At 35.5% G+C, this 128,126-nt stretch overlaps 3 protein-coding genes across 9 annotated transcripts; 1 reads left to right on the top strand and 2 right to left on the bottom strand.

Moving 5' to 3' along the window:
• The first annotated feature begins 14,043 nt into the window (after nt 1-14,043).
• dusp14 (dual specificity phosphatase 14) lies at nt 14,044-23,972 on the top strand. The gene is made up of 2 exons (XM_051130117.1): nt 14,044-14,347; nt 22,309-23,972. Exon 2 carries the CDS (start codon nt 22,418-22,420, stop codon nt 23,069-23,071), a length of 654 nt encoding a protein of 217 aa, XP_050986074.1. The 5' UTR covers nt 14,044-14,347; nt 22,309-22,417; the 3' UTR covers nt 23,072-23,972.
• A 3,878-nt stretch (nt 23,973-27,850) lies between these two features.
• synrg (synergin, gamma) lies at nt 27,851-90,405 on the bottom strand. Of its 7 annotated transcripts, XM_051128877.1 has the most exons (24): nt 90,314-90,405; nt 83,012-83,052; nt 82,768-82,892; nt 82,546-82,673; nt 82,363-82,468; nt 82,022-82,133; nt 79,552-79,854; nt 75,228-75,503; nt 73,414-73,488; nt 73,134-73,330; nt 70,978-71,217; nt 70,758-70,894; nt 68,845-68,963; nt 68,490-68,552; nt 66,016-66,972; nt 55,663-56,196; nt 51,897-52,060; nt 51,674-51,727; nt 49,977-50,073; nt 46,224-46,372; nt 44,565-44,675; nt 42,025-42,063; nt 34,685-34,717; nt 27,851-28,892 (listed from the first exon to the last, which is right to left on the bottom strand). In XM_051128877.1, the coding sequence occupies exons 1-24, from the start codon at nt 90,346-90,348 to the stop codon at nt 28,761-28,763; spliced, it is 4,227 nt and encodes a 1,408-aa protein (XP_050984834.1). In that variant the 5' UTR covers nt 90,349-90,405; the 3' UTR covers nt 27,851-28,760. The 7 variants fall into 7 exon arrangements, with proteins under 7 accessions (XP_050984834.1, XP_050984835.1, XP_050984837.1 ...); XM_051128878.1 differs by lacking the exon at nt 42,025-42,063; XM_051128880.1 differs by lacking the exon at nt 75,228-75,503.
• Nucleotides 90,406-98,168: 7,763 nt separating this feature from the next.
• On the bottom strand, nt 98,169-110,051 carry hnf1ba (HNF1 homeobox Ba). The gene is made up of 9 exons (XM_051129919.1): nt 109,568-110,051; nt 107,173-107,372; nt 106,434-106,701; nt 106,114-106,349; nt 102,597-102,757; nt 101,759-101,885; nt 101,499-101,678; nt 101,295-101,413; nt 98,169-99,650 (listed from the first exon to the last, which is right to left on the bottom strand). Exons 1-9 carry the CDS (start codon nt 109,930-109,932, stop codon nt 99,630-99,632), a joined length of 1,677 nt encoding a protein of 558 aa, XP_050985876.1. The 5' UTR covers nt 109,933-110,051; the 3' UTR covers nt 98,169-99,629.
• Nucleotides 110,052-128,126: the final 18,075 nt, after the last annotated feature.

The raw sequence follows: 128,126 nt of genomic DNA, 5'->3' as shown, positions 1-128,126 counted from the left end.
CACGTGTGAGACAGATACATGTTCTACTGTTATCCTATGTAAATGCTTGTTTACATCCGTTGTCATATGTGCTGATTTATGTTTCTGAGCATTCAAATGTAGGCGAGAAAACTGTTTGCACTTTAAACCGGTGTGTTCATAATAAAGATTATAGATTAATATGGTAAGACACACCAATTTGCAGTATCAAGCAGCAAAACAAGCTGTTTTGTACAGCTAAAAATAACTGTACGTGGATGAGACCAAAAGCCAGAACCATAAAATGTACAAATGGCTGCTCCCACTCTCATGGGTAAAATAAGGTACAGACCGGTACAGTTTACTAAGCAGTGTAGACAGCCACGTGGATTGTGAGAAAAACCCTGTTAACTGCGTACACTTATGTCTTCTGACTAAAAGTTACAGAACTATTAATAACACACAACTAATTATTTAAATGGGCAAATAAACAACTATAAACGGCCGTTAACAGAAGCCAGAGACACTGTAGACAAACGCAAAGAGGAGAAAATACTGAGCAAAATATTGGAAGAAATTCCAATATACTGAATTGTGGGTTAGAGATGTATATGAATGTATATCTGAGAGGAACTGACTTCAGAAAGGTTTGATATTTTCTTTTCATTTTACCTCCATATGATGCATATTAATATAGTATTTAAAAGCGCAGCTTTGTTTACAGGAAATGTTGTATGACTTTCGTTCCATAAGCGCCACCTGCTGTCAGAGAATGAATTCTCATTCAATCAGTCTAATTAATGACATGATGTTTTCGCAAAATAATTGCACATCAAATTTGGCTGAGATATTACTCCCAAAAGATCATTTAAAGTCATTGTTGTGTAAAGCATCAAACAGACATTGCAAACGATTCAGCAAGAAATAATTTGTTTAATAAAATGTATTTTATTTGCTTCAAAATAGAATTTATTACACATAAACATAACTATGGAAAAGAAGATAATTTCATAAACGTCTCAGTATTTTTTGTTCATACAATGTAAGTCATGGTAACCAAAACAGCTTTGTTACCAACAGTCTTCAAAATACCTTCTTTTATGTTCTTTTATTTTATTTTTTTCTTTTAATCAAATTGAGCAAAACACATAATATTGTGTTTAAAATATAACACAATATCAACTTCTTATTTACTGAATGGTTGTATAAAATCCCATGTAACGTTGTGATAGATCGGGACAAAATCAGCACTCGTGTCATATTGGTCTTGCTGCTTGAATTTTAGGGCATAAATGTATTTGCGGAGTTGTTATATTTGTCAACAGCCAACTCTATGAAATATAGTGTAATAATAAGATGACATACAGGTCTGGGGGCGGGGCCAGTCTAAGTACAACCTATCTTCAGTTAGTAATGCATAAATATAAATTACATTTTTGTATAACAGTTGTGACCTACTATAATAATTGAACATAAATATGTTTTCAAGCTAATGTGAAGGCTGAAAAAGAGTCAAACCTCCGGTGGCGAAATTTCCACCAGTTGAGTGTGAAATCTATTACCGTCACCTCTCGCTCTGGTGAAGCGGCATGACGAGCGAGAGCCGTGACTAACGCTAGCAGCGTTAGCACACACGGACAGAAGCAGCAGCAACCACCAGGCTCTAGCAAGCTTATCACAACAGCGTAAAGCGACGTAAGCAACCTGATTAACGCTCCAGATCCCACCTTTGATGATAAGCCCCTGCCCAATTGAGAATAAGCCCCATGGAGAAATGAAGGCCTGTTTGATGGCTAAAAGCCGTGGAGCTTGGAATTGATATTTTCATGTGCGTCCTCATTCCTCTAGGTGATGTCTTTGTGAAGCGTGGAGGTCTTACATTATTTAGTTTCTGAATCTGAACTGCACAGTGTTTGTGAAAGCATGACGTGGCACTCTTGTCACAACAGATTGTTGAATTCTGTGTCCAGATTCACATTTTTCTATCTTAAATTTCGACTTTAGTCTATTTGGCAGTGTAAAAAGCAATATTGGCAACGCACAAGAGCATAGCATCAGATTGGGATGGCAAACTGTAATGTCTTTGATCCGTAAAGCGATTGGCGTGTGAGCGAACGGCCGTTGACTGGCAGCAGAGCGGAAAGCCGGCAGATTCTGGTGTGTGGGAGGCAGATCTGCTGTTTTGCATGTTCATTCCCCCTCATCAAACCACACAGCCTGTCTTAAAATGAGATCTGATGCCTCCTCATGCACTCCATTTTCACCCACAGTTCATAGTCATCTGCATTTTAGTTCATTTCCCTTCTTAAAAGAATAATTTACCTACTGGTGCTTTTAAACTTCAAAACAGACTGAAAATCACTATAGAGGTACCATAAAAGTAGAGGCACCACGTGCATACGTCATGGTACTCTTGTGAACTTGCGGCGAAGGCTAACAGCTCTGATAGCACACGTATCTCAGAGACGTCTATTTGACATCTGCATTTACATCTGCAAGCTCATCTGCAATACATCTATTGGACGTTTCCTATCAGATGTCAAATAGATGTCTATTAGATGTCTTTAAGATGTTTATGATTTAGAATGTATGTAAAACTGACATCTTACAGACGTCTGCCAGATGTTTGTACACAGCAGATGCTTTCCAGATCAAGAGATCTTTAACAGACATCTTGCAGACGTACGTGTGCTATCTAGGAAGGAAGAGAAGAAATTGTTAAATAAAGTTTTTTTTTTCCCTCGTAGCTTTATAAAATTACGGTTGAACCACTGATGTCACATGGACTATTTAACAATGTCCCTACTATCTTTTTGGGCCTTGAACGTATCAGCTGTGTTGCTGTCTATACAGGGTTAGAAAGCTCTCGGATTTAATCAAGAATATCATAATTTGTTAAGACAATGAACGAAGGTCTTACAGGTTTGAAGCAGCTGAGGTTTGTGGAGAAATGTGTTTCTGGCAATAGATGTTTATTCTTTTCCACAACCCTTAGTGCTTGATTTATGTTCTCGCACCACTTCCTAATCGTCTCATTTTTATGGAAATTACATCAGTGCTCTGAGGAACAAAAACCTCCTAGTGCTGTTTACCTCCCTTTTTCTCTACTCAATTGATTTGAGTTGTTAAGTAAAGCACTGTGTTTCTGTACTAAGAACTGAAGCTCTGATCACTGGAACAGCAGTTTCATACCTTAACTACCTGGAGGTCAGTGTATTAGAGGTGACTGTTGATTCCTTCACAGCGAGGTACAAAATCACATTGCAGACCCTTTTCTCGCTCTTCCGCTGTGGAAAATTGAGCTTCCAACCTCTGTTGTCATTAACAATTCAACCTTGTTCAATCGAGGCTGCGTTCCACTGTACCTCCCCTTACTAACTTCTCTCAATCTTGTTGACTCGAATGTACATCACTGCTTACAATGCGCAAGTGCCCAATACTGGCAAAACCCTTGCAATGGATTGAATTGGAATGTATTAAGCCCTTGATCACCTTTCTGATAGCTCATGTACATCTCAAAGACGATTATTTGACGTCTACATTTACATCTGCAAGACATTTTTTTTTATGTAGTTTGCTCATCTGCAATACGTCTATTGGACGTTTCCTATCAGATGTCAAATAGATGTTTTAAGGTGTTTATGATTTAGCATGTATGTAAAACTGACATCTTACAGATGTCTGCCAGACGTTTGTACACAGCAGATGCTTTCCAGATCAAGAGATCTTTAACAGACATCTTGCAGACGTACGTGTGCTATCTGGGTTGGAATCTACCATCACTGGTAGCACACATACATCACGGAGACGTCTATTTGACGTCTGCATTTACACCTGGAAGATGTAGTTTTTACATAGTTTGTTCATCTGCAATATGCCTATACGTTTTCTATCAGATGTCATATAGGCATCTGTTAGATGTCTTTAAGATGTTTATGATTTAGAATGTATGTAAAATTGACATCTTACAGATGTCTGTCAGATGTCTGTACACAGCAGATGCTTTCCAGATCAAGAGATCTTTAACAGACTTCTTGCAGATGTACGTGTGCTATCTGGGATGGAGCTTACTTATTTATAGGGATGTAATGATATTATCGTGGTAATGCGATAGCAAAACTGTCTTGATATTATCTATATGAAATGATATAGGTCTTTGGGGCAAAAAAAAATTTTAACATGAAAGGTCTTTCAAGTTGTATTTTGGGCTAAAAACTAAAAACCAAATGCACAATATGGCTTCCCTTCATCAAGTCTGTTTGCACTTGAAGCTGGAGTTTTCATCAAAATAAAAGCTCTAATGCTGTTTCCATCAAAATAAAAGCTTAAAAATGCAGTATGAATTGCTGACAGCTAGTGGTTTAAATTCTTTTCAGTGTAGAAATTAGGAAATAGTTATTGTAATTTCCCTGCTGTAGTGTAAACATAACATAGGAATAACAATAATTTAAAATCATTATTATTTTTTTTATTCTATTTTAATTTGTTTGGCTTCTAAAACACCAGTGTGAATGTAATTTAAACAGAGACAGCATACCAAAATTAAAAGTGGGTTGAGTTCCCTTTAAAGTTAAATTCACTTACTTTTTCTGACTTCTTAGTTAAGAACGTGGATTGGAGCACTTAATTTTGAACTCTCAGAGTGCAGTAGATAGATTTTAACTTTAGAATGCACTTTTTTTTTTCCAAGTCTTCAGTTGTTAATTGCTCAAACATAAAATACCAATGCAGTAAACTATGACTGTAACAAACAGCCAGCTTAAGGTAGCAACATGTGGTTAAATGCAAAAGAAATGCAAAGAAAAAAGAATTATGATATCAACTTGAAATTACGAGAAAGTTCAAGTTTGCGAGTTTGTCACAATTCTGAGTTTACATCTTGCAATTATAAAAAAGTCATAATTGTGAGATATAAACTTAGAAATTTGATGTAATTTTTCATTAGACAATATAAAGTTTATATCACAATTCTGAGATACTGTATACATTTATATCACAATTTATAGTTTTTCACAATTCTGAGTTTCTATCTCCCAGTTTCTGAGAAAAACTATAAGTCATAATTGTAAAATTTAAACTCATAAATGTGAAATATAAATGCACAATTCTGAGAAAAAGTTGTGAGAAGAAAAGTCTGAATTGTAAAGTATGAACTCAACTGAAAAAAGTCAAACTCATAATTCTGAGAAAAAAAGTCAGAATTGCAAGATGTAAACTCGCAATTGTGAGAAGAAAGTATGAATTGTGAAATATAAACTCATAACTGGAAAAAAAGAAAAAAAAACATTGCAATTACCTATAGTGCAATACTAAATTGAATTGAATTTACTTCTCAATATAGTGCAATAACATAAATTGAGTTTATATCAGAAATCTGAGTTATCTCCCAATTCTGAGGGGAAAAGATGAATGCAAGATATAAACTCATTATTCTGAAAACAAAAAGTCAGAATTGCAGGATAAATATGTAAATATGCAGATGTGAGAAGAAAAGTCTGAACTGTGAAATATAAACTGTTAATTGTTACGTAAACAAAAATTGTAGAATTTACAGAAAAAACAATTGTGAGATTTAAAATCAGAATTGTTATATAAATTTAAAAATAAATTTATAAATTTTTATATTGCCAATTTGAGATAAAAAAAAAGTCATAACTGCAAGATGTCAACTCGCACATATGAGATACTGCACAAAAAAAAAAAAAAAAAAAATCAGAGTTACGGTTTTTATTTTGTTGTTGAATTATCAGATGTAAATTTCGAATTCACAAAATAAAAGTCAGAATTGTGAGACAAAAACTCAGAATTGGGAGAAAGTCAGTATTCTAAATTCATATTTTGATTTCATTTTACCTTTTAAGGAAGTGTCTGCGCCACTGGCAACCCTTCACCTTATCACTAGGCAGTGATTAACATGGACGTAAACTTGTCTTCCATTGTCAACACTCATGGTTTCCTTGGCAACCAGGTCGGTGGCATTCTAGAGCTGTAGTCTGAAAGAGGATCGGCTCAGCAGAGGAGGGGCAGCGCCAGAGTGGACACACACACTCTTACACATGCTCATCTGCTGAGGAGTCATGACTGAGCTCAGCACTGAAGCTCCACATGTCACCTCAATGTGTTTCACCTGCCAAGTCCTCTTTTAACACAAGAATAAGCAACTTAATCCTCATTCAGACTGGGTTTGTTTTGATGTCTTCAGTTTGTTCAATGTGTACTTAAAGAAACGAGAATAAAACAACGTTCTTGTACCTCCGAGCTCTTAACATCACACTTCAGCCTGCGTTTGTTGAACTGGTGCGTGTTAACCCGTTACATGCATGCAGCCCTGTATAAATCCTCTTGCTAATTCGTTACGTGGAGGCGGAGATGTCTGACATGCAGGGACAGCTGGAGCTAAGGAGTGTCTAACAGTCTGTACTCGTGTCAGCGTACAGATCCGGGGTCTGTTCACTGCTGCCATCACAGCTGGAGATACACAGGTGCCTTTGGGATCAGACGCCGGACTGCATTAGCAGCTCTCTGTGAGGGAGGAATTGCGTCAGTAGCCAAAAATAGGTTTCATGGCTATTCATTGTTAATCCAATTCTGCCAGAATGAATATTTGTACTAACAGAAAGAATGTTGCATTTATTGGATGGTAAAATAAGCTCTGGACATTGTAATCCTGTACTGTAGTTTGCCAGGCAAGGCCTGCATTAGAACTTGCACTTGAAATGACATTCGCAGGCCATTTTACTTTAGTAATGTGACGTCAAGAAGAAAATGTAGAACGGGACTTAATTTTGTTCATTATGGAACTGATTGGATTGTGAAAAATCCTGGCACCCTTCGGTTGAAACTTAAGCTGCTCCAGTGACGTCAATGAAAATGGAAAGTAATTTCAGAAGTGTTTGGGTGAATGATTATGCAGAATATAAAGCTTTTTTTCTGTGGAATAACATTTACCCATGAATCTTAGACAATAAGACCATGAATGTATTAGAAAGTAATTAGGAAAGAGATCGCACAAAAATGAAAATTCTGTCATTAATGACGTTTCAAACCTGTAAGACAAGGGTGCCCAACCCTGTTCCTGGTGATCTACCTTCCAGCAGAGTTTAGTTCCAACCCTGATCAAACACACCTGTCTGTAATTATCAAGTTCTCCTTCAGATCCTAATTAGCTGGTTCAGGTGTGTTTGATCATGGTTGGAGCTGAACTCTGCAGGAATGTAGATCTTCAGGAGCAATGTTGAGTACCCCTGCTGTAAGACCTTCGTTCATCTTTGAATACAAATTAAGATATTTTTGATGAAATCTGAGAGCTTTCTGACCCTGCACAGACACCAACACAACTACCACATTCTAGGCCCAGAAAGGTTGTAAGGTTCACAAGAGTATTACGAAGAGAAGAAATTGTTGACCAAAGTCGTTATTTTTGTTTTCTTTACGCACAAAGAATTCTTGTAGCTTCATAAAGTTACGGCTGAACCACTGATGATTTTAATAATGTCCTTACTACCTTTCTGGGTCTTGAACGTGTCAGTTGCACTGCTGTCTGTGCAGATTCAGAAAGCAATTGGATTTCATTTTTTGGGTGAATTATTCCTTTGAAGCCCTCCATTGTCCGCAACAGTTTTTGAAGACCTAATGAGTTTTCCAGATGTTTGTGATTTACTGCTTATGAATTAAGGATAGGGATTTAAAAGAAGAACGAACCTTATATTCTATATAAAAATGTCAATGGAGTTGTAAGATTTTATTATTTTACATGACTTTTCCAGTTGTAAAAAAAAAAAAAAAAAATCACAATTACAAGTTCTTCAAGATCTTCTTCTAAATGTACAGTCTACCAACAGTAAAAAAAATGACTTTTTCTGTTTTAATGGTGCATTTATATATATATTTATATTTTGGCCCTAACCAAACGTACAATGCTGGTGTTGCACTAAATAGTGGTCACAAAATTTAAACTTCAAACTGTAAAACGAGAGAAAACTATATTACGAGAGAAAACAATATTGTTTAGAGGCATAGTTCACACAAAAATGTGTTCATTAAATCAACTGCAATCCATGCAATCAAACAATTATTTATACATTGCTTAATTATTTTCAACTGTCTGTTCATTAACTTCTTGAATGACAGCAATCTTGAATTGCCCATCACCTTAAACAATAAGACATTATAAAATTGCCATGTACATAATGACAAGCAGCTTTGAACACCTTTGAAGGTGTGTTCAGCAAACAACTTCACGTTGTAAAAGTCAACAGAACAAATGACTCAGTGACTCTATTTTCTTTTAGTATTGAACACTAATGTTAAATAAAAACTGTTAATAGAACGGAATACAAACCAACTTTGTTGCCTTCATCTCAACCCTCTAAAAGAAACTGAACTACAGAGTAACATGCAGGTTGGGGTGGAAAAGCAATCATACAGTACTTTAAGTTCATTAAATCAACTTCAATCCATGATACTTTCCAATTCAAACAATCATTTATACATTGCTTAATTATTTTCAGCTAAATAAACAGCAACACATCCAAATGCTTTATACACATTTCATAACATACGTGTTGCTTACTTCTGTATGAATTACAGTGTAAGTGCCGCCTGCTTTGGGGGATGTGGTCATTAATTTCTTGAACGACGGCAATCTTGAACTGCCCATCACCTTTAAAAAAGACATTACAAATACATATACATAACAACAAGCAGTTTCAATACACCTTTTTACACACAAGGATGATAACATACAAAATAAATCAATCCAGTCAATTTGGTAACATTACTAGCACGTTGTCTGTGAAGTGGCTGTGTGAACAGGCATCCAACGCATCAGACAGCAACCAACTTCACATTGTTGTGAAAGTCAACACAATAACTCAGTGATGACTCAATAACTATTTTCTTTCCAACACTTAACACTAATGTTAAATAAAACTATTAATTAACAGAATACAAACCCATGATAAGAATGCAGGTGTGCTTGAGATTCACAGTACAGTAGCAATTACGTCCTGTCATTAAAAAAGAAAACAAAAGAAACATTATAAATGACGCACATTTGACACATCAGATCTACTCCCCTCTTTACGATGGAGTCAGTTAAGCCTTTTTCTTTTTAAACTCATTTTAGATTGTGTTTACGAGATCACTCCCCAACGACGGTCATTTTTACATAATGTCGTGTGCATTTGTCCATTAGAGTGCGAAAGATAACTCGATAAGCTAAAGTACTAGCACTCTGACCGGAACAGACAGCAACTAAGTTAACGTTACGTAAACAATTAATCTGAGATCGTGATTTCTATTAGTTTTGTCTGACATTAAATATTTTTATGTCATCTTCAAGCTCATGAAAAGTTTGTTCAGGGCCCCTGATTGAAACCACTGCTTTAAAGGAGTGTTCTGGGTTTAACACAAGTTCAATTGTATGAATATTTTTCAGAAAAGAAGTCTTATTTCATTTTTAATAAATTATTGAGGCTGTGATGGATCAAAGTGGGTTCATGGGTTGTACTGTTTTACATCTTTGTGTTGATTGTTCAGCCAATTAAATATTAAAAATATGCCTTTCAAAAAAAAAAAGGACTATGGGTTGTGATATTAGAAATGACGTATTTGTATGAAGTGATCTGATTTTGACATAGTCTACCACTGATGCTGAGTTGAATAGGCTAATCAACAGAGGAAAGGATGAAGGAATCTCCACGTTTTATCTTGATGAATTGCCAGAGAGAGTACGCAATAACGTAATGAGGAAGTTTCTCTTGTATTTATATGCCATTATCTACTATTTAATTTGAAAAAAAAAAAAAAAACGTATTAAATTATATCTATCTAGCGTCCTAAGTGTTCTGCCTATTAGATTGTGTTTTTTTAATGTCTGCACCAACCCTAAACTTAGCCCTTACTGTGATACAAAAACAGTATTATTGTTGTACAGTGTGACAAAAATAACGTTAGATTGATGTGCGCATGCACAGTAGTCAGAGCTGTCTCCCTACCTGCTGAAACTCACTGACGCTTTGATTTATATTATAGAGTGTTTCACGGCGTCACCATTCGGCCATATTGGCGGAACTGAACATAAACAATACCACTGAACCGAACGAAACTCGTATAGCTGATTACTGGTGCTGAAAATGGTCAATTATTGTCATGTTTTGGGCTGTACTAATCCGTCAGACTGGGAATGCCTTATTCTATAGACTTTTATTGTATGCTCATTACTGTAACTGCAAGCCGAAATTAAGAGCGTTAATGGACAGCATGCTGCAGATTCTGTTGATAGAGCTTGTTCTGAACCCAGAACGTTCAATTAATCCAGAGATCTTGTTACAACTGTAGGCAATGGATCTGTAAACTCATGGGCAAGATGTCTAGATGTGTTAGCAGATGCCTGAGGCAAGGCCAAACCTCCCAATGTCAGCCTGTGCATCTGAAGAGAGATTGTGGAAGATGTCAGGGTGTCTGTCTCTGGAGAGTTGGGATACTCTGGATCTCTTCCAGCATGCCTGGCACACCATCTATTTCTGGTCCAGGCTCTCACACAGGGGCAGTGGAACGTCTTTACTGCCATGTTCGAAATTCTTTTCCTGTGATTTAATTAGATATTGGCCTAAATGCGAAAGTGACGAGTTGCCTTCGTCTTGGTGAAAGGATGGCATCTGAACTCAGAGGGTGTGTCATGGTTTGTTTTCAGTAAGTCAGATGTGTGTTTTTATTCTCCTGGTCGTGTACGGTGTTGAGTAGCTCCATTTAGATCAGATTATGGGTTGGCTCCCCTGACAGCATCACAGTAAATTTTCTGCCTCCATTCAAGCCAGTGGAAACATATTACGGCTCACTGTCTCACTGGAACGACTGTGACTCATCTGACATTTTAGTCTCATTTTAGTCTCGTCTGTGCAGCCCAGCTCACTCTCTCACTGTCATTTTCTCCATCTATCGCTGTTCCTTTTTTTTTAAAACAATGATCATTCTCGTGCCAGCTAGTATCACATTCCTTCTCAGCAATCATGTTTCCTCTAAATTCATTCTTATTAAGGTATTTGGCTTCTCAGATGTACAAGTACGCATCAGTTGCATTGTTACATAATATAATTATTGTAGCAACAGCTGACTAGCAACACTGAATTCTGGATGTTGTAAATACTGTCATAATAAATATGTTAAATAGAGCTGTTGTGCACATAAATGTCTAACCATATAAAATATCTAAAAAGATGTTTAAGAATAAAGAAATGCAGGGTGGGGCTTTATCGACTGGAAATTTGTAGGATTGAGTAAGGTTGTTTCTATATGTTATAGATGTCTACATGTTATAATGGCTTTCTTTCATGACCACGAATAGCAATTGATTTACAGTTGAGGTACAGGTTTTCGCAAAATCAAAATAAATTTGAAAATTATAACCTTCACAATTGAGCCTTTAAACCATTTTTTTGTTGTTGTTCTTTAAAATAGGGATAAGTCAAAAACAATGATCATATTCATTTAAAACAAGGTTATGTGGGATCCACTTTGTGGGTGGATTTTTGCATTGGTCTGAACATAAACTGCAGATGCAATTTTTTTCTCTGCCAGTAGGTGGCGCTTATGGAACGTCAAAAAATATAGTCGTTTTCCCTGTAAAGGCTGTACACAAAGCAGGGCTCTGCTCATAAATGCTACTTATAATAGATTAAAAAAGAAAAGAAAAAAGAAAAACATTTCTGAAGACAGCTGGTTCCCTTCAGAGATTCATACATTTATTTTTAACTACCAATTTAAATGAAACTGAAAAAAATAATGAAAAGAAAATGATACATTTACACACCTAGTGGGGGGAAAAATAATAGTTTAGTGGGGAAAAAATAAAAACAATTACTGTTTAAAAAAACAGAAACGTGTATAGTTCAAAAAATTAAAATAGTTTTGATTTCATGTTGAATTTAATATTAAAAATGTAGAATGGGTTTGTGTATGTTAATTTGTAGGTTATGTTTCAGCTCTTACAACTTATAATTAATGTTTTAAAAAATAAAAAAATAAATAATAAAAATGAATGGATGAACAAACATTTTAAATGTTTTTTTGAAAAGTCGTCTTATATGCGTATAGAGATTGCAATTATTTAATAAATAAAAAAACAGAAAAAAACAGCAATATTGTGAACTATTATTACAATATAAAGTAACTGTTTTCTATTTAATATATATTTAATATATAATATATGATTTTCAGCATCAGCATTTTACTCCAATATTCAGTGTCACATGGTGCTTCAGAAATCATTCTAATATGCTGATTTGGTTGCTTTTCAAAATTCTTATTATTAAATGTTGAAAACAGTCAAGCGTTTTTGAACAGTAAGATTTTTACTGTTTAAAATAACTGTTTCCTATTTGAATATATTTAAATGTAAGTATGTAAATGTATGTTGAAAAAAATATCTTTTTATTTCAGATAAATGCTGATCTTTGGATCTTTCTGTTCATCAAAGAATCCTGGGGAAAAAAATGTACCCAACTGTTTTAAATACTGATAATAATTATAATCAATGTATCCTGAACAGCAAATCAGAATGTTAGAATGTGAAATTGACAACTGGAATAATGATGCTAAAAATTTAGCTCTGATCACAAAATTAAATTACGTTTTAAAATATTTTCACATAGAAAACAGTTATTTTAAATAGTAATAATATTTTTTTAAATTGTAACTGTTTTTGCTGTACTTTGGATCAAATAAATGCAGGCTTGGTGAGCAGAAGAGACCTCTTAAAAATCTAGATTAAAACTCTGGTTATGTATATCTGCTATTTTTTGTTAATTTAGTAGTACACTAGCATATAAATGACCTTAAACCTAATATACATGAATTTAGCCAGAAACCATTCATTTTACTTTCATGTGGTCTTTAAAAGAAATCAGGACAAATTACAGTATCCTGCATCATCCTTCACACAAGCAGATCTTTTTTTACCAGCAGTCTCACTGTCTGTATTGTTCAGAGCAACAGAAAAGCAGTGACCCTCCCCTGAGCTTGAGCTGTCTCTCCCCAGCAGAGAGTATCAGGTGTGCCACTGACTCTTCCAGTCTTTGTCCTCTCTCTTTTCAGCCGGTCCCTGCCTCTGACGCCACTACAGTTATGCTGGAAATCCAAACAGTACAGCTCTGTGTTTGCCTCTGAGGTGAGATATCTCAAATAAATGGCTGAAGTTCTGTGCCTCAAATGCTGGCAGCACTGCCACGGCAAAGCAAAGCATCTGAGACCGAAGCTTAGCATTAAATTGCCTGCTGTTGTTTCTAGTGCTCTGACCTCGATAAGCATGATGTTTGTGTTTGAGACGTGGCATTCCAGAAACCGCTCATGCCAATACGTTCTGGCTGAAGTGTTAATGATACAGTTGTAAAGTGTTGCACGTCCACACATGAATCAACAGAAGAAAATTAATCTTGCAGGTCAGAATTAGCTTCAGTCTCACTCTTGGAGCCCTCTTGTTTCATTTCATAATCTATTTACGTATGAATAAAGGATAAACCCATTCATTCCTCCACTGGGAGGGCAGAGAAATAGGAATAATTCCTTAAAAATGAACCTTCTGGATTTATTTACTCACCCTCATGTCAGTACAAACCCATATTAATACTTCTGAACCACTGATGTCACTTGGACTATTTTAACGATGTCCTTACTACCTTTCTGGATCTTGAACGTGTCAGTTGCTGTTTGTACAGCTCTTAGATTTCATTAAAAATATCTTAATTTGTCTTCCGAAGATGAACAAAGGTGTTACAGGTTTGGAACAACATGAGGGTGAGTAATTAATGACAGAATTTTCATTTTGGATGAACTATCCCTTTAAGAGAAAAGTTAGGATTCCTTGCTTTGTTATTTACCTTCCAAACTACTAGCAGCTGGTCGAAATAATACAGTAGTAAATTAATTACTAAATGAGTTTAGTATAGGGGTTATGTTCTAAATTTATAGGGATTATATTCTAAATTCCATCAGATGACCTCATAAATATGACGCGCCTGAGGCTCTTTAAGTTTATCGAGTGGCGTCATGTTCATTCGCACATAATGTTTGGGAATGTCTTGTCATATTTGTAGCCAAGTGTGGATCGTGATGTGTCAGTATGAGGACTGACTGGCTGTAGTGTCGGACGGGGGAGGCGCTTGTGTGCTCTTTAAGCGTATGTTTTCCCAATAGAAAATTTCCTGTTGTCATACGCACCTTAGATACGCGCGCGCGCTCACCTCCATCACGGGGAAGCGCGCGGAGTTGTCAGATTTTACGGAATATTCCCGAAATATCAGCTTGTTTGCGCTGTGATAGACAGAAATTCTGCCTTCAGCTGAACGTGTAAACCGCGTGTAATTTCAGAGGACAATGTTTTGTGTGTGAGGTAAGTTAAGTCTGTTCTTTGGGTCAGAGGAACACGAGTAATCTTATCAAACAGAGTCTACGATGATGTTGACGCAACAGTGTACTAAATTCATCTTTTGTTATGTTTTATGCCTTTACATTTCGAAAATGTAACGCATTTAGTGTGTTTGTACGACGTAATTGCTTACGTTGAGCGTACGTCGGGTTGAAATTGAAAGAAAAAAAATGGTCGTTACAATAAGTGAAAACAAACAGTTCAAATAGTTGTAATTTAACACGATGTTTTGGTCATGTTCGCAACAATGCTTCAATGATTTTCTGTCACTAGAGTTTGAACTACGTACTCTTTTGTTGCAAATCAAGCAGCCAACAGGTTCACCATCGGTATCACTTGTAGATATTCTGTATAATTTAAGCCTTCAAATGGCTTTTTGAATTCATGTCATGGATGCCATTGATGGAACAGGTTGATGTGCGTGACTGAGTCAGACATGAGGCGCTCAATGCAACAGAATACGATCTACACTCAGCCACTGGCACCAACCTGTTCCTTTCACCCCACTGTTGGCTTAACCATTATTGTCATTGCTGAGGATCAGCCAGCTTTCTTCAATGAATATTTTTCATCTATCATGTCAACAAATAAGTGCACTCCAGACGATTAGTTCACTTCCAAAATAAAAAAAAAAATCCTGATAATTTGCTCACCCATATGTCTTCCAAGATGTTCATGTCTTTCTGTCTTCAGTCAAAAAGAAATTAAGGTTTTTGAGGACACAATTTAGGTCCATAGTGGACCTCAGTTGGTACCCAACCGGTTGAAGGTCCAAATTGCCGTTTCAGTGGGCTCTACAAGATCCCAGCTGAGGAACAAGGGTAAAGTAAAAAAGTATATACTTTTTAACCACAAATGCTTGTCTTGTCTAGCAAAAGTAACAACCCAATGTTTACAAAGCGAACATGTCAAATGCCCTTTACATAAAAAAGGTAAAATAAACTATGTCGGATGATTTTGAAGTTGGAGGAGAAAATGAGATGAGCGCTTGTGGTTAAAAAGTATATACATTTTATTTATTTATTTTTAGAAAATGACTGAACATTTTGCTAGAATCGACCCTTAGTCCTCAGCTGGGATCATGTAAAGCCCTTTGAAGCTGAATAAAACTGCAATTTGGACTTTCAACCAGTTGATCCCCTTTGAAGTCCACTATAGGGAGAAAAATTCTGGAACGTTTTCCTCAAAACCCTTAATTTCTTTTCGACTGAAGAACGAAAGACATGAATGTCTTGGATGACATAGGATTAGTAAACTTTGGAAGTGAGCTAATCCTTTAAAAATAGGCCACCTGTGAAATCTCAGTAGCCTAACGGTTTCTAAGACTTCTCACAACCATTCACACCCGTAGGATTAACCAAATATGATTGTTTTTACGCAAGACCACTTAAAATCCCTGTAAGCTGCCTGTGAACTAACAATATCAGATTTGTGAACAAATCTTTGCGTTGGATCTTTTAAATGAATCAGCTCATTCACGAATCAGTCCGAGGGTTTGTTGAATTGGCTATTTGAAACTGTTCGAATGTGCACATATTGTGAAATTGGTGTAAAATTAACCTTTATTTTAGTAATTTTGTAATTCAGTTTGCCATTGCTGCCATTAGAAAGCGCATATTCGTCAACCACTTAAGTAATAATTGATCAACCCGAAAATAATAATTTGGAATGCACAGAAATGTAAAAATGAGCACAGTGCAGAATGTTACGCTTTTTTTATGATTCCCCTAGAAACCCCATTTTTAAGGAGGAACTGCACTGATAGGACTATTAAATGGATAATCCTAAATCTATTTTAAATTAAATTAAATTGAAATCTTAAAAAAATGTTCACATTTGAAGTGTCACTAATGCTTGCAGCCACTTGTTGAATGAGCATGGATTGTTTCATTAGGCTATTGACAAGACTAAGCTGGTAGCGTAAACAAAGCTCAGGTTCAGTTTCCTGTTTTCCACATTTGGTGTGGAAGAAGGGCTGCCATTTTGGGGCTCGAGTTTCTCAGCAGGTGTCTCTCGTTCCCATTAATGCTTGCGGAGGTGGAATCAGACTCTGGGAGAATTTCTACACACGGCATCCGAGACCTGCGGCACTGAATCTGTGATGTGCACTGGTGTTGACAGACCCACAGACACACACTGAGTGATGAGAGCCTGTACGTGTGTGCATGAGGTTGACACAGCAGCCCATTACTGTCATGCCAAGAATATGTGTTCACGCCACTCCACAGGTGGAGAAAATGAAGTACTGTGTGTGTGCAGAATTGCTTGGCTCCCAATGGAGAAGACATTCATTTAAGATTGAGTTGTTGCTTCTAATTTATGTGTAATATACAGGGTGATGACTAGTGCATTTTCATAGACACTTACTCACAGTGTGTTTTGATAATAAAATAGTAGAAGCACACATTTGGCTTTAAAGGATTAGCTGCAATTCTGTCATCATTTGCATGTCGTTTTAAACCTGTATGACTTTCTTTCCAACATGAAACACAAAAGAAGATATCTTGTAGCTTTTTTCCCTGTAGGCTACATCTGTGCGTCATACACAAATATGATGCAGAAAATTTGGAAAATGCAAAAATGGAAATTAGATTTGAGAACCACTGCAAAGTATTGAGTCATATGGACCACTTTTATATAGCTTGCTTGTTCTTTTTTGAAGCTAGAATCTTTGCATTTTTTGATTGTGCAGTTTTTCAGAATTTCTTTTGTGTTATACAGAATAAATCAATGATCAGTGATCTAAATATGCTATATGTTTAGATGCAATACACACAGAAAAAAAGAGATCAGGCCTCTGATGTTCCTTCTTTTCCTCTCTCTTTCTTCTCTTCCCACTGCTCCACTCACTCACTTGTATAAATAGCTGTGATAGTCAGCAGTGAGGCCTTTGACTCTATCAGCACTTTGAGTTACTGAAGTTCATCTTTGCTCCTATATATCAAGCCTTTATTCCTCAACACCTACAGTAGCCACTGGGTCACGGCACCAGAAATGAATCTTTTAACCCATTTTTCGCAAAAATCTTCCCATTCACTGTACTTCTTAAAGGGTTAGTTCAACTAAAAATGAAAATCCTGTCGTCATTTACTCACCCTGATGTCTTTTCACATTTATGACGCTCTTCTGTGAAACACAGATGATTATATTTTAAAGAATGTTGGACATTCTGGAATTTTCTGGTTACTGTGGAAGCCCGTTTTTGCCACTGAATTCAAATTAAAAACAGGCAATTGCAATCTCACAAGTCTTACTTTTTTCTCAGAATTGTGAGATACAAACTTGCAATTATGATTTTTTTTTTCTCAAAATTGCAACATACAAACTCGCAATTCAGATGTTTTTCTTAGAATTGCATGATACAAACTCACAATTCTGACTTGTTTCTCAGGATGATGTAGTAGAAACTCGCAATTCTGTCTTTTTTCTCAGAACTGCATAATAAACTCGCAATTCTGACTTTTTTCTCAGGATGATGTGGTACTCACAATTCTGACTTCTTAAAATTGTATGATACAAACTCACAATTCTGACTTGTTTCTCAGGATGATGTAGTAGAAACTCGCAATTCTGTCTTTTTTCTCAGAACTGCATGATAAACTTGCAATTCTGACTTTTTTCTCAGAATTGCATGATGCAAACTCGCAATTCAGCCTTTTTTCTCAGAATTGCATAAACTCCCAATTCTGACTTTTTTCTCAGAAATGCATTATACAGACTCACAATTCTGACTTTTTCCCCTCAAAATTGCATGATAAACTCACAGTTTTGACTTGCTCGCCATTCTGACTTCTTTCTTAAAATTGCACAATACAAACTCCCAATTCCGACTTTTTTCTCAGAATTGCATAAACTCCCAGCTCTGACTTTTTTATCAGAAATGCATGATACAAACTCCCAATTCTGACCTTTTTTCAGAAATGCATGATAAACACGCATTTTTGACTTCTTTCTTAAAATTGTATGATACAAACTCACAATTATGACTTTTTTCTCAAATGCATGATAAACTCACAATTCTGACTTTTTTTCCCCTCAAAATTACATGATAAACTCACAGTTTTGACTTGCTCGCAATTCTGACTTCTTTCTTAAAATTGCACAATACAAACTCCCAATTCTGACTTTTCTCAGAATTGCATAAACTCCCAATTCCGACTTTTTTCTCAGAATTGCATAAACTCCCAAATCTGACTTTTTTCTCAGAAATGCATGATACAAACTTCCAGTTCTGACATTTTTTCAGAAATGCATGATAAACTCGCAATTTTTACTTTTTACTTTCTTAAAATTATATGATATAAACTTTCTGACTTTTTTTTTTCCTCAAAATTGCATGATGAACTCACGGTTTTGATTTTTTTCTCAGGAGGATGTGATACAAACTCGCAATTCTGACTTTTCTCAGAAATGCATGATAAACTCGCAATTCTTACTTTTTTCTCAGAATTATGGATAAATTCGCATTTCTGACTTTTTCTCAGAATTGCGTGATACAGACGTGCAGTTCTGACTTTTTTTCTCAGTGTCGTGATACACTCAATTCAATTGAACAACTGAACAATTCTGATTTTTTTCTCAGAATTGCAAGTTTGTATCATGCAAAAATATCAGTCTTTTTTTCCCCCTCGCAAATTGTTTATATTTAAATTCTGAGTTCATACAGAATCTTGCGATTCTGACATCATTTCTTAGAATTGTACATTTAAAACTTGCAATTCTGACTTTTTTTCTCAGAATTGTGAGATAAAAAGTCACAACTACCTAATTTTATTCTTTATTGTGGCGGAAATGGACTTCCATAGGTTACCACTGATTTCAGAAGTGATTTAAAAAAAAAAAAAAACACACACTTTTCTCAAAATATCTTCTATGTTCAACAGAAGAAAGAAAGTCAGAAAACTTCAGAACTTTTTTGGTTGAGCCAGCCCTTTAAGTTTAGATGTGCAAGAACAAATGACATCTGAACTGACATGACCATGGCACCATATTCGATTTGAAAGCTACCGTTTTTGGGTCAACTGTTTCTTTAAGCCAGGTGGATTGCACACCAATTTACCCAAGAACACTTAGTCACAATGACACTGACTGCCCTTTTGTGTTAACAAGCCCACAAGCTGTGAAGAACAGTTTGTGGGGCACCACACACGGCATCCAAACTCCATAATTTCAGTGTGAAAAATGAGTGACAGCCAGAGAGAGAGAGAGAAATTGTGTGCCCCGTTTGAAAGGATGTTAGAGACTGTAGATGTTATTGCGATCAGAGTCCCATGAGAATGGCAGGCGGGCTGTTTTTCATTGATGTTAGAGGAAGGCTCAGGGAGACAGCCAGCACGAACTGGGGCAGATGGGTTTTATTAATGCAAACACGGTAGCGGACTACTGGGCACAAGGACACCACCATAAATTGATAGTCTTTTTGCCACTGTGTGCCAAATTTTTATGCTTTACAGAAATATGATAGGCCTGTGAAATAATAATACGGAAATAATTATAATATTGTAATTAATTCATCTCAGTAAAAATATAAATTGCATATGCTTCAATGGTAAGACATGGAGAAACATACAGAAGAAGCTGCCACATGTTGCTTTAGAGCGTCAAGACAGCTGTAGCTCTGCAGTGGGTGGAGGAACTACCATCACAGGTGCTGTTTGCGCAGACAGCAGATGTAACTCTTATTTAACGTGATTGGTTTCATATTTGTGGAATGCTAATAAGGGTCAGAGCCCCCTGCTTTATAGTGAGAGGAATGAATGATATAGAGCCCTCAGGCGTGATGGGAAACAACAAACGGCACGCAAGCCGTAAGTAGACAGTCTGTCCTTCAATAAAACATGCTGATGTATGAAAGGTAGGCGGCAAAAACAGATGCTCTACGTTCAGTTGTTTTTCATGCCTGCCAGCGACTCGACCCCCAGTAATTGGAGGAAGCAGATTTCAGCGTACTTGGAATCCACAGGGGCGTCCGAGGGCCAAAATTGACGGCTGAATGAGTGTGATACCTGAGAACATCATTGGGTCCAGAACACAACCTTCAGCTGTGTGCTTTAGTCACATCTCTAGAAGACAAAGAGGTTTCTTACAGCCATGAAACTTTGCCTCTACTCTAACACAATGAAACTTTTGTTAGATAAACTGCTTACACATGCCAAGCATTTTTGGAAATGCTACCACTTTGCACTTGGAAGTAATTTTATACGTTAAGTAGGTGTAAAAATGCGTACATTGTGATGCATCTACCTGACAAAGTGCATCAGTTATAATATAGTATAATTCTTCAATTAGGGGCAGTTTTGACAAGACAGCCTTAAAAATGAAACTTTTTCAAACTGAAGTTTATCTGTGTTAAAACATTTATCGCATATTTCTGAATAGAGATCTGATCACGGCCTTGGCTTAACCTTCAGGAGGATTTTGGTATAATGTGATGGGAATGACATTTTTCCCTCAGTGAAGAAAAAGTTGGATAACCTTGGACTTGCTGCCAGGTTAGCTAGCAGTAACAATGAATTTATTAAAATAAAAATAAAAAGAAATGGACTGTATCTGAAGTAAAATTCTTACATTTTCGTAAGTGCAGAAGTTACATTTTATGCATTTATTATAAAGGGGAGGTTATAAAATAAATAGTTCCAGTTGATTATGATTGGCCTACACTGTAAAAAAATAAAAAACACAATTTGTTGAGTCAGCTTAAAATGATTTGTTACCCTGCTGCCTTAAAATTTTAAGTTCAGTCAACTAAAATAAGTTTAGTCAACTTGAAATGTTGAGTTATACTAACAAGTTAGATATTTCTGTTTGCTAAACATTCTGTTTGCTTTCTATTGATTTCCGCTTGGTAAACATGAAAAAATTATTATTTATCAGTAAATTAATACATTTTTGTTTCTGTGTTTATTTTAAAAAACACATATAGAAACCTTTATATAAATAAGAACCGTGAAATCCACTCTGGAGCTTATTGTTTTATTAAATGTCTGCAAAACAAAATAATTTAATTAAATTGAACGAAACCATGACCAAATTTCATAAGGCGTGCTTTATTTTATAGTCCATAATCATAATTCAGTGACATGAATCGAAGCTATTTTTGCACCAAACTTTAAAAAACTTTTCCTCTAGAATACAGGCACAGGGCTGCCCTCGTTTTGTGCGATACGTCAAGCTAACTGTCTGACCAAGTGTATTTGCTTATAACAGGTTTCAAGCCTTGTTCTTGGTTGATTAATAAGGGTCCTGCAGGCTCCAGTAAACACTTGCTCCGCATAGCCCCCACACTCTCATGCACAGCTCAAGGGACAGGAGTCTGACAGAGGGGCACATCTGCTGGGTACATACAGTAATTAAGTCCATTAAACCAGCATTCAGCCATGCTAATGTTGTCTTTTACCATCGACAAGGAAGCTTCAGTCATTGACTCTTGTAAAGCACCTCAGTGGACTCTGTAAAGGTCTTCAGTTTAGAACGAACATTAGTGTTGGGCGATATGCTCAGTTTTCATATCGTCCTATCACCTTATTTAATTACTTAGTTTCATTGCCGACAAATGAACCAACACAAGCATAGGGTTAAAATCAATGGAATTTAGTATCAAATCCGATTGTACTTGTTTAGGTTCCTGGACTAACCAGAAGGTTGGAGCTTTGTAACCCTACCTATGCTTTAAACCAGGAGTATCCAACCCTGCTCCTGGATATTTACCATCCTACAGGCTTCAGTTTCAACCCTGCTCCAACACACCTGTCTGTAATTATAGAGTAACCCTGAACACCTTGATTAGCTGGTCCAGATGTGTTTGATTGGGGTTGGAGCTGAAATCTGCAAGATGGAAGCTCTCCAGAAGACCCCTGCTGTAAACCTCCCAACAATTTGTCAACTTGTTATTCCAAGCAAACTGACTCTTTTTTTTTCTGATTTAGGTGAACCCAATGATCTCACCATTCACTTTGAGATGACCAAGGAGAACTAAAAGACACCCTGGCGCCTCCTCAAGGTTTCTATTTCTCCGTCTCCTGTCTCCGCACCTCTATGGGTTCCCGAAGTCAGGGGTTCTTCCACCACCAAGATCACCATCACCACCACCATCACCACCACCACCGCAATTCAGTGGTGCCCACAGCCGTCCCCCGACTGCTGCCCGAGACCAGCAGCCTGTTGGGGGGCATCGCACAGATCACTCCTTCCCTGTTCCTCGGCCGGGGCAATGTGGCGTCCAACCGCAGCCTCCTCCTGTCCAAGGGGATTACCTGCGTGGTGAACGCCACCATCGAGCTGCCCAACTTCAACTGGCCTCACATGGAGTACGTGAAAGTGCCACTGGCCGACATGCCTCATTCTCCGATCTCGCTGTATTTTGACAGCGTGGCGGATAAGATCCACAGCGTGGGCCGCAAACGGGGAGCCGTCCTGGTGCACTGCGCTGCTGGGGTGAGCCGCTCCGCCTCGCTCTGTTTGGCCTACCTCATGAAGTACCACAGAGTTTCCTTGGCTGAGGCTCACGCTTGGGTCAAATCCCGCCGACCCGTCATTCGTCCTAACGGAGGGTTCTGGCGACAGCTCATTGAGTACGAGAGGAAACTGTTTGGCAGGAACTCTGTGAAAATGATCCAGACACCGTACGGGGTCATTCCCGACGTGTACGAGAGAGACCGCAGGAACTTGGCACCTTACTGGGGCTTGTGAAGAGGGCTTTGGACTTTGGTTCAAGCGTAGAAGACGGGTCTCATGAGCGATCTTTGACTCCATTGTCTTCCGGCCTCTTTCTGTACGTCCACGTGTCCCTCTTTTAAGAGAATAAAGCCGGATGGGAGTGCTTATGTCCATTTTCAAGATGGAAAAAGTCACTTTGCATCCGTTTTAGTGATAATAAATAAATCTTGGTGATGATGTTGGTTTTAGGAGCACTTTTGGGAAACAAGTGTGGTGCTGAGAATCAGGAATTCAGTCCTTGGTTAAGACTTACCAATCGTAATATCGTGCGGATGTTGTTTCAGTTTGGCTGTCGTCTTTGTTGAGAGGCAGCGGTCTGAGTTTGATTACTGGTAGCATTTGAAAATAATATATATATATATATTAAAAATATTATATTCCAAGGTGTATTTAAACTTGTGCATACAAAAAATACTAAAAAAAAACTTTTTGAAAGTTTTGTGAAGAGTGACAAAATGTTTAACAGAAAAATGCTATCTAATCTAAGTTTATTAGATTTATAAACTATTTATGTAAATTTAAAGAAATTTTATTGAACTCCACAAAGGACAGTGTTGGGATTTGTAACATCAGTGCTCCTACAAAATGGGGTGTTTCACAAGAAGCAGAACAATAAATATGGCAGTAATTTTTTTTAATGAATTATATTTTGTCTATTTGGTCCTTTTGCAATTCTACCTGGTTTTTAATTTTTAACTCGAGATGTTTCTTTCAGATGTTTTCTGCAGTGAAGCAGCAATTATAACCGGAGGACATCTGTCAGAGGACTCCTAGCAAAGCTTTTACTAATACATGTTAAAAAATAACTGAATTAATGTAAAAGAGTTCAGATTTAATTAGTGTGTTAAGATGAATAAAGGGTGAAATATTTTAATGTATTCCTTGTGCTTATTTAAAGCTTGGTTTACTTTTTTAGTATTTGTAGTATTTGTACATATTGAAAACACCCCAGTTTTGTTAATACAAGTAATTCCTACTGATGGTTTTCACAGCTTGTCACATTTTTCCCCCCTGGCTGTGCCTTTATATGAATCTGAATGCATGAAACAGTTGCAGACCCACTGCATTTTAATCATGATCTATCCACCTTATTCTTGCTGTAAGACCGGCTATTTGTAAATGTTATGAGGCCTCCGGTCTCATCCATGTCCAGCTATTTTTAGCTGTGCAAAACAGCTCCTTCTGCTGCTTGATATTGCAGATTTGTGTCTTACAATGTTATTTTAAAGGAGAAGTCCACTTCTAAAACAAAGATTCACATATAATGTACTTACCCCCTTGTCATCCAAGATGTTCATGTCTTTCTTTCTTCAGTCGTAAAGAAATTTCTGCATTTTTCTCCATATAATGGACTGATATGGTGCCCCAATTTTGAACTTCCAAAATACAGTTTAAATGCATCTTGCAGCTTTCCCAAATGCGGTTGTAAATGATCCCAGGCGAGGAAGAAGGGTCTTATCTAGCTTAACGATCGGTTATTTTCATTTAAAAAATACAATTTAAACACTTTTTAACCCCAAACGCTCATCTTGCCTTTCTCTCCATGAACTCTGTGTATTCTGACTCAAGACAGTCAGGGTATGTTGAAAAACACCTATCGTATTTTCTCCCTCAACTTCATTTCAAAATCATCCTACATCACTGCAAAAGTACTGACCCAGTCTTTGCAAAGTGAACATGCAAAGAAGATCAGACACCCTTAAAAAAGGTAAAAGACAAGACGAGCGTTTGGCATTAAAAAGTATATAAATTGTATTATTTTTATTAAAATAACCAATCGTTATGCTAGATAAGACCCTTGTTTCTTGGCTGGGATCATTTGAATCCGCAAACTGCATTTTGGAAGTTCAAAATCAGAGCACCATATCAGTCCATTATTTGAAGGATTATTCTGGAGGTGGACTTCTCCTTTAATGTATTATCTTAATTATGAACGCACTGGTTTGTAGTGCAAACCGTTTTACCGTTTACTGCTCGTTGTTATTCTTCTCCCTATAGGCTAATGAATCGGAAGTCTCACTCATAGGCTTATTTTTACATTTAAGAATAAGGTGGGTAATTTCAAAATGTAAGCAAAATTAGAATGCTCTGACCTTATCTTTGTGAAATTACCCTACATAAAACATCCGCACTAAACAACAACAGCAGACGGACTGAACGAGATGCAAATTCACTCTCTGACAGCAGGTGGCGCTTAAGGAACAGATAGCGTTACAGCGTTTTCTTGGTTACTGCTGTAAAAGCAGCATAAAGCTTTTAAATACTACATGAATATGCATTAGAGGTAAGATGAAAAGAAAATACCATCTAAACTTTTCTGAAGACAGTCAGTTTATATAAAACCAACCCCTTAATTCAGTGTCTAGGATTTTCTTCCAATATTTTGTTTGCCCTGCCTGGCAGAAATTTTCTTACTATAGGGAGACGAGGGTATGTATTATTTACTGTTGGAGAAAGCTTAACGGCTAACTTGGATCACGTGTTCCTTAATAACCAATCACATTACAGTCTTGACGTCGTTGAATTTCAGTCAGAGGTGTGCGACGCTCAATCGTTTACGGATACCATCGGAATGTGTGAGGAGTTCTTTAAGATGAATCCCACCTGTCGCAAAAAGTCAGTGACTTCTCTTATAAAACGGCATTTTTTCGTGGTAAACTAAAAATTGTTCAATCTAAAAGTATTGTTTAGTGTAAAATATGTTGAAGATTAGCAGACAGGCTGTCAAATCATTAAATGAGAAGCCGTTTCCTGTAAAAAAAAAAAAAAAAACTGTTTATTCAGCGCAGTGAAACCTCTCTTCCATTGACATCCATTCAAAAAGGCCTCTGGTCTCAGGGCGCAACGCGGCAGACAGATAAATACAAATGATTGATTATGAGGAGGATGTTCAGGCAATACTTGTTTGCTTCACATCATCTTTTGTCCCAGTGCTATCTGAGTAGTGTTTCTAACGGCAAACATATCTTTGTTCAACGAAAAAATAGTTACAATTATCTTAGGTTTAAAACATCAACAGATAATTAAAGATCAACTGTAGAATCGTGTACAATGGTACGAGGGAATTACAATGGTATGTACCATAAAACATAACATTTACCCAAGTAATCTGTCACGTTGTAACGACTAGGCAAACCACACTGTAAAAAACAATTTGTTGAGTCAACTTAAAATAATTTGTAACCTGGCTGCCTTAAAATATTAAGTTCAGTCAACTCAAAAAAAGTTATTCAACTTGAAATGTTAAATTATAGTAAGTGACAACTTAGATATTTGAGTTGAATCAACTTAAAATTTTAAGGCAGCTGGGTTACTTACCCATCTGTTAAGTTTAGCAAACACAAATATCTAAGTTGTTACTTAGTACAACTTAACATTTCAAGTTGACTAAACTTATTTTAGTTGACTGAACTTAAAATTTTAAGGCAGCAGGGTAACAAATTATTTTAAGCTGACTCAACAAATTGGTAGTAGACGGTTACAGTAGAACATAAAGAACGCGTGACATCGGAATGTCATTTCCGTTCCATAAGTGACTGCTGCTAATCCCTAGTCTTTCAGCGCATCTGGCTTGCGCAGTTAAAGAATTAGTTGTTATTAACAGTTCTAAAAGTTCTCCAACCGTTAGAAGTGTATGCAGTTAACAGGGATCCCTCAATTCACCACACTGTTTACATTGCTTAGCCATTTGTACCATTTTCCACCTTGTTTTTCCTGTAAGAGCGGGCGCGCCCATTTTGTAGGTTTCTTTTATGGGTCTAGCTTCCAGTCTCATCCACGTCCAGCTATTTTTAGCTGTACAAAACAGCTAATTTTGCTGCTTGATATTGCAAATGGCTGTCTTACCATATTATCTTAATGTATTATCTTAATTATAAACACACGTGTTTGTAGTGCAAACAGTTTTACCGTTTACAGCACGTTGTTATTCTTCTAATTATTTGCTGCTAATAAACCGGAAATCTCGCCCATAGGCTTACGTCTACACTGAAAAATAAGTTGGATATGTTTTTAATGGATGACACGCTTAAAAACAAAGGTTCTTTATTGGCATCTATTGAACCTTTATAGATTCCATACAAAAGATTTAAATTATTAAAATATTCTAAGAATTTTTTTTTTAAAGAAACGTTCTTTAGAAAATATAAATAAAGGCTTTGAAAGCTTTATTTTTAAGCGTGTAGGTCATGTTAGAGAAGTTTCTGTGTATTTAATCTTCTAATGCATTGTAGAACGTCTGGATTAACATGGAGCGGGAAGTTTCTGTAAATCTAATCCCTGCTGTTCAGCGACGACAAGGCGGATAAAGGTTGTTAGTCACGTGTGTGTAAAGGCAAGGACAGAACATGATCCACTCTAACAGCCTGTCAAAACAGCATCAAAATTGCAAGCTGGTGTAAGTCGGCTCGAATTCATAATTTAAACTACTTTTAACTTTAAAATTTCAACAGGCGTTTGATGCGAACGAGCAGCAGGGTGGAAAAGCTGATCTCGCTGAAGTCGCTCCTCATCTTCTGCATGTACATATCGAGACTAAATCATGATGTCTTTCGACAATCATACAAAGTCCAGTATCCCTGGAAACCGTTTCCAAGGTAATATTGCTGTGAATGGCAGCTATTAGCGCTGAGTCAGTGTGAGGGAAGTGCTGTCTCTAGCTGGCCCTGATACAGGAACCGAACAGATGAAGGATGACTTTACAGAAATGCACAGTAATCACTCCAGTGTGGGACACAAAAATTCACATTTGCATTCAATGCTGACAATATTTAATTTGCACTTACCGACAGAAATGCAAACAAAAAAGGATATTTTTAGTAGAAAATGCTCATGAAGTAGAGTTGAGTTGAATGATACAATAACAATGAAGGCATTTAAACAATATTAAGTCCTTGGTAAAACACTGATAGTGATATACACAAAGCTGTTTAATCTCAATTGGATCATTGTCTGTTTTATTACGAGTGCCTCAAAGAAAAGAAATAAATTCATAATTAAAATTTACATCGCTCTTATGATAACTGCTTCAGCTGGAAAAAGTGAAAAGACTCGCTTTGCACTTCTTACATCCGCAGACTTTTGAACTTCCTTCAGTTTCACACAACAAAGTCCTTCAAAAGAGTCACATCCGAATCCAGAATACTAAATATCACAGCGTCTAAAGACTAAATCACAAACATTCAAGAAGCATTTCCAGACCCACTATTAAAGTGACTTGTGTTCCAGCACAACTATAACAGAAAGCAATGACACAGAAGATCGTTTTTCTATGCTCATGAAGTAGCTACACTTTTTGATGCTTTCGAATGTTTTACCTTTATTGTTTTATGGATTTTATATTACAAGTCTGCTATTCATAACATGCAGTATTTACTTCACATGGCAGAGAAATCAACAGTAAAGAATCACCCAACCAGACACTTCTGTGCATGAGAGAATCGGATCCAAAAAGGTAGAGATAAAGACACATTTACAATATTTAAATAAAGTATTATTCAGTAGTACATAATTGATCTGATCTTCCAACAGACAATGGCAGATCTAGACTTTGCGTCCCAAATTCAAGTGATGAGAGCTGTACCGCTTCAAAGGCAAAACAGCTAAAGTGACTGAAGATACTCCCATGATGCTTCAGACAGCGGCTCAGGGTTCAGCTCTGGTTCTAGAGCAGGTCGGGCAGGATGAGACCCGGCGGTTTGGGTTCCACGCAGTTAATCCAGAAGTTCGCACAGCTGGCGTGGTACTGGTGACCTCCGTACATGAGCTTGAAATTGTCCGTCTCCGAGTTAAAGGCCTGCAGAGGATTTGTGCAAGACAAGGTGAGAAAAAAAAAATGAACTGATAGGATAAAGTCTGATTTGACTGTAGGGACAGTTTGGGGTTAAACTACTAGGGTTGAGTTTTTAAGGTGGTTTTAAAAGTAGGCTCCAAGTTCAGTAGAAATTAAAGTGATAGTTTACCCAAAAATTGAAATTCTGTCTGTACTATTTTAGCAATATCCTTACTACCTTTCTGGTAGTTGCGTTGCTGTCTATGCAGGGCCTAGAAAGCTCTCGGATTTCATGAAAAAATTCTTCATTTGTGTCCCGAAGATAAACAAATGTCTTACAGGTTTGGAACGACATGAGGGTGAGAATTTAATTAGTAATTAGTATTTTTGTTTGTTTGGGGTTTTTTTTTTGCATTATATCGGTACCATATCAGTTATTGCCCAATATTAAAGAGAGAAAGTTTTTTTTTTGTTTGTTTTTTTTTTTCTTCATTTTTGGGGGGTTACAATTTAACTGTTAAATCATATAAATTATGAATTGTATATTTGTTCATGCTCATTTTACCCAATTTTACATTTAGACTAGCTTTGCAGTCATCTAACGGTCAGTTAAAGCTAATTACACTAGTAATTTAATAATACTGTTAAATCAATCTTTAGATAAATCTTTAGAAAATCTCAAAATTAATATCCATTTTTAATCTTGTAGCATTTTAAAACAATTGATTTTGCCCACTTCTTTTAGTCTTTATTATTATTATTTATTTAGGAAAAATGATACGAACATAGTAATAAAATAATATGTAGGACTGCCCTCAACTAAAGATTTTTTTGGTCGACTAGTAGTCGCTCATTTTAAGCATCAGACGACTATTAGTCGCACGTTTATTAATAAACTAAGTAAATCATAATAATGAGCCTTTAATTGCCTACATAGCCTAATAAGCGCTCAAGCGCATGCAAAAAAAGCTTGCCACAGTGCACCGGCAGATATAATAATTATGAATGTGTCTGGAAAAAACAGCAAGCAGACTGCATTAACATTTTAATAATTTATTGATAAACTAGCGCTTTCATTGTTTTTGGTTTAAGACATGAAGTCAGCGACACGGACTCGTCATTTCCGCAGTACTGATATGCCCGTTTGCAAGTTTCATACGAATTACATAAAGAGAATTTGTTTTCTATTTGAATTGGTTCATTTGAAAGTAGACATTTCATTCTGTATTGATAATATTTTTCATGTCTGTAAGACAAGTATACACAAAGTTTCGAAGCTTCACGCTCAAGTTCATAGGGACGGCAGAAAGCGTATCCTGTTTGCTTTCATTATTTTACAAAAGCACAAAGTTTCGTTGTTATTGTGAGTGTACACGCATAAACGCAGAATCTTTAAAGATTTGAAAGATGATTACTTTATATGTATGAACAAAATGATGGAGTATTTTAAGTGCAAGTGACCGCACCAGCGCCTCCATCTGTCATGCAGTAAGCGCTCCTATTCAGCTTCCACACTCCAGACAGACATTTCAATAGGTTAACATTAGATTGTGCGGCACGTAAAGATGCTACTACATACATCTTTTAGGTGAAAAGCCATATTTGAGGTTGTTGAATGATAGGTGAGTGTTTGGATGTCCTGCCCAATGTACCGTATTACCACATAGACCAGCCGTTAACGATCTGTCTGTCACAGTCTGCATGACTTTGCCATTTCCTGCACTGTAAAAACAATGTGTTGAGTCAACTTAAAATAATTTGTAACCTGGCTGCTTTAAAATTAAGTTCAGTCAACTCAAAAACAGTTTATTCAACTTGAAATGTTAAATTATACTAAGTGACAACTTAGATATTTGAGTTGAATCAACTTAAATTTTTAAGGCAGCTGGGTTACTTACCCATCTGTTAAGTTTAGCAGACACAAATATCTAAGTAGTTAACTTAACATTTCAAGTTGACTAAACTTAATTTAGTTGACTGAACTTCAACTTAATTTTAAGGCAGCAGGGTAACAAATTATTTTAAGCTGACTCCACAAATTTTTTTTTTTTTTTTTACAGTGTGTGGATTTTTTTTTTTTCTTTAACTAATAAAATTTTGGTCGACCAAAGCCTGATTTTGTCGACTAACAGTTAGTTGATTATTAGGAGGCAGCCCTAATTAAAACAAAATATATATATATTAAAAAAAAATTTAAACTTATTTCAGTTAGTTGCCAAAGCAACATTTCTAATTTTTGTTTAGTTTAATAATAAGCTAAATAACTACAATTTAATAAAAACTACATATACATACTTACAGCAAAAATAATAATAAAAATAACAAAAGCACATAACAAAATTAATAAAACTTTAAAATGTAGATTAATTGAACTATAAAACCTGATTTAAACTATTTAAGGAATAGTTCATCCAAAAATTTAAATTTGTTAAATTTTAAACTAATTGTTAAATTTCTCAAAATCAGTTCTGATGAACAAACTCATCTACGTTTTGCATGGCCACAGAGTGAGAAAATTCAACAAATTTTCATTTTTAGGTCAAATATTCCTTTAACAAAAATGAGTTGTTCATATAAGCAATTTAAACAACAACCAGCTTTTGTTAGTTTTGACAGGAACATTTTGAAATTACTTTTTGGCAACTCGCAGCATATCACAGATGCCGCAGATTAAAGCTTAAACTGTACTGAACCCAGAAAAATACTATACAATACTATACAAATAAGCAGGGTCTCTATTAGTCACAGACTTGGCTCAATAAAGTACTACATTCAACCTGCGTATCTAAACGACATGTTAGACAGCACATTTATCGAGTCATATCTGACTGCAGTATGGAATATCATCACACTCCATAAAAGAGACAAGAGCTCAACGTCATACTGACATAATTTGTAGGATCAATAGAGAAAAAGAAGTGTGCAATCCTCCCACATACACCCTATATATAGACAAGCGAAACAAGAACCCGGTGAACTTCACTCGATATATCGATGCGCAGCGTGCGAGTGTGCTTTCATTCTGAAAGGCACAGCTGTAGTCAGGCATTTGTGATAAGGCAGTGATGATATGGATGTTATGCAGAATGATGCTCCTGTGAAAAATCAGAGCTGATGCTGCAAGGAGAAATGACTCATGTTGTGAATCATGCTCTCCCACACTGATACTATGCACGCACACGCACTCCACTTCTTTCATATGCTCTTCACAAACAATATTGTCCTGTTTAAAGGATGTTTGTTAAAAAAGAAACATGGAAATCACAAGGGGATCTTGATATTTGTATCTATTTATGTGTACACTGCTATGTTACAGTTCTATATGGAGGTCTGCATCTATCCTGCACTTTATCTCTCACAATTTTGCCCTTTCTTCTTGTAATTGCAGATTTCTCTCATAATGTGATTTTAGCAGAGGCGACTTTATAACTCGTGATGTGACTTCACACCTTGCAAATGACATTATTTCTCATTAATTGCAACTTTTTTTCTCACTGTGTGACTTTATAATTCGCGATGTGACTATTTGTTATTTTAGATGTAATCTATCCGACAATTACTTTTTTTTTGCTCAACAACAAAATCCATAGTGCTGGATATCTAAAGTGCAAAATCTGAAAACAGCATTTAAAGGGTGGTCAGAACTACATCCATACTCTTGCTGTATAATGTACATATAAAGTATAATGTGCATTTTTTAAAATCACATACATTTATGATATGGCATTGTTGTTTTTGTTGTAAAATGATCAGCATTAAATAAAAAAATCTAAAATATAATAAAAATGCTATAATATTTAAAAAAGAAACAAAAAAGAAAAAAACTATATTATTTTTAGGTCAATAATCAAAATAAATTTTTAGGTAATCAAATTTCAATTTTAAATTTTTTTTTTTTTTTTGCACCCTATTTTAAATTTCATTGTGAGTTTATATGTCACAGTTCTGACTTAATAACATACAATTGCGAGTTAAGTACATCTCGCAACTCAAACTGTTGATCTTATTATTTAATTCATATTATTAAATTCTAAAATAATCAGTATTAAATTAAAAAATATAAATGAAAAAAAAAGCTATAATATTAATTTAAAAATGTGTGTATATGTGTGTGTGTGTGTGTGTGTGTGTGTGTGTGTGTGTGTATATATATATATATATATATATATATATATATATATATATATACAGTAGTCAACATTTGAAGTGGATCAAAAAAGTTCAAAGGAAATTGTCCTAAGACAAGAAAGTTTTAGGACGACTCTGATGAAAAGTTTTGATCCACTTCAAATGTTGACTACTGTATGACTATATATATATATATATATATATATATATATATATACACACACATATACATATATTATATATATATATATATATATACACACATATACATATATTATATATATATATATATATATATATATATACACACACACACACACACACTTTTCCATCAAACTGTTGCACTGATAATTAAATTTATATTATTAAATTCTAAAATAGTATTAAATAAAAAAAAAATAATAAAACAAATGAATATATTATATAAATGCTATATAATTTCAGGTCACTAATCAAAAATCAAAAAAGAATACTTATATAGTAGTCAACATTTGAAGTGGATCAAAAAAAGTTAATCAAAGTAAAAGAACAGGTAATGTTTTGGTTTTAGGACAACTTTGATTAAAGGTTTTGATCCACTTCAAATGTTGACTGTATACTGTATATATATATATATATATATATATATATATACATATACATACACACACTCACAGTTTTCAAACCAACTGTTGTGCTGGTATTTGAATTCATATTATAAATTAAAAAATAGTTCATAATAATCAGTATTAAATAAAAAAATCTGAAATATAAATGAAAATATGCTATAATAAAATAAAATACAAAAATGCTATATATATATATAGCTAAAAAAAATTAATTAAAGATGACAGGTGTAGACCTGAAAATATCCATTAAATATTTTTCATTATTTTCTCAATTGGATTTAAAAATACCTTGCACACATGCAACAATGCCATGATGTGTAGGTTTACATATATATTAAGTCTTACAAATGTGCATGTTTAATTAAGTCTCATGTCTTACTGATTAGTCAATGAAACTTTTTAAACAAGTCATCGACACACGTGCTGAAGTCTGTATCAGAATACACGTAACGCACACGTAAACCAATATGTGAATTGGATTGCAACGTTTGGGGTTTGTATAAACAGAACTTCAGAGAATCTGAAATCGACTTGGATTGAGGAAAATGACTGCATGTAAACATACCTAATGTCTACTGGATTCTAAAGTAGCTGCCAATACCAAACCCTAGTCAAAGAAAATTTTAAAGCATCTAAGAGAATATCTGATTTTGAGTTCGCTGTCTATCTGTCTCATGTACTTGTGCTTTCTCAATTACTTTTTTCTGCCTTTGTTGTAGTACAGAATTGAGTGTGTCTGAATGGACATTTGAACAATGCTGTGTGATCAAACGGCTGATCCCATGGTATACACACGTGTGTGTGTGGTGCACAGAGGGGCAGCAGCTGCAGCACAAACCCTGTTTCTCGGCAGATGAACAGGTGGCTCAGAGTCGCTGAAAAGGTCATCCTAATTCAACTGACCTTGTTTAGCTGGCGGAAAGGTTAATTACTATCTGATTGCAAACACAGAGTGCATCCTACCTGCAAAGATGACAACACTTGTTACGAACAGAGTCTGAAGCGTTTGAAGGCCAGTGAGGGACACTCTAGCTCTACCTATGTACATCACTACAGTGAAAAATACAGTGGAATATTTACCCTTAATTTGGAGCGATTGTCTTTTGTCAGTGCCTGCAAGTAGCACAAACAAGTCAGCATCAGCATTAGTACTGAGGTTTTTTCTTACTAAGCAAAGCTACAGCACCAAAGAGCCCACTGTGGAAGAAAGTGTCCATGTAAAGGCAAAAGCTTATTGTAAATTAACCACAGTAGGAGACAAGAAGGGGCAACTGTGGAGATGAAAATGCTGGCATGTATCTAGAGTTCATAACTATCATCAAACATTGCTCTGCAGCATAAAGAAGTGCTGTATTGAGCATGTAAACAAGCACTGGATATGTATATACTACTGGTTGAAGTTGATAAGATTTTTTTTGTTTCTGAAAGATTTATGTTCACCAAGGTATGGAAGCCCATTTCAGCTACTGAATAAAAAAAAATAACTGCACTTTTTATTTTCAGAATTGTTATAAAAAAGTTATAAACACAATTTTGACTTTTTCTCAGAATTACAAGTTTATATCTCGCAGTTCTGACTTTATAACACGCAATTGTGAGTTAAGTCAGAATTGTGAGAGATAAACTTTTTCCCCCTCGAAATCGGACTTTACAAGTCGCAATTGTGAGTTTATATCTTACAATTCTTACAAAAAAGTCAGAATTGTGAGAAAAGAGTCTGCGAAATATAAACTTGCAATTGTGAGAAAAAGCCAGAACTGCGAGATACAAACTCGCATTTGTGAGAATAAGTTATATTGCTTTTTTTATCTCGGAATTCTGACTTTTTCTCACAGTTGCAAGTTTATATTTCGCAATTCTGACTGTTTTTTTCTGAGAAAAAAAGTCAGAATTATGAGAAAAAGTCAGAATTGCAAAATATAAACTTGCAATTTCAAGATATAACTCGCAATTGTGAGAAAGTCAGAATTGCGAGATAAAAACACATTTGCGAGAACAAAAGTCAGAATTGTGCGTTTTTACCTTGCAGTTCTGACTTTCTTACATTTGCGAGTTTATATCTTGCAATGCTAAGAAAAAAGTCAGAATTGCAAGATATAAAAACAATTTTGACCTTTTTCCTAAGAAACGTGATACAAACTCACAATCCTGAGTTTATATCATGCAGTTGTAATTCTTTTTCTCATAACTGCAAGTTTATATCTTGCAGTTCTGACTTCATAACACACAATTGTGAGTTATTCAGTCAGAATTGTGAGATAAACTTGCAATTCTGAGAACTTAGGTCTTTTTTCCCCCTCAAAATCAGACAAAGTCACAATTGTGAGTATATATCTCAAGTCAGAAAAGAGTCAGAATTGTGAAATACAAACTTGCAACTGTGAGAAAAAGTCAGAATTGCGAGATACAAACTCACAAACTTTTACAAACTTTTTATCTCGCAATTCTGACTTTCTCTCATTTATGAGTTTATATCACACAATGCTGAGATACTAAGTCTGATAATTTAATCAGTGGCAGAAACTGGCTTCCTTACCAAGGCTTCATTTATTTGAGCAAAAATACAGTAAAAGAAGAAATACTGTGAAGTAGTATTACTATTTAAAATTTCAATTTGAATATATATATATATATATATATATATATATATATATATATATATATATATATATATATATATATATGTATGTATATATAAAAAATTCCTGTGATACAAAGCTGAATTTTCAGCAGCCATTATTCCAGTATTTAGTGTCACATGATACTTCAGAAATCATTTTAATATGCTGACTGCTGAAAACACAGATACATAAATGTCTTTACTGTTCCTTTCAAGCAATGTCATGCATCTTAATAAAAGCATTAATTTCTTTCAAAAACAACACAAAAAAATCTTACTGACCTCAAACTTTTCAACAGTAGTATATGCATATATGCACACTATATGCAGCTCTTAAATATTTAAATGCATAACTAAATACGCCTATTCACTATACTGTTGTCTATGACTTTGGCAACCCTGTGTAAACGCAAAACTAACTTGGGTGGATATTTAAAACAACAATAGACTAAAAGGGTACTGTTTACAATATCTAGAGTATCGTTTACATGATGAAGATATTCTTAACAACCTTTATGTATTTATAAAATTGATAATGCATAATTACAAATGCATAGAAGCCAAATACCCATCAAAGACTGTTGAAATACAAGTTCATGTTACTAAATTCATGTTCTCACTAAATTTGAGATGGCTTGATGCTCCTCTAATGGGTGACTTTGATTCAGTAGATCCAGCTCAAATACAAGCCAATTCTGATGGCTTCCTTTCAGCTGCTACTTGTTATTGTCTGTTCTCATTAGGTGCATCCAGCTGTGCTACCGGTGCTTGAATTAAATAACCTGCATCTATTCTAATTTTAGCATGGACGCCCACCTCACAGGGTTTGGACCTTTATTAGGATGCTGTATTCGTGTGACATTAGCATAATCTAAACACAGCTAAGTAAACACTCATTATAACAGTTGTTGAGTGCACAAACAAAATTGTCTTCTGAGAATCCACAATTACTTAATTGACTTGAAGTCTGCCATTTTTAATGTCAAAATACTTAAATACTTCCTCTGTGCAGAAACAATTATAAGTAAGCCATTCGCATGTTTACTTTCTGAAGCATGTAAACACTGTGGTGCTTTTCTGCACGGTTTAGGGCAGCCTGTTTTAAAATCATCTTATAGTGCATTTAAAGGGATAGTTCATCCAAAAATGAAAATTCTGTCATTAAATTTTCACCCTCATGTTGCTCCAAACCAGGAAGACCTTCGTTCGTCTTCAGAACACAAATTAAGATATTTTTAATGAAATCCGAGAGCTTTCTGACCCTGCATAGACAGCAGTGCAACTGACACGTTCAAGACCCAGAAAGGTAGTAAGGACATTGATAAAATAGTCCATGTGACATCAGTGCTTCAACTGTAATATTATGAAAACTAAAAAATAAACACTTTATTCAACTATTTCTTCTCTTCCATGTCAGTCTTCAACACGTGTTCACGAGAGTACCACGACGCAATAAATTGGGAGTTTATATCACGCAATTCTGACTTACTTTCTCAGAATTTACTATTTCTCAGAATTGCGACTTTATTGCAATTGAGTTTATATCACAGAATTCTGAGTTCATTTCTCGGAATTTCAACTTTGTTTCTCAAAATTGCGATTTTTTTATTTCTCAGAATTTCAACTTTATTTCTCGCAATTGTGAGTTTATATCACACATCTCTGATTTAATTTCTCAGAATTGCGATTTTATATTACGTTATTTCTCAGAATTTCAATTTTATTTCTCACAATGGTGAGTTTATATCACACATCTCTGATTTAATTTCTCAGAATTGCAACTTTCTTGCAATTGTGAGTTTATATCACACAATTCTGACTTTATTTCTCAGAACTGCAACTTTACTTCTCAGAATTGTGACTTTATTTCTCAAAATTGTGACTTTATATTACGTATATCATACAATTCTGACTTAATTTCTCAGAATTGCAACTATTTCTCAAAATTGTCACTATATTTCTCAGAATTGTTTTATATTACGCAATTCTGACTTCTCAGAACTGCAACTTTATTTCTCAGAATTTCAACATTTCTCGCAATTGTGAGATTATATCACGCAATTCTGATTTCATTTTGCAGAATTGCAACTTTATTTCTCAAAATTGCGACTATTTTTTGCAATTGTGAGTTTATATCACCCAATTCTTACTTCATTTCTCAGAATTGACTATTTCTCAGAATTGCGGCTTTCTTTCTCGCAATAGCGAATTTATATCACAATTCTGACTTCATTTCTCATAATTGGCAGTTTATATCTTCTCTTCCTTGTCAGTCTTTGACGCACGTTCACAAGAGTACCTCGACACGTGGTAATGTTGTGAAATTGTTGAATAAAGTATTTTTACTTATAAGTATTTTCGCTTCATAAAATTAAGGCTGAACCACTGATGTCACATGGACTATTTTAACGATGTCTTTACTGCCTTTCTGGGGCTTGAACATGTCAGTTGCATTGCTGTCTATGCAGGGTCAGAAAGCTCTCAGATTTCATCAAAATTTTTGTTCCAAAGATGAAAAAAGTTCTTACGGGTTTGGAACAACATAAGGGTGAGGAATTAATGACAAAATTTTAATTTTCGTGAGAACTATTCCTTTAATATATTTTACAGCACTTTATTATTTCCGTATGAGTCTTATAAAATATGTTTCAAACTGGCCGAGCTTGTTTTTACAGCAAGTTGAAATATGTATTAAATATTTACACTACCATGTTTTTTTAAAGACAAAAACAATAAACAGCAATGCATCAATTTGATCAAAAGTGACAGTAAAGATGTGCATACAGTTACAAAAATTTTCTATTTTACATAAACGCTGATCTTTTAAACATTCTTTTCGTCAAAAAATTTCTGTTTTGAACATTCAAAATCATGTTTGTTGAGCAGCAAATCAGCATATAAGAGTATTTTCTGAAGGATCATGTGACACTGAAGACTGCAGTAATGATGCTGAAAATTCAGCTTTGCATCACAGGAATAAACTACATTTTTAAATATTTTAGAATAGAAAACAGTTATTTTAAATTGTAATAATATTTCACAGTATTATTGTTTTTACTGCATTTTGATCAAATAAATGACTTTGTGAGCATAAGACTTCTTTCATTAAAAAAATAACCTTTGAATGGTAGTGTATATACAATATTTGGTTCAAACGAGAACAGTCTATGCAAAGTTTTAAGTTAATACACCGTTGCCCATTCCTGCGGACAAATCCTGTTAGCAGATGCAGCAGGATCACGTCCCTCCCCAGCGGGGACGGAAACTGAATGCTAGCCCAAGGTCAGTAGAGTGAATCACCCACACCCCAGCGAAATCTCCACCTGTAGCCCAACACCACCACCTTTCCTCTCAGAGATGCTGCTTCACCTTCAAAACCCTGATTTCAGTCCCCCCAGACAGTGACGCTGCCTCCCAAACCCCCCAAAACGTAATTAAAAAGCGGGATATTAATCGGATGTCAGGAGCAGACGGAAACAGCTCTATTAATCTGCAGCGGGCTGGATGTGTTCGGCGGATCTATTAGCACCTGTGTTTTTGGTCGCCGTGACTGATGGCTGAGCTGCATCTGCTCCTCAGACACCCATCCCATGATTCCTTGCTGCTCTGAGCCCCTCCTTGCCTGATTGCATCTAAAGCGCTACGAGCAATGTTTACACCCCTATTACATCAGCAAATCTTGACCGTCGCATCAATACAAGGGAGATTTAGGAGGGTTTCAGTGAGACGAGGAATCTTAATGAGTGGATTGTTGGTGAACGAGGCGAAGGGCAATGTGATGATTACATGTTTAAACCAGTGCACGATTGGATTGTACTTATGAATAGAAGAGTTTAAAGGGATAGTTCACCCAAAAATTGCAATTCTGTCATCACTTACTCATAGTTATTGCGTATAAACTACTTGGGTACCAGGCAGGATTATTATAGTTAACTAACAGTTAAAACCTAAAGCTTAAGAAAAGAAACTTTCATTTCTTATTTTCATTTAGTTCGTATTAATATAACTACAACTGAAATGAAATGAAATAAATAAAAGACTAACTAAAATTAAAAAATTAAATTAAATTAATTTTCCATTGAAAATGGAAAATACAAAACTAAAAATGAATATAAAAAAAAAAAAACATAATATCTCAGTGCACCTAAATTGCTACTTTAAATAATACAAACTAATTTTATTTCAGCTAGGTGACAAAGCCACATTTTTTATTTAAATAACAGTATAAAATTTAAATAATAGTATTAAAATAACTACAACTGAAAAAAAAATAAAAAAAAATAAAAAATAAATAAATAAAATTACAATGAAAATGAAAAATACAAAATTAAAATGAATATAAAAAAACATAACATCTCAGTGCAATTAAACTGTTACTTTATATAAAACAAACTTATTTTAAGGTATTTTAACCTAAAGCCACATTTCTTATTTTCATTTAGTTTGTACTAAAATAACTACAACTGAAATTAAAAAAAATAAATCAAGTAAAAAAACCTAAAATTGAAATAAAAATACAAAAAATAAAAACTAATATTAAACAAACTAATAATATCTCATCTAAATTGTTACTTTAAATAAAACAAAGTAATTTCAATTTTACTAACTGACAAAGCAACATTTCTTATTTTCATTGTAAATAACTACAACTGAAACAAAACATAAATAAAAAGTAAAATAAATTAACCAAAAAATTAACTAAAATGAAAATGGAAAAAAAACGAATATTTTTATATATATATATATATATATATATATATATACATACATATACATACATATACATACATACATATATATATATATATATATATATATATATATAAATATTAGTTTTTTTTTTTTTTTTTTTTTTTGAAATAACACTAACAAACCTATTTTATTTCAGCTAGTCTGTACCAAAATAACTACAACTGAATAATAATAATAATAAAAGATTAAAATAAATTAACAAAAAATTAACTAAGATTAAAATGAAAATGGAAAATACAAAAATAAAACTAATATATAAAATATATATATAGTAACATTTCAGTGTATCTAAATTGATACTTAAGAAAATCTTTGCTAGTTGGCAAAGAAACATTTCTCATTTTCATTTAGTTTGTACTAAAATAACTACAACTGAAATTATATATATATAATATTATAACTATAATATCTCAGTGTATCTACAAAAATACTTAAAATAAATAAATAAATAAATGTAATGACTTTTATGCTGTTTTACTACTCCCATTCACTTTTATGGTCTGGAAAAGAGCAGCTTGAACATTCTGCTAAACATCTCAATTTGTTTTCCATGAAGATGGTTTAAAGCAAAGTAAGACCAAATAAATGACATTTTTGTGTGAACTATTCCCTTTAATATAATATTTCCTTTGCCCCATACCACTTTTAGATTTGTTTTTCCCCGCCCCAGGGTGCCAAAATGACGAATACATCACCTATTTACCGCCTGCCTCGCGTTTTTTGGCCATCAGTCACTTACTCGCCACTTCGGCAAGACAAACTCGACATGAAAGATTTCTGTAAATGCTGAGAAAATGGGAGCTAAGAGCTCATAGCCAAATGAAACACCTAAAGCTAGTTGAATGAAAGCGTGGCCTCGACCGAGCATCTGTAGATTTAGACGCGTGAGTCAGAACGCGCCTCTGAGAGCTGTTTTTGGCAGTCTGAAAGGAGACGAGTGGCGTGAGGTGAGTTCTGGTCATTTTGGCAGCACAACATGGGAGCGATTGCCTGCGTGACCCCTGCAACAAGCTGCAAATTGGAGTCGAGGCAGTTTAATGAATCCTACTCTTTTAAACAGCCGTCCAAAAGTGTTCTCGTCTTTCTTCTGTAAAATTGTGAAAATCAAAGAAATAGTCAGGAGGGCTGATTTTGGGTTTGTTTTTGATAGGGAAACTTCTTCTGTTCAATAATTTAAAGCAATAGCTCACCCAAACATTTTCTATGCAATTACAGTGAATGAGGACTGAAGCTTTGAAAGCAACATAAAAGCAAAAGCATCATAGAAATATCCCGATATGACTCATGCTCTAAATTGAAAGTTTTCTTTTTCTTTTTTTTTTTTTTTACCATAGCTTTGTTTGAGAACAGGTCAACTCAAATAGTTTTTTTAACTAATAATATTCCTCTACATTCCTCTAGTTGTTATGCCAGTGCAACGGATCACTGGTTCAGAAAGATGAAGTCGAAACCCACTTCATGCATGAATCGGTCAGACTGATTTTTGTGAACTGAATTAGGGATATTATTTTTAATTATTAAAAACATTTTTTTTTCTGAACTGTAATATGCTGAAATGAAATTTAATATAAAACAGTAGATGTAAAAATTTAAAGGTAAAAAGTACAAATGTTGCCTTGACAACTAACTATTTTATTTTTAATTGAAGCACTAAAATTACTAATAAGTAAAAATACATAAAAACTAAAACTAGAATAAAAAAATTTAATTAAAGAACACCTAAATAGTAATATTAAAAATTGATATTAAATGAATGATGCTGATGTAAAAAAAATAAATAAATAAATACAAAAGTACAAAGTAAAATTAAATATAAATAGATGTAAAGACAAAGGTAAAAGCTACAAATGTTCTGTTGACAACTAACTAAAAAATAATAATTTAAAAATTACTAATAAGTCAAAATAAAAACTAAAATAGAATAAACATTGATATTGAAGTACACCTAAACAGTAATATTAAAAAATAATATTAAATGAATGATGGTGATGTTAAAAAAGTATAATAATAAAAGTTACAAAAATTACAAAGTAAAATTCAATATAAATATTAGATGTTAAAAAGATTTTAAAGTAAAAATTACAAATGTTGCGTTGACAACTAACGGAAAAGTTGAAGCACAAAAATTACTAATAAACATTTAAATTAAAGTACACCTAAATAGTAATATGTAAAACATTATAGAAAATTAAAACTACAATAAAGGTAAAATTAAATACAAATATTAGATGTAAAATTTTAAAGGTAAAAATTACAAATGTTGCATTGACAACTGAAAAAGTTCAAAAGTTAAAAATCAATTTACATCTGAATAGCAGTATTTAAATATATATGTGTGTATATATATATATATATATATATATATAAAATGAAAATGAAATATAAATATTAGATGTAAGATTTTGAAGGTAAAAATGACAAATGTTGCATTGATAACTACTTGGGAAAAGTTTAAGTTGAAGCACGAAAAGTGTAATAGAAAAAAATTACAAAATACAAAGTAAAATTAAATATGAATATTAGAAATACAATTTTTAAAGGTAAAAAATACAAATGCTGTGTTGACAACTTATAAAAAGTTTTAAGTTAAACCACTAAAACTACTAATAAGTAAAAATAAGCAAAAACTATAACGAGAATTTAAATTGAAATTAAATTACACCTAAATAGCGGTATTTATAAAAATATAGTAAATGAATTTTAAAAAAAGAAAAAAAAATTACAAAATACAAAGTAAAATTATAAATATTTAATGTTACATTTTAAAGGTAAAAAAGACAAGTGTTGCGTTGATAACCAACTGAAAAAGATTAAGTTAAAGAACTAAAAGTGTAATAGAAAAAAAAAGATACAAATTACAAAATACAAAGTAAAATTAAATATAAATTCTAGATGTAAAACTGTAAAGGTAAAAATGACAAATGTTGTGTTGATAACTGATAAAACGTTTAAGCTGAAGCACTAAAATTACTAAAAAGTAAAAACTAGAATAACAATTTAAATTAAATTACACCTAAATAGTAACATTTAAAAAAAAAAAAAGGACATTAAATAAGTGACAGTGATGTTAAAAAAAAATGACAAAAGTACAAAGAATCTTAATATTAGACTTAAAATAAAAAGATTATTGATAAGAATAAGAATAATATAAATCTAAAAGCTAATTCAAAATATGAATTAACCTCTAACTGAATCAGCCCATTTATTTGAAAAGATGCACATCAACAACTACTCTCATGAATGACCGATGAAGAGATGAAGCGGATGTTAGCATTTTCAGTTAATAAAGACTTAATTTGCAGTAACTGTGAGTTTTATTGTTCACGCTGCTGTTATAGTGCGTTTAAAATAGTTTCTTGAAGCATGAAAGGTCTGGACCCCATTCACTGTAACGGCATAGAAAAGAGCAACCAGAACATACTTCAAAATTCCTGCTCTTGTGTTCCACACAAGAAATTAGGTCAAAGGAGTTTAAATACAATTTGAATTTTTGGGTGAACTATCCTTTTAATGTGCAATATTTTAGCATTTTTTGTGTCCTTAATGGTCACACGCAGACATGTGTGTGTGTTTTTAGCATGTACAGACCTTGCTGCGCGAGTCCACGTTGAGCAGACACACTCCACACGCCAGCTCTTTGGCATTCTTAATGCCGTGCCTCAATATACAGGAGGAGAAGTCCAGTGAGCTCTCATCAGGCTAGAGAAAAACACACACACACACACACATATGATGAATGCAGTTCGTAAAGAGAAATCGGGGCTACATTGCATCCTCCACACAAACCCCTGGCTGTCAGTCAAACTCGAGTTCACAGAGGCCGCTGAACCAGCCCATCAACCTCACAGCAGTTGATTGGCCCTGCAGATCAATACATCAGCTACAGATTCTGTCCAAAACAGCAGGATTCAGGCAGTGAGAAGCCGTTGGCTTTCTAACCGCGGTCATTTTTATTATGCTTCAGAGCACTTGTGGTTTTACGGCAGTGTGCCGAGACTTCATTCTCCAGAGCTGATATTATCTGACCACACAACTCTAATATTATCTGCTGCCATTGATATTCTCCCATGAGTACACGGCATGACAAAGCTCTGGTCAGCACTCAGCAGTCTGTTTTGTACTACCGCACCTTCCACAAATAAGGTACACTTTAGTGTCTCATTAGTTAGAATCAAGTATTAAGATGCACATATACATGTTTTATTTATTTATTTATTTATTTATTTATTTATTTTGAGAACTATGAGATACTCTTTGAAATTATTATCAGATATAAAAATACCACAAAGTTGAAGTTTAAAATTAAAATGGTTGTTTTGCTTATCCATAGAGTTGTGGAATATGTTAAATTGTATCATAAATAAAATTAAATTGTATGTGGAATATGTATTAAATTGTAAGTGAATATTAAATAATTTAGGGATTAAAAAATACCTATTTAATGATGATGTTTTTTTATACACTTTGGTGTCTCAATAGTAAAAATATATTATATATAATATATATTATATGAAATATATAAAAATATTCTTTATAAATTATTATCAGACATAAAAATACCACAACATTGAATTTTATTAAAAATTAAAATGGTTGTTTTCTCTTATCCTTAGACTTGAAATGAAATGCAGATTTACCTGATTTAATCTATTTTTTGTTATAGATTTTTTTGTGAACAATTAATCTCAGCATGTTTCATTAAAAAAAAATGTATTGACCTCATATTGACAGACCAAAAAATTAAAATAAATTGTATCTACTTTTAAGTGAATATCAAACATCATTTTAGAATTAAAAAAAAAAAAATATATATATATATATATATATATATATATATATGTAATGTTGACGTTTTATTTATACTTTGTTGTCTCATGTTAAAGGGGTGGTTGACTATTGCTTAATAAAAATGTCAATAAATATGTAAAATAAACAGTATCTATTTTTAAATGAATATTAAACAATTTTAGAATTTAAAAAAAAAAAAAAAAAGTTTCTTCAAATTTAGGCACAAAAACTGCAAAAAGCTCTTAAAATATTTATTTTGACCATTTTGACAATGGTCCTGTTTTGTGTCCTATTAGTAGAAAGTGCCTACTGCTCCAGAGCTCACAGCTCACATAAAGCACAAACATATTCATATTCATTTTAGCTAAATGGTATCCAATATATGTGACTTACTGGACTGTCTATTGTAATAGAAATACTGTTGTACTTGTGGTAGTGTTTATTTCATTAAAAACTCACAGTGAGGTTTGCCAGCGACATAAAGCCCATCAGGTTGTTCCACACACGGCTGATGTCTTTAAGCAGCTCCTGTAGTTTCTCCGAACAAACAGCTGTGGCTTTGATTCCCAGCTCTACACGCTTGGTCACACGATACACCTCCACCACACCTAGAAACAATATACACAAAAACCCATTTCAAAAACATAAATGCAATTCAGTGCAATGCAAAACCAAGAGACGACAATGAATATCAAGAGATACAATGATAATAACGGTTGTGATTGTTATGGCATGGGAAAAGTTAAAGGCATCACAGTTGCCAACTCATAATGCGAAAATGAAAAGATGTCCCCTTTTTCAGATTTTTTTTTAAACATTGTTGTGCTTCACACAATATCTACCAGGTGATGCAAGGAACAAAAATTTACATATAATGTACTCACCCCATTGTCATCCAAGATGTTCATGTCTTTCTTTCTTCAGTCGTAAAGAAATTGTGTTTTTTTGAGGAAAACATTTCAGGAATTTTCTCTATATAGTGGACTTCAATGGTGCCCCGAGTTTGAACTTCCAAAATGCAGTTTAAATGCAGCTTCAAAGTGCTCTAAATGATCCCAGTCGAGGAATAAGGGTCTTATCTAGCAAAACAATCAGTCATTAGAGGTCAATACATTTTTGAAGTTGGAGGAGAAAATGAGATGGGAGTTTTTTCACCTACCCTAACTGTATTGACCTGAATTACACAGAGTACACATGTGCATCACAGAGCTAGACAAGATGAGCATTTGAGGTTAAAAAGTATATACATTTTTATTTTATTTTTTTTAGAAAATGATTGTTTCGCTAGATAAGACCCTTCTTCCTTGGCTGGGATCATTTAGAGCTCTTTGAAGCCGTATTTAAACTGCATTTTGGAAGTTCAAACTCGGGGCACCATTGAAGTCCACTATATAGAGAAAATTCCTGAAATGTTTTCCTCAAAAAACATAATTTCTTTACGACTGAAAAAAGACATGAACATCTTGGATGACAACGGGGTGAGTACATTATTTGTAAATTTTTGCTCTGGAAGTGAACTACTCCTTTAAACAACACAGCCAGATCAGATTGCTTTTGATGAGAAATTGTTTTCTGATCATGTCTGATAGTTTAAAACATAAAAATAGCCTATTTATATTAGAATATCACTTTAAAATATAATTCACACAAATATGTAGTAAAAAGAACCCTTTTACGTTTTCATTATTGTTTCACGCAGGCATTGGCAATATGTAGGCTACTTTATACAGTCATGGCCAAAAATATCGGCAACCTTGCAATTCTGTCAGAAAATGCAACACTTCTCTCAGAAAATTCCAATTGCAACTGTTTTGGTATTCACATGCTTATTGTTTTTATTTTGCACAGCAACAACACAAAAAAACAGAGAAGAAAAGTCAAACTTGATAAAATTTCATACAGAACTCAAAAATGGACTGGACAAAATTATTGGCACCTTGTCAAAATTGTAAGAAATAACTGATGTTCAAGCATGTGATGCTCCTGTAATTTGTATTTAGACACCTGTGGCAAGTAACAGGTGTGGGCAATATAGTAATCACACTTGCAACCAGTTAAAATGGAGAAAAGTTGACCCAACCTTTGTGTTGTGTCACACTGAGCATGGAGAAAAGAAAGAAGTGTAAAGAGTTGTCTGTGGATTTGAGAGAAAGAAATTGTGGAAAAACATGGACAATCTCAAGGCTACAAGTCCATCTCCAGAGATCTTAATGTTCCTATGTCCACTTATCAAGAGGTTTACAGCCCATGGCACTGTAGCTAACCTCCCTGGACGTGGACGGAAGAGCAAAATTAATTTTAAAAATTACAACAAAGGATTGTTCGAATGGTGGATAAAGAACCCTGATTAACTTCAAAACAAATTCAAGCTGATCTGCAGACAAAGGGTACAACAGTGTCAACTCGCACTATCCGTCGCCATCTGAATGGAAAGGGACGCTACGGTAGGAGACCACTGCATAAAAAAGCAAGACAGGAGTTTGTCAAAACTTATGTGACAAAACCACAGTCCTTCTGGGAGAGCATACTGTGGACAGATGAGACAAAAGTAGAGCTTTTCGGTAAAGGACATCATGGCACCGTTTACAGAAAAAGAAATGAGGCCTTCAAAGAAAATAACACAGTCCCAACAGTCAAACATGGTGAAGGTTCAAAGATGTTTTGGGGTTGCTTTGCTGCTTCTGGCACTGGATGCCTTGACTGTGTAAACAGTATCATGAAATCTGATGATTGCCAAAGAATTTCAGGGTGCAACATAGTGGCCAGTGTCAGAAAGCTGCGTCTCCACCAGAGGTCATGAGCCTTTCAGCAGGACAATGACTTGAAACACACTTCAAATAGCACTCAAAAATGGTTACAAACAAAGCGCTGGAGAGTTCTGAAATGAGTCCAGCAATAAGTCCACATCTGAATCCCATAGAACAGCTGTGGAGAGATCTCAAAACAGCAGGTGGGAGAAGGCATCCTTCAAATCTGAATGACCTGGAGCAGTTTGCAAAAGAAGAGTGGTCCAAAATTCCAGTAGAGAGGTGTAAGAAACTCATTCATGGTCACAGAAAGCGACTGTCAGTTATTTTTCCAAAGGGGGTACTACCAAATATTAAGTTAAGGGTGCCAATAATTTTGTCCAGTGCATTTTTGGGGTTCTGTGTGGAATTGTATCAGATTCTGCTTTTCTTCTCTCTTTTGTTGTGTTGTTCCAATGCAAACAAAAAAAATAAACATGTGAGTACCAAAACATTTGCAACTACAACAATTTTCTAAGAGAAGGGTGCAGATATTTTTGGCCATGACTGTATAGCTAGTCAAGTCAGCATGCTAATTTAATTAGTCTTACTAATATAAAGTTTTATATTTTGTTTTCGGTTCATTTAAATTCCACATATCAAGCTGCCTAATATACGAAAGTAGCTTTATGAATGATGTTTTAATATTATGTAAAGCAAAGTGCGCAATATTGTCCTTAGCTGTGTCCGCTAATTTACATGCTTTATCTCTTTTCATATGTGAAATTCATCATTTGGTGAATGTTGATTAAGTGTATGAGTCAGTTGTTGTGGAAACACTATTTCCAGTTTTCTCTTGGCATCATTACTATAGCAACCAAAGCATAAGTATTGCAGATATTGATATCACAGTGTGAACAAATAGATCAGTAAGGACACTGAGTTCTGAAGATCAGATCTGAAATTTAAACTGAATTTGTGTGCGAACAGAGCCTGTGTGTGCGTGTTGAGAGAACCAAACAGGAGAAACAATAACCCAGCGCTGGCGTTCTCAGCACTCCCCAGTGCTGAATGTCCTTTTACACTGAACCCATTAAAGCGGCCCAGAATAGTTGCTCTGTTCTGTAACACTAGCCTCCCCCGGTCAGACCCAGAATGCCCCACTCGGTTTTCAGTCACAATCGCTAGAGCCGGATCAAAGAGCTTTAACAGTTTATTTGTACGTAACAACAGTACCCCATGCTCCCCTCCCACCGGCATGAGCACGTACAGCTCATTAAAGCCGCCCTGTGTGGGAGAGAGAGTACAGAAATAGGAAGCAGATAACCAGAACACCTGGCCTGTCTGTTTGACTGAAGACGGCAGGGGCGCAGGAGGAGCAGGTATGAATGTGGATGAAGAGATTGTGGCTGATCTGTGCTCTGTTATGATGGGTAAAGCTGGTCTCTGACCAGTAAATAAAGTCTGAGTGCAGTCATAGTCTCACCAAGCAGGTACTCCATCCCCTGTGCTGACTGGATGACCTCTGTGCACACCGTGGAGCTGCTGATGCCATTAAGGGTGTTATTGGCAGTGTTGATGACCTGGAAGGGGAAGAAACAACACAGCTCTTATAATGAGTAACGTAACTGTTAAGTCAAAGATCTGGTTGCAGTAGTTCTTAAGTTAGCACATAACACTTTTATGGTGCTTTTGGTATCATGTGATCATGATACGACACTTCTAAGACTATCTATTGACTGATAGAGTGTATGTTTTTTTTTCACATTTTGTTACGTTGCAGCCTTATGTTTAACTAATTGTAAATTACTTTTTTCCCCACATCAATCTACACTCCATGTACCATAATGACAAAGCACAAAACAGGTTTGTAACAACTTTGCAAATTTATTCAAAATAAAAAACTGAAATTATTCCATTGCATAAGTATTCATACACTTTCTGGGACACTTGAAATTTAGCTCAGGAGCACTCATATAACTTGTAGATGTTATTACACTTCGAGTGGAGTTAAACTGTGGCAAATTCATTTGAATGAGTATGATTTGGAAAGGCACACACCCCTCAATAAAAAGTCTAACAGCTGAAAATGTGTATCAAAGCAAAAACCAGAGGTGCCTGTAGAGCTCAGAAACAGGCTTGCATCAAGGCACAGATCTGGGGAAGAGTTCAGAAAAAAATTCTGCTGCATTCAAGGTTCACAGAAGCATGTAGCCTCCATTATCTATAATGGAAGACCCTTGGAACAACTGGGACTCTTCCTAGAGCTGACCTCTTGGCCAGACTGAGCAATTTAAGGAGAAGGGCTTTGGCTAAGTTGCTCATATGTGCAGATGGGAGAAACTTACAGGAGGACAAGCATCACTGCAATACTCCACCAATCTGGTCTTTATGGAGGTGTGGCCAAATTTAATCTTCTTTTCAGTGAAGACACATGAAATCCCACTTGGAATTTGCAACAAAGCACCTAAAGAACTCTTAGATTGTGAGAAAGAAGATTCTCTGTTCTAATGAACCTCAATTCCAAGCATCATGTTTGAAGGAAACCAGTTGTGCTCATCACCTGCACAGTACCATCCCAAAAATAAAGTGTGCTGGTAGCAGCCTCATGCTGTGGGGCTGTTTTTCAGCAGCAGGGACTGAGGGACTCATCAGAGTAGAAGGAAAGCTCACAATATTAATGAAAACTCAGTCCAGAGCATTCAGAACTTTAGACTGGGCAGAAGGTTCACCTTCCAACAGGACAATGACCCTAAGCACACAGCAAGAGTGGCTTACAGACAACTCTGTAAATGTCCTTAAGTGTCCCAGCCACAGGCTTGGCATGAACGCAATTATATATTTCTGAAGAAACCCCATCGAAACTTGAGAGGTGAAGAGGTGAGGTGAAGAATGGCAGATAATTACCAAATGCAGAAGCTCATCGCATCATACCCAAAAAAGACTTGAGGCTGTAAAGGTGCTTCAACTAAGCACTGAGTAAAGGGTATGAATACTTATGCAATGTACTTATTTTTAATAAATTTGCAAAGTTGTCACAAACCTGTTTTTCGATTTGTCATTATGGTGTATGGAGTGTAGACTGATGTGGGAAAAAAGTAATTTAAAGCAGTTTAACATAAGGCTTCAAAAAAAAAAAAATGAAGGGGTATGAATACTTTTGCAAGACACTGTATACGTTACCTGCAGAGCGCTCTCCAAACACCTCTGCCATTCGTACGCGTATCGCTCACTCTCCTGCCAGCGTTTGAACGAGAGACAGTGGGAGAAAAAGAGCAAAAGATGAAACCAAATGAGAGCTTTGTTCACTGAGAAACCTCAGGCTGTATTCAACAAGGAGAACCTGTCTGTGTGCTCAAAGAGAACGCATGTACCAGTGAGAACAGAGATAGAGCGAGTGACTGACCTCCACCTCTCCTGTGAGGTCCTTGTACTTGTCGCGGATGATCGGCAGCGCAGGTTTTTCATTTAGGGTGTTGGACCGGTCTCTGAAGGGCTGCTCAGGGGCAGGAGAGGGGATGGACCGTACAATTTCTTTCTCTCCCAGACTGTGGCTACGCTTATGGGAACCTTTGCACAAATAAATGGGTCAATGATAAATGGGTGCGTCCATGATAGAGAAAATGAAGCATCTAGTTTGTGACAAGTTCTTAGATACATGCTCTTTATTTATTTATGGCAGATTTACATGGGTTTAAACATTTTTTATTTCATATTTTCAAAATAAGTTTAAATTAAATGATGGTAAAACATCCTGTAGAGTAACTACCAAGTAATAATTTTCCTTGAATACTTGTAAGAAAATAAAATACAAGTGTACATATCTTTATCAGTTTAAAAAATGTTTTTAAATATTATCTGAAGTAAAAAGCATTTTTAAAAATTTCATATTTTTATAGATATTAAAAAAATAAACCGTTTTCTGTAATTTAAATACTTTTTTTTTTTTTTAATAAAACTTGTTACATAAAACAGTTCGAGATAAAAAAAATTGAAAAAAGAAAAAGTAGAAATGTTGCCTTTGCAAGTTGGAAGTGCTAAATACTTTTTAAAACCTAATAAAGATGACAAAAGCACGTAGCAAAATTACTAAATAAAAAAAAAAGTAAAATGAAACTGAATATATAAAAATACAAGCTTATTCTAAATATTAATAAGTACTATAATAGCATATAAATATTATATAAATAATAAAAAAACAACAAAAAAGTGACATTTTAAAATATGAATTGATGTAAAACCTTGCCTTGCCACTTTCTGATATTAATTTCCTGTTTTATGTGGTTTGTTTCTGCATTCTGATTGCACCATGTGACTTTAAATTTCTTAAAGCAGTTTTCTTAATTTTTCTTTTCCTAAGAAATAATAATATTGTCAAACTAAAGCTCATGTTCGAGAATTTCATGTGTTTAATGAGTTTTTCTTCACTATGATAGGTTGTACATACGGAAGCCCGTTTCCGCTATTGAATGAAAAAAAGAGGTACTTGCGACGTTTTTTCCTAAAAATTATGATTTTTGAAGTTTGCATCTTGCGAGTTATAGAATTTGCAAGATACAAACTCACATTTGTGGAAAAAAGTCAGAATTGCAAGATACAAACTTGAATTTGTGAGAAAAAAGTCAATTGTGAGATACAAACTTGCATTTGAAAGAAAAAGTCAGAATTGTGAGATATACTCGCAATTGAAACAAAAAATTTTGACTTTCTTGCAGTTGTGAGTGTATATAAAGCAATTCTGAGAAACAAGTCAGAATTATGAGAACATGTCGCAAAAACATTTTTTTTATTATTTCTTGCAATTGTGAGTTTCTGTAATGCAATTCTGAGAAAAAGTCACAATTATGAGATAAAAAGTTGCAAAAACATTTATTTTATTTTTTATTCAGTGGTGGAAATGGGCTTCCATATGTACCAGACTGACACGTCTTAACAAAAATGAATAGGAATTTTAATTCAGAAACTTAAAAACATGCCTTTCACAGGAAGGTTTAGCTATTCACGTTACTGTATATACAAACTGTATTTTAAATACATCTGCTTATCTAAAGAAACTGAAAGGACAAACAATTTCACATCACAATCCAAAAACCATGTGGTGATGTGAGAAAGATGACGACACATCTTACCCCACTACTCTCTCTCTACATTTAACGTACAAGTTTAATTGTTGATCCTGCTGTATAATTAAAACTTTCCGAGGCACTCAAACTGTCGCCGCTAATCCACGTGGGGCCACAACACAAACCACAAACACCTAATTTGCAACAAATGATAATTATGTGCAAAAGAGCAGCATAGTAATGCAGGAATGCATTATTCATAAGACATCACACAGTCAAACTGGCACAAACACACACCATGCACACATAAGCAAGAAGATGGACAGCGCACAACAAACTCATGAGACGCAGCGACAGGTAATCGCACCCCCGCTGGGAAGCACATCAGTCTCTGCATGGTTTCAGGCGCTAATCCATTCCTGCACGAAGCCCACTCCTCAGATTAACCGTCTGATAGAAGGCCAGCAGAGAAGTAAACCCTCTTTTGTTTGAACAAATGAAATTTAGCGGTTGTGGGTGGGGATCAATAAGCAGCAAATAAGCTTTTATGTTATTGAGTAAGTGCTAATGCATTATGGGGAAGCGAGGATGAGAAGGCAAAGGGGGAAAGTGATGAGGGATTTGGGTGGCCGTGTTTATCTACTGGCGTTGCCGTGTGCTTCAGACGCCACTCTGCCATCTGTTGACTTTCAAAGAAAATGCAGTTGTGGATCCAATACACTCATTCAGTAGTGTGGATTATTTCATATTTGAGCACTGATCATTAAATAAATCCAACTAATTTATGTGCATATGCATAGATTTGTAGTAATGTAATTGAGCGGACAACACTGAACTTGTAAATCACTGTTAGTAAAAACGTTCATACATACTGTCTTAAAGGGATAGTTCACCCAAAAATTAAAATTACCTCATGATTTACTTATCATTAAGCCATCCTAGGTGTATATGACTTTCTTCTTTCAGACGAATACAATTGAAGTTATATTAAAAAATGTAGTGGCTTTTCCAGGTTTTATAATGGCAGTGAATGGGTGTTGAGATTTTGAAGTCCAATAAAATGCATCCATCCATCATAACGTTTTAAATATGGATAATTTTCTTACACAAATGCATTGATTTATTTCAGAAGGCCTTTATTAAAGGAGAAAATCCACTTCCAGAACAAAGATTCACATATAATGTACTCACCCCCTTGTCATTCAAGATGTTCATGTCTGTCTTTCTTCAGTCATAAAGAAATTATGTTTTCTGAGGGAAACATTTCTCTCAGATATCACACTGTGATATCAACTTCAGTTTGAACTTCCAAAATGTAGTTTAAGTGGGGCTTAAAATGATCCCAAATGTGGCTGTAAACAATCCCAGCCAAGGAAGAAGGGTCTTATCTAGCAAAACGATCGGCTATTTTCTTTAAAAAATACAATTTAAATACTTTTTAATCTCAAACGCTCATCTCGTCTTGCTCTGCCTGAACTGTTTTTTTCCGGTTCATGACAGTTAGGGTATATCGAAAAACTCCGATCTCATGTTCTCCCTCAACTTTAAAATCATCCTTGCTGTTTAGGCAGAGCAAGACAAGACTAGCATTTGAGATTAAAAAGTATTTAAATTGTATTATTTTTATGAAAATAACCAATCGTTTTGCCGGATAAGACCCTTCTTCCTTGGCTGGAATTGTTTACAACCGCATTTGGGATCGTTTGAAGCCACATTTTAACCGCATTTTTGAAGTTTCAACTCAGGGCACCATAGAAGTCCACTATATGGAGAAAAATCCTGAAACGTTTTGCTTAAAAAACACAATTTCTTCACAACTGAAGAAAGGAAGACATGAACATCTTGGATGACAAGGGGGTGAGTCCATTATCTGTAAATTTTTGTTCTAGAAATGGACTTCTCCTTTGACTCCCATAGCCATGTGAAGCATTTTTATGATGGATGGAGGCACTTTATTGGACTTCAAAATCTCAGCCATTCACTGCCATTATAAAGCTTGGAAGAGCCAGGACATTTTTTAATACAACTCCCATTGTATTTGTCTAAAAGAATAAAGTCATATAAACCTAGGATGGCTTGAGAATCTAAACATTAAATGATCGCACTTACCTTGCACGGACAAGTCAAAGGTGGCGAGTTCGTTCTTGATCATCTCTTCACTGGATTTCACTTTGGCCTGCGTGCTGGCTTTCAAGAAGTCTGACTTGCCAAATTTGGGCTTGTCACCTTGGAAGGCTCCAAACTCATCCGTCAATTCACCCTGGTTGCCCTCTGCTTCTGTGGTTCCAGGAGGGGAGTCGGATTTCTCAGAAACCGTGCTGGCAAAGTCACCAAAGTCATCGTCGTCATCTTGACCGGCCTGCTCGACGGAGCCAAAGTCAGCAAAGGCTTCGAACCGGCTTTCGGTGGTGGAGCCACCATCTTCGATCGGGAAGGTGGTCACCTTTGCAACCGTGGTGTGGGTGATGTTCTCAGAGCTCCCGAAAGACGTCTCTTTCCTCTGGACGACAGCTGAAGATGGCAGTCCTCCCTGGAGCTTTTTACCTTGACCAGATGAGAGGTCTTCCTTGTCGGACCAGTCATAGCTGCCAAGACTGCTGACGGTGGATGTGCCAAAGGGGTCAAATTTCAAATCATCAGACTCTGTAATGACAACATGGGACATCCCATTCAAAAAAAAACTAAAAGTATTTATATAACACAGAATGGTGAGTTCAAATAATTTCTTGTGGAAATAAAAGACATGATGCTGTCAACAGATATTTAACTTGTTGAACCCTTCACTAATTTATAACAGAAGAGCTTACAATCTGTAAAACAATGTAAAAGCAACTGAGCCTCTCTAGTTACTCCTTTATGCATTAGGTACAAAAAAATCAATACACTAAACACATACACAAGACTGTGCTCTTTTTACTTAGATTTAGACATGGTTTAATAACCATAGACATGACCGGGTCATTTTTTCAATTAGTCTATTGTTCTATTATTAATGTTATGGCTCAGGATGGCTCAATCTGTCACTGTGTGTCTCAAGTGCTCCTCGTTCATGATAAATTATTCCTGATAACTTTCTATGATGAAGCCCTGGTTCATTAACTAGACATTTCTGGCACAAAGCCACTCTAATGATCCCTGAGCCCTTATCTACATCCAGAAGTCATTCTGATTCCGGGAGGAAACGCTCAACTTTTTATTGACTACCCTGGGATGACTGGCATCTGCATGTGTGGATTGATGAATGCTTTTCAGATTTGTTACTAGAAGTAGAACCTCATTTTGAAGTTCAAAATGACTATGTCATTCTGCACCTTTCATTTCTCTAAAATGAATCACTGTTTGACTGAAAATCACAACTGGGCTGTGACTCACCAAGAGATACAATTTTCTGCTTTTCAGTGTAGAGTGCTGACGTGCAATCATTCACACTCTCATACAATCAACCACAGTGACAGACTGATAAAAGAATGCAACGATGCATTGTGACGTGCTCTTTGAAGCTACTGTGTGAACTTACTTCAAATATATATATATATATATATACACAGTTGTATGCGAAAGCTATGGAACCCCTTGCAGAATCTGTGAAAATGTAAATAATTCTAAGAGATCATACAAAATGCATGTTATTTTTATTTACCACTGACCTGAGTAAGATATTTTACATAGAAGATGTTTACATATTGTCATATAAGAACCCTTGGTTCTTAATACTGTGTGTGGTTGCCTGGATGATCTACGACGTTTTTTTGTTTTGTGATGTTTGTTCATGAGTCCCTTGTTTGTTCTGAACAGTTAAACTGAGCACTGTTCTTTAGGTCCTGAAGACTCTTTAGTTTTCCAGCATCTTTTGCATATATGAACCCTTTCCAGCAGTGACTGTATGATTTTGAGATCCATCTTTTCACATTGACGACAACTGAGGGACTCAAACACAGCTATTAAAAAGGTTCAAACATTCACTGATGCTCCAGAAGGAGAAACAATGCATTAAGAGCTAGGGGGTGAAAACTTTTGAACAGGGTGAAGATGTCCAAAATTTTTCTTATTTTGCTGAACTGTCATTTTACTCCATTTAATACTGCCCTTCGGAAGCAACAGAAGATACTTGCATGTTTCTCGGAAGACAGATTAAGTACAATTTACCTTGATCTACAAATTCAAAAAGTTTTCACCCCCAGCTCTTAATGCACCGTGTTTCCTTCTGGCGCATTAGTAAATGTTTGAATGTTTTTTTAATAGTTGTGTTTGAGTCCCTCAGTTGTGCTCAGTGTGAAAAGAAGGATCTCAAATTATACAGTCACTGCTGGAAAGGGTTCAAATATGCAAAAGATGCTGGAAAACTGAAGAATCTGCAGGTCCTGGAGGACTTTTTTGAAGAACAGTGCTCAGTTTAACTGTTCAGAACAAAGAAGGGACTCATGATCAACCATGAAAAAACAAAAAAACAGTCCAGGTAACCACACAGTATTAAGAATCACGGGTTCCCAAACTTTTAAAGGAGGCTATTTTAATAATTTCAGCTATTTTTGCTCTTGTGGACTACATGTAAACATCTTTTATGTAAAATATCTTACAGGACAGAACAAAATAAAAATAAATCTCTCTTATTTTGTTAAAATTATTCATTTTCACAGGTTCTGCAGAGGGTTCCCAAACTTTCCCATGCAACTGTATATATAAATGAGGAAGTTTATTCATTTAGAGGCCATGTTAATAAATTACGGTCTGACTTTTTTTTTTTTTTTTTTTTTTAAGTGTTTAAGTGTTTAAGTGCTATATTTGGGCCCCTGTTGAATCTACCAACCAAAAAAAGGTGAACAAGGACAACCCAGCAACTTTGTTTTGGTAAGCCTTTCGCATGATTTCTTTCCCAGGTGTTTACCTTTACAGACACAACTGACTGTTTTTGTAACATGTGTTTTTAACATAAACTTGTGTGTATTTGACAGTTTAAGCACAATAAGACATGAAAGAGAACTTTGTTTAGTACTCACATGGTGTGTGACAGTCGCTTTCTGTGTGTGCTTAGAAAACCCTATATCAAAAGTTAAACTAACATGGCTTTAAAATGTATGATTTAAGTGCTATAGACATGATAATCCAAACCAAACAGATGTTTTTAGCAGAGTATTTAAGGTACGAGCTGTAAAGGCAGCTCTATTCTACAAAAGGGGGGGGGGGAGCAGCAGCTCATTTCCATTTTAAAAAACATGCACGAAAACAGTGTGTTTCTGCTTTCACTCAGAATAGCCATTTTCACATTACATAATAAATATTTTGAGCTGAAATTTCAGACACATTCTGGGGACACCTGAGACTTATATTACATCTTGTAAAAAGGAGCATGATAGGTAGCCTTTAAAAATAAATATGATTAATTCACATATGCATGAAAACACCTACTTCCCTCGGTTGAGTGGGGCACGACTGTTCACACAATCTATCAATTTGTGAAATTGACAAGGACCCGGTGCAGTGTGATAATTCTGATGACTAAATCTGCTTTGGGTGGCAAGATTGAAGGATGGAGAGAGAAATCAAGACGGCACGCATGTCTGCTGTACCATTATTCATATTTATTACGACAACATTGGCAGAGGGAGAAAGAGAGAGAGAGGTCACAAAATTCCATGAAAGATCTTGTTACAATAGTCTTGCCAAACTAACAATTAAAAAGTGTTTTTTTTTCTTTTTTGCATTTTAAGAATACAAGGGCATGCAAAGTCAGAAAAAGCAGAAGTGTGAAGAAAAAAACAGGACAGAAAATCTCAAATCCAGATGCAGAACCCAGCATTGAGAAGGCACATTCACAGATTAAGATTAGATTAGATTAGTTCTCATTGGTCAAAGACACACTGTAGTCAGACTATAAAAGGAAAAAGCAATGAGAAATAAGGGAAAGTGATACAGAACATTTAAGCAAAGATCAAGGTGATGCTAATATTGGTTTTATGCAGCTTATTAAAACCCTTTGAGAACCTGGAGCGACTTGTTCAACATATTAGCATCCAAACATCAAACTAGGGCTGCACAATTAATCAAAAAAAAAAATATATATATATATATATATATTTTGGGTCTACTACTACTGAATATTGTAACCAATCATGTGCAGATGAATGAAAATTTATGAACTAAATTTTATCAATTTAAAGTAAAATAAATAAATACATTTTTTACATTACATGCAGTTTCCCCACATAAAACAGTTACTTTTATTAAATTCTACCAATGAAAATTAATAATTGCAATCTCAAGGTAAATGATTGACGGTGATTTTTGCCATAATTGTGCAGCCTACTTCAACCCAAAAACTAATTTTAAACTGACCAGGTGCTCAAAGGGTTAAAAGAAACCAGAGATCTATCCTAGAGCATTTATTGGTTTGAGTGACAGGTAAAGAACGACAAAAAGAGACAGTACCCTTTTTCTCTCACCATCCTGTGCATCTCGGTTGGAGCTATTTTTGACCCACATAAGTCAAAAAGGTAACAATTTCATATCACGGCAAGCAGTATTTTGTTCATAAATACAAATAATACGCTTTCTGGCATAAATGCGTCAACACAATCAGCAGTACTAATCAAGTCTATCTATATTCAAAATAAATAAGAGTTTATTTTCCTGTAATAAAAATACACTATTAAATTTGCATGTATACATTTCCATTCTTGATAAAAACAACCTATTTTGTACGTATGCCAGAAACATGGACTAATCCTACTAATTGTTTACTGCGTGTAAATACTTGTCAATTTCACAAATTGAAGGCTTGCGCGTACTGGAGCATAGAAAAGTTAGAAAGAGTTCCTCCTTCAGTGTGGTCTACGAGAGCAGACGTACAGCAACAAACCTGACATAAAGTCACCTTCTCGTGGACTGACCACAAGAAAAAAGATGGGCTGGAAAAAAGATACTCTAGGGTGGTTAGCTACACATCCAGGGGTGTAGTGCAAGTGTTAGGAAACCCAACACTCTCAACCTGCTACAGTATTTATGCTTGGGCATTAGAGGTGTCCAGTAACTCAACTAGAAGCATTTGTATGCGATGTAACTAGAACAGTGTTTGACAAGGTTTAGGAAATGTTAGTATTTACTGAAGTTACTATGGAAAGAATGTAAAAGGATTCTCACAGACCCCAATCAGAGTGGATGCCAAGTTTAGCAATGACGTAAATGAAAATGAGACTGCGAGGGACAGAAGTAGAGTTCATTTAATGTGTTGTACTCATATGTGGTTGCTATGAAAGTCCGTTTCCACCACTGAATAAAAAAAAGAAAAAGGTAATTGTGACATTGTTTTTTTTTTTTTGTTTGTTTTTTTGCAGTTGCATGTTTACATCTCGCAATTCTGACTTTTTTCCACCCTCAGAATTCCACAATATAAACTCACAATTTTGAGAAATTAAGTCAAAATTGTGAGAAATAAATTCTGTCACAGTTCTGAGAAAAAGAGTCAAAATTGCAAGATAACTCAGAAAACTTTATATCTCACAATTCTACCTTTATAACACACAATTGGAAGTTGTTAAACTCAGAATTGCGAGAAAAAAGTCAGAATTGTGACAAAAAATTCAGAATTGCGAGTTCTAAACTGAATTGTGAGGAAAAAGTCAGAATTGCAAGATAAAAACTGAATTGTGAGAAAAGTCAGAATTGGGAGATATAAACTCAATTGCGAGAAAAAGTCAGAATTGCGAGAAAAGTCAGAATTGCAAGATATAAACTCAGAATTGAGAGAAAAAAGACAGAACTGCGAGAAAAAAAGACAATTGCGAGATATAAACTCAGATTTGAGAGAGAAAAGGTCAAAATTGCAAGAAAAAAGTCAGAATTGGGAGATATAAACTCAATTGCGAGAAAAAAGTCAGAACTGCAAGATATAAACTGAATTACAAGAAAAAAGTCTGAATTGCAACATATAAACTCGGAATTGCGAGAAAAAAGTTGTGGGACAAAAGACAGAGTTGTGGGAAAATAAATCAGAATTGCAAGATAAACTCAGAATTGCAAAAGAATTCAGAATTGTGAGAAAAAGTCAGAATTGCAAGAAAAAAGTCAGAATAGTGAGATATAAACTCGGAATTACGAGATACAAAACTCACAATTCTGACTTTTTCCTCACAACTGTGAGTTTATATCCCGCTATTCTGGCTTTGTAACTCGCAATTATGAGTTTATATCACACAATTCAGAGAAAAAAAAAACAGAATTGCGAGTTTGTATTGCGCAGTTCTAAGAAAAAAAAGGCAGAATTGCAAGATAAACTCAGAATTGTGGAAAAAATTAAGAATTGCAAGAAAAAAATAAGAATAGTGGGATATAAACTCAGAACTGCAAAAAAAAAAAGTCAGAATTGTGATATAAATTCAGAATTACGAGATACAAACTTGCATTTGTGAGAAAACTCGTAATTCTGATATTTTTCTCGCAACTGTGCATTCATATCCTGCTTTATATCACACAATACTGAGACAAAAAATCAGAATTGCAAGTTTGTATGGTGCAATTCTCAGGACAAAAAGTCAGAATGGTGAGATGTAAACTCACAATTACCTTTTTTTATATTCAGTGGCAGAAATGGGCTTCCATAAGTTGCTGAACTTTCAGTGAACGAGAGTGAAAACCGGAGAGGACCAACATGTCTTAAAATATGGGTTGTGAAAATTTGAATGAATGCACCAATATTATAATTCTATTTGATATGATGCTGCTGATCATTATTTTCATGCTTCATGACGCAATAGCGTCAAAAATGATTATTAGCAAATAATAAAATCATATATTATTTTTCCTAAAAAAAAAATTGAAAAATTAAAAACTACAATCATTTGTTTTAAATATCATAAGTTAATTTCTGTCTCACAAAATTATAATGTACAGAATGAGAATTCATTTTTATTTTGAGATTTGTTAAAGACTTCACAGTGGTGCTAAAGTTAATATTTTGAAAAGACGAACTTTAAAGTAAGAGTTTAAACAAAAATGAAAGTTCTGTCATCATTTACTCACCCTCAAGTAGTAACACAACATATAGATCAAACTACTTCCATCCCTCACAACCTTGTTTCATTCACGTCAAACTAAACATGACATCTACTCTGGCTAAAGTATATTACCGCATTCATTTCATTTAACTATTAAATCTGCAGCCATTTTAGTTGTTTTCACGTAAGATTACAACAGTCAATACTGAGAAGTCGAATCGTTACACATTTTTCACTACTAAAACCATACATAAATGTCAAGTCGGACATTTAATCAAATGGTTGTCACTAGTCAAAACGAGTGACTACTAGTGAGAAACACAGCGGTAGCTACAAACAGTGGTGGTGTATATTATTTTCAGGTCTGGTTGTTAGCTCTGGTGAGACCACACAAGTGTATGGGAACTCTTCCTACTGCGCTTCTTCCAACGCCTACCAGTCTGTGCACACGAGGGCTGATATGATGCCTGACGCTGACTGAATGAAATACTGTGACTGTGTTCTCACCCTGATACATGATGAAGATGAATGATAAAGTGAACTCAAGCACACATTGATTCATGGGATGCTTTTCATGCAGAACAGATAACGTGAGAAGCAGAGAATGAGTGTAAATAAACAATGACTGACATTAGGAAAAGACAGTTGATTACAAACAGGCCAATCAAGAGCTCCTGGGAGTCACTGAGGCCTCCAAGGAGAAAATCTCACTAACTTGGCGCCCCAATGTGCTCTCCGATTTCTCAACGTGGACTGGTATCTGACGCCTGTAGTATGCAGCTCAAGTACAGGGCAGCCGGTTCATGCGTGTGTGATATGACTCGAGTTAAATAAGGTAGTGCTTTGTATTTTTTGCTCATGTATGCACTGAGGCACGGCATCGAGGATTCTCCATGCACATGCAACACGGATAACCATCACATGAACTGATGAACGGTTACATGCAAAACAAGTGTGTCCAGGACGATATTAACTACAACACCTGTTGGTTATATTAAGAGAGGCCATTGTATGACTTGATATGGAGGTGGAATTGTAGATCAGATCAAGGACAGAAATGTCAAGATCATTTACCATGCTTAGACAATACTAGTCGCCTGCATTGGATAAACAGCCAAGACTTCAGCGTCATTAGCATATTAATCTGGCTGTTTATATATTCCATCTGTAATTCCGATGAGCGCAAAATGGCTCAGAGTCAAAAATCTGAACGAATGTAAAGTCAGACGTGTACTGATGGCAGAATTAAATGAACATTGCCATTTTGAGCAAAAATATTTTGTCTTTCTCATAATCATCTAATTACAGATTTGAATATGAGCATTAAGTCAAATGTTATCATTATAAAGTTTGGCTTTGCACCAAAAAAATATTTTTGGTGCATACAAGGCAAATCAGTTCAATTGTCTGTTGTCTGAAATAATGAAATTAGATTTTTGTACAAACATTAGATGAAATCTAAGGCCCTATGAAATCCGTTTTATTTTTTCCCAAATTACATTTTATTTATTTATATTTTTAAATTCAGTTTTTTTTTTCGTTTAAATTTTCTGAATTCTGCTTATTTCCATTTAATTTCTTAAAAGTTTAACAAAAATCTCAGTTTTAATGGCCTACAAATTTTTTCCAGGTTTTTTTTAAATTCAGTTTTATTTTTACAAATTCTGTTTTCCATCTTAATTCCATTTTAATAGTTTTATTAAATTCTAAAAATCAAAAGCATCTCTAATTAACTGATTTTATTATTATTATTATTTTTTATCAGAAATACTGTGTTGTGCATTCACATTTTTTCTGGTAAATATACCTTAAAAATAATGTTTTAATATTAATTTTATTAGTATCATTACATTAAGTAATATATTTCCGTCACAGCTTCTTCAAGTTAAACCTAACTTATTTTGATGGGTTGCTGTGAAGATTTTTAAGTTTCTGTTTGTATATGATATGATAATAGTTTTTCTCACAAGAAATGGCTAAATGCTCATGAAGTGAGTCTCAGAGCAGTTCTAGAGATTGTTCGTGTCTTCATGTACTCGTATATTGAGGTGGCAAAGGCTTCAGAATTCATAATTGATTGCAGGATTCATAATTAAATCGTATTTCTGCGGCTTAATATTCACAGGCACACGTTTTGATTTAAGAGTACTGAACTGTTTTGATTTATTCATCCAAAATTCAGAAAATTCTGTGACATGCTGCTTTATGCAGAAAATTCCATTTTTATGACTGGATTCCGTGATTCCATCCGCGTTTTCCGGAAATCATAGGGCCCTAGAAATCTGATTCAAATTTCTAGAAAATAAATTCAATCTAATTGGCAGGATCATATTTTAAACTTTTAGGAATTTGGGTGTCAAATTCAATTCAAATGTCAATTAAGTCTACAGCTGTGTCCGAATCAATTTTGTTTAAATCATTTTTTATTTATACTTTTTTTAATGTGTATTTTTTATATTTAGCTTCACTTTTATATTTATTTCCCCACATAACAAACAACAGTATGTGGCTATGTACTAGCAAACAGTATGGTTTCAGACACAGCACACAATACGCACAAATGTATAAAACATGAATGTATTCAAACTCATGTTTTATGCATTACCATAATGCCTTTGTGTTGAGTTCATTGAGTATGTCCTAATGCAAAGACTGGACATGAGAAGCCAAATTTGAAACTTCCGGTCCAAACTTCTTCTCTTTCCACCTTACTGTTCAAGCTATTTTCTTGGCACTATGAGTCATTACTACGGCAAGTAGATATATGATGTAGATATTATAATGGCAACTGAACAAATTGATCTGATTTTATCAGTTGCAAAATGTCAGTGCGGACAGTCAGTCCTGAAAATCAGAGAAATTAATCAGTGCAGCGTGAAGAGCTTTTGTGCATTCCACCATTAATACGTTTCAGATATACTGACATAACAATCAAAGCAAGGGAAACAGGATAACCAATGGCGTCAATGACAACATGAACAGATGGACGGCAGGAGAGAAAACCAAGTCACGAGCTATTAGAATTGAATACTGCATATAAATGTGCTTTCGTAACTGCCTGATTACCTGGTAACACTAGGATTTCATAATACCAGTTATTGTGCTGTTAGCGATAATACTAGTGTCATGAGATTCAAATTCACAAGCACAAGTTTTGACTGGTAAAAAATTAATAATACATAAGCTAAATAAATAAATAAATAGAAACAACAATAAATACTGTAGGTTTACAGCTGTGCATGACTCAACTGGAAATTGAATGGGAATGACTGCATATGATATGAAGTGCAGCAAGTTTTTGATATGTAACTATAACTCAGCCACACTGAACACACACAGTGCTCCAACTGGGCGTCTGACAGGGTGGTTGTTCAGCCTTTGAGAGGCCTGAGTGGTCTGAGCATGTGTGAAAGAGAAAAACTGGCGATAGATTGGGTCAGACTTCACCAGAGCAAGCGTACTAATTCCTCACCTGCAGCTGGGGGTTGATGGAGCGACAAACCAGGGAGATCTAGGGAGCTATCAGACATCACATGCTTCAGGTCTCCACCCATGTCCGACAACTTCATGTCTAGCTGTACTGAGAGCGCATCCTCCGAGTCCTCCTTCCCCACGCTGCTGCCCCCAATGGACGGGAGGTCCAGGGACTTCACGGAGGCAGAGTCCTCTTTGGCCTGCTTGAAGGCGGCCACTTTGTCCACCAGGCTCTTGTCGGACGCACCCAGCGCCGTACAGAATTTGGAGGACTGGAAATCCGCAAAGTCGTCATTGTCGCTCTTGAGCGACGAGAAGGAGCCTCCGCCGCTTTCTTTGTTATCGTCGTAGGCCAGGCCACCTTCTAGGGAAAGCTGCTTAAAGACGTCGTATTTATCAGCACTGATTTGCTGCCTCTGCTGGGACGTCTCCGGCTGGCTCTCACCGCCACCGTCTCCAGAGCTGGTCTCGCTTCTCTGATCTCTCGAGCTCCCGAACGCCATGAAGTCAGCAAAGTCGTCCTGAACCGTCGTCCCAGTTGCTCTCCCTACCGTAGAGGTGGCGGGAGCTACTTCGGAGGACGCTGAGGAGCCAAAAAGAGCAAAATCGCCAAAGTCATCACCCCCCATGCTGGGAGGTTTCGCGACTGAGGGCAATACCAGGGATGGCGGCGCTGAAGGGAACAGATTGAGTTTGGAGTCAGCAGTGGAAGTGGGAGCAGGAGGAGCCATTGTTGTGAAGAGGTCCAGGTCTGCCATATTGAGAGGATTTCTAGGTTGAGCCAGAGAGGCTGGCTGAGAATGGGACAGGGATTGAGAAGAAGTGAAAGGAGGAGGAAAAGTTGGCTGGAACTTGGCCTGGTCTGGTGGGTCTAGTGGAGAAACGGTGTCGGCTGTTTTAAAGTCTGTGAAGCCATCGTCGGCACTGACAGACTTGAAATCAGCAAATCCCTCCCCTGTGGAAAAACGAGAAGAAAACAATTGAAGGGCATGGCGAACCGCATTTCACACCAAAACAACAAAGGACAGAGAGCTGGCACGGCACAATGCAGAGTTTGCCTACAAGTTGCCCAGAGCTCCATTTCATGGGCCTAAAAAGAGAAAAACGGATTAGAAATGCTTTAACGCGAGCTGCGTTCGACTGCTGAATTGAAATACAAAGACAGCACAATGAAACTTTAGACTTTTACTGTGAAGACAGCAATTAACCTGACACAGAACATAGCAAATTTACCAGAATATTTCAGTTTTAGCGCACAATCACACACTCAGGTTTAACCACAATCAATCCGTTCTCATTTCACTTGTAGTGAAGCGACAAGTGGTGGGCCAATGAATCTGACAATTTTTGCCCATTTTGAGACTGGCTCACTTGGCCAATGAAGTTAGTTTTGTCCTGTGTTACTTACAAAATCTGGTGGTATGGCACTATACATTGTTCTGATATGAAGTATTTATAGACAGTAGGGCTGTCAACTAAAGATTAATCTGATGAAATGGCGCATGTCGCGTTCCAAGATGAACGTTATAATAAACCCAAACTCACAACAACATGCAGATGCAGTTTGAGATGCTCTACACATGTAAAAGATAATTTGTGAAGCAGCATTTACTGTGAACGGAGCCGCTCTGACACGCATGTACGTGTAAATAATTAAAAAGCAAATATTAAACCTGCATCGCATGTTTATTTAATTGAATCGTTGCATTTGTGATTCTTAATTGCCCTATGTTTTTTAAATGGGTTTAATATGTGAAATGCGCAACAGTGCGTGCAAAATGCAATCTAGGGGGTTTTTTTTTTTTTTGTTTTTGTTTTTTTTACACAAAATCGAATACTCGAATAGAATCAAGGAATTGTTGCAGCCCTAATAGCCAATCTCTTAATGTAGATAATGTAGATGTGCTATAAATGTTACTTTGTTTGAAATAAATTTTAAGTCAGATATGTACTAAATCATGGAATAAATATTAAATTAAATAAGTATTAAATATTACGTAAAGTAAATGTTAACATAATTTTACATCCCTAATTCCATTTTGCCATGACTAAATTACATTACATCATAAATGTTAGCCATATATATTTCATTAGCCAATGTGCCCTCTCAATATAGGCCAATAAAAACCCATTTTGATCAACCACTAGAAGTGAATGGCACACAGATGATAAACTTTTTTTCCATTTCAGCTACAGGCTGCATAAGGAATCAAAGGTAGAGAGAACAGAACAGAACTACAGGAGTTCCGGAGAAAAGATCACTGCAACCATTAACTTACTGGCTCTCTCAGAGCTGTCCCCACTGGATTCTGCTCTAGTGAGACAGGGACATGCACACATGCCTACATCAGTGTATGCATCCCTTTATCAAACTATAGGCTGGTGCAACTGTATTAAAATGCAATTTTTTAAAAGCAGATCTGTATTGTGTACTTGATGTGTTCATGCTGCGTCAGACATGCATCTGCTTACCAACTGGTTTTCTGTCTGAAGGCTGCTCGAGCTCTCGGAAAACACTGTATTTGTCCCCTGAATCTGGAACAAAACACAGTAAACAATGCCTGTGTGTTAAAGCAGAAAAGTGTGCTTTTTCACTAGACTATAACAATGATAGCAGGAGCTGCAGGAAGGTGATAAATAGCAAGATAAATGTATGCAAAACATATCTGCGGGCCACACAGTCTTATCTCAAATACAGTTAGACGGGAGAATCCGTCTTTAAAGTTAAACTGATATGACAGCAGTCTTCCGAGAGATCTGCCTTCCTCAACAGGCTAATGAGGTGTATAGAGCTGAACGAGTATGTGCGTGTGTGTGTGTGTTTCACCTGAGACCGGAGGTGTGGGTTCTGCAGGCTGCTCCACTGACAACTGTTTAAACACTGCGTATTTATCAGAGGAGGAGGAGGATGAAGACCCTGACACTGGAGTCAGCATGGCAGGAACACTGCATGAAGCAGACAAAACATATATAGTCAGTCCAAACAGATCAAAGTGCTTTACAAGATTTACAAAGAGAGTTTTACAAGTCAAAACATTATATTTACTTTTGAGATGTTTGTTTTTGTTCTTTGATGCTCCCAAATACAGACTAAACACATAAAGCCTGAGGCACAATCCTAATTTGCATACTATCCCTGTTTTTATAAAGTGGACAAAATTTGCATTTAATGCGCCCCACTCAAAACTATGGAAGTCCACAGAATAAAAAAAGACTTTTGCTCAAAATTGCGTAATATAAACAATTATAAAGTAAGAATTGCGAGATATAAACATACAATTCCAACTTTTTTTCAGAATTGCGTCATATAAACTCGCAAATGTGAGCTATAGTCAGAATTGCAACTTTTTTCTTCAAATTGCAAAATACAAACTTGCATTTATCTTTATATCTTTTATATCATTTATATCTTACAATTCTAAGAAAAAAGGTCCAAATTGAGCAAAAAAGTCAGAATTGCGAGATACAAACACCCAATTGCGAGTCATGAAGTCAGAATTGCGATTTTTCTTGAAAATGTGAGTTTGTATCTCAATTCTGACTTTTTTCCTCACAATTCCGTATTTTTTCTTAGAATTGTGAGATATAAACTCGCATTTACAAGAAAAAAAGTCGCAATTCTGACTTCGTAACTCGCAATTGGGAGTTCATATCACAATTTCGTGATACAAACTCATAATTCTGACTTTTTTTCTCAGAATTGTGAGATACAAACTCGCAATTGCATATTATAAAGTAAGAATTGCAAGATATAAACTTGCAATACTCAGAAAAAACATTCAGAATTGAGTTTATATCTTGCAATTCCGACTTTATTTCTCAGAATTGAGAGTTTGAGTCTTGTAATTCTGACTTCATGACTTGCAACTGCAAGTTTATATCACGCAATTCTGGAAAAAAATTCAGAACTGCAAGATGTAAACTCGCAATTGCGAAAAAAAGAACTGTAAGACAAAAAGATTTCTTAAGTGGCGGAAATGTACTTCCATACAAAACAATCTGAAAATAGTATGCCGAAGTTGGCCAGATATACTGTATCCTGTTGATTTTCAGTATTTTTTAGTTGTAGAAAGATGATAATTCTGCTTTTTCTAAACAAAAGTTTCTTTCTTCCTATTCTCTCTGTCTTGGATCACTTCCCTCATAACAGAGTGATATTCCCAGCACAGTAGAAAACCTCTGCTCTCACCCTCACATCCTGTATTATTCTCAACACTTCTCATTTTCACTGATTTAATTAGCGAGCAATCTGACACATTCAAGCACTAAAATATTCTTCTAAAACAAAGGATCCTTTTGTGCTTAGTGAAGCTGATCGACCGGTAAAGGCCGTGGCACTCAGCGAATATACTTTCCAACCTCTCACTCCCTGCTTTCCATAATTGCCTTTCGCTGTCTTTTCCCTAGGAGCATAAAATCGTGCAGATGTGAATAGAAATAAAATGGAATGAGCTTATCAGCTGTCCATTGAAATGAGTTCATTACAAAAGATGGCAGGGGTTTAATTGTTGCAACGGGCAGGTTATTACAAGCCATTACAAAGCGGAGAGCGATTCCATGCTCCAGATGAGCAAACCGAGTCTAGAGAAATTAATAAAGCATAAAAACAATATCAAAAACTACTAATGAGATGCTGCTTTACGATGCATTTCTACAAGCGGTTTGCATTACGTATAAAATATGCTTTCGCAGGCACGTGACAACATGCCATGACGCACAGATGAAAAGCTGCGCTCGTACCTGCTTTGGGATGATGATGTCATGCTGGGGAACGCTCCTCCTGTCTCTCCTTGGAAGTCTGTGAATGAGTCATCTCCAGCACCAGCTTTGGGGGCTTCCTGGAAGTCCTGGAAATCATCGTCATCGGCCTTGGTAGTCTAACGCAAAACAACAGTACAACAAATCAGTTGCGTAACAACAGAGTGCAGTCGTTATCTATAATAAAGTGTCTGATGTTTACCTGAACAGGAGGGAAGTTGGTGATGAAGCTAGCCGGTGGTTGTGCGGATGGGTTCGGGGTCATGCCCATGACAGGCGGCGCGGCAGCCGGCATGGCTATGGACACGGGTGGCTGGGTCATGATGGGCTGCTGGTGCTGAGGCAGGACAGCAGGAATGGCCACAGCCATGGCGGGTAAATTGGGCACAGGTGGGGAAGGGAACTGGCTCAGGATGTCCAAACTCATGACTGTAAGACCACTCTAGAGAATACAACCACAATATGCAACTTTTTAGAAGTATTAAATGTGGATTTGTAAGGAAAAATGTTGGACTTCAATAAGCCAAGAGGAGGTTTTCCTTTGCTTTAAACAAAACTTAGTTCTCACGAGACTAGCATATTCTCACTGGGGCTTATGATATGCTTACATCCTATGTTATCCGCTGGAACGCCACTCTATTGCGAATGAGCTTACGATAGTTAGCAAAAGCTATAGATTACAGTTTAAACATGGATATTTTTCTTACAAAATGCATCGATTCGCTTCAGAAGGCCTTTAATAACCTCCCGGAGCTGTGTGGAGCATTTTTATGGATGGATGGATGCACTTTATTGGACTTCAAAATCTCATGGAAGAGCCAGGACATTTATTAATATAACTCTATTTGCATTCATCTGAAAGAAGAAAGCATACCAAAACATCTCCTGTTATCCAAATATCTTTAAAGAGAAGCTATAAAAGCGAAGAATGATAACGTCAATGATAAAAAGCAGGAGATCTTTGAAAGCCGACTGAAAAACGCTGATTACCGACAGCCATTAAGCTGAGGTATGAGGCACCGCTATAAACATAAGACACTCAATTAAAGCTGATATTCACCATACACATAACAATGATTTAGTGAGCCATTAGACAAGAGCTCTTCAACACGCCTCGTGCAGGAACACTGAATTTACGGCACGTCTTTCATCAGGGAGACGAAATTAAAAAGCAGGCCTGTCAGACAATAGACCTCTCCTTCTCCACCCAGATGTCTATTTCCCCCTCCGCCTCGAGGTTGTCTGATTTGTTTGCCTAAAATATTCATTAAAGTCAACTTCCATTTTCAATGCCATTTCTGGCATCCTCAAGAGCTTTTCCTTTCTTTATTGCTCTACAAAACTGAAGCACTGGAAGAGTGGCTCCTCATTGAGCTTTTCAATTTGCATAACAAATGCATTATTACTGGAAGGGTCCCATGAGTTGCTGAAAGACCTACAGTTTCTACACACAGGACTGTAACTGCCAAAGAGCAACAAGGGAAGTTTAAGGAGAAGTTCACTTCCAGAAAAAATTACAGATAATTTACTCACTCCCTTGTTCATGTCTTTCTTTCTTCAGTCGTAATGAAAATATGGTTTTTGAGGAAAACATTTCAGGATTTCTCTCTATATAATGAGAGAAATCCCTATGGTGCCCACGAGTTTGAACTTTCAAAATGCATTTTGACTCCAGCTTTAAAGGGCTCTAAGCAATCCCAGCCGAGGAATAAGGGTCTTATCTAGCTAAACAATCGGTTATTTTCCGAAACAAATTACAGTTTATATACTTTTTAACCTCCAGTTTTTAACCTCCTCCAACTTCAAAAACATCCTACATTGCTGTTTTACCTTTTTGTTTGATCTTCTTTGTATGTTCACTTTGTAAACACTGGGTCGGTACTTCTGCAGCGATGTAGGGCAATTTTAAAGTTGAAGGAGAAAATGAGATGGGATTTTTTCGACATACCGTAACTGTTTTGAACCTGAATACACAGAGTATTTGAGGTTAAAAAGTATATAAATTGTCGTTTTTTTTTTTTTTTTTTAGAAAATAACTGATCGTTTCAGTAGATAAGACCCTTCTTTCTCAGCTGGGATCGTTTAGAGCCCTTTTTAAACTACATTTTGGAAGTTCAAACTCGGGGCACCATAGAAGTCCACTATATGGAGAGAAATCCTAAAATCTTTTCCTCAAAAAACAATTTCTTTACGACTGAAGAAAGAAAGTCATGAACATCTTGGATGACAAGTAGGTGAGTACATTATCTGTAAAATATTGGTCTGGAAGTAAACTTCTCCTTTCAGAATATCCCCACAGATTCGACTATCTCTGCAAATCTACATACTCTTTAAAAATTGTGGACTTTTGGAAATTACCTGGGCGACTCCAATCAAAGCCAGTACGGTGTACAGCTCTTCCTTGGTCAGCTTGCCAGGTGTGGTGCGGTTAGCCAAGGCCCAGATCTGTCCGAGAGCTTCCCGCGGCAGACCCGACGATATCAGAATTGGGTAGAGTTTGGCTGTGTCAATACCTGTTGGTGTCATGGTGAACTCAAGGACCTTCTTGAACAACTCTGTGAAGAGCAACCATTTGACATTAGATATTGGGACATAAAACTTACCTTGTTCAAAAACCAATGATATCATAAGCACGCACCTGGAATGAGCGAGTCATTGTACAACCAGGCTGGCACCATGGGTTGCATGTCTTGTTGGGGGTAGACGCCCACACCTGTTTGTGATGGACATGGAGACAGTGAGATGTTGTTTGTGGACTCTTAAGCTAAAAGTGGCTGATCAAGCATGCATCCCATGTGCCTACTGCACAGTCAGACGTCCCCTACACCTGCTGTCGGCAAAGCCCTGCACGGATGTACTACTGACACCATGCATAGCTACACTAAAGACTCCCACTGCTTTTGCCGTCAGCGCAGCTGTCTTGAGCCGAGAGCTGGTGGGTTTGTAGGACAAACAGATTGACAACATACGGAGAAGAGAGTTTTACTTTGTATTAGCACTGACACTCATCTCATTACATGCACTGGCAATGTGTACATTGAAAACTGTGAGCCCTGTGGAGAAGTAAATTAGGCAAATGATTAAAATGGCGCTACGGCGATTAAGCCTCCAACTAAGCATCATCAGCAGTGGATCTTGCAATCAATCCCCCTTTAAAGGAGAAGTTCACTTCCAGAACAAAAATTTACAGATAATTTACTAACCCTCTCGTCATCCAAGATGTTCATGTCTTTCTTTATTCGTACAGAAATTGTTTCTTGAGGAATTTTTTTTCCTTATAGTGGACTACAATGGTGCCCCAAGTTTACACACAGCATGTATGCGCATGGCAGATCTAGACAAGACGAGCATTTGAGGTCTAAAAGGATATAATTTGAACTTTTTTTTTTAAATAATCAATCGTTTCGCTAGATAAAGCCCTTATTCCTCGGCTGGATCATCATCCTTTGAAGCTGCACTGAAACTGCATTTTGGAAGTTCAAACTCGCAGGCACCATAAAAGTCCACTATATGGAGAAAAATCCTGAAATGTTTTTCTCAAGACACATAATTTCTTATCGACTGAAGAAAGGAAGACATCAATATCTTGGATGACAAGAGGGTGAGTAAATTGTCTGTTAATTTTTGTTCTGGAAGTGAACTTCTCCTTTAATGACACCAGTGGAATAATAAACTAAAACAGGGTGCCCAACCTCAATCCTAGAGGGCCACTTTTTTACCACATTTGTCCAACCCTAATTAAACACACTTGAACAAGACAATCAAAGTCTTTAGGATTACCAGAAATTTCCAGGCAAGCGTGTCTGGAAAAACTCTGTAGAAAGTGGCATGAGCAGGACTGGACACCCCTGGATTGAATAGACATGTAACCCTAAATAATCCAGAACCATCATTTCAGAGAAATTGGAAAATATGCAAGAAGTGCAAGAAATTATAGAGCACCATAACAAGCCCATTATATACAAGTTAAATCCCACACATGCACATATTTTAAATCATATGCGCACTCAAAAAAAAAAAAAAAAGTGATAGCGACAGTATGCAGAAGATCTGTATTAGGCATTTCTTCATCCAGCAAGAGATTTTCATTAATTTATCTTAATTTTAGTCTTTTTTTCCCAAATGACTTTTAAACATATTTCATGCTTAAGAGCATGTTGTCTTCAAGGGTAAAGCTTTTAGGCCCATGCATTTTCTCCTGTTTAATGCCTTGGCTCTGCTTTAGACAGACAGCTGATGGAAGAGGATGGATTTGGTTACTTGGATATTCATTGCAAAGTGTTAGGTATAATCACATCAAGATTTCAGGAAAGATTTCAAGAAAAGAAATCAGCCTTTCTAAACCAAGCATATCTCATGATTAGCAAATACAGACAGGGCAGGAAGTCTCGAGCTGCGAGTTGTGTTAATTTTGAGAAGCTCGAAAAAGAGGCGGGGATGTTTTCTTCTCACCACTGGTGCTAGTGGGCTGGACGGGTGGGTTGTCTGCCGCAGGGGGCGCCTGAGTTGCGGGTAGAGGCTCAGGTTTTTTCTCCGCGATGAAGGCTGAATTGAAGTCATCTTGAGTTTGGGCCCAGTTTCGGGCTCTGGTGCTGCTGTGAAACTGGGCTGTAACCTGAGTTCTGGGACTCAGCTCAGACAAAGCCTGCCGTGGCTTAAAACTAACATGGGCCTTCTTATCAGCTGTCAAATCGCAAGACGAGAACATCTTCTCCTCCAGAGACGGGCCTGAATCAGTTAGGGACAGAGGCCATATTGAACTGTAGTAGCTTGTATTTAAACTATGAGTACCAAATATGGCATGTATGTATAAGAGAGTAGCTCTAACTGTGTGATGCAAATGCAAAACATTTTCCAAGAGGTAGGCAATGGTGGCCAACTGGTTGAAGGTCCAAATTTTAGTTTCAGTGCAGCTTCAAAGATCTCTACACGACCCCAGCCGAGGAATAAGGGTCTTATCTAGCGAAACAAACGATCATTTTCTAAAAAAACATAAATAAATAAATAAAAAATGTATATACTTTTTAACCACAAATGCTTGTCTTGCACTAGCTCTGCGAAGTGCATCTGTGAATTTGCGCATTAATCATGGTGGAAAGGTCACATGTGGTTAGTTCTTCGTCTGTGTTCAAAAAGATAGAGCAGGGTGAAAAACTCCATCTCATTTTCTCCTCTAACTTCATTGTTTGCAAGCATTTGTGGTTAAAAAAAAAAAAAAAAAGTATATACATTTTTTTGTTTTTAGAAAATGACGCTTAATTAAGACCCTTATTCCTTGGCTGGGATCGTGTAGAGCCCTTTGAAGTGGCAATGAAACTGCAGTTTGGTTCTCGTTGGGTCCCAAGTGGTGAAAAATCCTGGAATGTTTTCCTTAAAAACTTAATTTCTTTTCAACTGAAGAAAGAAAGACTTTTTGGAAGATGGTGAGTAAATTATCAGAAAATTTTAATTCGGGAGTGAACCAATCCTAACGTATGAGTACCAAACATGACTATGTGTATGTATAAAACATTAGCTCTAACTAATGCAGTTGCAAAGCTTTTCTGTCTTTAAAATAAGACATCACTACATTATCAACTGCAAAGGATAGAATACAGAATCATAGAACACACTGCAACAAGATTAATGAAGTCAAAAAAATGTTGAATATGAATACTTAAATGCCATTAAATTTTAGTAAAAGTATACTAAAAGTTCATTAAAGTATAAATTATTATTTATTTAATTTTACTGCAAATTTTGCGCAATTTTATAGTACTGCACACAGTGCAGTCCTATTATTTGTCCTACTATTACAACAATAAATTCACTTCTACAGTGGGGGAAAAAATATTTTGAAAAACAAAACAAAAAATCCAGAAAGACGCATTTCAAAAAAGTTTTAAATTGATTTGTTTTTTAATGAGTGAAATAAGTATTTGATGCCCTATCAATCAGCAAGGTTTCTGGCTCCCAGGTGTCTTTTATACAGATACTGAACTAAGGTTAGGAAGACTTTCTTAAAGGGAGTGCTCTAATCTCAGCTTGTTACCTGTATAAAAGACACCTGTCCACAGAAGCAATCAATCACTCAGATTCCAAACTCTCCACCATGGCCAAGACCAAAGAGCTGTCCAAGGACGTCAGGGACAGGCTTGTAGACCTACACAAGGCTGGAATGGGCTACAAGACCATCACCAAGCAGCTTGGTGAGAAGGTGAAAATGGAAGAAACACAAAATAACTGTCAATCTTCCTTGGTCTGGGGCTCCATGCAAGATCTCACCTTGTGGAGTTTCAATGATCATGAGAATGGTGAGGAATCAGCCCAGATCTACACGGAAGGATCTTGTCAATGATCTCAAGGCAACTGGGACAATAGTCACCAAGAAAACAATTGGTAACACACTACGCCGTGACAGACTGAAATCCTGCAGCGTCCACAAGGTCCCTCTGCTCAAGAAAGCACATGTACATGCCAGTCTGACGGTTGACATTGAATACCTGAATGATTCAGCGGAGAACTGGATGAAAGTGTTGTGGTCAAATGAGACCAAAATCAAGCTCTTCGGCATCAACTCAACTCGCCATGTTTGGAGGAGGAGGAATGCTGCCTTACGACCCCAAGAACATAATGCTTTGGGGGTGTTTTACTGCTAAGGGGACAGGAAAACTGCACCACACAAAAAGGACGATGGACTGGGCCATGTACCATCAAATCTTGGGTGAGAACCTCCTTCCCTCATTGAAAATGGGCTGTGGATGGGTATTCCAGCATGACATTGACCCAAAATACACGGCCAAGGCAACAAAGCACATTAAGGTCCTGGAGTGGCCTAGCCAGTTTCCAGACCTTAATCCCATAAAAAAAAATCTGTGGAGGGAGCTGAAGGTTCGAGTTGCCAAACATCAGCCTTGAAACCTTAATGACTTGGAAAGGATCTGCAAAGAGGAGGGGGACAAAACCCCTCCTGAAATGTGTGCAAACCTGGTGGCCAACTACAAGAAACGTCTGACCTCCGTGATTGCCAACAAGGGTTTTGCCACCAAGTACTAAATCATGTTTTGCGAAGGGTTCAAATACTTATTTCACTCATTAAAATACAAATCAATTTATAACTTTTTAAAAATGTGTTTTTATGGATTTTTTGTTGTTATTCTGTCTCTCACTGTTCAAATAAACCTACCATTAAAATTACAGACTGATCATTTCTTTGTCAGTGGGCAAACTCACTAAATCAGCCGGGGGTCAAACAATTTTCCCCCCACTGTACAATGACTATTCTAATCACTGACCTCCTTCACAGTGCCTGAGGTGGAAGAGTAAATGTTTAGGCATGACATAATTTGCTGATAAATGTTGTATGAGTAGTTAAATGCCTTTAATTTTACTCCAGCGACAGTCTGTTAAAGTGCTCCTATTATGCATTTTTAAAGGTTGCTAATATTGTTTTATAAGACTCCTAAAACAGGTTTACATGTATGCAAGGTCCAAAAACACTTTAGTTTTCTCCAAAAAGATTTAATTAATAGATTTAATTTTACCTCATTTCTAAATGATTCGTTAAACGACTCGTGTGAAGCAGTTCGAAGAATCAGTCTGGATACTTGTCAATACATAGAAAACATGGCATCGATTTTACCTTACCAATTCGAGCCAAAGTCTGACGATGAAACGGCTGAAGTGGCTGATCGACATGTTAGCACGGACTACCTTGGAAAGTGCTTGCAGTTTGCTTATCAAAGTGAACAGGGCACACCTCTACGTTGTAAACTTAAACACTGTATAATGTATTAAGGCGGCTTTCACACCAAACGCAAAAAGCCCTGCGCTGGCCGCTGGGTTCGACATTTGAACTTTAAGTTGTTTGCTACACAGAACGTGGGTGGACATTTTGCAAATGTGTTACTTTATGACGTATAGCCGTAACAGAAAAAGATTCGAATTCCTGACGACTCGTTCAGGCGATTGTGAGCCGACTCTTTTTTGTGATAGACAATAACTTTATTTACCGTCCACTGTTGGCTTCACAACTTTGCAGATTGTTTATGTTCACATACAGCTACATGACACAGCTGCATGAAAGGTCATGAAAAGGCATAATAGGAGCACTTTAATGGTACAAAATTTAATGAGCTACAGTTAGTTGTAGATGCCCCTCAGAGAACGGCATCTCTAAGTTCTAGTTCAAACCTGTCAAAAAGTTTTTAACTTGAACCAGTAACACTCTATCAATCACACGCTTCCATGCAGGCTTCACTCTGAGCTCCTTATCAGTACGCTGTCACAATCGGCATAGTGTGCATGTGCTGGTGTGCTGAACTCCAGCTTAAATTATAAGAGCATATGGGACGCCATCTGCAACCTGACAAAACTGAAGGGAGGTGGAGGGTGACGGCTGAGTCAGAATCACTGTGCAAATCTCACAGATGGTGACCATCATATCTGAATCAAAAACCTCGACAGACTTTTGACTCTACGTCAAGAACACAGCAAGATTATGGGTTATGGGCAAAAAGCTTTAAAAGCTCTTTAAAAAAGTATCCGTTCCAATTCACATTCAGGTCAATAGGAGTTGCTTGGCTGGCATATACCAGCCCAGACATGTGATAATTTTTTTTCTAACACTGAGTGCAAATGTAACAGTGTTTAATATTAAAACTATTTTAACAAATACTGAAATGCAAATAACCTGCTTTGTGCACACTAAGTAGTGAAGTTATAGTATCTAACCTCTGATTACGGGTGCTAACAAGTGATGGTATGACAAAGTGAGTTACAGTGAAAGGGGCGTTACCTTGGAATGCAGATTGGGAGCTGGAGATGACAGAAGAGTGTTGGATGGCAGGTGATACAGGGAGAGATGAAGGGACAGAGTGAGGGAGAGGGGAGGAAGGAGGATGCTGGCCGGGCCCCGTCTCTAATGGTTGGCTAACGTGAGCGGCTCTCAGTGAAGGGGAGGATGGAGGGAGGGATGAAGAGGGGAATGAGGAGGAGACATCGACAGGGCCCTGCACAAAGTCACTAAACTCATCGTCGTCGTCAGGGAAAGCAGGAGGAAGGGAGTGAGAGGTGACAGAGGAATGAGATGGCGATGAGTCTGCAAAAACCAAACAAGAGAGTGAGACAGACAAAACACACATCATGAGTTATGACCACACAGACAAACTGAAAAAGTGAAAAACGTTTATCAAGAACAACAGAAAGAGACTGAATATCGTTAGATGTGGTGCTGGTGTTTTTTAATACAAACACAAATGCAACCTTTCACTGAAAATGTCAATGGAAATTAATACATTTTTCAATTTCGTACTATAACTACTAGCAGGGTCCAAAATGTAAGTCAACATGACATTAAGATTGACCCTATTTATTTATTTGCCACATAAAAAGTATTTCTGTAGCTTCATAACATTATGGTTGAAACACTGATGTCACATGGACTATTTTAACAACGTCCTTACTAACTTTCTGGGTATAGAACATGTCATTTGCATTGCTGTCTATGCAGGGTCAGAAAGCTCTCGGATTTCATCCAAAATATCTTTATTTGTTTATTTGTTTTGAAGATGAACGAAGGTGTACAGATTTGGAACGACATGAGGGTAAGCAATTAATGACAATTTAAATATTTGCATAAACTATTCCTTTAAGCATTATTTTAGGAAAATCTCATTCTATCTGACTGCAGTCTCATCATCCAATTAAAAGTCACATTATGGATGTAAAGCAAGACGTGAAAGTTAAAAAAAATCAAAGTTACTTGCCAACTGGCTGGTACTGACAAACTGCATGGTTTAAGTCCAATTTTAAAAGCGTCAATCTGACCTTCAACTGATGACACATGCAATTCAAATCTGATACTAAACCATTCTTACAACATACTGTAGAGGTTTATATTAGATAATAGACAGAAAACTTGCTTCTAAATACACTACCTTTCAGATGTTTGGAGATGAGGACACATTACATTGCTCAAATGTGATTGTAAAGACATTTATAACGTTCCAAAAGATTTCTATTTCAAATAAATGTTCTTTTGATTCATCCTGAATTCATCCAAAATTATTAAAGGGGTCACTGGATGCAAAGATCACTTTTACATGTTGTTTAAACATAAATGTGTGTTGGCAGTGTGTGTACACAATCCACCCAGTGGTTTTTATTTCATCTGTAAAACTAATTTCTCCTTTTTCAAATCAAGCCATTCTTAGCATCTTGTCTGTGTGACGTCACACCGACAGAGGCCGCTCCCATGATAGTTGATTGACACGGCCGTCTTACTTTAGACCTGCCTTGAATGAGCAGTAACAGTCCGATTTACTCCCAACATCTGAGCCGATTTCTAAAGGATCATGTGCCACTACAGACTGGAGTAATGATGCTGAAAATTCAGCTTTGCATCAGAGGAATAAATTATATTTTTAAATATATTAAAATTAAAAAGCTTTTTTAAATTGTAATAATATTTAACAATATCTCTGCTTTTTGATCAAATAAATGAAGTATGATGACTATAAGAGACTTCTTTCAAAAACGTACTGACCCAAACTTGACATATTTATGACCGGTTTATTTTTTTCCTCAGATCACCTGGAATCGGCAGTGGTGGCAAAAAATACATTTTGGACCCTGCCTACTAGTTATCTTTCCAAGAGTTGCAGCAGTTGACTAGGAACACTGAGTAATATTAAGCTCTTCTGCAGATGTGAGGGGTGAAACTGCAGGAGTGTGAAGGTGGAGGATAATGTGTTATATGGAGAATGAGGGAACAGCAAATACCCAGTGGAAACATCTGGAGGGCCTCCTGGTGGCTGCTGGGAATAAAACAGCTAATTGGCTCAATGATAAAAATGTGGTGTGTTTGCGCTGAGACAGAATAGAAACTTTTAAAGGGATAGTTCACCCAAACATTAAATCACCCTAAGGTCAACCCAAACCTGTGTGACTAGTGGAGAAAACAAACAGCACCCAGTACAATTTCTCAAAATCCTCCTTTTGTGTTTTACATGAAAAGAAAGTCATAGGATTTGAAATGAGAGATGAGGGTGAGTAAACAATGAAAGGATTTTTATTTTTGGGTGAGCTATCCCTTTAACACAGTGTGTGAGTGTACCCTTGGTAATGTCCTTCAGCGCTCGACAGTCACTGTGGCCTTGTCAAAAACTGTCTGGTCTACTGATGTGACCCTTGACGTCATAAGCAGGGACTTAAAAAGCAAACGGCCTGAAGGCAGTCAGGCAGCTGGAATGTGTCATCGGATGTACCTGGTTTCTTAGACTGTGAAGACGGTGTTGGATGCATCTTGGCATCTCTGCTGAACCCGTCCAGATTTCCTTTGATGGCTTCTAAAGCATCATCACGACTCTTCTCCCCAGTCTGTACAAAAATAGCAATCTTGTTTTGAGTTTGGAGAAGTTCATTGGGAGGAAAAAGTATATAGTGCAAGGTTATTATAGTTAAATAATACTAAAACTAAAAGTACAAAAAGAAGTTACTTTGGTTACTTGATTAAATCAAATAAAATGAAACATGCAATTATTAAAGAGGTCTATTGTTAATAAAGTTATCAAGTTCAATCATTTTTATATCACATTGTCATGCTCACTTTAGGTTTGACGCTGCTCAGTAGGCGTAGTTTCTGTTTCTGCTCCTCAAATTGTCTTCTCTTTCGGTCCTCATCCAGCATCCGCTGCTGCTGCTCCAGACGTTTTCTGTGAACACACACTGATCAGGGACGAGTTCTGGTGTACAAATAACTTTCCGGCAGTGTGAATATGTAAATACTTACTGATGCTCCTCTGCCATCTGCTTCTGTATGTCTGCAGGAAACTGTGGCCCCGGGCCCCTCATGCCCATGAACTGAGGCTGACCCATGAACTGCATCCCGGGAGTCTGCATTCCCATCGCCATCCCACCCTAGAAACACAAGAAAACAAGGACATCTTAATGATGAGAGATTAGTGATTCTGGTGTCCGAATGTTTGATTGTTAATGTATATTCTGTTTATACCTGTATTGGCATGGCACCAGGCATCTGTGCTCCAAAATTCATTCCCATCATGCCTTGCATGTTGGGCTGCATGACCTGGACCATGGGGAAACCCTGCTGCTGTTGCTGCTGCATGGGCATCATTCCTGCCATTAAAAAAAATGACAAATTTAACAACATAAACATCGTTTTTCCATTTAAATGTTACATTGAAGAAATGATTTAATGTAAGAGGCAAAATATAGACAAAATGTCAACTGCTTACCTTGCGGTGGTCCAATGCCCCCTCCTACAGGGTACATAAAACTAGAACAGAAAAGACAGACACATTCAATATTGTAGTCATTTACCAGGCTGCCCATTTCAACCCCCTGAAGCTCATTTCAGTGTGAAGTTAATGTCTTTACACTATCGCCCTTCGCATTCAAGAGACGGAGGGAAATTTTGACTAAAGGCAACTAATCAATCATACAACAGAGAAAACATTTATGAAACAGCCCGAGTCCATTATTCTAGAAGGTTCTTAAAGTCATCGTGCCGCAGTGGAAATCAAAATCATCCTAATATTGGCAGTCCATTAAGTTGTTTTCACAGCTAAGAAATAAATTGAATAGAATAGATTATTTTTGGAGTGAATGCATGAGGTAGCATTTTACAAACACACTTATCAGTGGGAGAACTTAAAAAAGTAATGTAAAAACATGCAAGGCTCAACTTTAATGATACTTGCTAACAACCAAAATTTTTAACCAAAAACTAGCAACAAAAATATTCAGCAAAAAAATAATAATTTGGGGTTTGGCGGGCTGAAACCATTGACCCAAAAAGTGACTTCACAGGTAAAAATGTCAACAATGTGGATGCACTTCACATTGACCAGAAATTATTCTAAAGTAGAAAGAAATGTGTAAAATTCAGGGATGGACCAAATATTCGGCCACCGAATACGGCATTTTCGGTTTTGGACGAAAGAAAGAAACGGCCGAAAATATGTATATAATATCTAGGCCTATACATGACACACCGCACGGCAGTGTTCAGCATGCAGGTTCTGCTCTCCTTTGGCCGTCATCACTGCGCAGTGTGACACTCTATGAATGTGCACAGGGTTGCCAGGTTTCCACCTGCCCAATTGCTACTCAAAACTAGCCCAAACATGTTTCAAGTAATGCAATTAAATGCAATTAAGCATAAGTGATATTTAATATGAAACTTAGTCCAGTAAAAAGTACAAAAACCATTTTAGTTTTGGTCACATAATATTTGCACTTGCATTTCAAATAATCAAATATTAATTGAATATGAATGAAGCAAGAGTTTTGCTATATTAATTTTAGTATCACTAATATGAAGGGAATGTTTCTGCCATGCTGCCGACCGCTAATATGAAGCAGCCGAGAGAGCGAGAGGGAGAGTTATATTTAATGCTTTTTCTTTGCCTGAAGTCTGATATCTGAAAACAATCAGAAAGAGAGAGAGATAATAATGTGATTTTGAATACTGAACAGTATTACAGCACTTATTAATCAAGGTCAATAATATTTATAAATGATAAATGAACTAATACGTACTACTAGTACTATTGCTTGTAATTAGTTTCCTATTCTTATTTAATTGCTGACTGCTTACTTGTCTTCAGTGAGATTGTGGGGGGGGCATTATTTTCTCACTCTCCAGCCATCCGGTGTACATGACTTCCTTCAGACGAATGCAATCGGAGTTACATTACAAATTATCCTGACACTTCCCAGTTTTATAATGGCAATAGGCGGGTGTTTCTCTTCATCAGTCCAAAACAAGTCCAATAAAGTGCATCTATCCAACAATACCATTTTTATACAAAACATACACAATACCATTACTGCGGTACGCAAGTAGTATTCAAAAAGCACCATTAAGATTTCTTGTTGTGTTAAAATTTAAGACTCTAGTATCATTTTGTATTTGGTTTCTTAATTGCAGAAGTAACTCATCCAGAGTTAGCCTAGTTTTGTTTGCTTTGCCAATAGTCTGAAATGTGGGCTAACACTCCACTGAGTCTCTCTGGCTCAGAGCGATCTGTCTGTCTGTGTTGCATCTGTTCGCCTGCAGGCTCACAGCTTCACAGCACTCCGATACAACAGAGGGAGAAGAAAAAATAAAACACTGGATTAAGGCAGATTAACATTCAAAGAGAGATCGGCTGTGGCATCAGGGTGGGGAGATCACATCTATCCACCATTTTAAACTGTTACTGCCAACATCCATCCATCCTTGTTATACCCACAAAACCTGACAATGAGCTTTACTGACAGGACTTTGTCTGTGAGAAACACATGTAAACAACAGCTTTGATACAGAATATTAATGGCTGTCTAACACTTAAGCAGAGCCATTAATAAACTATACCAAGTGGACACTACAATATTTTTTCTAACAATATTATGCAGATTTATGATAAACTGGCATAAGCATATAACAGAAGGAGAAAAAAAGTTATAAGGAATAAATTTGCAAACAAATGCAAATGCAAAAATCAACACAATAAAGCAGCATATACTGCATTTAAATGTATTCATCTTTGAACATATTTAAACAACTCTGAACCATTTCAGTTCAAAGAGCTGACCGTTTCAATACTAAACATCTAATATCCAATGAACACCCCATCATCTTATTAATTCATAGTAATAAAGTGCTGATCATCAGAATTAATTACGCAATCAAAAATCTCTCCTAGTGATTGATTCCCAAATAATTATTTGTTTTTGTGTAGAAAAGATTAACTCTCCAACACAGCTCTTAAATCTAATTATACTGCTTGTATATTAAATATTAATGTATTGTTATATATTAATAAATATTAAATCAATCTACTACTTCCAATCAAATAAAATGAATCATATCAATGTCTGCTGACAAAAGCTTTCAAATGAAGATAGTTTGAAAAAATTTTGGCAGATGTGCAAATTATTGAACATTAAAAAATTGTTCCATATGCAATATCAATGATGATTTATTTTTCACTTTTTTCACTTACTCTCTCTCAAAATAAGACATGTGACCAATACAAATACAAAAAGTAATAGTATCCGAGCGCTTCGTATCACAAGTGCAATGCTTTAGGTATCAAACAAGTTTACATCAGACAAGCCATACATATGGAGAAATCAGCAAAAAATGTTTAGGTCAAAATAGTACCATGCAAATAAATGCAAAAATCTGATCACAATTTGTGTGAAAACCAATAAAGGTTGTTGGTGTTTTACTGCCTCTAGTGTTCATTTCATCCAAAAACCGCAGTGAATTGGAGGTATACGTTTTTTTTGGGGGGGGTTTGGAGTTTTGCTACATTTTTGGTCAAGGCACATTTTTGTAATGAGCCTAGGTTGAATGCTTCATATTCAGTCAGGGCTCTACAGTTCGACCGAAAAATACTACTACTGCGAACTTTGTGACAATGCGATGAACTAAGATGAGTGACAGCTTTTAATGATTTTTAAGGTAGTTTGTAAATGAGGTATTGATTTATTCAAAAGTTAAATAAACAAGAAGTTAATATTAACAGACTTACAATGTCTGACAATAACACTATTGCCAGATTTTGCTCTATTTCGTTGTCAAAAGTAGTTTGAAATAAGTCACGCTTTTAAATGAATCTAGTGAGTCAGTTATTCAATTTCCCACTCATAAAGACAGTAATTTGCTTTATACCTGAATGAATCAGCCGTTGGAATAAATCAATTGAATGAATGACTTAGTGACTTGCCGCCACCTACTGGCAGTTTTATTTTCCTTTTTAAAGTATCTTTTCAGTTATTTAAATCATTTAATATTTCCACATTCAAAATTTTACATTTAAAACAATCTCAACCTGAATTTATGAATTTGATTGCACTCATGCCACCTCTGAGCCTCATTAAACATATAAAAATACTAGAGATGCTCATTTTAACCGGTTAACCGACAAAAAGAATTTTGACCGATTAATACTATTAGTTAAACGGTTTAAAAGATCATTTAATTTTTTTTTTTCAGTAATTTATAAAAATGCTTAAAAATGTTTGGTGGATGGATAAAATAAAATAGCATTTTTGAGAGAAAATGATACATTACATTAAAAAAATAGACCTGATACCAATACGAAATGTTTACAAACACTATAAACATAGGCTAGGATTTTAGCTCCCCTTACTCCACAAAAAAATCCTTTTAATTTAACAGTATTCAGAAAAGAACAAGAATAAAAAATATAAGACTCTAGGCTATATCGACAAGCCGATACAAAATCATTTAGGCTAAAGCGAACTGAAACTAACGTTGGGTCTCTCATATGACACAAATCCAAATGTTTACGTATTTGAATTTGTGTACATTCACAATAAAAACAAATCTTTGTGCTTTTGTAAAAATAAAGAAAAACAGGATGCTGTTTTCAGCCGTCTTCCTTTCGCACAGCACAAAAATGAACCAAAACTCTGCATATATAGCTACTAGTTGGAGTTTTTTTTTTTTCATTTTGTTAATTAAGTAAAAATATTTATCATATAGGCCTATTCATTCATTATATATAGCTTAGCTTTATTATGTCTTTCTCTATTTGCAGAAGAATAACAATAACAAATGTTGTTATTTTTAACGGGTCACAGATACTTATCCTTTCTAAAATAATCACATTCTAATTTAAAATAATCTTGTTGGTTAACAGTTAATTATCGGTTAACGAGCATGGGCGGTCAGTTAGAAAAATAACCGAAATGAACATCCCTAGAAAATACATCTACAAGCCAATTTTGTGTTCTTCGATTATTACTATACTAATATATATTTGTTAATAATACTAATATATTTGTTATTCTACAAAATAATTTTGGTAATACTGATTTAATTAGATTGGTAACTTATTCTTATTGTCGTTTTAATTCGAAATTTTAAAAAGCTTATAAAATATCATTTTTAAAAAAAAATTAAATTTGGCATAAAAGTTAGAAAAATGACAAAGGTAAAAACAAAATTCCCCTGTAAATCACTTTAAGGAGTCAAATATCACCTTGTAATGGGAAGCCTGGGAATTTTTGATTATTGATTAGAAGGCGCTCCTGAAACTTTGACTGTGCTCTTAAATTTAAGTTAGGAGCACAAGTGCTCCTAAAAAGAAAACTAAACATAGAGCCCTGTCAATCCATCTTTTTAACCAAATATTTAAAACAAAATACAAACCTCAAAAACGTCTCTAATTTCTTTTTATGCTGTCACAGATAATCAGCTCTTTCCTTCCAGCACTCGATATGGGAATCCGAGAACTGTCAAAACCTTTGTGTTGGGTCCGTGTGGGTGGGCAGTCTTATTTATTTAGTGACTCTCAAACAGAATAACAGATTGCATTTCTGACATTGCTGTCTTCAGTCCTTTTTTCTGAAGTCTCAGACCTGATAAGCATCTTTTAGTGTGTTGGCAGCAACAATACAGTTGCACCTGTTCCAATAAACTCCCTATGCCCTCCACTGCAGCTGTTTGAGAGACTCAACCATATGGAAGATGCCCATCATGGCTTTAGCCAATCATCAATAGAACTTCACAGAACCGTTTCTTATCCAAAAGTTGCATACACAGTAATACACCGCTTAAGCAGCTAAACAGCATCATCTCACTGACTTCACATGAGCATGTTCCTCATTATTTACAGAAGTGGCGAAAAGTTGTTCCATGTAAATTCAGATTATGCTGTTGAACTTTTATTACATCGCCAAATAAAACAGCACTATGTAGAACCCAGTGGTTATTTAGTTTCACGGCAGGTATCAGCATTACCTGGTGCTGTGCCGTTTGAAACTAGACATTCATTATTCAAGCAGCTCAGCAGAGACTAAAGCCCTTTATGTAAATAAAACATGAAGCTGGCCTTTCGATCCTTTCTGACAGTTATGTGGTCTACTTTATGAAAACTTTGGGATATTCAAAAGGCCTTACTGGCCTGATATCAAAATCTGTAAAGCTCAGTGATAGCCATGAGGGTGATACAACGTTGATCCTGTCGACTGTATAAGTAACAAGGAATGCAGTTACAGTACAGCTATGAATATTTTTGGGAGCTGTCAAGATCCACATCACAGTCAGAACATGATGTCTCATCTGCAAGCATAAATCATGCTGGTCAGGGTGGCTCTGGTCTGGTCTACCCTTCCTTTTAACCTCCAAATGAAACAAAAACACTGCAGAACCTGTGATGTTTATCAGGTAGCAGGAAACACGTTGGTCACGTTGGATAGTCCTTCACAGACAATGTCAAAACCCAGTGCACTTTTTGGACGTTGTTAACAATTTAATCAAACTCTGGACACATATGAACATGTTAAAATGTTTGAATCTAACTTAAGTTTTTTTGGAAGCATGGATTAACAGAAATGTCAAAACTTCTGGACATCAATGATCAAATCAAATTTTGTCAGAATGGACACTTTCAAATATTCAAATTGAATTTTTGGAAATGTTAGAAGGTTTGCGGTGGCTCCTCAATCGCTTTGGGTTGCTCGCAAAAACAAACATACTGCACCAACAGTGTGGTCCGATTCATGAACAAATGTCTCTTATAAGCCAATTCTTTTAAACTAATCACTGAAACACACACAATTAGCAGTTACCAAAAAAAGTTTTATGAATCATTTACTGAATTAGCTAAATGAATGAACATTTAACTCACTAAACTGCAATATTCTCTCAAAATTTTGTGTACTCAGGGTTTGTGAAATTTATATCAGTAATTATACTGACTAGTTTTTCATATGAAAACGTTAAAGTGGTTATTTGTATGACAAAAAAAAAAAAAAAAATTAAAATACGTTTATGTGCACGTTGTATTATCTCTCTCTCTCTCTCTCTCTCTCTCTCTCTATATATATATATATATATATATATATATATATATATATATACACACACACACACATATACATAAATATATATATACATATATATACACACGTATACATATATATATATGTATACACATATACACATATATATACACACATATACACACATATATACACACATATATACACACACATATATATATATATAGGGAAGGTGGAAATACTGCAAAACATTTTGGTATGGAAAAACACTGCGAACGAATATAATATTAGGGAGTCATCAACGATTGTTCGAACAAAACTATGGACCCCAGAAATGCTGTCTAGGAAGGCAGTTCACTAGGTTTTGAGACACGGCCAACAAATCCCCATTTCTGGGTGGTAGTCAGTCGGTTGACAAGCGGTTTAAAGATGTTTGAGCATCAGTATCGTTATGTATCCCCGGGTATGGCAAAGGAAGGAAAGCAGAGAAATAGAAACGAATATAAATGTGACGGTTGATCATTGTGATGCAGTATGACAAACGTCACATCACCATCACAGCTGACCAGCATCAGCCATTAACACTGCAGACGCTCCGCTAAATAAAGTGAAACTGTGCGGGACCAACGGTTGGATTTTCAAACAGACTCGTGAATTAACATATACTGACTTTAGCAGGTATATACATATAGAGAAAAATAGATAACAGAGTGTTAAAGCGTGAAATTCTGTACCTGCCACCTCCCCCTGATCCGGGCCGAAGCGCCATCTTAAACAGCTCAATGAAGTGACGTCATCCGAGAGGAGAAACCTGCGCAACTTCCGGGGTCACTCCGTCAGCTGCGTCACCTTAATTACAACGTTTTATTGTGTCTTGAACAATAATTGTAAACATAAACTGATGCATTTAATTTCAATACTTTTTATATACCAATTCATTTTAGGTTTCGTCTTACAATTTATAACATGTTTTTTTTTAATATAGTGAAACAGTAAACGTTGACATTATTGTCATTTTTTACATTTATTGTAAACATAAATTTACGTTATTGTATCTTGTGCATCTTACATGTTAATATAATTTAAATATTTTGTACACAGCACAGTTTTTGCACTTGTTTGACCACCTGCGATTGTTGTAGTTCCCATATTGCACAGGTGATGGCGCCATTGTAGTGTTTGTCCCGGAGATCTTAAACAGGCTCTGGTTTGTCCCAGGGGGCGCTAAACGTCACTTTGGGCATCTTTAACCATTTCCACCAACAGGGTAAAAAACGGGGCCTCCTAAGTTTTATCTCTGGGTTTCAACAAATAGTCAGTTGTATTTTTTATTTCTGTTTCATTTGGTTTTCATTCTGTATGCGCTAAACTACAAAAATGTGGAACATGATGAAATACATTTAAATATTTTGATGATTTTGATGATCACTTGTGATCAAGTGATGTTTTAGCATCATTGATATACTATTGTAGTTTTATTTATATTTCAAATTATGTTTTATTTTATATTTTCATTTTCCATTTTAATTTTAGTTAAACATTTTACAAACATTTGTGATTTTTTTTATTACTATTATTAAATGATGGTTTTAAAGTTTTAGTAATAACCACAATAGCACTTATTTGATCTTGGTGTTTTCTAGCAATAAACTTTAAACAAATAAATAGATTTTAAAAATAATTAAATAAAATATAAGTAAAAAAATATAGTCTTATAAATAAACTACAGCAGAAAGGGTAGATGAATGGATGGATGTATGGATGGATGGATGGATAGATAGATAAATTCAAACTATGTTGTTTCTTGAATATCGACAGTTAAGATTTAATTTTTTTAATGAAGTAATTTATTTGTTTGTTTGTTCGCTTATATTTATTTATTTTGTTGGACAGGACCATTATAATATAGAAAAGATTCTAATTATGTTTTTTTCTTGAATATTAACGGTTTAAGGATTTTATTTATTTATTTATTTATTTATTTATTTATTTATTTATTTATTCATTTATTTATTTATTTTATATTTTATTTTATTTATTTTTTTATTTTTTTATTTATTTTTTATTTTTTTTTGACAGGACCGTTATAATGCAGAAAACATTCAAACGATGTTGTTTCTTGAATATCAACAGTTTAGGGATTTTATTTATTTATTTATTTTTTATTTTATTTTATTTTTTTTATTTATTTTATTTTATTTTATTTTATTTTATTTTTTGACAGGGCCGTTATATAATGCAGAAAAGATTCAAACTATGTTGTTTCTTGAATATCAGCAGTTTAAGCATTTTATTTTATTGTTTTCTTTTCTTTTCTTTATTTAATTTTTTTATTTATTTTTTATTATATTTATTTATTTATTTTGACAGGACCATTATAATGTAGAAAAGATTCAAACTATGTTGTTTCTTGAATATCAACAGTTTAAGGATTTTATTTTATTTTATTTTATTTTATTTTATTTTATTTTATTTATTTATTTATTTATTTTTTTTTTTTTTTATTTTGACAGGACCATTATAATGTTTAAAAAAAAAGATTTAACCTATGTTGTTTCTTGAATATCAACAGTTTAAGGATTTTATTTTATTGTTTTCTTTTCTTTTCTTTATTTAATTTTTTTATTTATTTTTTATTATATTTATTTATTTATTTTGACAGGACCATTATAATGTAGAAAAGATTAAAACTATGTTGTTTTTTGAATACCGACAGTTTAAGAATTTTGTTTGTTTGTTTGATTGTTTGATTGCTGGTACATCGTCCCTCCATACTGTCCCATATTCGTTTTGTTCAGTGTTCACATTATTCATTGTTTTGTTATAATTATATGAAAGTACTGGAATATGCTATTTTGTTGTCGTTGTTGTTTTGCTTTTGTTTTGTGTGTGTGTGTGTGTGTGAAAATAAGTAGATTAAAACATAAACTAATATTAAAATAAAATAAATTGCTAGTACTACATATCATAAAAATATAATAATATATATATTGAGTGTATATATTGTGTTGTTTTTTGTTGTTGTTTGGCTTGGTTAGTGTTTTTTGTTTTGGTTTGTTTTATTTTTTAAATAGTACCATGAAAAGGGGAGGTGTACTGAGTTTGGCTGTGTTAATGCATTGGACAAGATTGATATTTCTTTTCCACCCAAGCCCATTCAGCTTTCTGAATAGCCACCTTACATAACCATTAGGATCCATTGAGCAGCTATGAAGGACGCTGTTTCCCCACTGAGAGTGGTGGGTTTAGCTTGAGGCCAGTCTCGTCAGAGGGCCTGATGTGAATACAGGCAGGTTCCAGCAGTGGCTCTGTGACCCAGGTGAACATTAACCCACAACTGACTCAGAGCATCCCACCAATCACCATAAATCACCAGATCCCGCACCAGCATCAGCGGCCACTGCTGTCTGTCAGGACTCCCTTTTACAGTATGATCCGTCTCTGAGCTGAAAGGCCGAATGCATTCGCTCCCATTTAGACACAAAGCCCGAATGGATCCATTCTCATTCCAAAATGTGGCTCTGTGTAGAGAATCGATCAATAAACTACCAAAGCATGACAAAAGCAGGAATGATAAATTCCTTCACAGAGTTTGTGGGGTCATGAAAATGTCTGTTTACATGCAGTTTCTCATCTGTAATGATTTCGTTTGAATGCAGCGTGCTTCCTCTTAATAGACGCGGAACAATCAGTGATTAATAATGACATTTTTATTCCTCTCTGCCACATTTGCTTCAAGTCATCCAGCTGCTGTCAACCTGTCAAGCCATTGTGCAGTTTATGGTTTGTTTCACAGACTGTATGTTTTGGATATTTATGAACTGTGTGAATTCAGCGGAGATTGTAAATTGTTTGCAGTTCACTTTAAGAATTAAACAACAATTAAAACTGGAAAACAAATTATTGTTTTGATTTATTGTTTCTACTGTTGTTATTTGGCAAATTATATATTTATATGCACAATATCTATCTATCTATTATATCTATCTATACAATTTGTTTCATATATATATATATATATATATATACATATACATATATATATAAAATCTCTCTCCGCCTCTATACATTCATTATTGTATTGTTTAATATACATTTTTATATAATATAAATGTTATTATTATTAATTAATTTAATTGTGTGTGTGTGTGTGTGTGTGTATAATTTAAATATAGAATATAAATAAATAAATACCTAATATACACAAATGTTTACATATTTGTATTGAAATTGTATATAAGCAAATATTTTAAAAAATATATACAATTTACATATACAAAATAAATGTATGTTTATAAAACATACGCTACCAAAGGTTTTTGAACAGTAAGATTTTTAATATTTTTAAAAAAGTCTCTTATGCTCACCAAGCCTGCATTTATTTGATCGAAAGTACAGCAAAAACAGTAAAATTTTGTAATATTTTTACTATTTAAGACAACTGTTTCCTATTTGAATATATTTTAAATTATAATTTATTCCTGTGATTTCAAAGCTGAATTTTTTGGATCGTTACTTCAGTCACATGATCCTTCAGAAATCATTCTAATGTGTTGACTTGCTGTTCAAAAAAACATTTATTATTATTATGTTGAAAACAACTGATGTTTCCGGTTTCTCTGACGAATAGCAAGTTCAGAAGAACTGAATTTTCTTTTGTAACATTATAAATGTCTTTATCCTCACTTTTGATCAATTTAAAGCATCATTGCTAAATGAAAGTATTAATTTCTATAGTAAAAAATTTCAGATAAATCCTGATCTTTGGATCTTTCTATTTATCAAAGAATCCTGAAAAAGAACTGTTTTAAATATTAATATATTAATTATAATAATAATAAATAAACAAAATGTAAATCAACATATTAGAATGATTTCTGAAGGATCATGTGACACTGAAGACTGGAGTAATGATGCTGAAAATGTAGCTTTAATCACAGGAATTAATTACATTTTAACATATATTCAAATAGAAAGCAGTTATTTTAAAATAGTAAAAATATTTCACAATATTACTGCTTTTGCTTGGTGAGCTGAAGAGGCTTGAAAAAAAAATTAAAAATCTTACTGTTCAAACTTTTGACTGGTAGTGTAGCTGTCTTAGTTTAATATGTTGATATTATAAACTGTTCAAAACTTCAAAGGCTAATTTTGATCTCAGTTTGAAGCAGTGTTACCAATTAGCCCTGGCAGAGATTGGCCTCCTGACCTCTGACCCCTGCTGGGTTCTTCTGCCCATTAAAACCCTTTGGGGCCCAGCTGGAGTTGATGTAGTGCCCATTCTCCTCTGACTACTAAACACACAGCTACATTCAGTTTGTAACTTCCATTTTCTGTCCTTTTGTCCCTTCTCTCTGTTCTCTGTGTGTCCATCTTGCTCTTGTGTTGACCTCTGAGTCTTGTCCAGAAGCAAAGATCCAGGCCTTCCCTACTGTGTCTGTTGAATTATACAATATCTTACAAGAAACATGTGGAAATATCATGCTTCTTGGCATGTTCAAGCTGATTATTTTCCTCCAAAAAAAATACATGGCAAAAAAAAAATTATATATAATATTATATATAATATTAACAGTATTCTGCTGCTATATATATATAGCAGAATACTGGTAATATTAAAGTCAGTACATGTTTCACTACCACAAAAAGCATCACTTACAACATCATTAATCTTAAGTAATTTCGCCAGTATTAGCACTTCATTGTGTTTATGCCATTATAGTCTTGTGAAAATACAAGAATTACTTCTAACATTTACAGCGCTGTCCTTGAATTGAACTAAAACAATGGTTATAATCATTGTTGTTGGCTGCATTGTTAACTCAACACCTCCTAAGAATGCTAATAAGCATTGCTCTCTCTGTCTTTCTCTCTCTCTCTCTATCTCTCGCTCACTGCTCCTCTGCTCTTTTCAGGGCAGTGCAGTAAAAGAGAGCAGCAGTAAGATCTTTAGTGGCTCCCTGGGAGCAAAATCAAAGGCCTCATTGATAACCAAACAGGGCGACATCATTGGGTTACAAGTGTATACCCAGCAGGACGCTCTCTTTCATAACTCTGTCTTCAAATGAAGACAAAAAAGCTCAGAACAAAGTTTTAAAGTCACAATAAGTGTAACATGGCTACAGCTTGAGCTGCAATCAGCATGTCACTGGCATAAAGCTAAAAGAATTACTCAAAATATGTTTTATTTTACTACAAATACCATGGTTAAAGTATTTTTAGCACCGCAAAACCATGCTTAATTTGTTGTTACTTTGGTTTTTTGGTTTTATTTGTAGTAAAACCATGGTTAATTTTTGTATGGGAATCTTTACATAGACAAAATGTATATGTAATTGTGAATGAGCAGTTAATTAAATAAAAACAGAAGACTATCACTAAAATGACAACACTTGTTTTATTAAACAAGGCCTTTGTATGCATAAATGTGCATTTTGTTTGAGCAGAATGAGGTAAATTCACCTAATTACAGTCTCATGTTGAGGGAGCCATGTTTTCCCAGCATACTCTTCCACCCTACAGCAACAATGCGGTCACTCTCACTGTGTGGCATTGGCATGAGTTTCATTCCCATCAACAACATGCGGCTCATCCTCCAAGTTTAGTAATAGCCTGTGTGGGGAATTTTAAAAATTGTTGTTTCAGACCTGTAGGAGGAAAACAAAAAGCAACAGGGAGGTTTTCTTCCAGACATGCACTTGATCCTCACTCACGCTGCTGAACAAAATACAACACAACATATTTGAAATATTTCCCAGACTCATAATCCTCAAAATATTCTGAATTTAATTCCTAAAATGGACTATTAAAGTGATAGTTCACCCAAATATATATATATATATATATATATATTTTTTTACAAACCTATCCTCCTAAAACCCAGAAAAAAAAGGTTAAAAAGAAAAGTATTTTTTCATGTCATTACATTGTTTAAAGCATTAAAAAATTATGATATTTCATTCATAAGTTATGCTATGTCTTTGGTAGAGGACATCAGGACTCAATTTAAAATAAATAAAAAAAAACATGAATGAACATGCATAGGCAAAAACAACTGATTTATTTATTTTTTTTCCAAATCACCAATACATTTTTAGTTTTCAGGATTTTTTTTTACCAAACTTTGTATAAAGTCTCAACTATGTTATAACAGAATGATTTTATATACCATTTTTTCTTTATGCAAATTGTGTGTAAAATGGCCAAATCTAATTAGCATATTAATGTGTTTTGGGGGCAACATGTAATGAAAAAAAGAAGTAAAAGGAGTAATAATTGACAAGATTTTCATAATAATACATAATATTTCATAGGAATATTAAAATATAATTTCTTTCCCTATTCATTTGTCGTGTCTCCCAAAATGCGTAATAAACATGCTTTTAGTCCCGGTGTCCTCATATGAGGAAATGTATGAAATCAACATCTTGTTTCGTAAAAGAAAGTCATATTTTGATATTTGAAACCCCATAACATTTTCCTAAGATTTTGATTTATGACACACAGTTTAAAAATGAATCAGATTTAAATGATAATTACAAAATATTATCATATTATCATTAGTGTCACTAAATTAATACTAGACATTTTTGAAGACCAAGGAGAGGGAGTGGTTATGGTGAAACATCCAAACATTTAGTATCTCTGAAAAGCCCTGAATGTGCTCTGGAGGACATCCAGTCTTAAAACATGTACATTTTCAGAGAAGTTCACTAAAATATAATGTCCTCATATGAGGATGCAAGGTCTCAGGAGGTTAAATGACCTTCTTTCTTTTGCTGAACACAAAGAAGTTATTTTGAAGAATGTTAAAGTTGACAGTACTTGCATATTATCGGGGAAAAAAAAAACTATGGTAGTAAATGGATACCATCAACTGTTTGGCTACCAACATTCTTTAAAAGCATCTTCTTTTGTGTTCAGCAGAAGAAAGGAACTCATTACAGGTTTAAAGAGTAATGACATAATTTTCATTTTTATGTTAACTATCCCTTTAAAGTCTGTTTAAAGCATATTAAATATGTGTTCTGAGTTTGTCACACCACAGAAAAATGTGTTCTTAACCCGTTCTTACCCAGCTAAATCTGAATAATAAAAAACGCTTGGGTCGTGCCCGCCATCCGCGGTAAGACCACGCCCACTCGCGGGAAACCGAGCTGCTTTGTAAATCATTGCAACTAGGTAATATGCATTTACGCGACGAAGACATAGTTGTTATAGTGTTAGGGGAGGAAACAAAACAGTTTAACGGTCAAACTTCACAAATCAGTACTACTAGTTCATAGCGTGTTTTCAGCAATACATTTGTAACTTTCCACAGACTTTAAGTTCCAAAACCACACAAGCTCTTCTTAACAAGACATATTGCAACAGGTAAGAGAGGTTGGTAATGGGTCCTTGCTGAAAGGAAACACATTCCAACCACCCATGTCATAAAAATAATCAGGTTCAAGAGAAAAACTATGCTAGAGACAGTAAAATTGCAAAATCGTTGGGCAAACACTAGTATAATATTTAGTATGAGGAAATGTATACCTACAATATGATGTCATTTCAGCTTACAAATCAAAGACAGACCACAGTTATCAATCTTGAGAAAAAAAACTTTACTTGAAACTTTTTTCGTAAAGCATAAATAATGATTTTAAAAGATTGATTTCATTTTATACAAAAATAATACAATGTGGACAGAATCACATTTTGTATAAATCCAGCTTAAAACAGGAGAATACACCAGCACTGTAACCTCAGGTCAACTGGCAGTGGGAACATAGTCAACAACATTAAAAACAAACATTGAAGTGACCTTTTGACAAGTATTCAAACTCTTAGATGGGGACGTGTGCACTCGTTTCTTCAGTTTACCAAAATGACAGTGTCAGTTTTGAAATTGTGGACATACATGCCAGTAAATGTAAAAAAAACAACAAGGTAAAGAGCCACAATAAAAGCTATTTCACAATGCTTCCTGGTAGTTCAGAGTGGTGTGAGCAGGTAATACTGTTTAAAATGGCGAACGGGCTCAGTTTCCCAACTTTTATGAAATTCCTACTGATAACCATTCGACGGGACGCTCTTGTCCCGTATCTCTCCACCATGACAATGACAGTTTGATTGTAAGTCAATATTTAGATTAGAAAGGCACGTCATGATTCACGGCCGTTCCCGTTGATATCGCAAAGATTGTGAGTGGCTATGCGGATGGAGTTATCTGTCTCTCTGAATCGACCGTATCTTTCTTGGATGGGAGTTTGTCATACTGTGGAAGTCCTGGCACAGACTGTTATCTAACTGACGACACTAATGCTAATAGTCAACATTGACAATAGCGTCTATTTTAAAACCAGGCTTGCAGGGAGATCAATAGGTTCAGGTTTGTTAAATGTGCTTTACAATTTTCTCACTTTTAAGATTCGACGTCAACAAAGTAGTCGAAAACGTCTGAAATCGCAACACATTGCATATATGTTTCATAGATTGTCACATCCTGAATCACAGTTTAGACAGAGAAAACAGCACACCACATGGACTATTGAATATTTACATCCTTCATACGAATGATATAATAATTGTTTGTATTTACATTCAACTGTACAGAACATTGTCTAAGCATTTAGATCTCACGGAAGACGTCTTTGCATCAGTTACACGTTACATAAACTCCTACAGGTGCTTCTAACATTGGCTGATTGTCTTCACCAAGCACATATGGACACTTTGTGCTTCTATTCCAGGAAATCAGGTCTTTCCGCTCCGTTCTGGTCTTTGTATCTGTAGCTTTGTTCTTCAGGATCACCCAAGTCCATCACTGAGAAGTAAAATACTGTGTACCAATGTTGATCGTACAAGCCAGACTTCTGATGCAACAAAACAACCTAACAGCGTCCGTTCTCGTCAGTCCTGCTTCCCCAGGTTTATTGACTAACTCATCATCCAGCGTGCCTCTCGTGCTTATTATGGGTTGCCACAGATACGGGCACGATGAGGGGGAATGGAGGTGGGGACGATGTGCTCCTGTTGCTAGGCATTGAGGAAGTCAGGTGTACGTGCTCACCAGGCCTGCAGTGGACACTGCAAAAAGAGAGAGAAAGAGGAAACGGTCACATAAGCATTCTGTACGAGTGCGGAATTTCCTTATCAGCCACACCTGACCAAATATACACCTCATCCCTGTGTGTTCTTTCCCATTGTAACTAACATTTTCTCGTATTGTTTAGGTGTTTTTGCTCTTTCTTTGGAGAGGGAGAGGCAGGTGACCCTGTGGTGACCCGCTGGCTGACAAACAGCCTCACCTGATAAAGGTGCCATCCAGCTGCTCAGACTACACTCATTAGATGCAAGTCTCCAAACGGAGGTGAGTTTTTGTTGTTGGGCTGGGTGGGAAAGCTCGGCAAACAGGAGGGTTATAAAGACCGAGCGTGGTTTGTAATGTCCCCCCGAGCGCCCACTGCACCGCCCAGTCCAAATACAGCAAGCTGATAAGAGTTTGAAATTGCTCTCTCGGACCTGGGGGGTTGAGGAGCCACATACCTGAGATATCTAAAACTAAAAAGTGTTTCCATTTACCTCACACAGGTGAAATATCTAAAAATTATCCAGAATTAGAAACATCTTGATAAAGTACATGCAGGTAGAAAGTTCAAGCTATAAGGGTCGGTGCTGCTATTCATGTGGCAGCGTGGGAAATTGGGCATGTGAAAATGGTGACTGCAAACCGCATTTCAGGCTAGAGCGGTCAGAGTGCAGGGGAAAAGGGAAGAGGCGTAATTACTGCATACACTCCCGTCCACGGCAGGGGAGCCGAAAGAGCATGATGGCTTTGATTAACAGCGAGGATCATTTCCTGACCGCACTGCTAAATTGGACTTAAGTGTGACGTTGCAAGATTAAAAAGTGAAAAAATGTAAAACGAAACAAAAAATAAACAAAAGATATTAAAAAATGATATTAATTTTACTGAAAGAAAGAAAGAAGTGACTATGAAAGCGAAAGGTGGTTTCATCAATCATGCCGTGCTCCGGCTGGGATCATGGGTGACTGATTGGTCAAGCTGTTCAAAGGAAATAGGAATTCTGAGGAGTATCCACATGTTGGCTCGCTTCACTGATTGAGATGTGCAACAAACCCAGCCAAACAAAAGACAGTAGGTTAGGTTTGCGCACAAATTAAACCATGTTGACTGAAAAACTCAACGTTGGTCATATTCAGCCCACTCTGGAAATCTTACACCGATCACAGAAATGCTAGTGATTAAATGTTGTTGTTTAGTCTGGTGACCATTGCTTAAGAGCAATATTCTGAAATATATCAAACATGCATTGATACAGAAAGCATCTGTGGCAGTTCTCAATTATTCTAGGTTAGAACACCGTCGTGGTACTCTTGTAAACGCGTGTCAAAGACACAGAATTGATTAATAAAGTCATTATTTTTGTTTTCTTTGCGCACAAGCAGTATTCTCGTAGCTTCATAAAGTTACAGTTGAACCACTGATGTCACATGGACTATTTTAACGACGTCCTTGCTACCTTTCTGGGCCTTGAACATGGTAGTTGCGTTGCTGTCTATGCAGAGTCACAAAACTCTTGGATTTCATCAAAAATATCTTAATTTGTGGTCTGAAGATGAACTAAGGTCTTGCAGGTTTGGAACAACGTGAGGATGAGTAATCTATTAAACATTAATGCATTTTGGTTAATGTTGTGGATGACTGACCTGTTTGCTGGAGGACATTGAGCTCAGTGTACTGAGGCTGTTGGCGTCTGTCACAACCATGGCGGGGGGAAACCGAGATGAGTGAGAATACTGGGGCGGCTCCTGCTTGTGTGAGTACACTGTAAAAATAACAGATGGTCACATCAACAGTCCTTTGAAAGATCTTGAAAATGAATTGATACTGGACAGAGGAAGTGGACTCACTGTGTGAGTGTGAGACGGAGGCCATGAAGGGCTGCTGGCTCATGTGACCAGGTGACTGTTGCATGAGCTGCTGGTGTGGGCCATTCAGCTGCTGCGAGAACTGCACTGGCTGCAAAGCTGCCAGACTGCCTGCAACGCTGTTGATGACAGGTACCGTCTGCGCCTGTGACGTGTTTAAACCTGGATGCGAGAACAATGAGGTGTCAAGTGGAGAATGCATGAGGAATCTGAAATGGAAAGCAAAGTGGTTGGACACTCACTTTGTGCGATGGCCATGACTCCAGAAAGCGGCATTATGAGGTTGGGGGTCTGTTGGTGCACGTGGTGGGATGCATGGATGTTGGTCAGGGTGCTGACTGGAGGAAGACCTCCGCCTGATACAGAGATCTGTGAAGAAAATACACCAATAGAATGACTAGAATGCTTCTGTACCAACTGTTTCAACTGTACTCTTATCTTAAGAAGGTATTGGAGCCCTGACACACACACAGGGCTTTATTTGAATAAGCTGAGTTGAGAGGAGGCCATGCTCAGACAACCGTCTGACTGCTCAGATAAGCTGCTGTCATACTCCCTTCCTCCTACGCCAACTTCCGTTGTCAGAAACGCACCCTAAACCATGATGAATTTGACCTGTAGTGTAATGCCACAGCCTTGCCAGAAAAATTAATGCATAGAAAATTGTTCTGAAACAAAAAGCTACAAGAACAGCTCACCCAACTCAAACATTAGTATTCAGATAAGCACCTCAATTGAGTGCCGGTGTCACTTAACCGAGAGGGAACAAGCACAACTCCACCCTTCTCCTCCTCTGCGGGGCATTTAATCAATACAAACAGAATGTTTCTTTGTCAGGTTTGTTGGCACAGCCATGGCCGTGCCCCTTTCTCACTTCCACTGGCTAACATTGGCTAACATTTGCTAAGATTGGCCCTGCGGTGCACTGTGGGCCAAGGCCTACCGTCTGCTTCTGGGTTTAGCACAATGCAGTGTTTGTAAGCCCACTTTGGGTGAAGGTAATATCTATCAGGCCCTACTTCATGTTTCAGTGTCAAAAGCAGACATGGCGTTATCTTATCTGGACTCAAAAGTGCTCACCATCTTGACGTCAGGTGACAGGAGGCTGTGGCTGGGGTCCAGCGCCCCCGGAGAGACCTGCTGTAACACTGACTGGCTGGTTGCCATGGCATTGCTGCTATGGTGGTTGATCGTTGTTGAAGAACTGACTTCACCAGGACCTTGTTGGCTGTACCGGACACCTATTGAGGGAGAAAGCAAGAGAGAAAATGGTCAGATTAGTCTACTGACGTGACTCTGGCCTATATCTGTTGGTCCCAGACAAGGTAGGGCAGAGCAAACAAACTGGGGCCTCAGCACCTGGTCCCTGAATGGTCAAGGTCATTCGAATGTGTATATGTGGGTTGTCTGCAGCTCTAAAATCTACACCAAGTGACCTTCAAAACTCTGTTGGAATACTATGCGTCAGGGTTCAATCCTCCTGGAGGGCATAGAACTTGCTCATTAAGGTCTTCTGGATTACTAGAAACTTCCAGGTAGGTGTGTTGGAGGAAGTGTGTTGGCCCTCCAGGAGCATGACCGGACATCCCTGATCTATGTGACATATGGAATTATGAGGGAATTATGCTCTACCGAACCTTAGTTCTTTGTTTTATCTTCTTTGGGTACTCTTGACTATTTGGGGCCACAGGAATCCAGCTGTCTCCTGTTGAATAGATATTTACCAACCCCAAGCGCCACGGATATGAACAAGGTAAACATTACTCAATTAATGCTAATGCTGGACACATTTTTCAGCCCAAAAGACTTTCACTCCTACATTCAAATACCAGGGTGACCAGCCAAGCAAGATGACAACACTGTCAAACGGAATACACCTTATTTGTGATAGCCTCTTTCCCTGAGAGATGCACCAAACAAAAAGCCAAGTGACCAGCAGAACAGCAAAAATGACCGAAAGGTCTTAGAACCAATCGATCACTCTGTTGTGTTTCATTGTGCAGGAGAACTCTGCAGACACAACTTTGCACACTTATGGCATTGCCAGCTCTCGACAGTGTCTTGTAAACACCAGCACAGGACAATAAAGCACTCCACTGGGCCTACAACCTGCTCAGCACACAATGGGCCAGCGACCATAAACAGTCTTTACTTTACTACCGCGCACCCACTAAAAGTGTCAGGGAGAGAGAAGGCTATTGTCTGACTCCGTCAGGCATTCACTCGGACTGCAGGGATCTCCTCTCATGCTCAGTCATTTAGGTCTGCGCTGTCTGGGCCATGCTGACCAGCAGGAGGGCTCTGTTTCTCAGGGAACCAGGAACCAAAATACAGCCTCTGAGAATGCGACATAAAAGTTGCATGGAATGGTATCATAAACTAAGTCGTAATTACGCTATTCAGAGCCAGTGACCAATGCTGATACCAATATCTAGACAATGTACAAGGTTATTGGCTGATGCAATATTCTCAAAATAGCTAAATAATGACTGATCAGTCGCCCTGGGGAGCATTTCCCAAAAGCACTGAACTCCATTGGTAACAATAGAACTCACTTTTGGGTAAGGCACTCCTTGACAATGTTTTGGTATGTCACTATTTATGAATCTGTTTTCTTGCTTTGTAATCAGCTTTTGGTAAGATGGATACATAAATGTAAAACTTTGCTAGCTTGGTTAACCTTGGTTAAAGGGCAGAGGGCGGTGGGAAATCCTAAAGGGGAGTGGTAACAGTAGACTTCAGCAGGTTTTAAAAGGTTCAGCTCTCCCTGGGACGCATGTAATATCAAAGCCTTGCTCTTCATCCCCAGGCAGTGCTCATTATAGCATTGCCGCATATGAGAGGCCTCCTGGGTCTTAGCAGGACGTACGTGGCCTTTCAGCCTTTCTGTGGCCCCCAATAGACCAAGCAAGGACAGTTGAACTCTTCTGTACTCTGCTTGTCCTTCGCTACTACATCCAAGGGAGGGGCAATATTACTTAAAGGCTAAATATTCTGGTTTCCTTGGTCATGAGGTGACAGTCTCAAATGAAAGTTTCTTCACCAATATTTCTAAAGACTGACAGCTACAGTTGTAGTGCCGACGACAACCGCTCCAACATATTTTACCCAAATAGGATCAAAGACCATTGTGGAAGCGGTTTGCTTTCCCAACGGCACCACAACACAAACACAGCGAAGATCACAGCCAGCCCCCAAAGGTACATATCGGTTGACCTTCCAGCAGCGCCGAAATGGCTTGTCTGTTATCAACAGGCCGAACCAGAATCAATAAAAAAGTAGTCTCTCTCTGATCTGACCTAGTAACGACCTCTGTAACAAATCCTTGGTTTGCGTAGTTTCCGAGAGGGGGGCTGAGACCGGGAATCACCCGGTACCCTCCATACCTTGAGCAGAAGGGGCTCATCAGTCCTGTCTGGCCAGAAAAGAGCCAATAGTCCAGCGGACAGCTCCTGCTGTTTTGCTCAGAGCCCAGCCACTGCCTCTATACAGCCCATAAAGGTGAAGAGGGGCTTCGAGGTGTCCCTCCCCCTGGCCCAGCAGAGATAAATGAACCTCGGTTACAGTCACTACAGTCTTCTAATATGCCACAGACAATAGGGTTCCCTGCTGGGAGAGGGTAAAGAGATCAGGGAAGAGGGGAGTCCCTTATCAAAGGCCTGGGAGATGTAGTAGCCAAGGATTTTAATTGTCAATTAAGCATGCATAATACAGGCTGTGCCCTGGCAACGTGATGAGGGGTCCTGCTGTGCCATTCTTGTCAGGCCAGCTTCTGACACCAAAAAACAGCTGATGCTGCTGGTAGGGACACCTTGTAAGTCCCTCGACTAGGAGCAAGGAAGAGAAGACCGACCCCATCCCGTTCCTCCCCCTTCCTATCCAAATTAACACAAAACCTGAGGTCACTGACTGGTCAGGTGTGCAGAGGGAAACACCACACGCAAACAGACAAGCCACTCAATGCCATGCCACAGGACCAGAAACGAGCAACACACCCACAGCAAAAGCCCTCGGACTCTTTGGTGCTCAAACATGAAAGAGTAACAATAGGTAATAAGCTGGTTGAGTCAAAGAGTGTGTTGCTTTTACTGCCGAAGTCTTGCCATATCAAGCTAAGTCAATAAATCTTTCTGGGAATACAATTCGTTAGATAACAGAGGAGTGGGGCCTGCAGTAAACCGCAGTGAACTCTACAGGTATAACTAGGCCTTGAGAGTGAGCTGAGCTGCATGACCCAAGGATGACCCAGAGTCCTGTCCAAGGGTGGCTGCTCTTTGTGTCCCACTCTTGCCTGCTGACTTCAGTAGAGCTGAGATTGCAGGTACAATGCAGATTGTTCTTGATGTGTGTTTCAAAGCTGGGAATAACAATGCCATTGGCTCAGCTCACTCTCATTGATCACTGCCTTTTCCCTCTGATCTCATCAACTACGTCATCTCTTCTTCAACTAGTGGAATGATGATGATGAAGCTTGTGCTAATTATCATTGCCGCCAAAAAGACCAGTGATCAGTGATTGTGTTTTCAAACCTTAAACCACATTGACAGGCTAACAGAACTATCAAATCATAGATATGAGATTATGAATGTGTCAGTACCTTGCATCTTGCTTGGTGGGGAACTGCTGGTTTGTGGGTGATGTGGAGAACCGTGTGCAAGAAGGGAGTTCAGACTGTGCGTTGGTCCACTATAGGCATCCATAGCCAGTTTTTGTCTAAAGGCCTCCTCCTTTCTCCTGTTGGCAAACCAGTTGTAGACTCGCACCTCCGTGACCAGGTTGGAGCCAAGCCCGTGAGCTTTAGAAGGCGATACTCCTCTCTGGAGGCATTCAGCTCTAAATATAGTCAAGAGAAACATATTAGCATAACTGGGATGAAAGTAAGGCTAGTTTTGACATTCATAGGAAGTCCATCCGTACCGGTTGCACTCCTCCACCAGTGCCTCCCTCTCCTCTTTGCTGGGGTTCTTCTGTCGTTCATAAGCCTGGTAAAGAATCTGTTGGGATGCAGGACCCCATTTGAAGCGGTTGCGTCTCATCTTCTTGCAAGCAGGTTCAATGCCAGCATCGTCCACTGACTGCCCCATACTCTGCCCGGACTGACTGAACTCTGAGAAAAAAAGCAGCACCTGATCCTGGTTGGCTTTGTCTGACATGTTGCTGCCAGAGCCTTGTGCCTGGTTAAATTCTGAAACATAAAACAGTGATTTTGGTGTCACTTGCAGAATTTTCATATAAGCACTGAGGGTGTGATGTAAAAGGAAACAACTATGAGTGATAACCTTTGACCCTTGCTCATAATTTTATATGACTTTTCTCTTTATATGTCATTGTGCTTTTTATGACAACATAAATGTAAAATGGCTGACAAAGGTGATGTAATAAGTAGGGCAACCTTAAATATATATATATATATATATAGTAGGCATATCTCCATAAATGTAAAAATTACATAATTTGGGGGAAGGGTTAGATATAGAAATAATTATTAGGAAAAAGAATTTATACATCAAAGGAATATTTTTTTGAAAAATTCAGATGGAAAGCAGTGCTTGATAGCTACTGTTCAATTTCATGCAACTGAACTGGGAAGTTTTATATTATTCAAACTGTAAAACAAAACTGTAACATGCAGCAAGAAACACAAATATTAACTTACGTCGCAAGATCTCCCGCTGTTTCCTGACGTACCAGGTGTAGAGCGCCGCGCGTTTCTGCGTTTTCATAGGCGTGCCTTTATTCAGGTGCTGCGACAGGTGCGACTGATTGAGGCCTGTCACATCCACCACCTCGCGCTGAGGGATATTGTGCTGCTGCATGTAGCCTTTGATCATGCGGGCCGCTCGCCACGGGTCCTCCCTGAAACGGCCGGAAACATAAAACATAACTACAACACTCTCATTTTATATGACCTTATTAGTAGTATAAATCATCTTTTAATTGTTGGTTTCACTCATTTCGCATTTATGATAGTGTATTTATAATCTGTTTAACATGTTAAGATCTGTAAGTGCGGTCGATTGTTCCCAGCGCTAATAAACAGTCGTTAATCAGTGTTTTCAATAGGTTGTAAATAATTCCAAAGGTTAAAGACTTCATTGCGTGCGCGCAATTCAACCACTGTGATTTAATTACAAAAGGACAAGTTAGAGAGAAGTAAAGGACTTAACGGCATATTGCTCACCGAGAACATTATAAAGCCATTTTAAAACAAAATAGTTCAACGTGGTTTTAAACATTGCTTTAGAGAGGAGAATATATTGCATCAGTCAAAACTGAAAAATAAAAAAAATAGAACTCCTGGTAAAAATAGGGGAAAAGCTAAAACGAAATGGTTGGTTTAATTTAGAGAAACCAAACGATTTGATATGACTTTTAAAAGTCTTACTCTTTTATATAGGCTAAATGTTACTTAACAAAAATGTAATTATGATATTAACTTCAAAATAATACTTTTTTTTACTTATCAGTACAAAGGTCCTGAATCCCTACATATACATACAACTTTATTCATCATACATAATGATTAAAAAATGCCGTTCATATACAACCTACAAATAGTCTACATTTATATGGTGAAGTAAATAAAAAAAGGAAAATAGGCTATATATATATATATATATATATATATATATATATAAAGAAAGAAAGAAAGAAAGAATTACACTGAAACATCGTGCGTATGGTTAATTCAAGAAAGATAATTATCTATAACTAATTATATTATTAATTATAAAAATTAAAAGCGGTGTAATGTTTATTATTAACTAAGTTAAAATAACGGGCTTAATAAAACGAACAAAGCCTAATAAAACGAACAAAAACGATCAAAGCATTGTCGAAAAGCGGCTAGTACTGATGTACATTAAAACGAAATGAGGTCTTACCATTTTTTAGCTTAAACTTCTGCTCCAGAAATCTGTCCAGACGGTTTGATTTGGAGACTGACAAGACATATGTCTGTGAGCGAACTTGGTTTATAACTTTCGACAATGAATAACTAGATCTCCATTCACGCTAATCATTCGTCACTGTGTGTCTTTCAGTTGATGATTTATAGGATAAAATTAATAACTCAACCCCACGTGCTTGAGTTTTGATTTTCATCTTTAGTTTGATACTGCTGTAAAGATTATAAACATATACTGAATTAGCTATAAAAAAAAGTAGCCTAGTAGTAAAAAATGCAGTGACTTTCATTTATAGTCGGCCTGATTATTTAAAAACAGTAGTTGCAAAAATAATTCTTTTAAAATTATTATAGTCATAAATAATAGTAATAACGATAGTTCTGAAATTATAACGAATAATTTTACACAGCCTAAAATAAATGCAATTAGCTATTTTACGTCGAAAGGCATTGAAATCAGACAAGTGCGCGTTTTTATTTTCTTTCGAGAGGGCAGAGGTGGTTAATAATAAATAGATCTTCTTTAGTTGATATATCTCTAAGCTAAAGAAATAACTCACGTAGATAATTAGTAACCAGAATGTGAAAAGAGGAAACACTGGCGCGTGCTTTTAAATTTGTAAACATCAGCCGATTTATCTTTTCAGAAAAATCATCACTGAATTTCGTTTCCGTGATTTCAGGCCAATGTTACGGTGTTAAAATGTTTTCTTCGGTATATTTGATTCCATCACTTTAACCTGTCACAGTAATTTTAGTCATTTATACTAAATGTTATTGGGTTTCAAAATTTTCACTCAGTAATTAGCTTATTTAAAAAGTTTGATTTTGAGGCAGCAATTAAACTTTTTTATTTTAGTGGATTGATATTTTTTTTACAGTATAGCGTGAATTCGTTTTTATGTTAGCATATTTTTGGTGAATGTACACTTTGTGCATATTAATACGAATTGATAAACGTTCTGTATTTAATCCTAATGACAAAAGTAGCTGCTTGTCAAACGGCATTAACGTCACACAAACAGTCGGCCTTTAACTCCATTACAGCAAATGTCAGTTCAGACGCTCCTTAACAGTTTTTTCACTTGTATCCCTTTTTAATTTGTATAAAAAGTAAGTGATAATAGCAGAAGCAGAAACTTACGCCAACATTCGCTCGATTTCTGCCCTCTGCTCCGCTGCTTCTTCTGTGTTTTGAGACTGGAGCTCTTTCAGTATCGGCGGTGTATCGTAATCATCCCCGTCCTCTGAGCCCTCATCCCCTGATAACTTCCCTTTACCGTGTCCATTGGTCAGCGTGTGAAACACAGGCTTTGAATCCGTATCACTGAGTTTGGACCCGGAGGGGGACATCTGCAGACTGTCCAGTTTAACTCCAAAAGCGCTCGGGGTCGGGTCCAGGTCCTCCAGCGCTTGCAGAAGCACATCTTTGGTAACTCCAGAGTCCAACAAGGCGCTAAGAAGCTCCTGTTGCAAAGATGTCAACTTAGAAACCATTTTTGCAAACATCTAAAAGTTTAGTACGCAAGGAGGTATAAAGAGGGAAATGCAGTATGTGAAATTTCCCCTCCTCACGCCTCCACTGAGCTCCTCCGAAGACACCTGCTCCGAGAAGTTAGGCCACTTCCCTGTCGGACTGAACGATATAACTTGCCATGATGCTTCCAGAGGGCAGGCGATATACAATATGGTAATGAGTGGGCGGCTGCTCGGGGCCTTTATGCAAATGAGCTGTCCCGGGCCATATTGACTGACGCGCAGGTACTGCGTGTTTACACACTGGCCTGTTATCAGCACAACTCTAAAGAACTTTGGACTCTGTCGACTTTGGTTAATGCGCGCTGTAATAATAACAAAAATAATAATAATAACAATAATAATAATAGTTTAGAATTTAAAGAATATTCACCTATTTAAATTAACTGCATAAACCCATAGATCATAGATGCCACTGAAATCACATGGCAAACATCAAGTGATATTTCAGTAATCTGACTAATGATGTTTTTATACACTGCCAGTCAAAAGTTTTTGAAAAGTAAGATTTTTAATGTTTTTAAAGAAGTCTCTTCTGCTCACCAAAGCTTGCATTTGGTGAGGGTAGGTGGGTCTGTGACCAGCGCTCTTCTAGCTGCAGGACCGGATGGCTGTTGCCTACATTGGACTACTTCCACATCCCCTGTCCCCCTCCCCTGTTGCAATGTTATGTCTATATTTATGTGTTTATGTGCTTGTTGCTGGGGCTTTTTTTCCCCCTGATCTCACACTGCCCTACTTGAAGGACAGTCTGGGAGGGTTTTTTTTCACCTCCTTTTTCCTAATGTATCTTATTTTCTTATTTTCTATGCTACCTCTCGACTGACCTGTCTTCCCCCGAAATGTGATGTTTGTGTATGGTCGGAGGGGTCCAATTTCACTGCATGTAACAGTGTATGTGACAAATAAAGGCTTCTATCTATTTAAAATACAGCAAAAGCAGTAATATTGTAAAATGTGTTTACTGTTTAAAATAACTGCTTTCTATTTGAATATATTTTAATATGTAATTTATTCCTGTGATTTTAACTAAATTTTCAGCATCATTACTCCAGTCTTTAGTGTCACATGAACCTTCAGAAGTAATTCTAATATGCTGATTTGCTGTTCAAGAAACATTTATTATTATTATTGTTATTATTATTACTATTATTGATATTTAAAACAGTTTTGTACATTTGGAGTCAGTATTTTATTTTTGGGGGGGATTATAGAATTTTTTTTTTTTTAATGGGTTCTTTTTAGCAAGGATGTTTTAAATTGATCAAAAGTGATGATAAAGACATTTATAATGTTACAAAAGATTTCTATTTCAGATAAATGCTGTTCTTGTGAACTTTATTCACCAAAAAAACTAAAAAAAAATCTACTCAGGTGTTTTTAACAATAATAACAATAAATGCTTTTTGAGCAGCAAATCAGAATATCAGAATGATTTCTGAAGGATTGTTTGACTGGAGTGATGATGCAAAAAATACAGCTTTGAAATCACAAGAATAAATTATATTTAAAAATATATTCAAATAGAAAACAGTTATTTGAAATAGTAAAAAATATTTCAAAAATTTTCTGTTTTTGCTGTACTTTGAATCAAATAAATGCAGGCTTGGTGAGTGGAAGAGGGAAAAAAAATTAAATATCTTACTCTTCAGAAACATTTGACTGGTAGTGTATGTGTCTAATAACATTTAACCAAAACTTAAATAAATTAATAAATTGCTTGATTATGTCTCAGATCATCAAATAGTATTTTCTTAACATATAGGGATGATAACAAAGTATCTACATAAAAACCAAGGCAAGACTTAAAAGCTTGAAAAGTAACGTACACTCTTAAAAATAAAGGTGCTTCATGATGCCATAGAAGAACCTTTTTTGTCTAAATGGTTCCATAATGAACCTTTAACATCTGAAGAACCTTTCTGTTTCACAAAAGGTTCTTTGTGGCGAAAGAAGGTTCTTTAGATTATAAAAAGGTAAAGAAGAGGTGCTTCTTTAAAGAACCTTTGACTGAATAGTTCCTTGTGGAACCAAAAATGGTTCTCCTATGGCATCTTCTATGGCAAAATCGTAAAAGACTCCAATAAGAAAATTGTTCTATTTAGAATTTCAATAATAATTTGGAGCAATTTCAATGAGATTCTTATAGGACTTGAGATTCCTGTAAGTTTTTTTTTTTTTAAATCTTTCTCATTTGTGTACATTGTCTTAGTAAACAAGCTGCATGCACACGCACTTTTCATTTCTAAAAATAAACAAGTTTCTTAGAAAAAAATATCGCTTATCGGGATTTAGAAGGGTTTTAGACACTTCTCACCTGATAAATGTTGTGTTAATTGCATGGTTTTTCAGTAAAATGAACAGAGAGAAAAATCATGATTCATCTCTAACCATTTGCTATACACTACCAGCCAAAAGTTTTCAAACAGTAAGATTTTTAGTCACATGATGCTTCAGAAATCATTCTAACATTCTGATTTGCTGCTCAAAAAACATTTATTATTATTATTATTATTATGTTGAAAACAGCTGAGGAGTTTTTCACGTTTCTTTGATGAACAGAAAGTTCAGAGGAAAAGCATTTATCTGAAATCTAAATTTTTTGTAACTTTATGATATAATATCTTTATTATCATCTGTGATTAATTTAAAGCATCCTTGCTAAATAAAATTATTCACTTCAATAAAAAAATATTATACTGACTCCACAAGCTTTTGAATGGTTTAGTGTATAATGTTACAAAAGCTTTTTATTTCAGATAAATGCTAATATTAAAATGATTTTTGTAGGATCATGTGACAACGAAGTAGTAAAAATATTTCACAATATTACTGGTTTTGCTGTATTTTGGATTTGTTCTAAATAGCAAAACATTTAGATAAAGCACAGAACTGTTATTCACACATGCACCAGCTTGGACAGTTTGAATATGTGTGTTGTGGAGGCTTGTGGAGCAGTTGGAAGGGCAGTTACAGTGCATGCAAATACTCATTTATGGCCGGACTGCTGCCAGCTGCCTGAGACACACTCCATAACTGACATTTATGATCACAGGCATGAACACATGATCTTAAACTCATCCAATGATTAGTCATTGAAAATTTGGAAACATAGTAGTGGAGAAAGAGAGACAAACAACAAGTTTTCACAGCTAATTGCTATTCCTAACAATTCCTATGAAGAGGCTGATATTTGAATATAGATATGAAAACAATGTGGTAAAGGAGTAGCAATAGCTGGCCGATCGTTTTATTTTGTATTCTTAGTCATAGGCCGTGTGTTGGTACTTCAGTGATTTGTGTGTTTTATTGTATGCTCTTAAAAGTAAAGCCTCTTTATTGGCACTGATGGTTCAATGAAGGAGCTTTAACATCCATGGAATCTTTCCATTGGACAAAAAGTTCTTTTAAATTTTTTGTTTGGCCATTTCTAAAAATCTTCCGATTTCAAAAGCAAGTTGAATCCAGTTTAAGTCAGTTCTTGGTGGTTTCAGTGTGAATGGAATGAAGCAAGAGGTTTTAGGTTAACTATGAGCATTGCAGGTTGACCCAAACTGTGCTTGGCAGCCATTTGGATGTGTGACCCTCCTCCACCCTCAGCCTCCCTCCATCACAGTCTGGGGCACAGAGCGGAACGCTTGGAAACTTTTTGGGCGAAAAGGGCAGAGAAGGTATGGTGTGTGTGTGTGAGATTCAGCAGCCGCTGATCATGTCTCGTTCCACACAGTAACCCGGACCTTACCCCCAGCATGCACCCTTCGACCGTTCCACTCTACTGAAGAGCTTGTTTTTCTTTTAAAACAACTAACTTGTGTTGTCTAATTTTGGTTTTGTGGTTAATTATACATTTGAAAAGGTAAATTTGGATTTTGACATCCAAGGTAACGTAAATAACCTGACTTAATTAGTTAAAAAATTATATTAACGTGACTCACATTGTAAAAATGATCTTATTTATATATTTTTAAAATATATTATAGAATAAAAAAATATTAGGTACACTACCGTTCAAACGGGCTGTTTTTATTTGATCAAAAATAAAATAAAAACAGCAATATTGTGAAATATTATCACAATTTAAAATGACCATTTTCTATTTTAATACATTTTAAAATATAATTTATTTTTGTGATGCAAAGCTGAATTTTTAGCATCATTACTCCAGTCTTCAGTTTCACATGATCCTTCAGAAATCATTTTAATATGCTGCTTAAGAAACATTTCTAATTATCCATTTTGAAAATGGTGGAAATGTGTTTTTATTGCTACTTTTTATTTCTTTTTTTTTATTTGTTCGTGCTGAATAAAAGCAGTATACATGAAGAATGCTATTAGTATAATTATGTATGATAATGTATCTTTATGTTCCTGATATTTCTTCAAGAATATGTCATTTAAAAAATAGCTTAGATGCACTGGAAGATCATGCATAAAAAAGCATATTTGAAAACCAGAAATTCTTGCAGCAACCTATAATTTGACTAAATTTAATTGATTTAATACCTGGGAAGAGTTTATGGAGATGCTCTTACTGTGAAATGTTCAATGATCCATGATTGATGCTGATTAAGAGCCCAGATGATCTGATTGGATCAGAGTTTCAGCTGAAAGCAAATGAAGCTTTGATCTGAAGCTTTGATTCATTAGAGGATCAATTTTGTATATGTATGTTTCTTTTAAAATTGCAGAAAAACAGACACAAACTACACAATAACATAGCTGTAAGGTTAAAAAATAAAACATATTCTCTGAATGACTAATTTGCTGTTTAAAACTCCCCATACCAGTGTCTGCATGTGTAATTAAGTTTAGACAGTTTACAAGTTTGAATGATTAGCGTCCACGCTATGAAAATGATCGCTGCGAGACGCTGAGAAAGTGAGGGCGCGAGTTGCCAGATCCATCTATTATACGCGTCTTTGGACTTGTCTTTTCCACTTAATTTGACACTTTAGAAAATTAATGCGGTAAGCTGTTAGGGTCAAGACTGGTAGGGTTAGCGATATCTTTGTTTTATTTTATTTACAAAAGATTTGAACTAATTTCGATTTACTAATATTTATTTTTCGGTTTTTATAGCAATATCTGGCAACACTGCATCGCCGGCACGTAAACTGACAGTAATCAAAAAACTCCGCGAACAGGTTAGCTTACAGGATACCACATTCAGCAAGGCAAACGCAAAAATCATCATGATATTTTCCCTCAGAAACGTTATCAACACTATCACAAACATTAGCATTTAACACTAACACACAGACAGAACAAGTAGGTTACAGAACGAATGAAGCCATGAAGAACTATATTCTATTTCATGGTATCCACCTTATTTTCCGGTAAGAGCGGGCGCAGCCGTTTGTAAATTTTATGTGTTGGGTTTCCGGTCTCATAGGCGGCCAGTTATTTTTAGCTGTATCGTTTTGCTACTTGCTACTGTGAATTGGTGTGTCTTACCATATTATTTTAATGTATTATCTTAAAACACACTAGTTTGTAGTGCAAACAGTTTTACTGTTTACTGCACGTCATTTTTCTCCTTGCTGCCCTATAGCGGCTAATGAACCGGAAGTAAGCCTATGAGCAAGAATTGATAGTGAATACTAGTAACGTCATGCTAAAAACATTCATAAGAGCGTTAGACAAAGTTATCATCAATATAGCAATAGTTATTAATGAAAACTAGCAGTCATATGTATTGCTGCATTAATAATAGACAAACAACTGATAAAATGATCCATCCCTAACCTATTATAAAGTATTAACACATTTTAAAGCAATAAATATGGTATAATTTAACAATGTCCATCCCTCCAAAATGAAGAAACCATCTTTCACAAACATCTACACGTCTGTCTCTTTTAAAGCGTTTCCTGTAATATCAAAATTGCCTAACAGTGACTTGAGGCTGAAGCCTAATACAATGTGGTTCAGACTGCAGGTTCTCCTCCCTCTGTACAAACACAGTCTGTGATTGGCCGTATTGTTGTTCTCTCAGTCTCGAGCCTTGACCGACTGACTGACACGCTGTTGGCTCAGTCAACACACACTAGAGAGTAAGTGTGGGGATGTGTGTACACTTTTCTTGAATGGTGCCTGAGACATGAAAGTCTCTTTGTTGTGTTTATTCTTACAAGTGCTAGACGTGTGTTGAGCCAGTGAATCAAATGCCTTTATTTGTTAAGACCTGTCCAGTCGCACTGGCTTTGAGGTTGCTTGGTGAATTATTGGCATGAAGGCAAACCACTTGTTGCCTTTTGTGCCTCTTATAGTGACTTATTTGTTTCTTTATGAATTCTTAATATGCTATACTGATTCGCTAAAGTGACTGTGAGACTGATTCTTTCTTGTGGCACAGGAATTACAACAGGTGTTAGGTATCACATCCTTTCGAACAGATGAAAGCTTGCGTATCTCAGAGACAATAAGGAGAAATATTCTGAAGATAAACGAATGAAGTTGGGTTGGGAGGCGTCTGTGGGGAAACCCGGTCTCGGTTCAGGGTCGGGATGCCCTCTTTAGCTCCTCATCAGAGCTCTATGACCTCATGTGTACACCTCCCTTTCCTTTTTGTCTGTCCCACCGCAATTCTGAACCATTAGATCAGCTTAAAAGTAGCGTTCACAAGGTTTTACTAAAACAAGCTTGTAATTCCTAGCAGTTTGTGCTATTAAACATGCTCTACTCCTGAGATAAACATTCAGGTATGGCTATAAAATAGGATAGAATTTTTAAAGGGCTTAAAGAGACAGTGCACTCAAAACAAAAATAAATAAATAAAAGATTAAAATCATTATGTGGTTCCAGACCTGTATGAATTGAAATGTATTTATTTATTTATATTACAACAGTTCGTTCTGGAATTCTTGAATCTTATTGGCTGAGAGGAGTGCGATATTCTAGTGATAACAGAACTCCTACCGTTTGTATCACTCCGCTTGCGGTATTTGTGACAGCGAGTGTCATGCTCAACACCTAAATCCAATATCATTTTATAAACAATACTGTTTTTGTATCTAACAAAAGTGAAACTTACACAATTTAAGCAATTTATTTAAAATTTTAATGGTCCCATTAAATTGTAATAATGAAAAGCATCTCTAATTAGTTGATTTTATGAAAAAAATATTTAACAAATATTTAAAAAATGTATATATATTTTTTTTTTTTTTCAAAAATACTGTGTTGTGCATTTTCATTTTTCTGGTAAATAAATTTTGGTAAATAATTTTTTCTTAATGTTGTAATAATAATTTTATTAGTAGTACTAGTACTCTAATGGACTACTTGCACAACTACTTCCGCGTTCTACTTAATACGGCTCGGAAGTTTCCGGTTAGCGTTCAGCGCACCTATATACAGTTTTTAATGAGAATGCAGATTATTACTATATTTTAGGGCAGGCATTTATCACATTCTCTGCGTTAACATAAATCATATTCAACCTGCTGAAATGCTACTATAAATATAATTCCCTTCTGTATGTGCATTCTGAATAATAAATAAATATATTTCCCCACTAACCTGCTGCATTCTCATGAACAGTATTTTTCTTTTACTGATCATATTTCATACCAACATAACAAGACTTACTACAAATAGCCTACCATCGTTAAACTATGGTCAGCGGCTAATTAGTTTGTTTTATTCCAAGCCCCTACTGCTAGGGCTGAAGGAATGTGTGGTAACTGCCTTTTTTAACGACGTTAAACATTGAAATAATTTTTAACAGTAACACGCCGACAGTGCGACTACTTTGACTATTCATATTTTGGCATTAAGCTACATACAGTGAAATAATGACACAGAATAGTGACTAACATATTTAATACAGATAAATAAAGGTTCATTTTGATCTTATTCATCAGATCTCACAAACACTGCAGCGTCACGATTAGGCCGCTAGTTTAGAGCACTGACACCCTGTGGTGAAACAATCACGTATGATTACTGGCCACCGCTTTCTCAGATCATTTATGTTGGATTAAAACTTCACGTTCCATTAAGTCTGGAAAATTCTGTACACAGTAATCATCAGAACATGTCTTCTCCTGTCTTCGAAAATGTACGGATTTTAAAATCACCCCACGAACTCTCATTTCATTAGGCGTTTAAGTCAACTAAACGATTACAGCACATCGGAAATAACTGAGCCGTAATATTTCGAAACAGAAGTACATGCGTCACGAGGCTCAGTGCATATAGTAACATATTTCTGTCACAGTTTCTTCAAGTTAAACCAAACTTTTATTTTGACGGGTTGCTGTGAAGACCTTTAAGTTTCTGTTTGTATATGATATGACGATATGACGAGTAGTTTTAGATATTTATGTGTTCATGTACTCATACATTGAAGCGGCAGAGGCTGAAAACACTGCATACTTCAATATGTGTGTAGTAAACAAAACCGCGCATGTGCGCCATTCATTCACAGAAATGCAGAACATATTTTAATAGTATTTTTGCAGCTTAATATTCACAGTCACTAGTCCATATTGTGTTTTGAAGTGTACTGACCTACTTTTGATTCATTCATCCCAAACTTGGCAAATTCCTTGACATTCCGCATTATACAGTAAATTCTATATTTTTTGACTGGATTCCGTGATTTCATCCGTGTTTTCATACATCTTTCTTAGTTCTGACCCCCGTTATCACTCTCTCTATATTTTTCCTCTTTTGGAATGGAAGTATGGATTTTTCTTTTGCTTTTGGAGGAACAGGAACCCCAAAAAACCCCGAAAAAGATATTGATTGTATGCGTTCACCACTATAAAGTTTACCCAACTATGACAACTTCCGCTTCTGAGAAATCCCCAGAAATGTGAAAAGGCTCCATTGTTTATAAACTCTTTTGCCAGCACTGAACGTCTGTGTCATTGAGACATCGGGCACTTTGTAACGGACAGTTCAACTCGGCTGGAAACTAATCGGCACAGGTGAAGCTCAGCAGTTCTGGCGGTGGAGAGAGGTGTGAATGCTGAGTCCTGTCCACCTGACTAAAGCTGGGCAATTCATCAGACAGCTGGCGCTTAGGTTAATAGCTTGCGCATATTCAAACGGAATGACTCAGAGAAAACAAATGACCCAAAAACACACATGCAGACACACTGAGGCATGAAAGCAAGAAAAAAAGACGCCAACCAAATCCCATTTCGTCCTCCAGCCTAGAGGTGCACATCAATGATAGTGAAAGGTCACGGGAGACAAATGTGTTAGCTTGGCTTTTGTTTGCTGTGACTTGAGTGGTCGGAGGACATTCACTTTCCAGATTGCGACTTTATCCGCTTACAGCTTGCACGAAGTTGTTGGAATGAGGATGGCGGTATAAATCAGGTTTGTGTGTCATAAATGAAACTCAAACTGAAAGAAAAGGAGATATGTTTAGTCTGCCAACACCCTGCCACTCCTAAACATTCCAGACGTAAGAAGGCCAAGGTCCCCGTATACCTGCCACAGGACCGCGCGTGTGTGTTAGTTAGATATTAGTGTTCCTGGTGTACCGCGTTTGGTGGCGATTTGCATGTTCAGCGGCTGTTTTAAAAGTTTCGGTAGTCTGGTGGAGTTTCAGTGCTTTTTACACACTGGCCTGTTGTGTGAATCAGTCTGCTGAGGCTTCACTCACTAGTGCCACCCAGAGGTCAAAAAGAACAAAAAATCAATTAACAACAGAAAATAAGTAAATAATATCAATGGAAACAGGAAAAAAGTATGCTGTTTGTTCTTTATATATGATGTTGTATTTCTTTAAATATATTCTTTATGTTTATTTTGTTAAACAAAAGAACTGATCTACCTATATTTTTGTGACAATGATATTTTAACGTCTGTATCAGTGTTATTTTAACGTTATTTATATATTATTACACTATTTATTATTATTAGCGTTTAGTTTTATATTTTCAGTTCATATTTTAGTAATTATGTTGTGCAATTTAGTCACTTTTATTAGATTTGGGCCTTTTTTAATTAATTTGCATTTAGTTTTAGTTATTTTTGTACTGCAGCTTCAGTTTATTAATTTTAGCTACACAGAAGAAAAATAGTGTAGAAATAATTTTTACACAAACATTTTAAGGAAATTTTACAAATAATTATAATCAAGTAACACACTGAAATGCTAAATTTTGAAACTGAAAGACTAAAATAGTATTTTTTATGTATTTTTTTAAAAAAAAACATATTCCAATAGTCTTTGGTTTATTTACAATTCTGAAAAGTCATTTTTTTACAGCATACTTTCAGTAACAACCCTGGAATTGAGTAACTCATACAAAAATGCATTCAAAATGCAATTCACACATACAATAGTTTGGAAATTTGCAAATTTCCCCCAAAAATTGCAAATAAATTTCACAAATAGTTACAAACAAATGACAGGTAACACATTCAATTAAATGTGAAATGTTAAAGTAAAGACTGGAATTTTTATTATTATTGTTTTTTTTTTTTTTTTTTTTTTTTTTTAAATAAAACACTGGAACAATTTAATTTACAACTTTGAAGAACTTTTTTTTTTTTTTTTACAGTGTAGTTTCAACATTTCTGATGTTCGATGGAATTTCTTTATTTATTTTTTTAATTAAATGTAATTACATTTAATTTCAAATACCTATTCTGATACACTGAAGAAACTGGTGTAATAAAACTGGTGTAAAAAAAACGACATTGAAATGTAAATTTTGACTGAAATATTTTTCTTGCAATTAAAACACATTCCAATAATTTCTGTTTTATTTACAAAGGCAAAAAAGGCTGAAATAGTGTTGGGGGGGTTGTAAAACATTTTTTTCAATAATCTTTGTTTTGAACTTTTTTACAGCATAGTTTTAGTAACAACCCTGGCATTTATTAATTTTTTACAAAAATGCATTAAAAAAACATTTTTCCCAAAAAGTTGCGATTAAATTTCACAAATAGTTACAAGCAATTGACAGGTAACATTCAATTAAAATTTTCTGTAAAATCAAATGTGAAATGTTAAAGTAAAACCCAAAATCATATTATTTTTATTAAAACAGAGTAAGGACCCTGGCATTTATTAATTTATACAAGCATGCATAAAAATGCAATTTATACATACAATGGCTTGAAACAATTTCACACAAAAGTTGCGAATAAATAGTTACAAAGAGTCAACAGGTAACACATTCAATTAAATGTAACATTTTATGTGAAATTTTTTAAAGACTGAAATTTTTTAAAGACTGAATTTTTTTTTAAATAAAACAAAGTTGAACCATTTTATGTACAATTATGAAAAAAATATTGTTCATTTTATTTCAAATTTATTTCAAATACATATTATAATACACTGAAGAAACTGGTGTAAAAACAATTTTTACTTAAAAATTGCTAGGAAATTTCACAAATTAATACAAAAAATGGACTAGTAACACACTGAATTATACATTTTGACTGAAACATTATTTTTTTTGTAAAACATATTCCAAAAATGTTTGTTTTATTTAAATGCATTTTTACAGCATAATCTTTAATAACCCTGGCATTTATTAATTTATACAAAAATGCATTAAATGTGCAATTTATATGGCTTGAAACTATTGACAAGTAACACATTCAATTAAATTTGAAATATTACATGTAAGTAAATGTAAAATGTTAAAGACTGAAACTATATATTTTTTTAATAAAACATACTCTAACAATGTTATTTAATGTAGTTTCAACATTTCTAATGTTCAATGGAATTTTTGTATTACATTTTTTATTTTATTTTATTTTTTATTTTATTTTATTAACAGACTGACGAAATGGTGTAGAAACAATTTTCACTTAGAATTTACTAGGAAATTTCACAAATAATTACAAAAAAATTGACAAGTAACATTTAAACCTCTTGAAATTTTTATTTAAATTTTATTTATTTGTAAAACATATTCCAATTATCTGTTGTATTTACAATTTCAAAATGGCATTTTTTACAGCACAGTTTTAGTAACAACCCTTTTTATTAATTTATACAAAAACAATGCATAAAAAATGCAATTCATACACAATGACTTGAAACAATTTTCCAACAAAAATTGTGAGTAAAATTCACAGTTACGAACAACTGACATTCAATTAATTGTGACATTTTATGTGAAATGTTAAAGACTGATTTTTTTTTTTTTAAATAAAAAAATACTCCAACAATTTTATTTACAACTGTGAAAAACACTTACAGTGTAGTTTTAACATTTCTAATGTTTGATGGAATTTTTAATGTACTTTTTAGATTTTATTTTATTTCAAATTTAAAGAAAGAATTTAAATAAAGAATCGGTTTAGTTTTGTTTACAATTTTAAAATGTCTTTTTTTATAGAGTACTTTTAGTAACAACCCTGGCATTTATTGATTTTTTGGAGGGGGCGGGAGGGTGCTTTCTTCCATTTTTCTTTGAAATGACAGTGGAGATGAGACAGGAAGCAAGTGGGAGAAAGAGAGAGGGGGGGTGGGATCGGGAAAGGTCCACAAGGCGGGATTCGGGACGCCCGAGGCGCCGTATGTCAGCGCACTATACACAAGGCTATTGCTGCCAACTGGCATTTATTGATTTATACAACAATTTCTCTTCTATGATGAGCATGTTTTAAATTAATTGTGATATTTTAAGAGGTTGGAAAGTCACAATTCTCAGGGTAATAAAACTTAATATCATAATGAAGACAAAAACCTTATTAAAAGACTATTTGCCAAATGATTTAACGATTCATTCTGTCTGTAGCCCAGACAAAGCGGCACAAGTTATTCGATTCCCCTTAAATCCTGAATTCAGGCCTAATTGTTTCTACAACTGGAGCTCCAGATCTTTCCAGAGACATACTGAAATCAGGTCCTCCTGCCCAAAATCACTCAACGTCCCCACCTCCCAGCAGCCACCCAACATACACACACAATTAAACATTCAAAGGCAATTACCTGCATGGGTTCCTCTGCGATTAAGGCTAGGTTTAGAGCAGCCTCATTAATGCAGCGGCACGCAGGACGGCCATCAGCGGCCATGAGAAGTGAAACGCTCTTACCAAACACCTGCAAAGCAAACACAGTTTTCAGAGAAATACACTTCAGGACGTATCAATTTGGCTCAGTTAATTAAAAAATCATCTGATTTATCACTTCATTGTAAGATAGTTTATTGTAAGATATACAGACAAGCCCCAGAAATCATGCAATTACAAAATCAAAATATAAAGTTGCTGCTTCGCAAGGGCCAGATATTAATCAAAACGGTTTAATCAATGTTTATTCCATTTAAATCCAATCAAATAAACTATCTGGATGTGAACACCTTATGAAGAGTTCAGAAAGATGCTTTTACAGCATAAACCAACAAAGGCCACTGCACCAATTGTACAGCGTTCTGTCGTTTATAGGCAATAATGTCATAGCCTACTTTTACGACAGTGTAAAAGACAGCAATATTTTGCATGCAGCATGCAACTTCTATGCCTTTTCTCCTTCAAGATCTGTTCAAGGACACCACTAACTTAGTTCTTTGCTACCGTAAACACATTAGACAATAATCAAATATCATGATTTTTTTTCAAAAGAACCATTGTGTGTATTCCTACAACCCCGAATATTTGCCATCTACGGTGCTGACTTTGGCTTTTCTGTCACGATGATATAAACCTACTGATCTTAAACAGGGTCTCGTGGCTTGATTCTTATTGCAGCTATTAACTGCGCAGGTAAGCCGAAACGCCAGAAGTGTGAAGTTTTTTTTTCTGTCAGCAAATTGTCATCCTGTTCTGACGGCAGCAGTAGCAGGTTATCTATTTCCTCTTTATTTATTTTTTTTTGCCAGCTGTTAATGAATAACAGATAAGGTGAGGAATCAGCACATTTCCCTCTCGCTCAGACACTAATCAATGTTTTTGCAGCCCCTAAATGGAGGTATTGTTTTATGCGCTTCACTGTAAACTGTCCACAGCTAGAACCAGCAGAATTCAGGCTCATCTCCAACACAGTGATATTATATAAAACTTCATGAGAGGAACGTTAAGGTTGTGGTTAACAGTAGTACATATTTTTTGAAAGTTCAGAGAAAAATAATGTTAAATAAATAATAAATACAGTACCAAATTGACACATTTTAATTTTTTTTTTTAAATAAATAATAATATTTTTTTTTATTAAAATAACATTAATAAGATAAATAACATAAATGAACTGACTAAAATAAAGGAATACACTCACTAAGTAAGAAAGTAAGCCAAGTTAAGTTAAGGTGGTACATATTTTTGAGCTGGACTGGTTTCCACTAAAAGTTCTGAGATAGATAGATAGATAGATAGATAGATAGATAGATAGATAGATAGATAGATAGATGAGCATGCACAAGTAATTAAATAAATACGTGGGTGAGTGAGTGAGTAAATGAATGAATGAATGAACAAATAAATAAATCAGTTTAAATGTACCAAATTGACACATATGAATAAAATGTGTTAAAATTTAAATAAATAATAATAATAATATATTCATAAATATATCATTGATTAATTTAATTTCAAATAAATTAATGATTTAAAATAAAGCAATAAATAAAAATAAATTTGAATGAATGAACGAATAATAAACAAACAAACACACTTACTAAGAAAGAAAGTGAGCCAAGTAAAGTTAAGGTGGTGGTTAACAGTAATACATATTTTTAAACTGGACTGGTTATAATAAATAAATAAATAAGTGGGTGGGTGAGTGAGTAAATGAATGAATGAATAAATAAATAATCATTTTAAATTACCAAATTGGCACATTTGAATAAAATGTGTTCAAATTTAAATAAATAATAATAATATATTCAAAATAATAAATTAATTTAATTTAAAATTTGATTAATTTAATTTAAAAAAAAAAGAATTAAAATAAAGCAATAAATGAAAATAAAATTGAACGAATAATAAACAAACAAACACACTAAGAAAGAAAATAAGCCAAGTAAAGTTAAGGTGGTGGTTAACAGTAGTACATACTTTTAAACTGGACTGGTTATAATAAATAAATAAATAAATATGTGGGTGGATGTCAGTTATTATTATTTATTTAAATACATTTTTATTAAAATGTAGCAATTTGTTCAATTTAAAATTATTATTTATTTACTCACTCATATTTATTTATTTATTTATTTATTTATCTCAGAACTTTTAGAGGCTTACTTTCTTACTGTTTTTGTTTATTTGTTTATTATTTATTCATTCATTCATTCATTTAATTTATTTACTGTATTTATTTATGTACTGACATTATAATTCAATATAAACCTAAGCGCACCATGATACAAAGTATCCAAAGAACTTAAAAATGTAATAGATGCCGATTTATGCGAAATGTCTCCATAGTCAAGGACTGGCAAAATGTTTGGAAACTAATTTCCTTCTTGCCTTAAATGAAAAGCAGGGTTTATGTCTATAATAAAACCCAAGTTTTTGTTTCAATTTTATTCTTAATTAATTGTTATGGGATTTAAAAAATAACGAATCATCAAGCATGAAATCAAAATATTTATATTCAGTCACTGCCTCGACTGTAACATCTTGTGAGGTTTTAATTAAATAATAATAATAATTAAATAATAACAATAATAATATATTCAAAACAAATTAATTTAATTTAAATTTTATTAAATTAAATTAATTTAATTTAAAATAAATTATCTAAAATAAACAATAAATGAAAATAAATTGAATGAATAGATGAATAAATAATAAACAAACAAACAAACAAACAGAAAACAAACACACTCACTAAGTAAGAAAATAAGCCAAGTAAAGTTAAGGTGGTGGTTAACAGTAATACATATTTTTAAACTGGATTAAATAATAATAATAATAATAATAATAATAATATATTGAAAATAAATTAATTAAATTTAAATTGTATTAAATTAAATTAACTTAATTCAAAATAAATTAATTAATTAAAATAAATGACAATAAATTAAATGAATATATGAATGAATAATAAACAAACAAACAAAAAACAGTAAGTAAAAAAGTAAGCCAAGTAAAGTTAAGGTGGTGGTTAACAGTAGTACATATTTTCAAACAAACAAACAATAAATAAATAAAAAGTAAGCAAATAAATAAATAAATAATGGTGGATGGGTGGGTGTGTGAGTGAGTGAATGAATGAATAATCCTTTAAATTTAATTAAGTAATTCATTCATTCATTCATTCATTCATCAATTTATTTTCATGTATTGCTTTATGTTAATTGAATAATAATAATAATTAAATAATAATAACATATTCAAAATAAATTAATTGAATTTAAATTTTATTAAATTAATTTAATTTATTTTTTAAAATAAATTAATTAATTAAAACTAATGAAAATAAATTAAATGAATGAATGAATGGATGAATTATTTAATAATAAACAAACAAAAAAACAGTAAGTAAGAAAGTAAGCCGAGTAAAGTTAAGGTGGTACATACAGTACATATTTTTAAACTGGACTGGTTTCCACTAGAAGTTCTGAGATAGATAGATAAATATATATATATATATATATATATATATATATATATATATATATATATGTGTGTGAGTGAGTAAATAAATAATCATTTTAAATTGACCAAATTTCCACACTTTAATAAAAATGTATTTAAATAAATAATAATAATATATTCAAAATAATAAATTAATTAAATTTAAAATTTGATTACATTTATTTAAAATAATTAATTAATTAAAATTAAGGAATAAATGAAAATAAATTTAATGAATGAATGAAACAAACAAACACACTCTTCATGTATTGCTTTATTTTAATTGATATTTATTATAATAATTAAATAATATAATAATATATTCAAAATATATTAATTGAATTTAAATTTTATTAAATTAAATTAATTTAATTTAAAATAAATTAATTAATTAAAACAAATGAAAATAAATTGAATTAATTAATGAATTAATAATAAACAAAAAACAGTAAGAAAGTAAGCCAAGTTTTATTTTAAAGAGCTTTTGTTCTATTGAAAGTCACATTACAGTACATTGAATCTTTATTTATTGAATGGTTAAATAAATAAACAAATAAATGTTTTCCAGATAATACTTTGATTGCATTTATAGTGAAATATATATTTTTAAAATATTACATTTTATATTTGTATAATATTTTTCACAACAAAAATGTCTGCACACATATAAAACTGTCTTTATATTTTAGAAACAGAATGGTCACTTTTACCATCACAGGTGGACCATCATATTTAAGAAGAAGTTTGTGGCATCAAAAAAGCCAGCTTTTATCAATTTTAAGTTCCAGATGTTTATCCTAAAAACTCTTAAAAATGGCCACAAAGGAGAGACAATTTGATGACACATAAAAATGAGACAAACTGTTAACATACAAAGTATGAACCTATAAAATGTATATGGAAAGCAGGTCAGAAAGTCTTGTAGAATTCGGTAAGACGCTCAAGCTCGTATTGAAATCTTTGACTTTTGTTTGCGCAGATTTGCCGAGATCCTACAGTTTGAGGTCTTCCCTGAATTTCGAGAAGAATCTGGAGAGTCTAAATTGTGTTTTTTGTGTGATTTTGAGACAAATCTATGCATTTGGAGGGGCTATGAAATATGAAATCACCTATTTACTTTTTAGTTGTCAAAAAAAAAATCACATTTGATCTCAGGCAACACAACCAGGTTGCATTAGCGGTGTCAGGATGTCTGTGTTGAGTGTATCTGTTTGGCATGTTCTTTCGATGCCCCCCTGTGATCTCAATCTTGTGCAAATACCTGGCAAAATGCCACCTAATGTTAAACCCAACGTTATCCATTATTTCATGAGTAAAGAGAAAAACTTCACACTCAATCAACCATGGCGTCTGTCCTGACATCTCCTTTCGCCATCATCACACGTGGATTCATTTAACACTTTACGCTTAATGTGCTGTCATGTAACCAAAAAAGCGCTTAAAACAGAGCGCTGTTTGCACGACAATGTCTAAAGTGAGAAAGAATTGATCGGATCTTATCAAAGTGGGAATATTTGGACAGTCTTGTTTTGTTTGACGTTGTCACTATGGTGCTGGTGGGCCCAAAACGGCCCCCCTTTTTCACAGTGGACTCTGCCTTTTGTCCCTTTGCCTCTTCGTCTCCACGCTCCTCTGCTCCTCCGCTAATGAATTCATCTGCA

This window comes from Labeo rohita, chromosome 15 (assembly GCF_022985175.1).
Source record: "Labeo rohita strain BAU-BD-2019 chromosome 15, IGBB_LRoh.1.0, whole genome shotgun sequence".
NCBI lineage: Eukaryota > Metazoa > Chordata > Actinopteri > Cypriniformes > Cyprinidae > Labeo > Labeo rohita.
This window is presented reverse-complemented; position numbering and strand designations above follow the sequence as displayed.

Bases quoted from the DNA above. Each gene is read 5' to 3' on its own strand.
- dusp14 (XM_051130117.1), top strand. From the start codon at position 22,418: ATGGGTTCCCGAAGTCAGGGGTTCTTCCACCACCAAGATCACCATCAC.
- synrg (XM_051128877.1), bottom strand. From the start codon at position 90,348: ATGGCGCTTCGGCCCGGATCAGGGGGAGGTGGCAG. The intron at 82,674-82,767 runs GTATAAACAGAA...TTGTGTTTCTAG, and splicing joins CTGGTGCCATGCCAATACAG to GGTGGGATGGCGATGGGAAT. The intron at 70,895-70,977 runs GTAAACATCAGA...GTTTTGCGTTAG, and splicing joins CCAACTTCCCTCCTGTTCAG to ACTACCAAGGCCGATGACGA.
- hnf1ba (XM_051129919.1), bottom strand. From the start codon at position 109,932: ATGTTTGCAAAAATGGTTTCTAAGTTGACATCTTTGCAACAGGAGCTT. The intron at 106,350-106,433 runs GTACGGATGGAC...GACTATATTTAG, and splicing joins CTGGTGGAGGAGTGCAACCG to AGCTGAATGCCTCCAGAGAG. The intron at 101,414-101,498 runs GTGAGTCCACTT...TTATTTTTACAG, and splicing joins CTCCGTCTCACACTCACACA to TGTACTCACACAAGCAGGAG.